Source organism: Carassius auratus, chromosome 28, assembly GCF_003368295.1.
Source record: "Carassius auratus strain Wakin chromosome 28, ASM336829v1, whole genome shotgun sequence".
Lineage (NCBI taxonomy): Eukaryota > Metazoa > Chordata > Actinopteri > Cypriniformes > Cyprinidae > Carassius > Carassius auratus.
Genome location: NC_039270.1, coordinates 21,339,170 through 21,483,348, shown reverse-complemented (window position 1 = coordinate 21,483,348; position 144,179 = coordinate 21,339,170). Strand labels below are relative to the sequence as shown.

At 39.5% G+C, this 144,179-nt stretch overlaps 2 protein-coding genes and 1 pseudogene across 4 annotated transcripts in view; all 3 read left to right on the top strand.

The window, feature by feature from the left end:
* Nucleotides 1-22,145, top strand: part of LOC113047127 (zinc finger protein 845-like) — a 66,697-nt gene extending 44,552 nt beyond the window's left edge. Inside the window, exon 5 of the mRNA XM_026208407.1 lies at nt 20,868-22,145. Coding sequence (XP_026064192.1) covers nt 20,868-21,999 — 1,132 coding nt within the window. The 3' untranslated portion in view covers nt 22,000-22,145. The remainder of the gene's footprint in view (nt 1-20,867) is intronic.
* Nucleotides 22,146-56,012: 33,867 nt separating this feature from the next.
* On the top strand, nt 56,013-78,700 carry LOC113047130 (zinc finger protein 836-like). Of its 3 annotated transcripts, none has more exons than XM_026208409.1 (3): nt 56,013-56,387; nt 70,294-71,004; nt 76,357-78,698. In XM_026208409.1, exons 1-3 carry the CDS (start codon nt 56,219-56,221, stop codon nt 77,580-77,582), a joined length of 2,106 nt encoding a protein of 701 aa, XP_026064194.1. In that variant the 5' UTR covers nt 56,013-56,218; the 3' UTR covers nt 77,583-78,698. The 3 variants fall into 3 exon arrangements, with proteins under 3 accessions (XP_026064194.1, XP_026064196.1, XP_026064195.1); XM_026208410.1 differs by lacking the exon at nt 56,013-56,387 and adding an exon at nt 62,657-63,125 and having other exon boundaries at nt 76,357-78,700; XM_026208411.1 differs by lacking the exons at nt 56,013-56,387; nt 76,357-78,698 and adding an exon at nt 62,204-63,125 and having other exon boundaries at nt 70,294-70,430.
* Nucleotides 78,701-101,740: 23,040 nt separating this feature from the next.
* On the top strand, nt 101,741-132,415 carry LOC113047128 (zinc finger protein 271-like; annotated as a pseudogene).
* The last annotated feature ends 11,764 nt before the right edge of the window (nt 132,416-144,179 follow it).

Here is a 144,179-nt window from a genome sequence, read left to right as displayed (position 1 = left end):
TCCTCTCCCGCCGATGGACGGCGACGGCTCCTCCGATTTTGGGCAGCGGCAGGAGTCCCCCGTTCCCTGCCCCTCCGGATTCCATTCCAGGCGGCAGGCTCCGGCCCCCTGGCGAACGGCGCCGACTCCTCCGCTCCCTCACGGACGGCAGCCGCCCCTCCATATCGTGGGCGCCCGTCCCCGGCAACTCACTCCAGCCCACCGCCTCGAGCGTCCATGGCGGCACATACTTCGCCTGCTCGAGGGCACCGCGGATTCACCACAGCGGCGAGGGATCTTCAGCAGCGCGTCCCTCCTTCTCCCGGGTTTCGGCACCACTGTAATAATATTAAAACTCCATATACATCGGTAAGAAGGAGGCGGGAACCGGCGGACAATCAAAACATTTTAATAATCAAAAATAAACAAAACAGCACGTCAGCCCCTCACGGCGACTGACGCGCACAAATAAAAGCCAAAACATAAAATATGTCCCAGGCCTGGTCCTCTCTCGTCCTTCACGGTCGTCGCTCTAGTTTTATATCCTTCCATCTCCTACGTGGGACTCGATACTGGCGGTGGGGCGCAGGTGTAGCTCATCTCCAATCACTACACCTGGCCTCACTCCTCGTTCCCACGCCTCTCGGCCCCGCCCCACTCGCCACAATGGCTTTGAGGAGAGAAGGATTCCATCCAAGTGATACATCAGTACTTTGCTCTAATCATTTTAAGCATGGTGATTTTGATAGGACAGGTCCAAGATGGTGTTATTCCATCAGTTTTCAGCTTCCCGGTTCACCTTCAAAGAGTAGGTGTATCCTCATAAGACTATTAGCATTCATAAACGTAAAAGGTTCATAAATGTAAATTATCAATCACAGGCCAGGGTAAAAAGCTTATCCCTTTATATATATATTGTATTTTGCTTCATTTTAGTTGGAAAATGGCAGGACTATGTCTACCTCCAGAAGAGCTGAAGAAATCCTATTCGTGGCCTCAGGATTCCCAGGAAACTGCAACCTCAAGCCCACAACCTTAACCTAATGATACTTTAAACATCATCACTTTTTGCTTCCACTCATATTAAACACGCTCACAAATAAACCCATACAAACACAATTTAAGACACGTTGAACATGCATTACTGGCACACACACACAAACACACACACACACACACAGTGCTGGCAGTGGCTTTGACATCTGATGACTATAGGAAAGAATGTGGGCCATAAACTAGTGTGGTCAAAATAATGTTTGTGAAGTGAAACATTACTCAAACCATGTTCATCCCTCTTTCTATTAGGATCATGGCTATGCCTTGCCTGCTTCTCCTACCGCTCTTAAGACCAGACTCAAAGAAGCCTTGGCAAGAGTGGAACGTCTAGAGCGAGAGAAGAAGAATTCCATGGCCAGAGAAAAGAGGGCAAAAACCACAGTGAAGAGTCTTTTGGTGGATTTGACCAGCATCATTTGACAAGAGCTACCACCTTCTAGCCCTGAAAAACAACGGAGGCACAGTGAAGGTGTGATTAAGATTAAGATATTAATCTTTGAAAAAATAACGCAGATTAATCCATTCCGTATTGACCTTTGAACCTGGAGCCACCATTCGACTGTAAAATGAAGGAGGGAGACGAGAGCGCGATGGCACTGCCTGGATCATTGATTGGAACATTTACTTATAAAAAACGGCCTGATGGAAGTGTTGCAATGTCTGCAGCAAGGAATTTGCATATCATCACAGTTCGTCCACTCTAAAGTACCACATCAATGCAAATAATCCAGGAGTTAACGTTAATCTGGAGGTACGACCTAGCACATCCCATGATACCAACTCTAGCAGTCAACGTCATCTTCAAGATGCCTTGTTTGTACATTGAAAAAAAATCTTCTCCGTGAAGCACTTTTAAATTTATTTTCTTAGCATATTGGGTCATATTGTTGATTGTTATGGCCATTATTTGAACAATGAAAATAATTATAAAAGTTTTTTTTTACTTTATTGTCACTATTATTCATTGATTCATTTGAATTGAAATATTTTATACTTTTACAGGAAAAATAATGTATGTGATTAATTTAGAATAATTAATCACAGAATATGTAATTAATTAGATAAAAAAAAAATTAATTGATTGACAGCCCTAATATTAAGGTTGCCTTATTCTTATTTTCTCTGTTCTTAAAGTGTATTTGAGTACAGTGTAAAGCGCAGTATTATGTATTGTATTATTTTTATTATTATTATTATAAGGTGCTGAGAGGGTGAATCTGCCAAGCTTCAGCAATAGAAGCTCCTAAGGTGTCAACTGTCACATGGGAGGAGATTGGGACAGAGGATGTTTTCCTTCTTGGGGAGCACATTAAGGAGACCCAGTTTGGCATTGACAACCATCAGTCTGATTTGTTGTCATTGGTTGTGTCTGTGTCTCTAAAGATAAGGCTCCACCATGTTGCCAAACTCGACTCTCTTGAACTACAGAAAGAAAGCACGAAAAAGAAGCTCTGCAAAACAGTCCTCTTTCAGGGATTTTAGTGTGTGTGTGTGTGTGTGTGTGTGTGTGTGTGAGTGTGAGTGAGAGTGAGAGTGAGAGAAGAGTTTGTGTGTGTGTGTGTGTGTGTGTGTGATACCAGATACATATCCCCTGTAAAGACATTGTCTCAGAAAACCACTGGGACAAGACAGATGATTCTTCTCTCAATCCGACTTTGCTGCTGCCTGGAATTGAACTGCTGGTTTCATCTGATCAGAGGACAACTGGTTTAAAGTGCTATATAAATAAAGGTGATCTTATTTATAGTGTGTGATTTATAAATATCCTACAGCACATATTTAGATTTTGGACGTCTGGTCACTTGATTTCTTATATCCCAATAACATATAACTGTTAAGACTACTAAAAATATTAAAATACGCTGAACCATGTGTCCTGTATCATAGCTTCGCTCCAGTCCAACGGGAGGCGCTAAACACATACGTTTGTTTGACAAACACCATTAAACCTCAGAGGAAGAAGTGTTTTACCACGCTCTGTTGTTATGTCAGCGTGTTGCCTTCATACAACCAGTTAGACGTTTCTAAAAAGAGATACAGTTTTTGAATCAGTTCAGTAAGTACCTGTAATATTATCATCCTCATATTCGTGACTGAGTTTTGAAGCGAGCAGGAATGTCTGGAGGAGTTTATCATCTGAACTGAGATCTGCTGCTGTGAAGATGGAGTTTGTGAAAGAGGAGAGAGAAGAGAACACGAGTGAACCAGAAACCTTCACAACAAAACAAGAGGAAACAGAAACCTGGAGAATAAAACAAGAAGAACCAGAAACCTGGAGAATAAAACACGAGGAACCAGAAACCAGCACAATAAAACAAGAGGAACCAGAAACTTTGAGAATAGAACATGAGGAAAGAGAAATAAAACACAAGGAACCAGAAACCTGCACAATAAAACAAGAGGAACCAGAAACTTTGAGAATAGAACACGAGGAAACAGAAATAAAACACGAGGAAACAGAAACTTTGAGAATAGAACACGAGGAAACAGAAATAAAACACGAGGAACCAGAAACTTTGAGAATAAAATATGAGGAACAAGGAGGTTGGTGTTTATTCTTCATTCATCTTTAATGACTGTTTGTGGTATATTAGGCTTACAAAGATTTTTTTGTGGGTGTTTTGTGACCTGTGTGGGTGTGTTGTTTTATTTTTGTCCATAAATTGCTGAAAACCACAATATGGAACACAGCCTTGTTTATCACAATGTAAATTTAAACATAAAAATGTGAAGTCCAAAACTGAATCAAATTTAACACACCAAAATGGCTGAAGACAACTATAACAGAAATAAATCACAACCTAGATAGACCCTATTGCAGAGTCAAAGTCAAAATCCAGAATCAAAATTTTGTTGCATAAAACATAAAAAAACGACGCTTATTCTTACATTCACTCAAAATTGCTCCCATATTGACTGGTACTGTGACTTGATTTGCCAGTTTCTTTTGTGGACAGGCTGTGTGATCAGCTGCTCTTCTTGTGAGCACCCATTTCTTGACATATTTCTGTGGATTCCACTGATTCACAGGAGGCCCAATATATGTTATTTTATTAGTAGTTCAGCAGAGAAAACAGAACACCTCCAGTGAAGACCAAAGAAAGAAATTTAATTTCATCAGTTTAATTTTTTGCACAGATTAGTTAATTGTTGTGCAGACATCTTAATAATAAAAAATAAAATAATGGTTTGAGATTGAACAACAACAAAAAAAGAAAATAAAAATAAACGCAACTTAAAAGCATACAAGTAAAAACTATGAAAAATTCAGACTACTATTAGTACTGTATGTTTGAGAGGTCATACATCCACAATGTTTCTACTACTAGCAGTAGGCTATGTAAACTTTTTTTTTTGCTTGATGGACTAAAAGAAACTAAAATAAATTAAAAATGCAGCGCTCAAGTTTAAAGTTCATCTTCTACCTCATAACCGGTGTTATTTTCAGTTTCACTGCCACAGACGCATCCTTTATGATCAGCCTCTTAGGACTAACAACATTAGCGATGTGTTTTAAGGTTACGGTCCTTGTTTGGTTCATCATTCGACCAATCAGGATGCTTAAAAGGGGGCCAGGCTTCGTGTGATGTTGTCAGCCGTCCTTTTTTTCAGCCAGTGGGCGACTGTCCCTTTTTGCCAGCAGCGTTAATTTTTCTCTTTGGTTGTTTGAGTTGTGTTTTGTCTAGTTATTTTCTGAATTTTTTAGTTGACTGACTTTTTGTTGGTTTGAGGTTTCCTGATTTGTGGATATGTTACTAAAACTAGGTAATTGATCGTTAGAACTTGGAAATAGAGGTCTTCATGGGTCCAAAAATTTGTGCCCGAACCCGACAGAGACCCGTAATGTACTACACCAAACCGACCCGGACCCGTCTAATATTTCTAAAGCTGTACCCGGACCCATGTAGATCCGAGAAATGCCTACCTGGACCCGACCCGTATATTATTTGAAATCTGGACTCGAACCCGCCGGGAAGACACAGACCCGACTGGACCCGACGTTCACATATTCCACCTTAAATTGCTATTACAAGTCAATAAACCTGTTACATATAATACAGCTTTTTGTCTTACCTAATTTAAAGAGCCGTAGTCTCTCTTCCTTGTACCTGACTGCCTGTGAAGCATTACAATCTTCAGAAAAGAAAGTTATTCATGTTATTCCTCTCGTTATTCCAAGTCCAAGCGGAATCCATTCATTATTTTTTCAGCTTCAAAAGTCCACTTGATGTCACGGTGACGGATGACAAATGCTACTGTGCACATGTACATTCTGACTCGAGTTAATTCGCATAATAACTTACACTGTTTGCCCTTTTGAACTATAATAACGATCGCTCGTGCAATGCCATGGCTGCTGACGTTATTTATTTACTACCATCATCTGATCTCTGTCTGTGCTCTCTGCTCTGCATCGAGTCTGAATCTGAACCACTAAAACTTTAAGATTAAACGGTTCATTTATAATATTATAAAAATGGAAGAAAATGTAAAACGCGGTTTGGCAGTCGAAGTGTCCCTCACTGGTGGCCATCGAAACATGAAATACGCTCGAGACTGCACATGCGTGCTAGCTGTATCAACCTAAAATGCTGTGGCGAGTGGGGTGGGGCCGAGAGGCGTGGGAATGAGGAGTGAGGCCAGGTGTAGGGATTGAAGATGAGCTGCACCTGCGCCCCACCGCTAGTATCGAGTCTCACGTAGGAGATGGAAGGATATAAAACTGGAGCGACGACCGTGAAGGACGAGAAAGGACCAGGCCTGGGACATTATTTTATGTTTGCTTTTTATTTTGTGCACACCAGTCGTCCGTGAGGGGCTGGTGCGCTGTTTTGTATTTATTTTGTGTCATTAAAGTTCATTTTGATTGTGCGCCGGTTCCCACCTCCTTCTTCCCGATGAATATGGAGATTTGTTTGTTACAGTGGTGCCGAAGCCCGGGAGAAGGAGGGACGTGCTGCTGAAGATCCTTCGCCGCTGTGGTGAATCCGCGGTGCCCTCGAGCAGGCGAAGTATGTGCCGCCATGGACGCTCGAGGCGGTGGGCTGGAGTGAGTTGCCGGGGACGGGCGAGCTCGCTGCCGGCCGCCCACGATATGGAGGGGCGGCTGCCGTCCGTGAGGGAGCGGAGGAGTCGGCGACATTCGCCAGGGGGCCAGAGCCTGCCGCCTCCATGATGGAATCCGGAGGGGCAGGGAACGGAGGACTCCTGCCGCTGCCCAAAACTGGAGGAGCCGTCGCCGTCCATCGGGCGGCGGAGGAGTGTCGTGCCGTCCGCCGAGGGCCGTCCAGTGCCACCGCCATGCACCGCGGAGGAGATCACCCAGCTGGTGGAGGGCCGAGCAGCAGTGCGTCTGGGAACCGGAATTTTTTATTATTTTTTTCCTCTCTCCCCTCTCTCGTCCCTGTCGCTCCTCCTTCTATCTCCTTTTCTCTCGCCTCGTCTGTCCTACCCCCAGGTTCCCGCAGGTCCCCGTGAGCGGTCCCCCCTGGAGGGAAGGGGGGGGGGGAGGGGAGTAGACCACCGTCTTGGGAGTACCCCCCTTCCTGCGAGGGGCGATGGGGGTATGTGGCGAGTGGGGCGGGGCCGAGAGGGTGGGAACGAGGAGTGAGGCCAGGTGTAGGGATTGAAGATGAGGGTTGTGAGTTCTAGTCTCGGGCCGGACGGAATTGTGGGTGGGGGGAGTGCATGTACAATGCTCTCTCCACCTTCAAAACCATGACTTAGGTGCCCTTGAGCAAGGCATCGAACCCCCAACTGCTCCCCGGGCGCCGCAGCATAAATGGCTGCCCACTGCTCCGGGTGTGTGCTCACAGTGTGTGTGTGTGTTCACTGCTCTGTGTGTGTGTTCACTGCTCTGTGTGTGTGCATTTCGGATGGGTTAAATGCAGAGCACAAATTCTGAGTATGGGTCACCATACTTGGCTGAATGTCACATCACTTTTTTGTTGGATCTTTTTTATGGTTTGACCCAGTGCCAGTTGTGACTGACTCACAGTTTTTTTTCAATTGTTTAAGCACAATTTTGAAAACAGGGCCCGGTTTTTCAAACCCCTTCACACAATTAGCACAACACCTCAGATCATTTGCAAAATGAAACACTTTTGTCTAAACTATACGTTGTCATAACATACACAACCATCATATGGTCTGACTCTTTTTGAATCAGTTAAACACACCCGTGCTCAACCTAAAACACTTTTAGCATTTACACAGAAAGTGTAAAAATAAATTCACCAACACCACATGACACCAATTGTGCAGACTGATAAAAATATTAATTTATTTTCATGTACTCAAGTGAGTCAATACTGAACATTTCAACAAAACATTCATAAAATATTTTCCAGTTTTCATATATTACAGTATTACTGAACGTACCATTGTACTCTAAGCTTACAGTAATACTGTAACATAAATTACATATCCAGTTCAGTACCAAAAAAACAAAAAAAAATCTCTCTGCCTAGCTGGATCTGGCCACAGGGCCTCGTCAACATCACAGACTATATTTTCATTTGCAAGGCAACGTGGGAATAATCTTTTCGAGTGACGAATCCACCCTTGTATGGATGCTGGTTCAATTTGATCACATATTTCCTCCATAGCTTGAATGAGGGGCATCTGGACATAGGGCCGGAGATCATAAATCTTCTATCGCCATGTTGAGAAGAACTCCTCGATGGGTTTTAGGAAGGGGGAGTATGGCGGTAGGTATTGAACTGTAAATTATGGGTGTTGTTGTAACCAGTTTTGGACCAGAGCAGAACGATGGAAAGCTACATTGTCCCAGACGACAATGTATTGCATCTGGTCCCTTTGGTTTGCTGCTGTGATTATATTGTGTTATCGGTCTAAAAATGTAAGAATGAGTTCAGTGTTGTAAGGACCCAAGCTGGCATGGTGGTGGAGGACCCCATTCTGTATAATGGCAGCACAAAGGGTAATGTTACCCCCATGTTGCCCTGGTACATTGACAATAGCCCTGAGGCCGATGATGTTTCTTCCCCTTCTTCGTACTGTTGTCAGGTTAAATCCAGCCTCATCAATGTAAATAAACTCATGCGGGACTTCCTCCGCATCCATTTGCAAAACTCTCTGAAATACAGCAAAAGATCACATTGTGTAGATCAGTATACTGTAGGTCTGCTATACAGTAAAATTACATGTACAGTAAAAAGGTTATGTGTACAGTACACGATACTACAGTCAGTGAACAAAGCGTACCACCACATATTCACGCCGCAGGACTTTCACCCTGTCTGAATTTCTTTCAAATGGCACTTTATACAGTTGTTTCATCAGAACTTGATGATTTTAAGGATACGGGCTATTTTTGACAGAGAGACCTGTTGGACATTATTGAAAATTAGGTGATCATTGACAATATGGGCTAGAATTTCTCGAAGTCTGATTGCATTATTGGCCAAAACAAGGTTTATGATCTCTCGCTCTTGCTCCTGTTTGAATGTGGGGCCCCATTCGGACATCATGCTAGCTATATGGGCGTTTGTAAGCGTTTATCTCTTCCTCCAGTGAAAATGTTGTTGCAAACGTAGCCTCGTGTCTGTTGCTGTGTTTGGCAGGTGCTTGTGTGGGCGGTGACTTTTGCAACTGCGTTGGAAGGTTTGTGCTGTAGGGAAGTGAGTGCGTTTTGGTCACTGTTGGTCTAACTATCTGTCTGTCTATCTATCTATAATCTGTGCTATCTGAATACTCTCGTCTACTACTCGTCTCTCTAGTCACTCTCAAGGCGAGCTTTGGTAAATTCTGTAAATTCTGTAAATTCATAATGCAATGCATTGTGGGGGAAAGGAGAATCGTTGCAAACCACTGAAAGGCCGTGTTGCAGGGTTCATTTTAATGTAAGTTTACACAGCACACAGCACATCCACCAAAAGCAACCTGCAGTAATGCTCGTTCCTCGGCTCGCCAAGCCTTACTTTTCTAGGTCGCATGGCAGTAAATAATACGATGATATGATCATGCAGTCAATACAGATATTTATTAACAACATTAAAAACAAGCAGGGCTGTAACATAAGTGGCGTGATCCGACCAAAGACAGCAGAACCCAGTGATGGATACACTGGACACAATCCCCATCAGTGAATTGATGCTCGTTCTGTTTATGATGAAATGTACTGATACTGTGTTCAGATGATCTGACACTGTAGTGTGATGTCATCAAGTTTAGACAGACTTTTCGCACAACAACTCTCACGTCCGGTGTAGACACACAGTGACACATAATTCATATAATATAAATAATACTGCACACCTTTTAAATGTATCAAATCTAAAATATGGTTTAATACAATGTAGCTTAGAGAAAATATAACCACAGGCTTGACATTTTATCCTGCTGGAATTTGTTCTAAGAAATGCACATAACTTTATAAGTACCAAACTTTCATCTGTGAATATTACATATTAAATATATAAAATATTTTAACTAGAGTCTTTTTCTTCAATTTTCCGTGACTGAAGCCGTCAAATGTAACACATCAGCGAGGCAAAACTGACGTCTATTTGCAAAAATATGCTGTGATGGGCTTGTTTGATAACTTGTGGTTAAAGCGCCACTCAGTGGTAAAAAGCTGCAAATGCGCTTTACAGACGCCACGGCGGCGGTACGTGCGATGGTAAAAAGGATTTTTTTGTAGATAGTATTCTTCATTAGTATTGATGTTTAGTGAGTTTGGTCTGTTAATATCACTGTATTAGTACATTAAAAACCACATTAAGTGTTTTTCACAGTAAGCATTTTAGAATGTATTTTGCATATAGTGCAGAGTTCATGAAGAATAATAACAAGGAGGCAGAGAATATACGTGAGAACCACTATGGATGGTAAATTCACTCTGCCGTCTTGTTGTTATTATTTTTAATAATAAAATACTTTATTTGTAACTGCAAGAAAGAGTTAATCTCTCATGTAGGAGAAGAGCGTGTTGGTCTGTACCAGCCATTACATTTGTGGGGCACCAACTCCTCGTTTTCTTACTCTTTCATTTCAGGAATTTAATGAGTTATCCGAGTCAAAGTGACTGCAGACTCTTATCCTTTATTGCAGGTGCGGTGTGTGTGTATGTGAAATGCGGTGCTGAAGTGAAATAGCTGGGGAGTTTCATAGCCTTATTATAATAGGCCACCTAATAAAAATAATAATAGTTATTTTTATTTTAATCTAATACATTAATATGTAAGATGAGCTGCACCTGCGCCCCACCGCTAGTATCGAGTCTCACGTAGGAGATGGAAGGATATAAAACTGGAGCGACGACCGTGAAGGACGAGAAAGGACCAGGCCTGGGACATTATTTTATGTTTGCTTTTTATTTTGTGCACACCAGTCGTCCGTGAGGGGCTGGTGCGCTGTTTTGTATTTATTTTGTGTCATTAAAGTTCATTTTGATTGTGCGCCGGTTCCCACCTCCTTCTTCCCGATGAATATGGAGATTTGTTTGTTACAGTGGTGCCGAAGCCCGGGAGAAGGAGGGACGTGCTGCTGAAGATCCTTCGCCGCTGTGGTGAATCCGCGGTGCCCTCGAGCAGGCGAAGTATGTGCCGCCATGGACGCTCGAGGCGGTGGGCTGGAGTGAGTTGCCGGGGACGGGCGAGCTCGCTGCCGGCCGCCCACGATATGGAGGGGCGGCTGCCGTCCGTGAGGGAGCGGAGGAGTCGGCGACATTCGCCAGGGGGCCAGAGCCTGCCGCCTCCATGATGGAATCCGGAGGGGCAGGGAACGGAGGACTCCTGCCGCTGCCCAAAACTGGAGGAGCCGTCGCCGTCCATCGGGCGGCGGAGGAGTGTCGTGCCGTCCGCCGAGGGCCGTCCAGTGCCACCGCCATGCACCGCGGAGGAGATCACCCAGCTGGTGGAGGGCCGAGCAGCAGTGCGTCTGGGAACCGGAATTTTTTATTATTTTTTTCCTCTCTCCCCTCTCTCGTCCCTGTCGCTCCTCCTTCTATCTCCTTTTCTCTCGCCTCGTCTGTCCTACCCCCAGGTTCCCGCAGGTCCCCGTGAGCGGTCCCCCCTGGAGGGAAGGGGGGGGGGGAGGGGAGTAGACCACCGTCTTGGGAGTACCCCCCTTCCTGCGAGGGGCGATGGGGGTATGTGGCGAGTGGGGCGGGGCCGAGAGGGTGGGAACGAGGAGTGAGGCCAGGTGTAGGGATTGAAGATGAGGGTTGTGAGTTCTAGTCTCGGGCCGGACGGAATTGTGGGTGGGGGGAGTGCATGTACAATGCTCTCTCCACCTTCAAAACCATGACTTAGGTGCCCTTGAGCAAGGCATCGAACCCCCAACTGCTCCCCGGGCGCCGCAGCATAAATGGCTGCCCACTGCTCCGGGTGTGTGCTCACAGTGTGTGTGTGTGTTCACTGCTCTGTGTGTGTGTTCACTGCTCTGTGTGTGTGCATTTCGGATGGGTTAAATGCAGAGCACAAATTCTGAGTATGGGTCACCATACTTGGCTGAATGTCACATCACTTTTTTGTTGGATCTTTTTTATGGTTTGACCCAGTGCCAGTTGTGACTGACTCACAGTTTTTTTTCAATTGTTTAAGCACAATTTTGAAAACAGGGCCCGGTTTTTCAAACCCCTTCACACAATTAGCACAACACCTCAGATCATTTGCAAAATGAAACACTTTTGTCTAAACTATACGTTGTCATAACATACACAACCATCATATGGTCTGACTCTTTTTGAATCAGTTAAACACACCCGTGCTCAACCTAAAACACTTTTAGCATTTACACAGAAAGTGTAAAAATAAATTCACCAACACCACATGACACCAATTGTGCAGACTGATAAAAATATTAATTTATTTTCATGTACTCAAGTGAGTCAATACTGAACATTTCAACAAAACATTCATAAAATATTTTCCAGTTTTCATATATTACAGTATTACTGAACGTACCATTGTACTCTAAGCTTACAGTAATACTGTAACATAAATTACATATCCAGTTCAGTACCAAAAAAACAAAAAAAAATCTCTCTGCCTAGCTGGATCTGGCCACAGGGCCTCGTCAACATCACAGACTATATTTTCATTTGCAAGGCAACGTGGGAATAATCTTTTCGAGTGACGAATCCACCCTTGTATGGATGCTGGTTCAATTTGATCACATATTTCCTCCATAGCTTGAATGAGGGGCATCTGGACATAGGGCCGGAGATCATAAATCTTCTATCGCCATGTTGAGAAGAACTCCTCGATGGGTTTTAGGAAGGGGGAGTATGGCGGTAGGTATTGAACTGTAAATTATGGGTGTTGTTGTAACCAGTTTTGGACCAGAGCAGAACGATGGAAAGCTACATTGTCCCAGACGACAATGTATTGCATCTGGTCCCTTTGGTTTGCTGCTGTGATTATATTGTGTTATCGGTCTAAAAATGTAAGAATGAGTTCAGTGTTGTAAGGACCCAAGCTGGCATGGTGGTGGAGGACCCCATTCTGTATAATGGCAGCACAAAGGGTAATGTTACCCCCATGTTGCCCTGGTACATTGACAATAGCCCTGAGGCCGATGATGTTTCTTCCCCTTCTTCGTACTGTTGTCAGGTTAAATCCAGCCTCATCAATGTAAATAAACTCATGCGGGACTTCCTCCGCATCCATTTGCAAAACTCTCTGAAATACAGCAAAAGATCACATTGTGTAGATCAGTATACTGTAGGTCTGCTATACAGTAAAATTACATGTACAGTAAAAAGGTTATGTGTACAGTACACGATACTACAGTCAGTGAACAAAGCGTACCACCACATATTCACGCCGCAGGACTTTCACCCTGTCTGAATTTCTTTCAAATGGCACTTTATACAGTTGTTTCATCAGAACTTGATGATTTTAAGGATACGGGCTATTTTTGACAGAGAGACCTGTTGGACATTATTGAAAATTAGGTGATCATTGACAATATGGGCTAGAATTTCTCGAAGTCTGATTGCATTATTGGCCAAAACAAGGTTTATGATCTCTCGCTCTTGCTCCTGTTTGAATGTGGGGCCCCATTCGGACATCATGCTAGCTATATGGGCGTTTGTAAGCGTTTATCTCTTCCTCCAGTGAAAATGTTGTTGCAAACGTAGCCTCGTGTCTGTTGCTGTGTTTGGCAGGTGCTTGTGTGGGCGGTGACTTTTGCAACTGCGTTGGAAGGTTTGTGCTGTAGGGAAGTGAGTGCGTTTTGGTCACTGTTGGTCTAACTATCTGTCTGTCTATCTATCTATAATCTGTGCTATCTGAATACTCTCGTCTACTACTCGTCTCTCTAGTCACTCTCAAGGCGAGCTTTGGTAAATTCTGTAAATTCTGTAAATTCATAATGCAATGCATTGTGGGGGAAAGGAGAATCGTTGCAAACCACTGAAAGGCCGTGTTGCAGGGTTCATTTTAATGTAAGTTTACACAGCACACAGCACATCCACCAAAAGCAACCTGCAGTAATGCTCGTTCCTCGGCTCGCCAAGCCTTACTTTTCTAGGTCGCATGGCAGTAAATAATACGATGATATGATCATGCAGTCAATACAGATATTTATTAACAACATTAAAAACAAGCAGGGCTGTAACATAAGTGGCGTGATCCGACCAAAGACAGCAGAACCCAGTGATGGATACACTGGACACAATCCCCATCAGTGAATTGATGCTCGTTCTGTTTATGATGAAATGTACTGATACTGTGTTCAGATGATCTGACACTGTAGTGTGATGTCATCAAGTTTAGACAGACTTTTCGCACAACAACTCTCACGTCCGGTGTAGACACACAGTGACACATAATTCATATAATATAAATAATACTGCACACCTTTTAAATGTATCAAATCTAAAATATGGTTTAATACAATGTAGCTTAGAGAAAATATAACCACAGGCTTGACATTTTATCCTGCTGGAATTTGTTCTAAGAAATGCACATAACTTTATAAGTACCAAACTTTCATCTGTGAATATTACATATTAAATATATAAAATATTTTAACTAGAGTCTTTTTCTTCAATTTTCCGTGACTGAAGCCGTCAAATGTAACACATCAGCGAGGCAAAACTGACGTCTATTTGCAAAAATATGCTGTGATGGGCTTGTTTGATAACTTGTGGTTAAAGCGCCACTCAGTGGTAAAAAGCTGCAAATGCGCTTTACAGACGCCACGGCGGCGGTACGTGCGATGGTAAAAAGGATTTTTTTGTAGATAGTATTCTTCATTAGTATTGATGTTTAGTGAGTTTGGTCTGTTAATATCACTGTATTAGTACATTAAAAACCACATTAAGTGTTTTTCACAGTAAGCATTTTAGAATGTATTTTGCATATAGTGCAGAGTTCATGAAGAATAATAACAAGGAGGCAGAGAATATACGTGAGAACCACTATGGATGGTAAATTCACTCTGCCGTCTTGTTGTTATTATTTTTAATAATAAAATACTTTATTTGTAACTGCAAGAAAGAGTTAATCTCTCATGTAGGAGAAGAGCGTGTTGGTCTGTACCAGCCATTACATTTGTGGGGCACCAACTCCTCGTTTTCTTACTCTTTCATTTCAGGAATTTAATGAGTTATCCGAGTCAAAGTGACTGCAGACTCTTATCCTTTATTGCAGGTGCGGTGTGTGTGTATGTGAAATGCGGTGCTGAAGTGAAATAGCTGGGGAGTTTCATAGCCTTATTATAATAGGCCACCTAATAAAAATAATAATAGTTATTTTTATTTTAATCTAATACATTAATAGGAGAATGAGCCTAATATTATATTGATTATCGACAGACAAATCTGCTTTTTTCAATATCTCTGACTATCGTCGATACACGATACTATCGTCTTTCGGCACAACACTACTTCCATGTTTTAGTTTTAATAGCAAATCCCCTTTATTTACCAAAAAAGAACAGTTTTAAATTTCATTAAAAGACAAATTTGCTTACTGTTTTTCATAATTATATTACTTGTAGAAAAACTTTAAACACAATTGTAAATAAGTATAAAGAATGCCATTAGTTTTATTTTTAGCGATTTAAAAAGTGTTTTTTTTTTAAATACACATATTTCTGTGTTTTGCTTTGGTACCGAAATAGGTACTGAGAACCCTGGATGACAACACTAGCTCATATACATTTTTTGGTCTCTTTGTTTCTCATCTTCCTCTTGACAATACATCACAGATTCTCTGTGGGGTTCAGGTCTAGTGAGTTTGCTGACCAGTCAAGCAGACTAACATCATGGTCATTTTACCAACTTTTGGTGCTACACAACCTTTTACACAGGTTGTGTAGCCTAGTGAACCAAACTGAGACCATTTTGAAGGCTCAGGAAACCTTTGCAGGTGTTTTGAGTTGATCAGCTGATTGACATGTCACCATATTCTAATTTGTTGAGATGCTGAACTGGTTGGTTTTTGTTAAATGTGAGCCAAAATCATCACAATTAAAAGAACCAGACTTAATATACTTCAGTCTGTTTGCATTGAATTTATTTAATACACGAGTTTCACAATTTGAGTTGAATTACTGAAATAAATGAACTTTTCCACTACATTCTAATGTATTGCGATGCACCTGTATGTGCTTCAGCAAATAGCTCTCCACCTGAGAGGGTTTTTTAGAGCCAGTGGGAACAGTTTTATGCCACCAATATTCTCTTAACAGTGATGCGCGGGTAAATGTATTAATAACCCGCACCCGACCGAGGTTTTCAACTAACCCGCCAGCAACTCGGACCGCAAAAAAATAAGTTTTTTTTAGCGTCATTGGGCCATAGGAACGTAGACAAAACTAACTAGGCAAAAAATAAAAACAACAACAACAAAACTTAATATATTATAATTTTGTCAAGAATAATAAAAAATCGTCAGTAAGCTCTTAATTTGTACTAAAATAGTCTAGTCTGGCTATGTCTATTTGTATGTTTCTGCAAGGTCAGCAGACATATTGGCTCGGGTTTTTTCCGATCAGAGCTCATGAGTGGAGAGCGCATTTCTGAATATCCCGATCCACTTGCTCATTCCGTGCGGTCACTCGCTCAACCCAGAATGGCCTGCTGGTTCGAAAATATGCAAGGAGTAATTTAATTGTTTAATAATAAACTGGTGTTTTCTGTGTCGCTGCAAAGATGAAGTTGACGATGCAGACTCGCCATGAACGCCAGAGAGAAATGCAAATTTTAGGTATGTGACAAACTTACCTTTATATGGATTACATCATCAGAGAGTAGCCCATTAAAAGAAGACATTTCAAGCTTTCTGTAATATATAGCCTATATTTCTCAAACCTGTGAGGCACACGCTGAGTTTCGACGCCCTCCAGTTCACATGCAATGCAAGTGATCCTGCCGGCGTCTTATTACATTGTCTGCTAAGCTATATATTTGCTTTTTATTTATTAAATACGGGCAACTGATTGATCAAAAATTTGTTCAAAATTAAGACACAATTTATACAAAACGAAAATCTTTTAAAAAGAGTTTTCTATAAAACAAAACTTAATGAAGTCATCAAAATCATGTTTGACTGAGCTCATGTGTCATCTTCATGCCAGTTATTCAGGCAATAAAGTGTAGGCCTATGTATTTCAAAAATGTGTTTAGTACTATATAAATGACAAAGGTTTAATCAGCATTTTTATTTCAAACGACCTGACCGACCGCGACCCGAATATCATTAAAAATATTTTTGGATGACTCGTAACCGCGGGGATTGCAGGCACCCGCTCATTTTGGATCAACCCGCGCATCACTGTCTCTTAAAGCATAGGCAGTTGATAGACAGACTTGTGTTCTCAGCTAAAAACTATATATATATATATATATATATATACTGTTATATATACACACTGTGTTTTTCTATAAGTCGCATCGCATGATGAGGAAAAAAACATATAAGTTGGACTGGACCATACGTCACATTTATTTAGAACCAAGACCCAAGAGACCGTCTACAGCTGCGAGACTGCAAACTTTCTTTCTGCTGCTCGATTAGCGTTTTTGGCTGCATATTTTATTACCTGCAGCTTGTAATCTGCAGAATAGGATTTTCTTTTGGGGGGCATTTTGTTTGCATTCAGTCTTTCTCAGTTGTCTTTAAGTTAATATTTCAGTTAACAGTTTTTAGTTAATGTTTTCAGGGGTATCATGGCTGTAGACGGTAATGTTTTCTCTTGGTTCATTTCTCTTGGTTCATGTCTACTTATTACAATGTTGTGTATGTAATGCAATGATATTTACACATTTCAAGAATGTAATTAACCTTTTTTTTGGTGAATCAGATGTCAGGTCTGAAAATGTCATTCCTGGGTAACGTAATGAATTTTTAAATTAATTACATTTCTACCATTGTTGGCATATAAATTTGTACTGATCTCCATATTTGGAGCTCAGCAAACAATTAGTGCTCGGAAAACTACATTTTTAATCACAATTATTTAATCAATTAATTTTTCAGGATTACCATAAAAACCATCATCAGTATAATGTTTATTTCTAACACTCAAACTTGAAACAAAGTAAAAGACACTGACAAGTTTTTAATGATTTAAAAAAAGTTTTAATCAACATTTTGTTATGTAAACTGATTAATTCAGCCAACAAATACATGCAAAAGCATTTCATACATTTTGTAATAAAACATTTAATACTTAACACATTTCATACATTTTTTTTTTCTTTGGGTTGGGGTTCTTCAAGATTAGACTCATTCTTTGAGACTGAAGTGTCGTTCATTAATTCATTGATCTGCTTTAATCTTTCCCTCCGATTCCTCTGGTTTACCCTCCACTGCTCCCTTCTATGCAGCAGAAGGGGTCATCTGCTGTACAAAAGGCTTTTTGGGAACTGGGCTTGATTTGTAGTAGCTACACAGAATTATAATAATGAGTATTAGATGCAGGTTGTAATCACAACAATTTCATTACAATCATATTTTTTAAATATTACAGTAAATCTGTAAAATTATAATGCTTCATAAACAATGGCCAGGTGTATAGTGTATAATGTGTAATAACACATTACACAGCTAAAACATTTAAGCTTATTGCAAATGAGTGTGAACCTATTTCGATTCATATATTTCAAGTTTGCTTGTTACTGAAACATAATTATTTCACTGAATCATCACCATAATACCTTACTCTCTTTTTTGCAAGATACTCACAATTTGGGGACAAAAGTCTTTCTGGCGTTAAAATGTAATTAAGCTTATTATTATAACCATATTTGCAGGTATCATTTAAAATCAATACAATTATGCCCAAGTAGATTTAAAATTGTTTGTATTTAGTTCTTTTTTTTTTTTACTTTTTATTGTATTTTTGTATTCAGATTTTAAGATTTTAATGACATTTTGGGAATTTTGAGCTCAATAGTTCCTTAAAGATTAATTATTTATAATGAATTCTCACATGAGTAATTAAAGAGGGGAAAGTTGAGTCATTTAATGAAATGCACTTAAAAATATATACACTTTTAATATTATGATTATGCTTTGGACACCAGAATTGACACGCCACGTCATGGACCCATTTATAGTGAACAAAATAATAAACACATCACTTGTTTTTTGCCCCCATTTTTCATGAGCTGATCTCAAAGATCTAATACATTTTTGTGTGTACACAAAAGGCCTATTTCTCTCAAATATTGTTCACAAATATTTTAGTGAGTACTTCTCCTTTGCTAAAATAATCCATTCACCTCACAGGTGTGGCATATCAAGATGCTGATGAGACGGCATGATTATTGCACAGACCTTAGGCTTGCCACAATAAAAGGCCACTCTAAAATGTGCAGTTTTATCACACAGCACAATGCCACAGATGTTGCACGTTTTAAGGGAGCATGCAATCGGCATGCTGACTACAGGAATGTCCACCAGAGCTGTTGCCCATGAATTGAATGTTCATTTCTCTACTATAAGCGTCTCCGAAAGTGTTTCAGAAAATTTGGTAGTACATCCAAAAGGCCTCACAACCGCAGACCACGTGTAACCACACCAGCCCAGGACCACCATATCCAGCATCTTCACCTCCAAGATCATCCAAGACCAGCCACCCGGACAGCTGTTGCAACAGTCGCGTTGCACAACCAAAGAACTTCTGCACAAACTGTCAGAAACCATCTCAGGGAAGCTCATCTGCATGCTCGTCGTTCTCGTCGGGGTCTCAACCTGACTGCAGTTCATCGTTGTAATCAACTTGAGTTTGCAAATGCTCACATTCGATGGCATCTGGCACTTTGGGGAGGTGTTCTCTTCACACATGAATCAAGGTTTTCATTGTACAGGGCAGATGGCAGACAGTGTGTATGACATTGTGTGGTTGAGCGGTTTGCTGATGTCAGTGTTGGTGGCGGTGGGGTTATGGCATGGGCAGGCCTATGTTATGGCCAACGAACACAGGAGCATTTTATTAATAGCATATTGAATGCAAAGAGATACCTTGACGAGATCCTGGGGTCCATTGTTTTGCCATTCATCCACGACCATCACCTCATGTTGCAGCATGATAATGCATGGCCCCATGTTGCAAGGATCTGAACTCAATTCCTGGAAGCTGAAAACATACTGGCCAGCATACTGACTGGAGATGTCCCCTATTGAGCATGTTTGGGATGCTCTGGATTGGATGGATCTTTTGAATGGAACTTGTTCAAGTTCCTGACAATATCCAGTAACTTCGCACAGCCATTGAAGAGGAGTGCACCAACATTACACAGGCCACAATTAACAACCTGATCAACTCTATGTGAAGGAGATGTGTTGCACTGTGTGAGGCAAGTGGTGGTGGAAACTGACTGTTTTTTCTCCCCAGACCCCGCCCCAATACAGTAAAACTGCACAGTTTAGAGTGGCCTTGTCTTGTGGCCAGCCTAAGGCACACCTGTGCAAAAATCATGCTTCTTGATAAGCCACACCTGTGAGGTGGATGGATTATCTCGGCAGAGGATAAGTGCTCACTAACACCGATTTAGACAATGTTTAAGAGAAATAAGTCTTTTGTGTACACAGGAAAAGTCTTTGATCTATGAGTTCAGCTCATGAAAAATGGGGGCAAAAACAAAAGTGTTGCGTTTATAATTTAGTTATATATGTATGTATATAAATGAGTGTGTATAAAATATATACATTTTCCTAGGGCTGTGATGTTGGTAAAGTGATAAAAATCTGCCACCATCACAGCCCTAGTTAAATTTATATATTTCTTGTTTATACAGCTTAAAGATCCTGGGGTCAAATTGACCCAAAAGAACAATGATGCTTAAAAATGTTTACCCAGTTTCCCTATTAAATTAGTAAAAGTCATTAAAACTGAAGCAAAAAAATTAAATTGTTTATTTACAGACGTTCTTAGCTTTTAACAGCATACCAAATAAATCGTTTTACTTTTATTTCAGGGTTCATTGAAGAAAAAGAGGAAAATGAAGAATCAAGTGAAGTTGAGAAAAATCGTGTCAAAACTGGTGAAAAACCTTGGAGTTGCTCTCAAACCAAACAGAAAGATTTAAAGAAAAAAATAGTTAAGAAATCTTTCACCTGCACTCAGTGTGAAAAGAGTTTCACACGTAAATCAAATCTCAAGTGTCACATGAACATCCACACTGGAGAGAAGCAGCACGCATGTGATCAATGTGGTAAAATGTTTTTATTGGCTTCACTTCTGAAGAAACACTTAAAAGTTCATGCAAAGGAGAAACCACATCCATGTAATTTGTGTGGTAAGAGTTTTTTGCATCTACAAAGTTTGAAAGTACATCAGAAAATACATACTGGTATGAGAGAGTACGTGTGCTTTGGGTGTGAAAAGACTTTTAGTTCAGAGAGCAGTTTAAAACTGCATGAGAGGATCCACACTGGAGAGAAACTTCATAAGTGTTCACACTGTGACAAGAGATTCAATCGTTCAGCAAATCTGAAAACACATGAGAGGATCCACACTGGAGAGAAACCTTTTAAGTGTTCAGGCTGTGACGAGAGATTCAGTCGTTTGGCATATCTGAAAAAACACGAGAGGATCCACACTGGAGAGAAACCTTATAAGTGTTCACACTGTCATGAGAGATTCAGTCAGTCAGTAGATCTGAAAAAACATAAGCGGATCCACACTGGAGAGAAACTTTATAAGTGTTCACACTGTGTCAAGAGATTCAGTGTTTCATCGAGTCTGAAAAAACATGAGAGGATCCACACTGGAGAGAAACCTTATAAGTGTTCACACTGTGTCAAGAAATTCAGTCGTTTAACAAATCTGAAAACACACGAGAGGATTCACACTGGAGAGAAACCTTATAAGTGTTCACACTGTGACAAGAGATTCAGTCTGTTAAGACACCTGAAAACACATGAGAGGATTCACACTGGAGAGAAACCTTTTAAGTGTTCACACTGTGTCAAGAGATTCAGTAGTTCATCAACTCTGAAAACACATGAGAGGATCCACACTGGAGAGAAACCTTATAAGTGTTCACACTGTGTCAAGAGATTCAGTAGTTCATCAACTCTGAAAACGCATAAGAGGATCCACACTGGAGAGAAGCCTTGTAAGTGTTCACAATGTGACAAGAGATTCAGTGTGTCATCGAGTCTGAAAACACATGAGAGGATCCACACTGGAGAGAAACCTTATAAGTGTTCACACTGTGACAAGAGATTCAGTAATTCATCAAGTCTGAAAAGACATGAGGTGATCCACAGTGGAGAGAAACCTTACAAGTGTTCACACTGTGACAAGAGATTCAGTGATTTATCAAGTCTGAAAAAACACGAGAGGCTTCACACTGGAGAGAAACCTTATAAGTGTTCACACTGTGAGAAGAGATTCAGTCAGTCAGTAGATATGAAAAAACATGAGAGGATTCACACTGGAGAGAAACCTTACAAGTGTTCACATTGTGACAAGAGATTCAGTGTGTCATCAAGTCTGAAAAAACATGAGAGGATTCACCTGTCAATCAACTGATGTAGGATGCTGACGTCTGGGATCGTGCCACCAATCACCTGTCGCCGGGTAGTTTATGAATGGCTCTAACTTCAATGGCGGGGGTGGAGACCGACTGGTTTGGGAAAAGAGTTTGCACACTCTGTGAAGACGGTTCTCTTGTTCGAGAGACCAGTTAGAGCGACTGATCATTGTTTGGGGCTCGCTGCTTTTGTGATCTTGCAGTTAGATGAGTTCTCTTTGTTTCTATTCTGACCTGGCAGCTGAAGCATCCCAGAACGGCTGGAAGACTACCATGTTTCCAGTAGAGGTGGGATGCAGGGGATTTGTTGCAACATCTACCACCAGTTTGCTAAAAAAAATAGGGGTGAAGGGTCGCTCTCTCCAACAGGCCATCAAGTCCATATCAAGTGCTGCTGAAAAAAGCAGTAACCGGCTCTGGATCAAGCGCAAGGATCCCATCTGGGCAGTAAGGTAGAGACAGATGTTATGCGGTCAGGCTTAGGCCCGACTCAGGGAGAAGGACGCCCCTGCCATGCAGAGACCATGGACATAGAGGGTATGGCATGGAGGGGGGTGTACCTGGGACGCTGGGTACACTGTTGAGCCTTCTGGAGATGTTGTGGGCTTAAATCAATGAAACGTAGACGAAGCAGGGTTCCCACCTGATGACCCCAATGACATACCTTACCCTCCCTTTGTTTTTGTTTTTTTGTTTTTTACCACTTAACACCGATTGCTACTATCAAGAGTTTCCTTCTAAAGGGATTGAAACATCTAGTTCTATTAGCTTTACTTGTGTTGGAATGTGTTTTGTGTTGCCCTTGGTAACTTACGTGTTTGCAGTGCCTGCCAAATGTTTGTTGCTGTCATGAAATCTTCATCTCAGTCCATCGTTCAACATTGTGTAGACTGACGGGAGAGGTTGTGAGTCAAGTAAGCAGGTCGTGACTTACATTTGGACACGTAGTTTACTGAGATGTATTAGATGCACTAGTGTTAGGAGCGGTGCTAATTATGTATGTTTTTGTTTTTAGTAAGTATAGTTTAGTCATAGAGTCTTGTACGCTGAAGATGTTTCTTTCTACCTTTTTTGTTGATAGTTAGTTTAGTTCTTTAACTTAAGTTAAAGGGGCTTTTTGTTATATTCAGTTTTTTTTATTTAAGCACCACTCTCTTGCTCCTTCCTCTTCCCCAGATCTGTCTGTTGTACTAATTGTAAATATTCATTACTTTATTATTCTCCATTATTTTTTTGCTTTGGTACTACACTTTATTGCAGTTGAAAAATTAAAATCTTTCAACTTAGTTATGGATGGTTGTCTGTTCCTTTCCAATAGCAAATTCTCGTTACTATATTGACACACATGCAAAACTTTTGTTACGTCTAATAATATTCCTACTAGACAAATGACATCTAAATAATGAGGGACGTAACATATTTGGGCGCTCGTAATTTTTGTGTGTGTGTGTGTGGTGCGGGAAAGACGATTTTTTGCAGATAGCTGAATACTATCGCATTCGCATTCCTGTGTAATAATGTGTCTCTAAAGCACATTATTAAGAATGAAATTTGGAAACACTTGGTCGAGTTAAAAGTGTTTTTATTTTCAGATGCGGATAGTGAGAGGGCTGGCATTTAGGCTGTGGAAAAACATTTGACTAGTGTGGGAAATGTGGAGGAAGCAAAAGGTGAGGATGCCGAGGTGGAGGTTGAGGCCGAGCCCAAGGCTGGCTTACCGCCCTTCTACCCACTTTCTCCGCCTTCTGTTGGCTCTGGGGGTGATGGGCTCTGAGGGTTCGCCTAGCCAAAATCCAGATGGAAGCGCTGGAACGGGCTGAGCCATGCCGAAATTAAGTTACGCCAAGAAATCAGTAAACTGGAAGCTGAGACACAGGTGAAACTGCGACAGCTCGAGTTAGATTCAGCGACGGTTGTCTTGGGCCGAACTGTGCAGTCTAATCCTGTTATTTCAGTAAATTCGGAAATTTCTGTGAGTGATGTTTCGACCACTACATTTGATGTTAGTAAACAGATTGCTTTAGTGCCTCACTTTAGAGAATCCGAAGAGGATGCGTAATTTTTTGCGTTTGAGTGTGTGGCTGCTGAGTGTGTGTTGGCCAAAAGTGGTTTGGTGTCTGTTACTACAATGTTGATTAGTTGGAAAAGCACAGGATGTCTGTTCTGCACTAACCTTAGAGGAAAGCATGCAATACGATACCGTAAAGAACGCTGTTCTTTGTGCATATGAATTGGTGCCTGAGGCATATCGGCAATGTTCCAGGAACCATAAGAAGTCAGCTCAGACATTTGTGGAATTTGCCCGTGAGAAGGGAATTCTTTTTGATAAATGGTTGTCTTCTAACAACGTGCAAGTTTTTCGTTGAGAGAGTTAATGCTTTTAGAAGATTTTAAGAATTGTCTATCGGAACGAGTAGTTACATACCTGAATGAGCAAAAGGTCACCATGTTATCACAAGCTGCGATTCTTGCAGATGAGTATGTGTTAACGCATAAGAGTGTGTTCGCTTTACCCCGACCAGAGAAAATAGTGAGTTCATTTTCAACTCAAAATACAATAACCCGTGCTAAAACCAGTTCACTACAGAATAAAGAAACACGAGAATGTTTTTATTGCCACAAGATGGGACACCTTATTTCTGATTGTTTAGTGCTGAGACGCAGAGGTGGAAAGAGTACAAAAATATTCTACTCAAGTAAAAGTACCATTACATGAATGAAATTTTACTTAAGTACAAGTAAAAGTACCAGTCTAAAAATCTACTCAAGTAAAAGTAAAAAGTAGCTTGTTTAAAATTGACTTCGTTACATTTTAACAGTGATGGGGAGGCAAAAATGGGACCAAGGGTGTCAGACTCAGTTCCTGGAGGGCCACAGTCCTGCACAGTTTAGATATAACCCTAATTAAACAAACCTGATCCAGCTAATTTAATAATTTAGGCTTATTTGAAAACTACATGATATGTGTGCTGGAGCAGGGTTAGAACTAAACTCTGCAGGGCTATGTGGCCCTCCAGGAACTGAGTTTGACACCCCTGGCACAGGCCTATTAATCTCTGATTAGAGTTTCTGAGCTTCATCGGAAGTGGCATTTAGATGTATTTACACACTGTTTAGTGCAGGACAAGAATGCATTTAACCTGCAGTTACAAATGCATGAATAATGTTTTGATATACAAGACATAAAATGTTGAATACTCATTTGAAATGATAAGAAATAAATTATTATTTTTTTAAAAATCATCTTTAATTGTGAACTTAAAATGGCCAGTATGTGTCAGCAAGTCACTCTTAATAAGTGAATCATTGCGATTGAACCGAATCATTTAAACGGTTGATTCATTCAGGAACTAAACAGTCATGTTGCTCAGAGATGCAAAACTGTGCTTTGGTGGCTATGTTTGGAATTAATTTTTGTTGTTAAAATAGAGCAAAAACAGGCAATATGGTGTCTAAAACGCAAGTCTCTTAATTAACTTGTTTACTGACCTGTTGTAAAATATGTATGTGTATATATATATATATATATATATATATATATATATATATATATATATATATATATATATATATATATATATATATAATCATGATGATTTTTGGAGGAAAAGACGGCATTCTTTGTGTGATTTTGATTTACTATATGAAAATTATATATGTAAATTTTCTGCCCCTATATCTTCAATTTTGTGATCAGTTTAAACGCATTTTAACAGACTGAATCACACAGTGAAAGAACGCACTGTAAATATGCGCGCACATTGTTAAAACAACAATGATATTATAGCAGACGATATATCCCAGATATATCGCACACTCCGCACCAGTCATTTTGGCTAATTTGTGCAAAACCTCTTGCTAAAATGTCAAAGCTTAATTTTAACCACCAATGCAACGTTGCAATTATTTAGCTTACCTCTACATGCTTGCAAAGGGTTGATGTCGAGATTTTATAAGCTGCTAGTTTGGTCTCTCTAGGTAAGCACAGCTTACACTGCATAGAGCATAAATATGGCCAGGGGTTCACTTAATTTCCTTCGAGTTCAACTTCAGAATATGACTGGGTTTCGTTTTCAGCGGGGTCTGCACCACTAACGCCTGTTTTGTCCGTCTGCATCTTTCTTGTGATTTTAGTGCCAGTTTGTTCTCCTGCCAATTATTTACTGACGTAGTTTCCAGGGAGCGAATTATATTATTATTATTATTTATTTTTTTTTACTCTTTTTTTTACTTTTTTTTTTTTTAGTAATTAATGTGTTTTAAAATGTAGCGAAGTACAATACTTCAAACAAAATATACTTAAGTAAAAGTAAAAATACAGATTTTAAAAATTACTTTAAAAAGTAGAAGTACACAAAAAAGCTACTCAATTACAGTAACGCGAGTAAATGTAATCCGTTACTTTCTACCTCTGCTGAGACGTAAGACTCAGGCTCAGCAAGGACAGTTAAAGCCTGTGACTTTTGTGAAGATTGTGCCTAAAGCTGTTTTAGAGAAGGATGCGATTGACTCAGGGTTTAACCCATTTTTGTTGAAGAGGTTAATCTCCGTAAATGTTAAACCTGTAGAGCAGAAAGAGGTACAAATCTTGAGGGATACGGGATCGATTCAATCATTTGTAGTCTCTGATGCACTTCCTTTGTCAGAGCAGACGTTTTGTGGGTCAAGTGTGTTAGTTCAAGGGATTGAGATGGGTGTTTTAAAGGTACCGCTGCACTGGATACACTTGCAATGTGACCTGGTCTCAGGTTTTGTTAAGGTGGGGATACGTTCTTCCTTTCCTGTGAAAGGTGTTGCATTCATTCTCAGGAACGATTTGGCAGGAGGTAAAGTGTGCTCGAAGTTGTTGATAAACCTGACAGTTTTATTCCTGTTGGTGATATATCTGATTATTTTCCAGAGGTATTTGCTGCTAATGTAGTTACGCGTTCTCAAAAACACAGACTTGGAGATGACATTGTTTTGGCCAACACTTTTATGTCCCCTGTGTTTACCGAGGAACATTTTGGGTCAGGTCCAAAAGAATCTGAAAATGTTAGACATGACATGATACGGCAATAGCTGAGTCTGAATTGTTAGCTGAACCTATTTCTCATGAAGGAATTAAGACCGCACAAAGAGAAGATGTGTCGTTAACTAAATGTTTTTCTGCTGCGGAAAGTCCTCAACCTGATAAAGTCAACGTGGCCGAATACGTGATCGAAAATGGGTTATCGTTAAGGAAATGGCGTCCTCACAGAGATGGGGAGATGAGTGGGATGTTGTGTCAAATTGTTTTACCTACTGTCTATCAAAAACAAGTGTTGAGCTTGGCAAATGATCATGATTTAGCAGGTCATTTGGGGGTGACAAAAACGTTCAACCGCATTCGCAAACATTTGTTTTTCGGCCTGGCTTGAAGAGCGATGTGTCAAAGTATTTCCGCACATGTCATGAGTGTCGTGATGGGCAAGCCCAACCAAAAGATTTCACCAGCTTCATCAATTCTGTTCCCTGTCATTTGCGAACCGTTTGAGCACATACTTTTGGATTGCATTGGTCCCTTGACGAAATCAAAAGCAGGTAATCAATTTTTGTTAACTATTATGTGTTCTGCGACACGATTTCTGGAGGCTGTTCCCTTGAGAAGAATAACTGCGCATGTCATCATTAAAGTTCGGATTGCCAAAAATCGTGCAGACAGACCAGGGTACGAATTTTCTTTATAATGTTTTTAGACAAGTGTTGAAAACTTTGGGTATCTCACATCGGATCTCGAGTCCGTATCATCCTGAAAGTCAGTGTGCTATCGAACGATTTCACCAGATACTGATGTCAATGTTGAAAAAGTACTGTCTAAGCTCTGGTAAAGAATGGGACGATGGAGTACCATTAGTGTTGATCTCAGTTCGTGAAGCAATTCTAGAATCTCTGGGGTTTAGTCCTGCAGATTTAGTCTTTGGTCACACCGTACGAGGGCCGCTGAAGGTGTTGAAAGACAGAATGTTGAATGACATTAAGTCATCTCAACAAAATGTGGCACATTACATCAGACGGTTCCGAGAACAACTACGTAATGCGTGCTCATTTGCATGAAAATCGTTGTCCACTGCTCAGGAGGGCATGAAGAAATGGTATGATAGGAAAGCTGTTGTGCATGAAATTCAACCTGGCGACAAAGTTTTGGTACTGTTACCAGTACCAGGTTCAGTTCTGACTGCTCTTTTCTCGGGTCTGTACAAGGTATCAAAGAGATTGAGTGAGACTAATTTTGTCCACACGCCTGACTTCAAACAGAAGTTTCGTGCATGCCATATTAACATGTTGAAATTATATTGTTCCCGAAAGGTGTCTGAGAAATCTGGGGATGAGGAAAAAAAAGCTTGTTGCTGTTCCTACTGATGTTCTAGCTCCTGCTGTTGTTGCCGTGTCTGATCCTACAATAGTGAAGGACGAGGTGTTGCGGTTTTCACCTGGTGAGTGTGATCCTGATGATGGTGTTACACTTCGTAATGATTTATCAATGTGTGGTAGGCTTTCGAATTCTGAGAGTTAAAAAAAAATTCTGAAAACCTTGATAATTTGCTTGAGTCACAGAAACGGGACGTTATGAGGCTAATTCAAGAATTCACCATGCTGTTTAGTGATTTGCCGACTCAAACGCATGTATTGCAGCATGATATTCATTCAGGTTTTGCACAGATTATCGATAGCTATCCTCTACCTAGGATGGAAGACTGCATCGATAACTTGGGTTCTGCTAAGTTTGTGATGAAATTAGATTTGCTGAAAGGGTATTGGCAAGTGCCATTGACCGCTCGAGCTGCGGATATTTCAGCTTTTGTTACTCCGGATAACTTCCTACAGTACCGGGTTATGGCATTTGGGCTGCGAAACGCCCCAGCAACTTTTCAGCACCTTATAAACATTGTGTTGTCAGGAGTGAAAAATTTTAATACCTACCTTGATTATTTAGTGATCTATTCTTTTGATTGGTCTGAGCATTTGACTGTTCTTCGGACAGTTTTTAAAAGATTGGCTGATGCTTCCCTGACAATCTGGCTAAGTGCGAATTCGGTAAAGCAACGATCACCTATTTGGGCAAAGAAGTAGATCAAGGTCAAGTTCGCCCTGTTAGTGCCAAAATATCTGCTTTTGCTGACTTTCCTATTCCAATGACAAGACGAGAGTTACGTCGTTTTTCAGATATGGCTGGTTACTACAGAAGTTTCTGCCGAAATTTCTCCACTGTAGTACATCCTCTAACCAGTTTGTTAAGCACAGCGAATGCTTTTATTTGGACTGATGCGTGTCAACAAGCTTTTGAAGGTGCAAAGTTGTTGTTGACTAGTGCACCAGTTTTTGCTGCTCCGGATTTTACACGTTGTTTTAAATTGGAAGTTGATGCTAGTGCTTTAGGCATGGAAGCTGTTCTTATTCAAGAAGATGATGTCTGTTTTGAGCATCCAATTTGTTACTTTTCTCGAAAATTCAACAGACATCAGCAAAATTATTCTACCATTGATAAGGAAGCTTTGGGTCTAATTCTGGTTTTGCGATTCTTTGAGGTTTATGTGAGTTCATCTGTTCTGCCTGTTACTATGTACACGGATCACAATCCGTTAGTGTTCTTGTCCTGAATGTACAATCAGAATCAACGTCTTATGCATTGGTCATTGATTGTGCAAAATTATAACTTGATCATAAAGCATAAAAAGGGTTCAGAAAATATCATTGCTTACACCTTATTTAGAGCTTAAATATTGCTTCAGGTTGAGTTTTAAGGGGGTGAGTGTTACGTCAGCGCTTCGTAATTTTTGTTTGTGCGTATTTTGCTGCATATGCTTGTCGTGTATGTCTGTGTAATTCATTTGTTTCAGGTGTGGAGCTCGATTGGAGAGTCCACCTGTTAATCAGCTGACGTAGGATGCTGACGTCTGGGATCATGACACCAATCACCTGTCGCCGGGTAGTTTATGAATGGCTCTAACTTCAATGGCGGGGGTGGAGACAGACTCTAGTTTGGGAAAAGAGTTTGCACACTCTGAAGACGGTTCTCTTGTTCAAAGACCAGTCTGAGCGACTGATCATTGTTTGGGGCTCGCTGCTTTTGTGATATTGCAGTTAGATCAGTTCTCTTTGTTTGTGCTTGAATGTGTTTTGTGTTGCCCTTGGTAACTTATGCGAATATGTTTTGTGTTGCCCTTGGTAACTTACGTGTTTGCAGTGCCTGCCAAATGTTTGTTGCTGTCATGAAATCTTCATCTCAGTTCATCGTTCAACATTGTGTAGACTGACGGGAGAGGTTGTGAGTCAGGTAAGCAGGTCGCGACTTACATTTGCACACGTAGTTTACTGAGATGTATTAGATGCACTAGTGTTAGGAGTGGTGCTAATTATGTATGTTTTTGTTTTTAGTAAGTATAGTTTAGTCATAGCGTCTTGTACGCTGAAGATGTTTCTTTCTACCTTTTTTGTTGATAGTTTAGTTCTTTAACTTAAGTTAAAGGGGCTTTTTGTTATATTCAGTTTTTTTGCTTTAAGCACCATTCTCTTGCTCCTTCCTCTTCCCCAGATCTGTCTGTTGATCTGTTTATTCTTGTTATGTTGTACTAATTGTAAATAATCATTACTTTATTATTCTCCATTATTATTATTTTTTTCTTTGGTACTACTTCACTTTATTGCAGTTGAAGAATTTAAATCTTTCAACTTAGCTATGGATGGTTGTCTGTTCCTTTCCAATAGCAAATTCTCATTACTATATTGACACACACATGCAAAACTTTTGTTACGTCTAATAATATTCCTACTAGACAAATAACATCTAAATAATGAAGGACGTTACATATGGTATATGAGTTTCGTCCAGACGGATCCAGCATTTTGGGAAAGTGAAATCACTGTTCCCAGAGTGGATAATTCTGAAAATGACACTTTTGGGTTTTTGTGTACTGCCAATCAATATATTTTGTGAAACGATGTCATCACCCCACGTCACTACCAGTCAGACACCGCTAGGTCATTTAACACCAACAACAATTGAGGACTACATGTTTGTGTTCATGCTGCAGAAGCTACTGAGCCTATTAGCTTGACTAAAGTTACTAGTAGAGCTGCATTGGGAAAAAACTCACATCTTGATCATTTTTCTCTGCAATGTATATCCTGATATGGAAAAAAAAAAATCACCAGATGACTTGAACAGCTCTGTAAAAAAATTAAAAACAATGATTGGGGTGATTTTGTAGGTGAATAAATCAGCTAAGAAAGTAGGCAAATTACAAACATAGATAAATATAATAGATAAATGATACAAATGAAATAAAAAGGTGCTTTATGTTCTTCAGTCCATACTGTTACTGTCTGACTGTTACAGTTAAGTCTAATAAGTCTAATGCGTTACATTGCTGACAGAATGCAGTGTTTATAATCTAGCATCAACGCTATGGAATTCGTATTCCAAAACAAAAAACAGTGCTCAATTTTTTCTGCTGAAGCACGTGCTTTACTTTTAGCTTTGGAGCATATTGAAAATGCACAACAAAAAAAATTCTATAATTTTACAGACTCGAAATCTTGTCTTCAAGCATTGGACACATTAAAAACTGATCATCCTTTAGTGGACTGCATCTTAACAAAAGTGGATTATCTACTAAATCAGTTCTTCAGTATTATCTTTTGCTGGGTTCCTTTCATGTTGGACTTTCAGGTAATGAACGAGCTGATGCAGCTGCTAAGGATGCTCTTAATCAGGAAGTTAATGAATGTCAAATTCCTCCTTCAGATATGAGACCAATTATTAATCGATATATTTTAAATAAGTTTTTTAATTTTAAAACTAGACTTGATCAAGTTGTCTGCACTAGATGTCGTAGGGGTCACACAAGTTTGACCCATGCGTTTTTGCTTAAGGGTGAAGATCCAAATACCCTTATCTGTTAAACATGTTAAACAAAATAGCTTTGAGTGCTGACATGGCATTAAATAAAATAATCAGAATTTTTATAATCTAAAGATTTTAAAGAGGATGTAGCACACACACTGTCAAGTCAAGTGCCAATGGATTACAGACTTGCTCCCGCGATACCTAACGCAACAGAGAGCGGCACGGGACAAGACTCATGCGTGTGTGTGTGTGTGTGTGTGTGTATGTGGTGGAAAATAAAATTATTCCTTGGACTCCCACGAAGTAGAAATATCTAAAACAAATAAATTGTTATTAATCTATTGCACAAAAGCTAAATGAACTCATAAAATATAAACGACTAACAGGTGCAAACGAATGCAGAGCTTCTATTTAGGCTATAACAGGGATTGGTTTGTTGCATGATGGACTTATTCGAGATACTGTAGGGGAATTACAGTTATAACCTAAAGGACCAGGTGTGTCGTAATAAAGACCAGGAGTCAGAGATGAGTTCAAATAATAATAATAATTTTACTGAAGAAAATAGTTTGCAGTTTCATCAGCAGAAGCCAGCTTCAGTCCTCACGATGGAGTTCGTAGGCTGCTCTGCGTACAATTCAAAATCAACAACAATTATACCCTGTCAGAGGATACTAATTGCATCAATGCATAAGTCAACAAAATTCTGATTGATTCCAGAACCTAGATTAACCTAGACAGTCTACACATATGGACATAAACATCTCCGGCATATCTTCCAATGATTGTAGCCGGCATCAGCACTAGTGAAGAAGACACCACATCTCAGGTCAGGATGTCAGCAGAAACTGGTCTTCTCACAGAGCATACATGCTGACACACACACACACACACACAGAGCCCTTATCTACAATTCAAGGTTTTCTAGCACTGACAAGTGTCTTATCATTATGGTTGGACACACACACATAATACGCAGACATTAATATTGAGGAATAGAAATACAGGCTAGAACAGGATTCTTAATGTCTAAGATACATTTATAAAAGTCACAGTTCTCTTGTCCCTCGCAGCGCACATAGAGGATAGGTCACCCTAACCCTTTTAGCTGGCCTTGTGACCCTAGTAGAAGGAATACACTCAACATGTGTTCACACCTGTTACTCTTAACTCTGAAAGGATAAACATATATATGCATTCCTCTATACGGCTGTAGATGGCTTTACTTATGTAGTTAATAACTTGATCAATAATCTCACAAAATATTAATTAAATAATTAATATAGAGAAGGAAGGATATGATCAGGCGGCATCCACTCATCCTCTCCTTCAGTACTGATTCAAAAGCACACCTTTTGTTAATGAAAGTTTAATTTCTTCTTTTAATATAAGCTAAGCAAGTTTGTCATTGTTGTTGCTGTTTTCATTTAAAATAAATAAAACATTGAACCACAAACTAAGCATTTGTTTCAAAAGGGGGAAAATACCTTATTTATTCTGGTTACAATATCCATCTTGAAAGTGAAAGTGACATTCAGCCAAGTATGGTGACACATTCTCAGAATTCAGGCTCTGCATTTAATCCATCCAACGTGCACACACACAGCAGTGAACACACACACACACACACACACACACACACACACTGTGAACACACACCCGGAGCAGTGGGCAACCATTTATGCTGCAGCTCCCAGGGAGCGTTTGGGGTTCAGTGCCTTGCTCAAGGGCACCTAAGTTGTGGTATTGCCGGCCCGAGACTCAAACCCAGGGTTAGGAGTCAAACTCTATAACCACTAGGCCACGACTTCTTATTTGTTTTTGTTAATAAAAGTTAGATGTTTAAATGCCAGTGGGAATTTGTATCATTGTACTATTTTATGGCTCATGTGTTTTAATTAATAGGCTAATAATAAACTACAAACTACTATAGTTTTAAAGATGTGGATATTATTATTCATATTGTTAATAAAAGTTTAAAGTTTAATATAAGTGAATTTGTCATTGTACTGCTTTAGCTTATTTTGTTATTAAAAATAATAGGCTAATGAGCCACAACCTAAGCCTTCGTTTGAAGTAAGGGGAAAATGTAGATTCATTATGCATATTTTTTTGTGTTATAACAGAGACTGCGATGAACTGAGATGTCTTTTAGAGATTTTAAATGCAGCACTCTTTTCTGGCATTCCATAAACCATATAAACCATGCATGCAGTGAATAAGTTTTTTATTAATAAGATTTTATTTATTCAAGTATAGTCAATGTTAATTTAGACATTTATTTTCCAAGTTATTATTCCATTATAATCCTATATAAGTATAGGAAGAAAAATGTGGCCTGATTATACAGACCCAGATGAGAAACATCAGGAAAGACATACAAAAGGGCCTTTCCCTTCACCATAACAAATGAGGGGGCCCCTTCTCTCTAGGAATCGATTGTAAGCATAAGGAAAATTGTTAAATATTTGGAATGCCCTGTATATTGTATATAAGGAGATACCACATAACATTCGGGAGATCCTCTCTCAGACAACATCTCGGCTTTGTCTCTCTCTGAAATAAAGTCTGTCTTCTGGAAACAAAACCCAGAGACTGTGATTGCTCAGATCCACGGCAGACGACAATATACTACAGTAGCAGCCGCTTGCTTTAGTTAAAACTAACTGTTCTGTGAATGCTGTAATAACAAATATTTATTAGGAGTGTGTATGCTGGAATTTCATGGAGAAAATATTTGTGTGGCGTTGTCCGGCAGAGTGGAGCATCAATAATTTCCACTCCGAGCTCTGAGAATTTAATAATCTCTCTGCACTGGGTTGACCATTTCCCGCTCCTGCTCCACTCCAGGCTCACTGATATCAGAAATACTGCTCCATGTCTGAAGTGTTTCAGTATGTTTGAAATAGCACCGTTCTGTTCATAACATATGTGAAAAAATAAGATGAGCGTTTCAAAGTGGTGTATCAGAACACTAGTTTGCAAACTTTTTTTCTACCACATGAGAAGCCAATAACATGGTTATCAGCATTGAAAGGTATAATTGCTGCTTTTTGGGGTGCAAATTTAGTTTGAGATGAAAATATCAGTACGTTTTCGTGAGTTGTTTTACCTGTGGATCAATGCATTTCTTACAGATTTCTGCTCATTCAAAATCAGATAGAGATGAAGTAGCAATGTATAACATTTGTTTGAATGCATTATTGAGATAGTGATTAAAAAAAACAAAAACAGGGGAACAAGATATTACGTCAACTATGATGTATATGGGAACTCCTCCCTTCTCCCCCATGGGGAGCCAACACTACCTCTCTCAGGTCACTGAACAAGCGCTGATTCAGCCAGTTCGGGGCCATGAGTATAACTGACGCTCTCTCCTCCCTAATTTAGGCAGAATCTTCACCGGAGGGAAAGTGTAAAACCTCATGTGAGGTGCGGGGGCCCTCAGAAGCACTGAATACTGATGAGCCATGCCTTCTAAAGCAAATCTCAGGAAGCGCCAGCAGGGTGTTGCTATTTGAATATGGAAGTACACGTCTGTTAGATCCACTGTGGCGAACCAGTCCCCGGGCCGTATCTGTGCCAAGATCTGTTTCAGCACTGTCATTCTGAACGCGGGCTTGTGAAGTGCTCAGTTGAAGGGTCTCAGATCTAGAATCTGATGAAGTCCACCATCCTTCTTTGGCACCATGAAGTAGCGGCTGTAAAACCCACTTTCCTGCTCGCTCGGAGGGACACGCTCTATCGCTCCTTTCTCAAGCAGACTGAAAACTTACTCTCTCAGAACAGAGGTTTTGGAGCAAATTTTGTGACGGGACCATGCCATTGAGGTCTGTGTTTGAACTGAAGAGAATATCCATGCTTAATTATTCCCAGTATCCATGGTGAAATGGCCAGTATATCCCTCCACGCGTCCAGGAAGTGACACAGTGGATGCGTTAGCTCTACAGCCACCGTAGCCACTGATGGCGTATTTTGACCGGAGCCCTGTCCCCACGAGGCTAGAAACACTGGCGGTAGGGTGGCTTACAGCGGGCATTGTGTGGTGTTGGCACTCTCACACCCTTGATAGGCCAATATAAGCATGGGTTGTGGCTCTGAGATGCTCTAAGACAGGGCGAGTGTTGGGTGCAAGAGGAAGAAAAAGCTCTTTTTGTTAATGGATACATGTTTTTGTGTAACTTGCACAAACAGCATTTAAACCCACATGGCAATCATCGCCCATAGGAACATGGGGGACATGATGCCTGTGAACATGGCTTTAAGGAGGCGGGGCCTCCAGCGCGCTCTCTCTTCCTCTTTAACAGTCCGTCAGGAAGATGGCTAGGTAGCCGAGGATGGACAACCATGAATCCCATGGAATAACTGATGGCTTGAGCAGAGCGCTTAGTAGCCATCAGCGCAAGATCAGTTGCCACGCGCAAATCCCTGATGACATCAGTGCCAACTGTGCCGCTATCGAGGGATTGAAGCAGTTTTGCCTGGAACACCTGGAGTGTAGCCATGGCTTGAAAAGCAGAAACTGCCTCCCCAGCAGCAGCATTGGCTTTGTCCGGCAGGTGGGCCGTGAACCTGCACGGCTTGGAATGCAGGCTGTAATGGGCTCGTATCTGCATTGCAGTTTTCATCCTGGCCTGCAGGAGTCACTATCAACGAGTACGGAGTCATGTTACCTCCAGAACTGCAGATGGCTCTTGTCCTATGAACTCTGGCCCTATGGTCTCTCCGCTCCTCCAGAGGGCGGCATCGCCCCGTACCATGTTCAGTGCTCTGCTCATCAGTGTTGATTCCTCACACCTGTGTTTGACCCTTTATAAGTCTGTTTGTTCCCTGCTATTATGTTCAGTCTTGAGCCTATGCTCCCTTTGTACCCAGTTGCTAAGTTAAGTTTGATTGTTCTCATATTTTTGGACCCTTGTGTCTTTTTCTGTTTAACGGTAGCTAAGTTTGCTACGTTTATCTTGTACTTTGTTTTCTCAAGTAAAGATTATTGTTACTTTTTGAAGATTCAAGCCCCTTGGCCTTTTTGCTCTTTCGCTCTTCCGCTCTTGGGTTTAACAGTCTGAGAGTAGCTCAGTGAGTAAATTCACCCTCTTAGAGCACCAGAGACCCGGGTTCAATCCCAGCTTGAGGCAGCCTCGTTACAGCAAGACTGAACCATGGAAGCAAACCCAGCGGAAGAGTCTTCACCACCCTCCAATGTGGAACGGATCCTAGCTGCACTCTCTGAGCAAGCCACTACCATCCAACGACATGATCAAACCCTGTCTCAAATTGTCCAGATTTTGAGCCTTCAGTCCCAGGCCTCTTCATCCCAAGAACTCCAACAGTCCCCTGATCCTCAACCTAGGCCCATGGTGACCCTTCCTTCTGAGCCCAGATTACCAGCCCCAGAAAGGTTTGATGGAAGCCCTGAGAGATGCAGAGGATTTATTACCCAGTGCACTCTGGCTTTTCAACTACAACCAAGTTGTTTTCCCACTGAAAGCAGTAAGGTGGCCTACATCATTACTCTCCTCACCGGCAAGGCGCTCGAATGGGCCTCAGCTTTGTGGGACCAGAAGTCTCCACTAACCACAAACAGTCAACAGTTCATCACGGAGATGAAGAGAGTTTTCCAACATCCAGCCAGTGGAGGTGATGTCGATCGTCGCCTGCTGAATCTCTCTCAAGGTACCCGGAGCGCAGCTGAGTTCGCCATAGAGTTTCGCACTCTGGCGGCTGAGAGTAGATGGGATCAAAGAGCCCTAAGAGCGACCTTTCACCATGCTTTGTCATCAGAGCTCAAAGACGAATTGGCATTCCGAGACCCTGCCCCTGACCTTGAGTCCCTCATTGATGTAGCTATCCGGGTTGACCATCGCCTCAGAGAACGCCAGATAGAGCGGCAGCGGGAGACCAGCTTATTTGAGGCCACCAGTCCTGTTAAATTATCTCCTCCTCTTGGGGACATGGATGAACCCATGCAGTTGGGGGGAACTCGGATATCCCAGTCCGAACGTAATAGGAGGATGAGAGATAGATGTTGCCTCTACTGTGGCAAGCCAGGACACTTTCGTACCAACTGTCCTGAGCTTTCGGGAAAAGCCAAGTCTCGTCCTGGAGTAGGGGGGCCCGGGCGAGAATAGGAACCATCCCCTGCTCAGCAAACTTGGGTTTGAGGGTCCAGGCCACAATTACCATGGGCCAGCAACACCATCAAGTATGTGCCTTTGTAGACTCTGGGGCCGCCGGGAATTTTATGGACTTTAAGATGGCCCAAAGTCTTGCAATTCACCCTGTGACTCTCCAAGAACCCCTTAACATTACTGCAGTTGATGGCAGCCCACTGGGATCGGGTCGGGTCAGTGAGTGCACTCCACCTCTTCAGTTAAAAGTAGGGAACCACCAGGAATTGATTCAGTTTTTATTAATTCATACCCCTAGACTCCCTATAATCCTCGGTTTCCCATGGTTGACTGCTCATAACCCCAATATTGACTGGTCCAGAGGAGTTGTCACAGAGTGGGGAACACACTGCCAACTGTCAAATACTGCTTTCTGCGGTCCACCTGAGCTGAAGTCTGTCCAAGAATCAATGTCTGGCAATCCCAAGAGCAATTCCATCTTTAGGCTCAAAGCCCCGTCCGTGGAAGTCATGGCTATTCCCAGGATCGAACCAGTCACTATCAAGCCCCCTCTTTACCCTCCCGAGCCATCCCGTGTTCCCCCGGAATACATGGACCTCCTCGAAGTATTTAGTAAGGTCCAAGCTGCCACACTGCCCCCCCACAGATCATACGACTGTGCTATTGAACTGATGCCAGGAACTTGCCCTCCCCGTGGAAGGCTATTTTCCCTCTCTGGTCCTGAGAGATTAGCTATGGACAAGTATCTGAAGGAAGCTCTAGATAATGGATTCGTCCGTCCTTCCACATCACCGGCAGGAGCCGGTTTCTTCTTTGTTGAAAAGAAGGATGGCAGTCTCAGACCTTGTATTGATTATCGAGGCTTAAATAACATCACAATCAAGAATCGTTACCCCCTCCCACTTATGACCACAGCCTTTGAGATCCTGCAGGGGGCCACCATCTTTACCAAACTGGACCTCCGAAATGCATACCATCTTGTCAGGATCCGGGAGGGGGACGAATGGAAGACTGCATTTAATACCCCGACAGGCCACTACGAGTACCAGGTAATGCCATTCGGGCTGGTTAATGCTCCTGCTGTCTTTCAGGCCTTTATTAATGATGTCCTTAGAGAGATGCTGAATATATTTGTGTTTGTTTACTTGGATGATATTTTGATATTCTCCCGCAACCTCCAAGAGCACATTCAGCATGTCAGACAGGTCCTGACCCAGCTGTTGAAGCACAAGCTCTTTGTTAAGCTGGAGAAGAGCGAGTTCCATGTCCCAGCTGTCTCATTTCTCGGCTTCCATGTGTCCAAGGGCAGCCTCCAGATGGATCCAGGCAAGATCCGAGCAGTCGTGGACTGGCCCCGACCCACTTCAGTCAAGCAGGTACAGCGCTTTCTGGGGTTCTCTAATTTCTACAGGAGATTCATAAGAAATTTTAGTTCTATTGCAGAACCTCTTTCCTCACTCACAAAGAAGTCCAACAGGCCATTCATGTGGACCAGCGATGCTGACCATGCCTTCATTACACTGAAACAACGCTTCACATCTGCCCCCATTCTAACTCTCCCAGACCCAGAGCTGCCCTTTGTCCTGGAGGTGGATGCCTCGGATGTGGGGGTAGGAGCGGTCCTGTCACAGAAGTGTAAGAGTGATTCTAAACTTCACCCATGTGCTTTTTTTTCCCGCCGTCTTACCCCAACACAGAGAAATTATGACATTGGGAACAGGGAGCTGTTGGCCATTAAGATGGCATTGGAGGAGTGGAGGCACTGGCTTGAGGGTGCCAAACACCCATTCCTAATCTGGACGGACCATCAAAATCTCACCTACATTCGAGATGCCAAGAGGTTAAACTCACGACAAGCCCGTTGGGCCCTTTTTTTTAACCGGTTCAACTTCATTCTCTCTTATCGCCCAGGTTCCAAGAATCTCAAGCCAGATGCACTCTCGAGGCAGTTTGAACCACCTGAGAGGGAGTTGTGCCCAGAAACCATCCTCCCCGCAGCCAGGGTGATAGCCCCCATCCAGTGGGATATTGAGACCGCCGTCAGGAGAGCCCAACAGCAACAGCCTGGTCCAGGTAATGGCCCTGTAGGGCGTCTCTTTGTCCCTAATTGTATGCGCTCTGAGGTCCTGCAGTGGGCACATGCATCCCTCCCCTCCGGACACCCGGGTACCACTAGAACCTGTAAGCTTGTTCAGAGGAAGTTTTGGTGGCCCAAGTTACAGAGAGATGTTAGGGCCTTTGTCTCTGCTTGTCCAGTGTGTGCCCAGTGCAAGGGGTCAAGAACTCGCCCTCATGGTTTACTGCACCCACTGCCTATCCCGAGACGTCCATGGTCTCACATTTCCCTGGATTTCGTCACAGGCTTGCCCCCGTCTCAGGGAAACACAGTAATTCTGGTGGTGGTAGATCGATTTTCTAAGACTTGTCACCTCTTACCCATGCCCAAACTCCCCACAGCTAACCAAACTGCAGAACTTCTGATGAAACATGTGTTCAGAATCCACGGCTTTCCCCAGGATATGGTTTCTGATCGGGGGCCACAGTTTACATCCCGGTTTTGGAAGGCGTTTGGCCGGCTCATTGGGTCCTCCATCAGCATGTCCTCTGGCTTCCACCCCCAGTCCAATGGACAAACTGAGAGGGTAAATCAGGACATTGAGAAGACCCTGAGGTGCCTGGTGGCCGACAACCAATCCACTTGGAGCTCTCGTTTAATTTGGGCTGAATTCGCTCATAACACTCTGTACCATTCTTCTTTAGGCATGTCCCCCTTTGAGTGTCTCTATGGGTTCCCCCCACCCGTGTTTCCTGGACAGGAGCCAGAGGTTGACACCCCAGCTGCCACACAGCTTGTCCGTCGTTGTCGACTTTCCTGGAAGAGGGCTCGTGCAGCCCTGGTGAGGGCGGCCCGACTCCAACGGAGGCAGGCTAACCTAAGGAGGAGAGCAGGACCCTCATTTCGTCCAGGACAAAGAGTGTGGCTCTCTACCCGAGACCTTCCCTTGCGAGTGGAATCTCGTAAGCTGGCTCCAAGATACATTGGCCCCTTCAAGATCCTCCGAAAGATTAATCCGGTTTCCTTTCGTCTTCTCCTACCCAGGTCCATGAAAATCCATCCTACTTTCCATGTTTCTCAATTAAAACCTGTTGTTTGTTCCACTTTGTCTCCAGCCAGTAAATCTGCCCCAGCTCCTCGCATGATTGATGGTCAGCCAGTCTACACTGTCCGCAGGCTGCTGGGTTACCGCCGGGTACGTGGAGGGGCTCAGTACTTGGTAGACTGGGAGGGTTATGGCCAAGAGGAGCGGACCTGGGTTCCAGCTCGGGATATCTTGGATAAGGCCCTCATCTCAGACTTTCACCAAGCCCAAGGAGCCAATCTAAGGAACGTCAGGAGCCGTTCCTAGGAGAGGGGATCCTGTAATGGGCTCGTATCTGCATTGCAGTTTTCATCCTGGCCTGCAGGAGTCACTATCAACGAGTACGGAGTCATGTTACCTCCAGAACTGCAGATGGCTCTTGTCCTATGAACTCTGGCCCTATGGTCTCTCCGCTCCTCCAGAGGGCGGCATCGCCCCGTACCATGTTCAGTGCTCTGCTCATCAGTGTTGATTCCTCACACCTGTGTTTGACCCTTTATAAGTCTGTTTGTTCCCTGCTATTATGTTCAGTCTTGAGCCTATGCTCCCTTTGTACCCAGTTGCTAAGTTAAGTTTGATTGTTCTCATATTTTTGGACCCTTGTGTCTTTTTCTGTTTAACGGTAGCTAAGTTTGCTACGTTTATCTTGTACTTTGTTTTCTCAAGTAAAGATTATTGTTACTTTTTGAAGATTCAAGCCCCTTGGCCTTTTTGCTCTTTCGCTCTTCCGCTCTTGGGTTTAACAGTCTGAGAGTAGCTCAGTGAGTAAATTCACCCTCTTAGAGCACCAGAGACCCGGGTTCAATCCCAGCTTGAGGCAGCCTCGTTACACAGGCTGCGGTCCGAACCCAATGCAGAGGAAGATGGTCACAGGTGCTCAGCAACAGTCAACTCGACGGGGGCATGCGCACATACCTGTGGGGTTCCACCCAGTCTACATGCACAAACATAGCCTGCATGGCAGAGTGGGTGCGCACCTATTTGGATGCTATTGGGAAGGTGACAGTGTTGAACTTGTCTTTGGGCATCCCCGCTGTTGCCTAAGCCATTTCTCTCCTGGCTGTGAGGGTGCGCACTGGCAGTGGTGCACGTGTTGACCGTGAGTGCCACCTCGGCATAGAACTGGTGAAGGTCGGTCGGGTCAATGGGACCCGTGCAAATCTGACATGTAGCAGCTATCGGATGCGGAGAGGAAAAACAGGGATGAGTAGTCCTCAAGCAATGCAACTTCCACAATGACTTCTATCGATAAAACTTCTAGCCTGAAGAAAGAGACTGTGATGTAATTTTCGCGCCCCTTGCATTTTATACTGCCGCTGACCTGTCAGTATTTGCATGTTTTGCATCAGTTGGCTAGCTGTCACCAGCTGGCGTTAGCCCATACGATTTTAGCGAAAGTGGAGAAGGGAGGAGTTCCCATATATGTCATAGCTAACATAATGTTGAGTTACCGCCTTGAAAGGGAACTGTATTTACCTTCGAATAGTTGAATAATAACAGTTCTGTACATGGAAATGAAATAATATGAGTCTCAAACACAATTGTTTCCACCTTATGTAAATTTTGTGTTTGCAAAAGACCACTGAAGAATGGGTGAATCAGAACATAACACCGACTGTGACATTACATTATATTTCAGGTGGTGCAGGGGATGTGATGTGCATGGATGGGTGGGTGTCTGTATTCAGAAAAGCATGGAAAAACAAATAACGCATTCTAATAAAATAATGTGAGCCACTAGAGGGGCATGGTTAGCCACTTGCTAGCAGTAGCCTGTTACATTACAGTGCAGTAAGAATTTACTTTACCACATAAGCAGGGTAAGGATGCTGACAAATAATTAATAGATACTGAGCAACACTGACAAGCATCTGATCTTGTAGTAATTACTGATGCTGTAATTTACAAAAATGTAATTTACACATACTATCGCAAATCTGTAAACTGAAAGTAAAAATCGATTGTTCATTCGAAAGCAGTTTCAGTGCCCTGCATATTAATATGCATAATGCCTTCATTTTTATATACAGTATAAATCCCCAACGTTATAAATGTGAGAATAAGTATTGTAATATAATTTTTTCCTGTGTTTCCTTCCTACTGTGTGAGCTTCTGAAATGAGCCTTACTGTGAAACACAGTAGAGCACAACAATTAAAAACACTGTTAAACAGCCAGTCAGTGCGGAGCTAAACATTATTATTCATGACCCTTCCAAATAAAGTAAGAACAATCCTAGGGTTCTAAATGGAGTGCACTGCGCGGCGTGAGCTATTTACCGCAGTGGTACGAGGCGTGGAAGTGTTGCAGCAGGCTTTGCAGATTGCAGATTGTAGAAGCATTGACAACGCTGTCGGGCCGTGGTACCTTCTGTAACCCTGGGTGTGTGGCGCTGAATTATTCCTGGCGGATCGAGTGATGTTTCACTCCCCAGTCGCTGTGTTCGCCACCCTTCCGTCTTTTGTTCGAACTATGCAGTTTCTGTGAACTTGTATGCGAATTCTAATTGACAGGTGACGGTCTCCATCCGATGGAGGATGACAACTGAGCTGACCAACATATGAGCTGAGCTTACAGCCTGTTAGGATACATCTAAATTGGGGCTGCGACAGTGTTCCTCGACGGGTGGACTGTCGACGGGGAGAGGGGTAACCTTACAGTGACGAAGGTCTATGTGTGTCACCCATATCTTTGTATATTATTAGGAGTGATTGGTTTTCCTTTTTTTGGCCTTTTTTTGTGGTGTTTGTGTTAAATAGATTTTCCGTTTATGTTGAATCGATTTTCGGTTTGCGTTGAAGTGATTTCTGTTTGTAATTTTGGATATGTATTTGTCAAGACGTATGGGGCATGACCCATTAACGCCCGGTATTGTGCTGATCACAGTCCACGAGTATCAGCTGGTTGGCTGTTATTGCCACTGAGAAAGACAGGCCTGTACGGCCGGGTCTGATTATATACTTCATTGACAGAGTTTTATGTGGAAAGTGTATGTGTTTTTTTTTTGTTTATTGTTATATTGATTGTTCTTGTCTTTTCCCTTCAGAATCTGGGGTACCCGTGGTTCTTGAAGTCTTCTGGGTGGTGGTTTGACTGACAGTCTGCAGTGTTCACAACGGGTGGAGTGTTGTGAGAGAGCACAGGAGTTGCTGTGTTGATCTAATAGTCAGGAAAATCCCCCAGGTTCTGATGTGGTGTGCGTGTGTGTGGGTGGGTGGGTGTGATTGTTGATTTGTTTGATTCTACGATTTATTATTGAAGATCGTGTTGTATTTAATCAAATGGTGTTTATTTTAATAAATTGTTTTGTAATATCATCGTGGTCTGTTATCTGACTCAGCCACTACGTATCTGCGTGCTTTGTATACCTGAACAATCTGTGGGTTCCCGGACCACTTCCGGGTGGCCTAGTCGGATCTAACCTAAAATCTCGAACTGCCACATTAGGAACAATCAAAGCTGACTTTGAAACTGAATTTTTTGCATCCAGTCATCTTATTTTCTACAAAAAAAACATTTATTGTTATTATTATTATTAATGTTAAAAAAGGACTAAGAATATTTTTTTTCAGGTTTTTTAGGGGGTGGGGGGTAAATTGAAAGAACAGCATTGTGTTAATTTTGTTACGGTTACATTTATTCTGTACATTTATATTATTTACATCAAGATTTTGAATGTTATAGTATTGAATATTGTCATTGAAACTTCATAATGTTTCGCTTGATTATACATTTAGTCAGGAATTATAGTTTGGAAAAAGTCTTACTAGTAAAATGTTTACACGTTATGTGAAAACTAGTACAGGTATATAAATAAATAAAAAGAGACTTACTCATGTTTATGATCTCAGCTGAATAAAGTGCTTCATTATTTTTTCTGAGGAAAGCCAAATCTTAAATCCTGAAGTCCAAATCACATTTTTGGGGTGAATTATGTCTTATTCTTCTCATTGTGAACAAACAGTAAAATAAAAAACTTGAAGAACAGTCTCGCTGCGTTGTTGTTTGGGCGTATTCAAGCCGTGCGCTTCAGTGAAACATTAGAATCTCAAAAGCGCAGGGGCGTAGTCAGATCAGGAGATAATGAAGGGATACATGAAAAACGGACATCAGGTTTTCATATGGATTACTTTATCACAAAATATTTGTTTTCGGGAGCACTTGTTTAATTTAAAAAAAGACTATGTCAGGCTTTCTAAAGATATCTCTCTCATGCCTCTTCGTTGAGTAGTCACTGAGTAACAGTTCATTTTAATGACGCATTTGTAAATTAAGATCACCGCAGATAAAGGCTGCAGACAGCACACCTTGTTTGCTATCTTTCTTTTATAAGTGCACAAAGTTCTGTTGTTATTATGTTTTTATACGGAAAAAGTAGACCCTTTACAGATTCTATTGATGTATTTATCTTATCTGTACGATCAAAACTGAAAGTGTAATTTAAGTTCTTTTCAGGGTTATCAGGACAAAGTGACTCATAACGCGTATATGCATTAATCAACTTCAGAGGGTTAAATCAAACTTGCATGACAGGATAGGCACTAAACAAAAGTATCAAATGTATTTTTTCTGGTATCACTGGGCCCCACAAACTCTTGGCATATCTTGTTTATGTTAAGGCTGTCCAGCCTGTCTTTTTGCAAAATGGATAGCAACAGACTGTTAAAGGGGGGTGAAATGCTCGTTTTCACTCAATATCCTGTTAATCTTGAGTACCTGCAGAGTAGAACTGCATCCTTCATAACTCCAAAAAGTCTTTAGTTTTATTATATTCATAAGAGAAAGATAGTCTGTACCGATTTTTCCCGGAAAAACACGAGCACCTAGAGGCGTGACGTGTGGGCGGAGCTAAAGAATCACGAGCGCCAGTAGGCTTTTGTGTTGAGAGAGTTTGGAAGCTGTGACTTTAGTGAGGACAAAACCAACCAAAACAAACCATGGCTAACAGTCAGATTCAGCGTATATTTATGATCCGGAATCAGATCCAGAGGCTGAAATTTAACAAGAGCAGCATCAGCAACACCGTCTCTATGTGGTATGTACTGAAACTGTATATATTTGCTTAGCGGTTTTGGAAAATGACTAAGTTACACTTTATGTGGTCTTTTTTTTTTTTTTAAGCTGTACATGTGGAAAGTGCAGTTTGATAACAACATCGCATGTTGTTTACTTGATGTGCTTACGCGCTGATAGCTAAGTTAACAACACAGAGATATTTGAAGCAGTTTTACTCACCGCATGCGGTTCCAACACACGATCATGACCCTTTTTCGTTGGGACTGCATTATCCTTAAGAAATAAACGATGTGCAAATCCGGCGTCACTGGGCCTTGTTTGTAAAACAAGCATCTTCAAAATGCAAGGGAACAAACACAAACACTTGCACAACTGATGCTCTGTAAAAATAAACTCCATCCACTGGTCCCTTAATGCTGTTTCTCTTTTGGTAATCTGTGCAGGGTTGTCTTGCCCTGGCAACCAAAAACAAACTCCTTTTGTGACATTTCGCGACGCTCTCACTCTGATCAGTGAACATCTGTTGTGCTCTCAGTGCTCTGCTATACGGGAGCGCGCGCTCTTCCGGCAGAAGTGCCCTAGGACCCATATAAGGAAATTCCGCTCCATCTAACGTCACACAGAGCCATACTCGGAAAAAACTTTACGAAACTTGTGACAAACCGGAAGGAGTATTTTTGGAACAGAAATACTCCTTCAAACGTACAACTTAATTTTTGAAACTTTGTCCATGTTTAGCATGGGAATCACACTCTTTAACAGTGTAAAAAACTCAGTATGCATGAAATAGCATTTTACCCCCCCTTTCTTTTTGGCCTATTTTAGACCTAAGCCATGTCTTCAGTCTCCGCAATGCACTGAAGCTCCTCTCAGCTTCACATGAGGACACTGGCACCACCAACAAAATTCTGACAAGGACCTCAACTTGGTCAACCCCCGTAACGCCACTGGCATTCCCCTGAGGACCTATGCAACCTCTCCACTGCTGCTAAAGAGGTATTTCTGGCAAAAGAGGGGCAACAGTACTGAGAGAGAACTTCTATGCAACTCAGGGTACTCAACTATTGATTCAGTAAACACCCCAGTCAGAAGGACACTCTTCAGACTGACAAACTATGCAATATCATGTTCAGTATAAAAGTCGATTAATCTGTGATAATGAGCACGATATTGCATAGCTTATCAGTGATCTACGGTTCTGTCTATTAAATGCCGCTTCATTTGAAAGCAGGTGATGGCGATTTAGCGGTAATCAGGGAACCAGATTTACTGACTAGATGCGCATGAACATATCGTTAGATATATCGCCCAGCCCTAGACTGTCTTGATTGAAATGGTCATCAAACTGAACCTACACACAATCCAGTACTTTAAAGAGCTCTGCCCTGTAATGATCCACTGCTTTGCCAGAAAAGCGCCTTGAATTTGCGGTCTCAGTGGAGTCAACTGATTCAGTGAAGACAACCAATGCTGTAGCTTTCTTATACAGCTCAAGATGGCTCCTGTCATTTCTCTTTCTCTGAAGGGAGGATTGGACACAATCTACTGCAGCCTGCATACCAGATACAGTCTGGGTCTTCTTCTGCAGTGAAATGTTTAGGCACTCAAGCTGTCCAACCACAGCAGAAGCAAGTGTGAGGCCCAACACAGTCTTACCTTTGCTGGAGTGCTCAAATAAGCCTCTGGCAGTTGAAGCTGTCCTAGATACACTTTTGGCCATCTCCTCTAGGCTGCCAAGCACCTGCTCATACTACCCTAGCACAGCTAATATAGCAGAATTGCGCACAGTCCACCTGGTTGGGGTTTCAGTAGTGATGGGTACATTTTCAGAGGTAACTATGTTTTCAAACATTCTCTTAAATCATCCTGACTGAATAAAAAGGATGCCTAACATGTGCCTGTGGCGCATACTGTGGAGGTACCAGATACAGTCCAGTGGACGGAGCAGTGCCAACAGACCTATCCGGGTTAAGGCTGCCCTGTGTGGCGGACCGCTCCTGCACTCTCCTAACTTTTCTCTCCCCTTTCTGTTGCAGACCAATGCGTCTGACAGGGGGCTGGGCGCGGTCCTGGAGGGGGAGGACCATCCGGTGTTGTACATTAGTCAGAAGCTCTTGAAGAGAGAGACTAGGAACAGCACCATAGAGAAGGAGTGTTTGGCCACCAGTTGGGTGGTCTTCAACCTTCGCTATTACCTCCTGGGCCGGGAGTTCACCCTCTGCTCAGACCACGCGCCTCTTCAGTGGCTCTACCGCTTGAAGGATACCAACACGGTATCTAGCTTTACAACCATTTAAGTTCAAGGTGGTTCACAGGCTGGGGGCGCAGATGGCTGTGGTCGACTTCCTCTCCAGGAATGGCTTCCCGGCCTGAGTCGGGTGGTGGGGGTATGTGGCTGGGGAGCAGGGACGGATTGGCAATCGGGAATACCGGGAACAATCCCGAACGGCCGGTCCATTTCAGGCCGAATCGGCCGGTGGTCAAATTTGTTATTATTATTTTTTATTATTATTATTTATTTTATATTATACACTACCGTACCGGCCTGTGGCCGGCTGCTCAGCTGCAGCGGAACGCAGCTGTGTGTCTGTCTGTGTGTATGTGTGTGTTTCAGACTGGGCCAAACCAATACTTCCAATCTTAAGGGGGGATACGAGCGGCCCCTCCCAACTTGGACTGATCCTCGTATTTCCTGACATCCGATTGGCTCAAAGGCGCCGATCAAAGGAGTTTACTTGGTTACGTTTGAGTTTGTGTGAATGCAACAGAGACAGACGGTAAAAATGGCGAAACGAAGGAAAGAAGAGAAAGAAATGGGTGGAGCCGAAAAAATAAGAATGAAAAAGAAAAAAATGTTGGTACAAGAGGCAGCTAAATGTGCCAAATTAACAGACCTTTTCCGCACTGAAAAGGGTGCTGTGGCAGGAAGTGCAGATGAGGAAGGACCCAGCAGCATGGATAGGACAGGTGCACGATTAGGCCGGCGAGCGGCAGCGACACGTTGGCTGGCTGACTGTGCGTGAGCGTGGCGTTTCTGTTGAGTGTAAGCTGCGTGGTGTTTGCGTAGCGTTTTCCATGTCTTTGCCTGGTCTTTGCACACCAGAAACGTGTCTGACGCGGCGCTGCTGCTAGGTGACATAATATGATAAGACTCTGGTAAAAAAATAAAAATAAAAATAAGCCTCTGGTGATACATTTGTTTAAATTACATTTATATCTTCATTTATGTCAAAACCTAGAGACTCTCAAATATCAAAATGTAATTTATTAATATTTATTCGTGTCAAAATGACATAAACATCTTTTCCTATTCTCTTTTGGCTGGAAATGCTTCCAATTTTATTTGACCACTTAAATATACAAATATGAATACAGTATTCTGTGTCATACATTACAAATACATAAATAGTCAGGGATGCATGACACAATAAAGCCCAAAGACTTAAATAAAGCCCAAAGACTTATACCCCGAGGAGGAGGAGGAGGAGGAGCAGCAGCAGCAGGAAGAGAGAGGAGGAGGAGAAGAGAGGAATAGGAGCAGCAGCAGGAGAGAGGAGGAGAAGGAGCAGCAGGAGGAGAAGAGCAGGAAACAGACAGGTAGAGGGGCAGTGTGCAGGGCTGGGTAGGCAATCATATTAGGCATATCATTCAATCAATCAAAGCTTTATTAAGAACACGCACACAAAAATAGAAAAATACAGCACAATGTTACATATTTACATAAAGGATAAAATGCCAATAGTTCCACATACTAGATAATAACCTGACTGAAGCACAGATTGAATTAGAAAATGTATTATTCTTTGTCATATTTATTACTCATGTTCTTCTCATGCATATGTTATGTAGCTGTACAATCAGTAAGCAGAGACAGGGTCTAGCAGAGGCAGGGTCCAGCACAGGGGAAGCTGAGGCAGGGAGAGTTGAAAGTGAGTACACACACACACACAAACACACAATCTCTATTGTATGGTACTGCATTGTAGTATTTGAGTATGAGTGGGTGTGAGTATTTGTAACTATTTTATCACTCCGACTGACTGTACACATGACATGCTGGTAGTTCGCAGTATACTGTGTGACTTATGTGTTTGAGATTAGGTTTTGCTGACCTGGTTGTGTTCAGTGCAGTGGACTTGCTTATACAACCTGAGGAGGCAGGTGTTATCCTAAAGTTTCTTGAAGGTCTTCAGCGTAATCTGATTGTCTTTATACCATAAAAACACTATTAGAATGAAAAGTGAGGAGACGAGCAGTGGTAAGTGAGGCAAGTGAAAAATGATTAACACCTAGATCTCGTTGCAGTGATTGGCGTGGGGAACTGGTATTTAAGCCAGCTGAGGACCGGCGAGAAGTGAGAAAACTGGGGACTCGTGGGAGTGAGAAGCTGCGTAACTTCAAACCTAAAGACACGAAGAGTACAGTAGTGTAAAGTAGAGAAATACTGTGAAGTGCCTGCGCATGTGGCGCGATTGTTTATTTTTTTTCTTATTGTTGAATAAAGTATCCCATGAGCTTCAGCACGCCGACCCCAGTCTCCTTCCTCTTTACATTAACGGAGATTGTTACAGCGCCACAATGCACATAGAGAGCTAATGGCTGCTGTATAAGGGTTCCCAGACACATTGCCGCTTTGCCCCCCACCAGCTGTGTGAACTTTTCCGCGGTGCCTGGTGGTGGCACTGTATGGCCCTCGGTGGATGGCACTCCTCCGCCGCCTGGTGGACGGCGACGGCTCCTCTGGTTTCAGGCAGCCAGCAGGAGTCCCCCGTTCCCTGCTCTTCCCCATTCTGGTGGATGGTGCCGACTCTTCCGCTCCCTCATGGACGGCAGCCACCCCTCCACATCGCAGGCGGCCAGCAGCGAGTTGGTCCGTCCCCCGGCAACTCCCTCCAGCCCACTGCCTCGAGCATCCACAGTGGCACACTCCCTCACCTCTGCTAGATGGCACTGCGGGTTCACCCCAGCGGCGAGGGATCTTCAGCAGCACGTCCCACCTTCCTCCCAAGTTTCGGCACCAGTGTAACAATATAAAAATTCCATAATCATGTGAAGAAGAAGGCGGGGACCAACAGACATTTAAAATGAAAGCTTTAATAATAAAATAAACACAAAACAAAATGCGGACTGTGTGTTTGTTGGTGGTGGTGAGGTATAAGGGGAGTCGGCAGTGGACCAAAGCACCGTGAGGCAAAGCAGGAGGAACTCGAAATGTTTAAAACTTTTTTTGTTGTTGCTCCGATTGTATTTGTATTGTTTTACTAACACGAATTCTTAAATATTAATAAAAATAAATACAACTATATCAGTGAAAAAAACTATATCGGTCGACCACTAATTATAGTGCTATCAGACCTAAGTCATTAATATGTCTTTAAGATATAAAGGAAAAAAAATTCAAGTCATGTCAAAACTTCTCCAGGGCCCCAAAATCCTTCAGAGCCCAGAGGGTTAAAACTCTGTAAGCCTAATGTAACATTACAAAAAACAGTCATTAAGGATGGATTAAAGATAAAAAAACAACCTCCTTGTTCCTCGCCTTTTTTTTTTTTTTTTTTTTTTTTTTTATGTTTTATGATGATTGTTAGTTTTCTGTAGGGCTGTGCGATATGGACAAAAAAACCTAACTAGATTTCTTTGATAAATTTTGCGATTTCTATTTTAATCACGATTTTAACATACACAGACATGATTTACTTAAATGCATTCAGTATGAATTTGAAACATATTTCCAACAGAAAATCAATTAGAGCTTTTAAAGTTGTAATATGTCTCGAACAGACATAAGTCAAAATAATCACCTAAGTAAAGGTGTGAAAAAAATGGCTCATTGTAGCGGTGACTTGAAATATATTTGTTGCGCCCTGTTCACACGAACTTGTTACATTCATGGATTTTCTGTTTCCTTATTTGGTCATGTTCCTTTTCCTGTTTGGTTGATTTGATTATTCCCCAATTGTCTCCATTCCCGATTACTTCCTTCATGTTTAAATACCCTGTCTTTTCAGTTCCTCCTTGTCCGTGATTAATGTATTGTATGTTATTGTATAGTTATGCTGGATTTGCCCTTTCTCCTGCGATCATTAAAAGAACCCTTTTATATTTCTCCTTCCTCATGTGCCTTCATTCACACACCAGCAGCTGTGACAGGACTCTGTAGTGCATATACATATAGTATGTGTATGCAGTTGAGAAGCAGCAGCAAGAGCGCATTATTGAAGTGTGAAAGGACAAAGATTTCCTTTGCTTTTGCATAAAACCAGACTCAAGTCCTCAGATACACGATGCCCACGCCCAGAGAGAGTGTGTGCACTTAAAACCCGTCTCTCCTCTAGCTCAAACTGTGTCCCGTGAAATCACAAATCTGTCTATGATCATGCAAATGCACCAAAGACGAGATGTGTGAACCTGGCTTTACGTAGCCCTATGCGCAGTCTCCTCTGTTCTTCCGCTCCATTTAGGCACGCTGCATTCTGATTGGATCAGATAGCATACTGCGGGAGGTCGGGGCAGCTGAAAAACGTGCTATGAAGCAATTTAGAAATCACACACACTCAAATTGTTACCTTATGAAAATTTTGATTAACCGCACAACCCTATTCCTAACTGATGACAAAGAATTGACAGAGCAGCCATCAAGTCTTAGACAGCTTACTAGGTTATTACATGCAGAGTTTTCAGGTCCTATTATCAACACCTCTGTTGATTTAAAAAAATAATTTTTCAGTATTTTACTGTAAGAAATTACTCGTCATCCAGTTTTTTTATATTGAATATGCATTCCGTTCATGTGCAGCAAAGAAACAAAGAGCACTGTATTTCCTGATGATATCTCCCAAGGGTAACATGTAAAGCGTGAAAATTAACAGCCCTAGTACTGAGCCTTAAGGTACTCCATACTGCACTTTTGATCGATATGATAGCTCTTCATTCACTGCTACGAATTAAGGGTCATACAGACTGTTTCTGGCTACACGGTACGGAGCATAAGCCCAAGCCCACCGATGACGGAGAGCTAATGAGCCTTACCCATCAGACCAAGTGCGAGAGCCGGCTACAGTGCCCACCACAATGGAGAGCCACGAACGGTGTGAGTGTGGAGTCGAGCTCCTCCCCCTTCATCGCGGCTGAGCTTAATATGGAGCACCAAAATGTGCAAAATGCAGAAGTGGATCTTATAGATGGGGAACCGGAACTGGAAATTGAAATGCCCCCTCTCTTCTCTGTCGTCTCCGTTGGTCCCCTCAATGCCTGTTGCAAGAAAGTGTTCTCCAGTGCCTGCTCCTAGAAAGTGTCCAGCAGTCCCAGCTCCTAGAATGTTCCCTCCTGTGGCCTCTCCTCCAAAATGCCTGTCCTCCCACAACACTCCTGCCTCATCATCTGGCAGCCCCTTTGCTCGCCCTCAGCCCACCATCATGCAGTGCGTGCCCCATGGGACTGCCATCCTCCAGGCTCACTGTGGTCGATGCCTCCAGCCTCCTCGGCCAGGACTCCACCTTGGCTACTAGCTCCCTCCACCATCAATCATCGATCCATCAGCTCCGCCTGGCTCTCTCATCCCTCCAGCTCCACCTTGGTCTGGTGTCAACCATTCTGCACCTTGGGACTCCACTCCTCTGGCTTCGCTTCATCCCTCTGTCTCTGTCAGGCTCCTCCATCCGCTCCTCTCCACCTTGATTCTCAGTCGCTCTGGCTCCGCCGCAGATCCCTGGCATCCCCCTGACTCATTGGCTCCACCACAAGCTCCTCCTCCACCCGCTCCACCGCCGTTGGTCTCCCCCTGGAGTCGGTGGCCATTCCTCCTCCATGGCTTCTCCCACTGTTGGCTTAACCTTGGGCCACTGTTATGGCTGTGGCCTGGGTCCAGCTAGACTCCTCCTGCTTCAAACGCTTCCTGTCTCCTCCCTCTGTCATCTCTTTCCTGGGGACAGGAGACTTGTTGTCAGGATTGGATTTATTTTGTCATGCGTTTCAATTCCTGTTTTACTTTATTTAGTCTGTTTCCTGTCCTTGTTTAGTTTGATTGTTAATTGATTCCCTGTACATGCATGTCCCTCATTATACTGTGTTTATTAGCCTTGTCCTTTCAGTTCAGTTTTGTGGGGTCTACCAATAACGTCTTCTTCTTGTTTTCCATGTTGGATTTATCCATGTTGGATTAACAAAGTCTTTTCCGTTTATCCTCGGCTTTCGATATTTTATATTTTTTTGTAAATTGAAAAGTAATGTGCTACTTTACTAGTTACTTGAAAAAAGTAATATGAATACGTAACTTGTGTTACTTGTAATGGGTTACCTCCAACAAGGTTTTAGCACATCTGGTCACTTCTGAAAGCTGATTACAACTGTGGATGGCATAATAGTTAAAAGCAGACTCCCCTTGTTTTGTGTGAACCTAAATCTAACTGGAAGCTAGTGTAAGGACCTGAGGACTGGTGTGTTGTGCTCAGATTTACTGTTTCTTACAAGAATTCTGACAGCAGCTCCCTGGATAAACTGCTGCTGTCTTCTTGGGAGTGAGGAGCCAGGGAGGAGACTATTACAATAATCCACCTCCCTGCTTGTGAACAAGGCATGAACAAGTCTTTACTGGAAACAAAACATCTAATTAAGGCTAGGTAAATCTGGGTATCCTCTGCATAGCTGTGATTGGCAATTTGGTTCTTTCTCATTATTTGACTTAGTGGGAGCATTTACAAGCTAAAAATGATGGGGCAAGAATTGAGCCTTGTGGGACTCCACATGTCATAAACCAGGGTTCCTCAATTGGGAGCCCACAAGAGAAAAATATTTGGCCCGTGCTAATTTAAAATAAAGTGGCATGAAAATTCAAATGCAGCATTAGAAAGTGACAATAACTAACATCGTGTCTACAGTGGATGCGAGCGGCGCGTTGCCACACAACAAAATTCAACAGAACTTATTATAATCAGTGATGCGGTCTACACTTGATGCTACACAGCATGTCACAACAAATACCCGACAGAAAATTGCTGAATCATTCTATTTATGACATGCTTTCACAAATTAAAATTATTTACAATGCTTTGTCTCATCCAGTGTAGATATATGATGTGACAGCAAAAAAATGGTGAGTGTGATGTAAAGAAAAGTGGACACTGAAAATAAAAAACTGGCATGACATACAGCCATACATTTGTTCTCTGCATTTAACCCGTCCAAAGTGCACATGCAAAGCAGTGAACAAACACACACCGTGAACACACACCCAGAGCAGTGGGCAGCCATTTAAGCTGTGGCACTCAGGGAACAGTTGGGGATTCGATGCCTTGGTCAAGGGCATCTCTGGTATTGCCAGCCCGAGACTCAAACCCACAACCTTACATTAGGAGTAAAACTCTCTGACCACAAGGCCATGACTTCCCCCTCACCATAGATGATTCAAATATGAATAGAAGGTACAGTTTTGAGTGAGTGAGTGAGTGATACCATCTGTGAGTTTGCATAAGCATCATTTATTTTCAAGATTTGAGGTAAAATTTCTATTGTTGCTTTCACTATGGCTATAAAGCTCATGCAAAATTATATTCAAATTTCTGTTTAATTTAGTGTTTTTGTGAAAATATACTTTAACAAATAACTGTAACACTTTACAATATAGATTTGTTAATGTTTATGTATGAAAGTTTATTAGCATGTTAGTTAATTATTGTAAAGTGCTACATAATGTATTTCGAGTGTTCACTTGAAAAAAATAAGTCGCCCCCCTTAAGAAATATAAAATAAATTCCCCCTACACGCACGCAGAATGTATTATATCCCTCCTCTCGACGCTCCACTCCAGTTCAGCGGGAGGCGCTAAACACATACGTTTGTTTGACAAACACCATTAAACCTCAGAGGAAGAAGATTAGTTTCACCGCACTCTCTGTGGTTGTGTCGTGATGCTTGTTAAATAAAATCTGTTAGAAATATTTCTGAAAGTTTTTGAATCAGGTCAGTAAATACCTGTAATATTTTCATCATTATATTCGTGACTGATTTTTTAAGCGAGCAAGAATATCTGGAGGAGTTTATCATCTGAACTGAGATCTGCTGCTGTGAAGATGGAGTTTGTTAAAGAAGAGAGTGAGGAGGACACGAGTGGACTAGAAACCAGCTCAATAAAACTCGAGGAATCAGAAACATTGAGAATAAAAAACGAAATCCCAGAAACCTGGAAAATAAAATCAGAGGAGCCAGAAACATTGAGAATAAAACAGGAGGAGCAAGGAGGTTGGTTTTTATTCTTCATTCATCTTTGATGATTGTTTGTGACATATTTACGTGTGCAAAGCTTTAACCCTCTGCAGTCATCCTCATTCTTATATGGTTAGCAAAATTCATTTTAAAGTTCATTTTAAAATGTAATATGCAAAATGATAATGCAATATGTAAAATAGCAGTGTATTCCTGTATTTAGATGTACAGTTTACCACGCATGTGTGCAAAATTTTAGCAAAATTAAAAATCATTCAATTCTATAAATTTATGTTTGCCATTTTCTACGCTAGTTTTAATATGTAAATCAAAAACATTTTAACAATTTAAAAGTTGTACAATTAAAATTATATCGTATTACCCAAATTGATAAGATATGTTCAGTATGTCCAAGCAAAACTGTAGCAATTGAATTGCAAACTGAAATGCATTTTTTCCTGAATGCATTTAGACTTATTCATCGTGATACTGCGTAATAATTGCAGCAACAACTTAAAAATGATCCGAAATCAATATTTGAGTAATTACATAACCAGCCAGTGTTCAAAACTATCGCCTTATTTTAGCCCAATTCACTATGGTTAGCTTATAATCATGTTTTATAATTTCAGTGCTATAGGTATGTTTTTAGTGGGAAATTAGAGCATGCCCCTGCGTTATTACGTCACGTCTATAAACATGAAGTTGTTCGGCTACTAGGCTACCGCATGTGAGGATCCTGCAGGTGGATGATCGTTTATATATAAAGGCTATAGCCTTTCCCACAGCAGCTAGAATAATTAAACAAATTTTGATGGACGATTGTAATTCAGAAAGAATTGTGTGTGAATGAAACAAGTAACTGAAATTATATTCAGTAGAGAAGAACAGTAAATAAGCTCATCTGTAGGGCTGTAGTTATCGAATATTTTAGTAATCGAGTATTCTACCAAAAATTCCATTGATTAATTGAGTAATCAGATAAAATATGTTTTTGCTTAATTAAAATGCAATATTAATTATGCAAGAGAAAATAATACTCTATTCTATTTATCTTTTAATTATTGAAAATTAAGCAAACTTAACTTTTTGGTAAACAAGGGGATTTGCTATTAAAAATAAAACATGGAAGAAATGTTGTGTGATTAAACCTTAAAACTAAATGTTAGAATTTTTTTTTTTTTTTTTTTTTTTTAAGAAGTAGGCTATGTACATTCTGCTGAACAATAGTAATACATCTCTGGCAAATACTTGTCTTTAAACTAAACCAGACTTTTATTTTGACGGGTTGATGTTTAGAGTTCTGTGTATGTGATATGACGCTAGTTTTACTCAAATCAAATGGTCAAATGCTCACAAAGTGACTGTCAGAGCAGTTCTGGAGATGTTCATGTGTTCACGTCCTTTTTTTAGTGAGACACTGAAATCACCGCAAGTGTCATACGCACTTCACTGTGTCAGACCTGCCAACATGTACGCATTTTTCGTACTCTGCATGCATTTTGACCCATGTTCAAGTTCAAGTTTTACTACTAGTTTTACATGGGGTCGTTAGAGAAATCTGCGTTTCACAGACGTACTTGGTGATTTTAATCCCGTCCGAATTTGCCACGTGTGTGTTTTTCACACACAACCTCTGTGATAATTCCAGAGCAAATTACCTACCGTTTTTCAGCAAACTCAGTGATCCTCTGAGAAAACTAATCCCGTCCGAATGCGAATGTCTGTGATTGCCGGTGATATTTTATTTCACAACGCGTTTCCTTGTGTGTTTTGGCCAACGTGAATTACCGTAGATGCTCTTACAGCGCGGATGTTTGATATATTTGCTTAGCGGCAAATAAATAATAATAAAAAAATAATACAAATAATAAAATCAAGAGCAAGATCGCGTAAACTGTTAATACCGGCTATTGTAATATCAGCATCAGGTAAGATTACTCACGATCATTTATTTACTTTGTTACATAATGTTTTAATTACATTTAATAAAAAAAAAAGGAAAACAAGTTAAACTAAAGGAATCACACATTAACATGGTTTTGCTATACTAGCCATTTAGTATTTATTGTGTAATAATGAAAATCACAGACGTCAGGTGGTAAGAATCGAAACTCAAACGTAGTTTAGAAAACTAGTCCCGTCCAAATAGTGCTTAAGGAAAATAAAAAAGTTTTTAGCAAGGATTTAAAAATAGACAAGGAAGGGGCCAGTCTGATCTCTAAAGGCAGGGTATTCCAGAGTCGTGGCCCAGCCACTGCAAATGCACGCTCCCCTCTACGCTTTAGCCTAACGCGAGGGACCACCAACAGAGCCTGGTCATAGGAACGTAGGTTTCTTGATGGAGTATAAGGATTAAGAAGTTCAGATAAATAGACAGGAGCTTTGTTATGAAGGGATTTATAAATGAAGAGGAGAATTTTAAAGTCTATTCTCTGAGAAATTGGCAACCAGTGAAGGGATCTGAGAATTGGGGTTATGTGTTAATGTTTACGACAGTTTAAAAGAAGTCTGGCTGCAGCATTTTGGACAAGCTGAAGACGTGCAATTTGAGATTTAGATATACCGCAATATAAAGAATTGCAGTAATCTAGACGCGATGTAACAAATGCATGAACAGCCATTTCTAGAGTTTTTGGAGTGAGAACGTTTTTCATTTTAGAGCGTAAACGAAGCTGATAGAAACTGGATCCAATAACAGAAGAGATATGTATATCAAATTTTAAGTGTTGGTCAATAGTAATACCTAGGTTCTTTACCCGTGAGGATCTAAAAACGGATAAACTATCTAGCTCAGGGCTTATACTCTGAGAGTTCTCATTAGGACCGAAAACAATTACCTCGGTCTTGTCCTAGTTTAAGAAGAGGAAATTTTGGGCTAGCCATAATTTAACCTCCTCTAAACATTGGAGAAGAGAAGTGATCGCAGTGGAGTTGTTTTTCTTAACTGGAAGCATGTACAGAGAGAATAGAGAGGGAGCTAAAATAGAGCCTTGTGGAATGCCACAGGTCAGAGGAGCAGGGGAAGAGAAAAAATTTCCCAGTTTCACTAAAAACCTTCTGTCAGATAGGTACGACTGAAACCATTTCAGAGCGTTTGCTTTTAGACCTACCCAAGACTCTAATCTAGATAATAGTATGGAGTGGTCTATGGTATCAAAGGGGCTGATAAATCTAAAAGAATAAGAACCACAGAGTCCCCGGACTCAGTGGAGAGGTAAATATCATTTAACACCCTCAAAAGGGCGGACTCAGTGCTGTGAGCCGACTTAAAACCAGATTGAAAAACCTCATAAATAGAATTACTGGTCAAAAAGTGTTGAAGTTGATTCAGCACAATTTTCTCTAAAACTTTTGAAATAAAAGGCATAACAGAAATTGGACAAAAAGTTTTTAGAACAGTGTGGTCCAGTGAAGGCTTCTTGAGAAGAGGAGTGACTGTAGCAACTTTAAAGTCGGCAGGAACGGAGCCAGTTTGGAGACACTTATTAATAAGAGACAACAGACCTGACCCAATCGAATCAATAATTAATTTGGGGTGAATGATATCGCTAGAACAGTATGAGGGCTTAAGATTGATGGGTTCAAAAGCATCCAAAAATGCAGATGAAGATGACATGATAGGAGAGATGGTTAAAGTTAAAGTGGGGCAGACACCAAGTCTTAAGTTAGTAATTTTGTCACTAAAATATCTCAAGAAGCTTTCACAGAGAGCATCAGAGGCAACAGGCAAGGTGTTAACAGAAGGATTGGTAACAGATTGAATAATTGAAAACAAAACCTTAGGTTTAGAGTGATTAGTTTCAATTATGTTGGAAAAGTATGCAGCTTTTGCAGACTTAGCTGCAGACTGGTATGAAGTAAGAGAGTCTCTGAACATTTGAAGAGAGATATGCAGCCTGTCTTTTTTTCCATTTTTCTCCATTTTTCCGTCTTTTTTCCATTTACGTTACGACCCATAAGTACGCTTGTACGATTCGCTGCTCTCTAGGTACGCATTTTGTTGCATCTCGCATTTCGCCGATTTCAGTTTCTATGCAATCTATGACGCTGATTCTGCTGCTGATCCACAGCGTGTAAGTGGAGTGAAAAGCTTTCGGCCAATCAGAGCGGTGCATGTTAACCCACCGCCCACCTGCCCCTCCTATCCACAAGCTTAGTTGGCAGTTAAGTGGTGGAATGGCTTGAAATCTAGAAGGTTTTAGACAGGTCAGGTGCTGATTAACGTAAGATAAAGGTAACAGTTAGGCTATGTTTAGCCTAATTGAATTTATGGACATCAGAAATTACCTTGACCTGACATCATAACAAGCAGTCCAGCTGTGACGAGCTCAGTTCATATCACGCGTTCATGTAGGCTAACATGTAAGGGTGGCCCTGCCAATAACGCACCTAAAAGCTGTCACAAAGAACCGGCAAAAGTAATGTTTATGAATATTTTATGAATATAATTATTAATAAACAAGTGTTTTCTGTATCAATGTCGTGTCATCTGCAAAGATAAAGTTGACGATGCTGTCTAGCGATCTTCGCAGTAGTGAACGCGCCAGAGAAATGCACATTTCATATGGATTAACGTTACATAAGCAGAGAGCAGTCGGTTTTATTTCGTTTTGAAGTGTTCTGTTCAACCCTCTTGAGTCGGTTAACGCGTATACGCGCTATGATTCATTTTCTCCTGATAACCCCGAAAAGAACTTAAATTACGCTTTCAGTTTTGATCGTACCGATAAGAGCAATATCGAATCTGTAAAGGGTCTACTTTTATTTGTATACAGACATAATAACAACAAAACTTTGTGCACATAAAATAAAGATAACAAACAAGGTGTGCTGTCTTCAGCCTTTGTCTCCGCTGATCTTCATTTACAAACACATCATAAAAATGAACTGTAACTTAGTGAATACTCAACTAAGAGACATGAGAGAGATATCTATAGAAAGCCTGGCATGTCTACTTTTAAACTAAACAAGTGCTGCCGAAAACAAATATTCTGTGTTAAAGTAATCCATATGAAAACAATGCGATGTCCGTTTTTCACGTCTCCCTTCATTATCTTCTAATTCGACCACGCCCCCGCGCTGAACGCTCTATTCAGATTCTAATGTTAAATAACGTTTTTATTTTACTGTTTGCTTCGCGATGAGAGGAATAAGATATAAGTCACCCCAAAATGTGATGTGGTTGAGTATTTGAGATTTGGATTTCCTCAGAAAAAAAGAATGAAGCACTTTATTCAGCAGAGATAATAAACATGAGTAAGTCTCTTATTATTTACTTATATACTTGTACTAGTTTTCATATAACGTATAAACATTTTACTAGTTAGACTTTTTCCAAACTATAATTCCTGACTAAATGTATAATTAAGTGAAACATTATGAAGTTTCAATAACAATATGCAATACTATACCATTCAAAAACTTTGAAATAAATAATATAAATGTAACAAATAAATGTAACTGTAACAAATGTAACAAACAATGCTGTTTCAATTAATTCCCCCGAAAAAAAAAATATATATATATTCTCAGCTCTTTTCAACATTAATAATAATCTATTAATATGAGCACAGAGATGTTTAGTTCTCTGGTGACAAGAAAAGTCATGATTGCCTCCAAAGGCAGCATTTGTTACAAAGAGACTTTCACTGATGCACTACTTAAAAAAGCCAAATCTGCAACCTTTAACAAGTTAAACAATGCAAAAGTTTAAACACTTTGCATGGAAAATTATAAAAAAAAAAATTGTTTGTAAATAAATTTATTTATTTAGAAATAATGAAAGAAAGAATTTAGACTATCTTTATTTATCATGCACCTTTTTGATTAACAACTTTGCAGACTGTTTTCAACGTATGCTACAAAGCCAGTGGCTCAAATGTGAGAAGTATAGGTCGACTGATATATCGGTTTTGCTGATTAATCGGCATGGTAGTTGATTGCTGGTTTTCCTGCTTCATCCATTGCTGGAGCGGTTGAGAATGCTCTGTTTACAGTGTGAGAGTGGCCTCTAGTGGTTGAAATCACTGACAGCATGTGCTGTAACGTAAAACAGTGACACAAGTCGGCAGCACAACTTTCGAGCAAAATGAGAAAGCGTGTTTTTTTTGTTTTTTGTTTTTAAATAGCTGATTTTCGTTTTTTTGCAGAATCTGTTCATTGAGATCACGAAGAAGCCTCTCCGTGTTTAAGAAGTATTGGTATATTTAAAAATGTACATTTTGACGTTGAAATCTACCAGTTTTTCAGAGAGACTAGAGCGCGCAGTAGAGGCGTATCATTGTCTGTGTATTTCCATACTAGTTAAGCTGGCTGTTGTTTCTTTTGTTTTTGCCCCACCCTCCAAGGGAAGCGTGACTACTAATTATGCAGCTCTCTGGCCGGCTCTAGCTGATATAAAAATTCAATGAAGATGGATGCCGCAAAGATTATTGCAGATGAGCTGAACCGTGGCATTTACACCGGAAATGTTTTGAAGTACTTGTTCGACAAGACGGATGCTTATGAACAAGCGCTCACTGATTCACAAGGCAATCTGAGCAACGATGAAAGCGGCATAATAAGACTGTATAATATCCCTAATCTACAACTGAGCGAAGATGAAGACGAGGAAGAATGTATTGGACTGGCGTCAGACGAGTTGGACCGTAGGATATCAGAGGCTATATCGATAGTAACATTTGATGGGGATAAAGACAGAGAAAGTGTGCCCGAATTACGTATTTCATTGGAGGCAATGAGATCTGCAAGAATGCTTTTGTTTCTTATGGGGTGAGTTTCCATAAACGTCAAAGTTTGTCATTTTGTGTTCATTCTAAGAACACGTACACGTTATCTCATGTTTTGTCCATGTTTAGACATTACATTAGTTACTTGCATTTACGCATTACTTTAAGTGTTTCCTGCGTGAGGTAATTTTTTGGTGTACGTTACCATGATGTTCACCTGCTGCTCAAAACTACTAAGATACCTCAGCGTTTCACACACAGACTGTGAAATAACAGGTTACATGTTCTTTTCAATAAAATCCATGCAAAAGTTAGTATCAGATAATTTTAGGTTACAGTATAAGATGTACTGAATATTCTTCAGTTTTATCCAAAACAGAAATATGACGAATAGAATATCAGACCTCTGTCATATGGCCAAAAATAAATGCAAAAAAAAAAAAAAGCTTTTTGCATAGTTGTTTGCATTTGTAAGATATGATATGGTAGCACTTTGAAATAAGAGTCCAAATGTAGCATTAAGATTAATGAAAGCTGTGTAAGTATTGCTCCTTTTCAGAGTAGAGCCCCCTATGATTTCTGGGATGTGGAAAATGTGGAATCACGGAATCCAGTCATAAAACGGAATTCACAGTTTAAGGTGGAATGTCACGGAATTTGTCAAATTTTTTAATTAATCAAAAGTAGGTCATTACACTTAAATGAAATCATGATATGGAATAGTATCTGTAACTATTAAGCTGCAAATGTCAATTTAAATATGAATCCTGCATGTTCTGTGTGTTAATGAATGGTGCAGACGCAAGGTTTAATTTGTTAATTTACACACACACTGAAGTGCGCGTGATGCGCGCAGTGGTTTCAACTTCTGCTGTTTCACTAAATGAGGATGTAAACACATGAACAGAACTGCTCTGACAGTCACTTCATGAGCATCTGACCATTAAATTTGAGTAAAATTAGCATCATATCACACATACAGAACTGTAAAGGTATTCATGGCAACCCATCAAAATAAAACTCTGGTTTGATTTTAAGTCTATTTTTAGTAGAATGTTCTATTATTATTATTACTACTACCAGTATGGTTCAGTATAACTCATCCGTTTAAATTATATTAAGACTTAAAGTTCTGCATAATTAAGGGCGTGGCCACTTGAGTGACAGGTGGATTGCAGATGGGTCAGTGACGTTTTAGAATTTCAAAACAGTAAAAAATAAAAATGAAAAGACAAATTAAATCTAGCATTTTTTTGTGTAATTCTGTGTGTATATTTTTTGTTTTTATAAGTGCCCTTTATAAAAAAAATAACAATATATGACATTTTAATGTGTTTCTTTGTATACAGTCCTTGAAAATGTCATACGGTAAAACGAAGTGATTTTTAGAAATAAATTAATATTGTTTTTCATGACACGGTTAAATACAACCAAGAATGTAATAGTTGATCTGTAAGTATTCTATAACAAATTGCAAAATATAAACACCTACACCACAAATACTACATATTTTGTATTGTAACGACTAAAGCATGTCATCTATGGACATTTGTTCAATTTTTTTGCTAGAAATTAGTCAAAAATGCCTTGAAGTTATGTATATATATATCATACTAGCTCTCCTCCATTATTTTCATGAACCATGTAAACAAAGTATTTATTTTTATTTCTTTTAAAATCCAATGTTTTGCCATATGACATATTTTGTTTTACTGTATGACATAGTACAATTTCAATGTTTCATTGCATTTTTTATGTAATAAATTGATGTAGGCCAATTCAGAATGATTTCAAAGAAACACAAGGCATCTCAAGTGAACCTTTTATTAACAGTAGAATATATATTCCCAACACTTGGAACATTTCTTTTCTCAACTCTCTTTCAGGTCAAGGAACACATAGGACGTGCTATATGTAATACATGACAATATTAGTCAGATTTACAACAATGAGATAACGTAGAAAATTCAGTTTTTAACATTCAGTGGGCGGAGGTCAGTCAAAAAACTGTTTTAGTGACATCATTACTGCAGGAACTAACGGGTCGTTCGTTGTAGATGAATTCTGTTAAACAAAATATCTCGCTTGGCATTGAACTTTGAGCTTTAGAATTTTACAGATAATATTTATACTCCTAACAACAACATTACACACTAACTGAAGTTTAAAACATGGGATCACGAAGAACGGGACCTTTAAAGCCTTTTTGGATGAAATTTTTTATAGATAAAAACCATGACCTTGATGTGACCTTTGGCCACAAATTCAGATACTGCACTCTGCCATTGGATGACCTTACACAACTAAAACACTATTGCAAAAGCAAAGTGCAGTATCTGAAAACTAAATCAGATAAAAAAATTAAAGGGGGGGTGAAATGCTATTTCATGCATACTGAGTTTTTTACACTGTTAAAGAGTTGGATTCCCATGCTAAACATGGACAAAGTTTCAAAAATTAAGTTGTACGTTTGAAGGAGTATTTCTGTCCCAAAAATACACCTTCCGGTTTGTCACAAGTTTCGGAAAGTTTTTTTCGAGTATGGCTCTGTGTGACGTTAGATGGAGCGGAATTTCCTTATATGGGTGCTAAGGGCGCATCTGCCGGAAGAGCGCGCGCTCCTGTATAGCAGAGCAATGAGAGCACAACAGACTTCACTGATCAGAGCAAGAGCGTCGCAAAATGTCACAAAAGGAGTGTGTTTTTGGTTGCCAGGGCAAGACAACCCTGCACAGATTACCAAAAGAGAAACAGCATTAAGGGACCAGTGGATGGAGTTTATTTTTACAGAGCATCAACGGAGTTGTGCAAGTGTTTGTGTTTGTTCCCCTGCATTTCGAAGATGCTTGTTTTACAAACAAGGCCCAGGTTTACGCTGGATTTGCACATCGTTTATTAAGGATAATGCAGTCCCAACGAAAAAGGGTCACGATCGTGTGTTGGAACCGCAGGCGGTGAGTAAAACTGCTTCAAATATCTCTGTGTTGTTAACTTAGCTATCAGTGCGTAAGCACATCAAGTAAACAAGATGCGATGTTGTTATCAAACTGCACTTTCCACATGTACAGCTTAAAAAAAAAAAAAAAAAAAAAAAGACGACAAAGTGGAACTTAGTCGTTTTCCAAAACCGCTAAGCAAATATATACAGTTTCAGTACATACCACATAGAGACGCCTTTGCTGATGCTGCTCTTGTTAAATTTCAGCCTCTGGATCTGTGTCACAGCTTCCAGACTCGCTCAACACAAAATCCTACTGGCGCTCGTGATTCTTTAGCTCCGCCCACACGTCACGCCTCTAGGCGCTCGTGTTTTTCCGGGAAAAATCCGTACAGACTATCTTTCTCTTATGAATATAATAAAACTAAAGACTTTTTGGAGTTATGAAGGATGCAGTACTACTCTATATGTACTCAAGATTAACAGGATATTGAGTGAAAATGAGCATTTCACCCCCCCTTTAAAAAAAAGAACTAGTTCATCCAGCTTTCTTTTTGTGTCTCTTACTACATGTTGATTGTTTTAATAACTTTAATAGTTTTATTGGTGTTTGCATGTGGTGTATGTTAAAATTACTCTGTAGAAAGCCTCAAGATCATCTTACCAAAATGTTCCTTTTACCACAAATAGTTTTGCTCATTTTATTTCAAAAGTAATTAATTACAGACCAAGTAGTTAAAATACACACAATTTAAACTTCCTAACAATATAACTAGGAATGTCATCAAGGAAAATAAGGGATAATTGTGATTCTTTATAGGAAAATAAGAGGCAGAGTAAGGGTTGCTTATTTTTTTGCTTAACATATTTATGTGCAATTATTCTAAAGGGAATTTTTATGTCATACAAAAAATGTCACACACAAACCACTGGCCTGTGAAATAGTGAAACAAGTCATCCATCAGGTAAATTGCATGTTATTTTGCCTAGCTGGATGTTTTGCTTATGATAATCATGTACTTTGCATTCACCCAAACTGATTGACCCAAATCATAATGCGGCTGGTGAAGGGAATTGCAGGCAGCGCGAGTTCCGCTTTCTGTGAACCAGGAACGACCAGGCGGCAGAGGATTACACTTGGTCATAAAGCCTTCCCCTAAAGTGGTAACAAATGAAACCGTGATTTGTGCAAAATGAATGATTACATATCAGTAGAGCTGAAACAACGAATCGATTTAATCGATTAAAATCGATTATTAAAATAGTTGTCAACTAATTTAGTAATCGATTCGTCGCTAAATAAATTTTATTTGCCATAAGCGGTGCATATTTCAAATCTGCGGTGACCAAAGTGTGGCAGTAATGAGCCACCGGAGGTTTTACTCAGCCAGTACAGCAGGTGAAGTAGCGAATAGCCAATAGCTGGCCTCGTTTTATGACACGTGCTTCCCGAACAGCGTCTCTGCAGCATTCAGCGGGAAGTGGGAGTACTTTACTTTGAGCCTTCAAAATGAAGGGTAACCTGTAAACTCTGCACTACTGAACTGTTTAAGGGGTCGTTCACATATCGTGTCTTTTGCGTGCTCAAGTTCGTTATTTCCTATGTAGGCGCGCAGTATGCACTCTCATAATGGAAGCGACGCGGTCGCGACACGCACGCGGTGCGATGCGCCCGTTTTTCCAGGCGCGTCCACACCGCATCCATTTATCCTTTGCTGAAATTTCCGGGTCTTCATGGAGAGGGCACGTCACGGAGAGAGCACGTCATGGTTGCTTAGCAAAGGCAGACGCCTCAGGGGCGCTTGTGCCCGAGTGCTTTGGAAAGAAGGAGAAAGCGGCGCGACTAGCGTTTTCCACGCGTTTTTAGGTGCGATATGTGAACGGCCCCTAAGAATTTTATTTGTGCAGATTCTCCAGTACAAGGTTGTTTGCAAAGGTTTAGTCGTAAAAGCTGATAACATTGCTTTTTAACAGTTAACATTTAAAGCTTTACAAACATGTTATGTGATCAGTTTGTCGTTTACCAGTTCATAATTCAGACTTGCAGCCTAATTATGACTGAATGAGAGAGGTAAATGTTTGAGTATATTTAAAATGCACTTCTTTTCTAAGTATTCACTGCTCTTTTTCACACAGCAGGTTTTTTGTGTGTGTCCCAATTTTTTTATGGACAACCTTCTGATGGATTTTACTTTAAATTGGGAGTTCCATTCAGGTTTCATGCCATTGGCACTTTTTTTTCGAAGGATTGTTTACAATTTCACAGCATAAGCTATAAAGCTTTTTCCCAGTAAATAATAAAATACAATGCACTGCAATTTTATTCTGTTTTATCCTTATACTTCTTGAAAATATGTTCTCAAAGATTCCTTAAGCTTTGTTTGGGATGTTAAACTACTTTAGGAGCTCTAAGGACTGCCATGGTGAAAACAATATTTGAAATCTCCTTGTGAATTTTGCTAGAGTATGGGTCAGTGTTTTGATTGCAGAAGAGTTCGACAAAGGATTACTAACATAATAAAACAACTCCAGGTATATTTTTGATGAGGATATGACGATGCAAAATGGTTAAAATCTCTTCAAGATCTATGCTGAATGATAAAGACCCTTTATTAATAATTTACTTGGGGAAAAAATGGGAAAAACTAAAATATAAGTACATAAACCGATTAATCGATTAATCGTAAAAATAATCGACAGATTAATCGATTATCAAAATAATCGTTAGTTGCAGCCCTACATATCAGTTTAGAATTTGTTATTTGCATTTGAATTTGTTATTTGCATTTGCATGCCTGGTAGGCATTAGGAGTGTGCACGGATAGTCTAACATTCGAATAATCTTTCTGCTCTAATTAGTCGATAAAAAAAAATTATATTCGAATTTCGCTATATTTTTGCTTTCCAAACAAAAAAAGGAAAAATAAACACAATAAAACCTAGTTCGGTCACTTTCTGAGATTCTCCACGGCATATTTGAAGATGTATGCAAGCAAAAAATAATTAATTAATGAATAAGAACTGCGGTCTTCTACAGTACTTCAAATATACAGTGGAGAATTACAGAAAGTGACCAAATTCAAGAATATTGTTGTGGCATCTCTCAAGCAACAAATAAACACACACCGCTAACTTGGAGAATGCAGTGAAAACTCCTCTTCTCATGTCCGCCCTAGACCCTCGGCACAAACATCTCAGGTTTCTCGATGAGAACATGAGAGGAGTAAGAAAAAATTATCAGAGGATTTTCCTTGATGCGAGTGGTGCGGATGCAGCCGCCGCCACCAACGATGAAGAGGATGCAATGGCCACTCATCGGAAAAAGCTGAGCCAGTTCTTCAGCGACGATTACAGAGAGTCCAGCCGAGACGAGTGGGAACAGTTCTTGCTGGAGCAATGTATTCCACCAGATGAGGAGCCCATTCAGTGGTGAAACGAAAATACGAAGCGCTTCACAAAATTTATTCGCTTAGCACACGATTATTGTGAGTCCCGCTAACGTCTGTGCTGTCAGAGCGCGTTTTCTCTCGTTGCTCTGAAATGGGACAAAATTGAAACAGGAGATTTTGTCACAAGACAGAACAGAAGACAGTCACAAAGCCATTTTAGGACTTAACTCAGTTTTGACCAGATGTGTAGTTACTGCGCTTTGCCTTTGAACAGCAGTATAGCTCTCTCGATTGATCTGTGTTCCTGTGGCTCAGTGGTAGAGCATTGCATTAGCAACCCAAAGGTAGTGGGTTCAATTCCCAAGGAACACACATACTGATAAACTAAATGTATAGCTGAAGTCGCTTTGGATGAAATTTACTGCTAAGTGCATAAATTAAATTGCACAGTGCAAACAGCCAAACATATATTTTAGTAAATATAGAAATCCTGGCAAGGACACGTCCCTTAAAAATGGACTTTATGGTCACCCTACTTTTGATGCATCCATGATAGAAGGGACCGAGCAAAAGGGCACATCTGCTGCAGTTTTAGATTTAATTTGTAAGGGATTACTTTTTTTTTCCCAACAGAACGTATATTCAAATTTTATAGTTCATCAAACACATTTAATAATTCTCCTTATAGAAACATTGTTTATAATGTTATATAAATTATAGTTTGACAATCATTACCTCTTTCATGACGTTTCAGGGAAGTATAATTTATAAAATTGCATCAAAAGTAACAAAATTTTGTATATAAATTGTCTTTAAACTGTTACACCAGGATTCATTTTTATGTTTTTCAAGCTACTGACAAACTATTTTTGCTTTTATTTTAGAGTTTGCAGAAACTGAGGAGAACGAAGTAATGAATGAAGATGAAGAGAAAAATCATGTCAAAACTGGAGAAAAAACTATGAGTTGGTCTCCAACCAAAATGAAAGATTTACAGAAAAGAGGAGCCAAGAAATCTTTCACCTGCACTCAGTGTGGAAGGAGCTTGACAAGCAAATATAGTCTTGAACGTCACATGAGAATTCATACTGGAGAAAAACCTTTCACTTGTGATCAGTGTGAAATGAGTTTCACACAATCAGCACACCTTAAGAAGCACATGAACATCCACACTGGAGAGAAACAATACCCATGTGATCAATGTGATAAAACATTTTTGAGCACTTCCGTCCTCAAGGATCACATGAAAGGTCATACAAAGGAGAAGCCTTATTCATGTTATTTGTGTGGAAAAAGTTTTTTACGTTTTTCAGTTTTGAAAGAACATCAGAAAATACATACTAGTATGAAAGAGTACATGTGCTTTCAGTGTGAAAAGACTTTTACTTCAGCAAAGTGTTTAAAACTGCATGAGAGGATCCACTCTGGAGAAAAACCTAATAAGTGTTCACACTGTGACGAGAGATTCAGTGACTCAGCAAATCTGAAAAAACATGAGAGGAGCCACACTGGAGAGAAACCATATCACTGCACTTCATGTGGGAAGCGTTTCAATAATTCATCTGCTCTTCACAGTCATACAAAAAGAAATCACAGTAAGTATTTAAGATTCAATTAAGAAATCAAAGGAGTTGTTCCTTTCCAAAAAACAATGTCAAAACATTTTACAAACCTGATTCCAAAAAAGTTAGGACACTGTAGTCAAGTCAAGTCACCTTTATTTATATAGCACTTTAAACAAAATACATTGCATCAAAACAACTGAACAACATTCATTAGGAAAACACTGTGCCAATAATGCAAAATGATAGTTAAAGCTGCAGTAGATAACTTTTGTAAAAATATATTTTTTACATATTTGTTAAACCTGTCATTACGTCCTGACAGTAGAATATGAGACAGATAATCTGTGAAAAAATCAAGCTCCTCTGGCTCCTCCCAGTGGTCCTATTGCCATTTGCAGTAAGCCATCTGCTCCCGGTAAGAAACAACCAATCAGAGCTGCAGTCCGTAACTTTGTTTGTGTTCAAAATGTAGAAAAATGTATATAATAAGCGAGTACACCATGAATCCATTTTTCACTAGGGTGCACCTATAATAAGTGTTCATATTCTGACTATTTTAGATTGCTTCGGGGGTACCGCGGCGGAGTTAACCTTTGTGATTCTTCATAGACATAAACAGAGAGAAGTAGTTCCGGCTATGATGTTCTTCCACAAGAGCGTCAGAAGTTACCTACCGCAGCTTTAAAGGCAGTTCGTCATTGAATTCAGTGATGTCATCTCTGTTCAGTTTAAATAGTGTCTGTGCATTTATGTGCAATCAAGTCAACGATATCGCTGTAGATGAAGTGACCCCAACTAAGCAAGCCAGAGGCGACAGCGGCAAGGAACCGAAACTCCCATCGGTGACAGAATGGAGAGAGAAAACAGGCTCAGTTGGGGGGCCAGTTCTCCTCTGACCAGACGAAACCAGTAGTTCAATTCCAGGCTGCAGCAAAGTCAGATTGCGCAGAAGAATAATCTGTTTCCTGTGGTCTTGTCCTGGTGCTCCTCTGAGACAAGGTATTTACAGGGGATCTGTATCTGGGGCTCTAGTTGTCCTGGTCACCTCTGTCTTTCAGGGCTTTAGAGGTCGTTTCTAGGTGCTGATCCACCATCTGGTCTGGATACGTACTGGATCGGGTGACTGTAGTCACCCTCTGATCTGGATACAGACTGGATCTGGTGGCTACGGTGACCTCGGAATAAGAGAGAAACAGACAAATATTAGCGTAGATGCCATTCTTCTAATGATGTAGCAAGTACATGTTATGGGAAGTGTTCCCAGTTCCGGTTTACCTAATAATACAGCCTAAAAACCCTTCAACGGATTTGGATATTAAAAGCATTTTAGTATGTTATGTGTAAACCAGGTTAAAGAGATGGGTCTTTAATCTAGATTTAAACTGCAAGAGTGTGTCTGCCTCCCGAACAATGTTAGGTAGGTTATTCCAGAGTTTAGGCGCCAAATAGGAAAAGGATCTGCCGCCTGCAGTTGATTTTGATATTCTAGGTATTATCAAATTGCCTTTTGAGAACTAGAGAACGTAGCGGACGTAGAGAATTATAATGTAAAAGGAGCTCATTCAAATACTGAGGTGTTAAACCATTCAGGGCTTTATAAGTAATAAGTAGAGGTGGGCATAGATTAATTTTTTTAATCTATAAAAATCTCACTGATTTTAAAATTAATCTAGATTCATGAGTTCACATCTACGTATATTAATACAGTAAGTTTATGCGTATTTGGCGTGCTGTCCGGGTGGAGGGCTCCGAACTCGGGATATGGCCCGAACCCAGAGTACTCCCACCGGTTGTGGTAAGAGTAGATGGATCTATAAGTGAGGAGAAATGGGGTGTAGGAGGGATGCTGAAAACTGTCAATGAACAGAGGTAGGTTCTGCTGTTATTTATACCTTGTCATGAGTTGATTACTGATTGGTCTCCACTTGTGTTAATCAGTTTAATGAACTGCGACTGTTCCTCCCAAACTTTGTTATAAAACAGCATTTAAAATAGCTCATTCGAATTTTGCCGAAGGCATTCAGAATATGTGTTATCCAAATAAAATTGACAAACAGTAAGTCTTTGAGAAGGGATTTATCAAGCTATGTGGTGCATTAGAAAAGGGGCTCATCTCATGTTTCCAAAATGTATCATAAAGTGCTTGAAAAAGCTGTAAACTAGTTCCACATCGCAAAAGGTGCAAACAACATTAATCCTGTTTCACACCAATGTTTACTTTTTTTTTTTTTTTTTTAAGTTTGTGGGTGTCAAGGTACAGAAACCAAATAATAGCACTGGATAGTCTTCAATGTAAAAATGAAATATACAATCAAACCTACATTTATTCAGATATCTTCAACATTTCTCACATTATTACAGTTTTGCTATATATATCAAAAATTATATCTGGTTTCTGAATAATTTTTGGTTTGACTGTTAAAACTACAAAGAATTTAGTCAAGAGCAGGGAGTGATTTTAATTTTAATTTTCTTGGATTAACATTACAGCAGCCAGTAGCTAAATTAGGCGAAGTCACTTTAAGAGACCATGAACGCATCCAATATAATACACATCCCATTTTTTTCCTCAACTGTTTACTTTCACTTAAGACATAACTGACAGTTTTTTCGAGAATAATTTCCAATGTGGATATTTTGACATATTTTGTATGTATTTGTCGGCACAAGAGCAAAAATAAGCAAATTCTATGTTCTAGTGTTTTGAGACGCATTTCTCTGCGCGAGCCCTGAACACCAGAACACTGTGGTGTTGAATTGGGCTCTTTCACATCATTTTTTTTTTGTCAAACTGCGATTTGCATTTGTTCATTCGGGTGCAGGAGGAACTTCGATGTGAACTTCGCAGAAGACTAGTTTTACAAATGCTAGAAACGTGACTTTCTAAGGAAAGATTGCGATCAAATAGCACACCTACGTTCCTAACTGATGAGGAAGAATTGACAAAGACCATCAAGTCTTAGACAGTGTTCTAGGTTATTACAAGCAGAGTTTTTAGAGTAGCGGTCCTATTACTGAGCCTTGAGGTACTCCATACCGCACTTGTGATTGATATGATACATCTTCATTCACTGCTATGAACTGATGGCGGTCATATAAGTATGATTTAAACCATGCTAATGCACTTCCTTTAATGCCAACAAAGTGTTCAAGTCTATGCAAAAGAATGTTGTGGTCAGTTGTGTAAAACGCAACACTAAGATCCAATAAAACTAAAAGAGAGATACACCCACGATCAGTTTATAAGAGCAGATCATTTGTAACTCTAAGGAGAGCAGTCTCAGTACTATGATACGGTCTAAATCCTGAATTGTAATCCTCATATATACCATTTTTCTCTAGGAAGGAATATAATTGTGAGGATACCACCTTTTATAGTATCTTGGACATAAAAGGGAGATTCGAGATTGGTCTATAATTAACTAGTTCTTTGGGGTCAAGTTGTGGTTTTTTTGATGAGAGGCTTAATAACAGCCAGTATGAAGGTTTTGGGGACATATCCTAATGACAATGAGGAATTAATAATAGTCAGAAGAGGACCGATGACTTCTGGAAGCACCTTTTTTAGGAGCTTTGATGGTATAGGGTCTAACATACATGTTGTTGGTTTAGATGATTTAACAAGTATATATAATTCTTCCTCTCCTATAGTAGAGAATGAGTGGAACTGTTCCTCAGGGGGTATATAGTGCACTGTCTGATGTGATACTGTAACTGACGGCTGAATGGTTACAATTTTATCTCTAATATTATCGATTTTAAAAGTAAAGTAGTTCATAAAGTCATTACTGCTGTGGTGTTGGGAAATGTCAACACTTGTTTAGGCTTTATTTTTTGTTAATTTAGCCACTGTATTAAATAAATACCTGGGATTATGTTTGTTTTCTTCTAAAAGAGAAGAAAAGTAATCGGATCTAGCAGTTTTTGATGCTTTTCTGTAGGATATGTTACTTTCCAGCCAAGCAATATGGAATAGCTCTAGTTTTGTTTTCCTGCAGCTGCGCTCCATTTTTCGGGCTGCTCTCTTTAGGGTGCGAGTATGCTCATTATACATACCATGTATGTGCAACTGTATTTAAAATGCTAGAAAAAAGTCCATAGTTTCTGTTACATCAAGTTGTTCTGAGGTTTTGGATATGCTAAGGAATTCGAATACATCAGGAAGATACATTGTATTTGTAACGAAGTAGAATTTTAAGATTTTGGCTATATGAAGTTTGCACAGAACTAAATAATGATCTGAGATCTCATCACTTGGCTACATAATTTTAACACTGTCAACATCAATTCCATGTGACAGTATTAAATCTAGAGTATGATTTCGACAATTAGTAGGTCCTGAAACGTGTTGTCTTACCCCAATAGAGTTCAGAATGTCTATAAATGCTGATCCCAATGCATCTTTTTCATTATCGACATGGATATTAAAATCACTAATTATTAAAACTTTATCTGCAGTCAGAACTAACTCGGATGTAAATTTACCAAACTCTTTAATAAAGTCTGTATAGTGCCCTGGTGGCCTGTATACAGTAGCCAGTACAAACATAACAGGGGATTTATCATTAACATTTGTTTCTGTGGATAATGTTATATGAAGCACCATTACTTCAAACGAGTTATACTTGAAGCCTGCCCTCTGAAAAGTCCTAAAAACATTGTTATAAATTGAAGCAACACCTCCCCCTCTGCCTTTTAGATGTGGCTCATGTTTATAACAGTAATCTTGGGGGGTGGACTCATTTAAAATAATGTAACCATCAGGTTTTAGCCAAGTTTCTGTCAAACAGAGCACATCTAGATTATGATCAGTTATCATTATTTACAAAAAGTGTTTTCATAGAAAACCTGGTGATGTACAGACAGGTGTCAATGGCACAGTTTGATGCAGACTCATTGGGTCTAAGATGTGATTTACATGAGGTCAGTCAGTAGATTAGAAATCTTTCTGAATATTATAATGAATGTGTTATCATGATCCGGTCCACAAGCTACACTAGAAGAATATTGGAATACAATACATTTTTCCATATGAAAATTATATTTTGCACGTCACCGATGTTAATAAAAAAAAATTTGTATGCTTCCCAACACAAGCAAAGTGCTTTACAGTCAAATGTGTATTACCAAGAAATAAACATAATATTATTTGGAACTGGACTGATGAAAAACAGCAGTAATATCATGAATAAATTATTTTTATATCTGATACCTCACACCAGCCTCTTAGTGATACCAAATCTGCTTTTGTTGCCACCATCTGAAGAACTTGGTGGTTCTTCTCTCAAATTTTATTCTTGAGTAACATCAGGGTTCACTATGTTAACATTTCTCAGCTTTTTCAAGATACTGAAAATTAACAATTTTTTACTTTTATTTCAGAGTTGATTGAAGAAATTGGGAAGAATGAAGAATCGGGTGAAGCTGAGGAAAAAAATCATGTGAAAACTGGAGAAAAACTTTTGAGCTCACAAACCAAACTGAAAGATTTAAAGAAAAGAATGGCTAAGAAATCTTTCACCTGCAGTCAGTGTGGAAAGAGTTTCACACGTAAATCAAATCTTAAGCATCACGTGAGAGTTCATACTGGAGAGAAACCATTCACTTGTGACCAATCTGCACACCTTTATGAACACATGGACATCCACACTGCAGAGAACCAGCACGCATGCGATCAGTGCAATAAAATGTTTTTATGGGCTTCAGATCTTCAGAAACATTTGAAAGTTCATTCAAAGGAGAAGACATATTCATGTAATTTGTGTGGTAAGAGTTTTTTGAGTCTACAAAATTTGAAAGAACATCAGAAAATACATACTGCTGTGGGAGAGTACATGTGCTTTGAGTGTGAAAAGACTTTTACTTCAGCAAATTCTTTAAAACTGCATGAGAGGATTCACACTGGAGAAAAACCTTATAAGTGTCCACACTGTAACAAGCGATTCAGTGATTCAAGAGACCTAAAAAGACATGAGAGGATCCACACTGGAGAGAAACCTTACAAGTGTTTACAATGTGACAAGAGATTCAGTCAGTCAGAAAATCTGAAAAGACACAATAGGACCCATACTGGAGTAAAACCTTACGAGTGTTCACAATGTAACAAGAGATTCAGTGAATCAGTGCATCTGAAAAGACACTGTAGGATCCACACTAGCGAAAAACCTCATAAGTGTTCACACTGTGACGAGAGATTCAATGAAATGGGAGACCTAAAAAGACATGAGAGGATCCACACTGGGGTGAAACCTTATAAGTGTTTACAATGTGACAAGAGGTTCAGTCAGTCAGCAGCTCTGAAATCACACGAGAGGATTCACACTGGAGAGAGACCTTATAAGTGTTCACACTGTGACAAGAGATTCAGTGTGTCATCAACTCTGAAATCACACGAGAGGATCCACACTGGAGAGAAACCTTACAAGTGTTCACACTGTGACGAGAGATTCAGACAGTATACATCTCTTAAAACACACGAGAGGATTCACACTGGAGAGAAACCATATCAGTGCACTGCATGTGGGAAGTTTTTCATTCAATCATCTTCTCTAAACAGTCATATGAAAAACAATCACAGCAAGTCTCCGTACAAACAGAGACATGTTTAGCTATATGCGTAAAAAAAAAAGTGTATCATATAGGCCTTTCATCCAGACAGATCGGCCATTTTGGGAGCCTACTTATTGCTAATTGTGAAACCTTTTTTTTACACTGGTTCCCAGAGTGGATACATCTGAAAATGACACATCCATATATTTTGTGAAATAAAATGGTCATCACCCCACATCTCTACCTCAACAACAATAACAGGTGGACTACATGCTTGTTTTCGTGCTGCAGAAGCCTATTAGCTTTACTGACTTTTATTGTTTTTGTGTTGGAGCATGTGCATAAACTTTGCTGCACGCTGTATACAAAACCAAGTCATCATCATCTTTTTTAGAGTATCTCTGGCAGAATTACAGCACCGCACATTGTTTGGCATGAGAACTACATTTTGAGTCAGTTTTGTGTGTACACAGATATTTCTTGAGACAACGCTGTTTTATGGAAGAATGAGAAATAAAAAGATTGGATATGGAAAGATCTGTCTTCGTGTGGTTGAGCCTTAAGTAGATCCTCTTCAGATGCAGCACTTTTAGATTATATGCTGTGTCCTCAACAAATATGACAGAATTATTCATCGAGCAGTAAAATATATTCTGTATGAATCTTCCTACAAGCAACATGACAAAGAAACATTATACGAAGTTTTCATATTGAATAAAGTTCATTTTCATCTTCAAAACCAGCAGATTCAACTGAGGGATTCAGATCAACTTAAAGTCCCTCCCCCAAGAACAATGTCAAAACATTTAATAATTATATATTGTTCTTCTCAAGTGATGAATATTCGATTAGTTGATTTGATTATAGAATAGCCTGGTTCAACCCCAAAGCCTGGTGCGGTTGACTAATGTGATCGCTCAATTCTGATTTGTTGACTATATCTGTAGATATTAACTGTCCATTTCAACGGAGCGTTGTAACTTTCAGAACGGTTATGCAAATACTCACCTCTGACAGTCTTTGCACAGTTCATTTTACTGATCTTCTCAGCAAGATATTTGCGAACCCTGAAGAGATGCTTGCTTACGTCCTCTAAGGTGGGACCTTCTTCTTTAAGTCTCTGAGACAGACACTCTGTTTAGCATACTAAACACACAATCTAACACAGAAACTGAATCTCAAGTAATGCTGCCCAGTGATTATCACATACAGGTACAACTCAAACGTCATGGAAAAGTTTGTTTATTTCAGTAATTCACCTCAAATTGTGAAACTTGTGTATTAAATAAACTATTTAAATTCAGTGCAAGCAGACTTAAGTCTTTGGTTCTCAACAAATCTCAACAAATAAGTTAATAATTAAAAAATTAAGAAGACCAATAAAAATAATACATATTTAGTGACTTTTTGGTCTTCTGGAAAGTATGTTCATTTAATGTACATGTACTCAATACTTGTTAAGGGCTCCTTTTGCTTTAATTACTGTCTCAATTCAGCGTGGCATGGAGGTTATCAGTTTGTGGCACTGCTGAGGTGGTATAGAAGCCCAGGTTTCTTTGACAGTGGTCTTTAGCTCATCTGCATTTTTTGGTCTCTTGTTTCTCATTTTCCTCTTGACAATAGCCCATAGATTCTCTGGTAAGTATTATGGCCAGAAAAGAACACCAACACCATGGTTATTTAACCAACTTTTGGTGTTCTGGGCAGTGTGGGCAGGTGCCAAATGAAATCTGCATCTTCAAAAAGCTGGCCAGCAGAAGGAAGCATGAAGTGATCCAAAATTTCTTGGTAAATGGATGCAGTAACTTTGGTTTTCAAAAAACACAATGGACCAACACCAGCAGATGACAATGCACCCCAGATCATCACAGACTGTGGAAACTTAACACTGGACTTCATGCAACTTGGGCTATGAGCTTCCATTTATGTTGATTACATTGTCACAGCTGGTAATGAGTGGTGTTGACTGGGACATGATATCCCCAAATATGCGACCATTATCATTGGAATTTACAAAATCAATTTCTCTCCTAGTCCCTGCATTTAGGTAATCACATATGAGAATATGTCCTTTGGATTGAAAGTGTATGATGTCTTTTTGCATCTGGAGAAAGCACTCTTCTTGGTAGTAGGGAGAATCATGAGGCGGAATAAAAACAGCACAGAGTTAAGGATTAATCTGTGGCAGGATAGATTTGATTTCAAGCCAAATCAGTGTTTTGACCATTTTAATCAGGTGCTTAGATGATCATTGTGCAAAATAAGTATACCACCTGATGCATTACCAAAATTTTGTTTATTTTATTTTTTTAGTGAGGGCAGTGATTTTTCTGCATTCTTTTGGACAGTGCAAGGGCTTATTATTCCAACACCATGTCTCATTAAATGTAGCAATGTCTATGTCTTTTATATTACTAATTAAGTCTTTTTCCCAAAAGATGAAGAATGCAGACCCTGTAAAGTGTGTTTCCGGGAGCTGCTCTTCCTGTGTAGATTTCTGTAGATACTTGGCCCACAGTAGCTGGCATAATTAAAAATCCCACCGAGAATTTTGTTGTCGAATATGCCCCCCCTCCCATTTAAATTGATTCGAGCTCAATATGGAGATTCCTCCAAGAGCGATCACTCATCCACATTGAGGCTACAGTCCAGCGGCTTGTTCTCCCAGTACACCGACAACATAAGTTCTCGCTAACACCTCGAGGGATCAGAGAGAGCGATAGAAAACGATACTTAAATGGCCGCGGGAGCAACTTGCCAGTACATTCCTGTTCACTGCAACAATGTAATCAATTTTTCACGGACACACGTCAATCACAAAAGAAATCGGTAAACATCACTTGACTGGCATGGGGAGTAACTTTTCCCTCCCCATAGACAACACTGGCATCCTCTATTTCCTTGAGCTCGAATCCAGCCTGTGTTTGTCAGGCGAAGCACTCGTCTCTCTATCAAATGCAGAACCTCTTTTCTTTTCGTCCGACTTTCCCACCAATATCTAGGTTCCACCTCCTTCACCACTCATGCTGTACCATTGATTATTTGTCTGTCCTACTCAAGGCTGTGTCCGCATTTCACCCACACTGCACGTCGTTTTTATTTTGATACTACGCACCTCAACCTAAAAATCAGAAAACAGTAGGTAACTTTTGTAAAAATATATTTTTTACATATTTGTTAAACCTGTCATTATGTCCTGACAGTAGAATATGAGACAGATAATCAGTGAAAAAATCGAGCTCCTCTGGCTCCTCCCAGTGGTCTTATTGCCATTTGCAGACAGTCATCCGCTCCCGGTAAGAAACAACCAATCAGAGCTGCGGTTCGTAACATAAACAGAGAGAAGTAGTTCCGGCTACGATGTTCTTCCACAAGACGCAAGCAGTTCTGTTTATTAACCACTAGAGTGTCAAAAGTTACCTACCGCAGCTTTAACAATGACTAATGGTAAACAAATAAAACAGTGTGGATTGTGGAATCAAATTAAGATCTGCACATTTTTAGAGTGAGTTATCGCTGAAACCCATCAGTTTTCAGTGCGCTTCCGTGAATTCTTTCATCATAAACAAAGCGCAGATGCACAAACAGAGTAAGAAATAGATTAATTTCACAGAGTATACAGCCTCAGTGATTTATAATGATATTTGTGTGTGTGTGTGTGTGTGTGTGTGTGCTTAAACTCACCATAGATCAGAGTTATTGATAATGCTATAATTTATTTGCAGTCCCATTAAACATTAGCCATGACACCCATGACTGTTTTTTGTCTAAAAAGACGGGTTTATGATGTGTAATGCATTTGGCTGCTTTTAGCCGTACCCTGAAGTTGGTTAGATCATATTAAAACGTCTAAAATCCTTAAATTTATAGGTTATAACTACATCTCTCATATCTGTCCGATGTAGACCGGTGAATATTTGTTTAAAAAAACCTATAGGCCTATAAATCTCTATTATTGGCCCATATTCAAATGTTTGTGCAGAGTGTGGAATGCACTCTTTTACCTGAAGCGCCAGCACGATTACTTAAATTTTTGTCATTGAAGATTGTTAAAAGTGGTTCTTGCTGCCAATATTGTTCAATCTTACAGTAAAATTTGATAAAATACTTTTGCCTCAGTTCTATTGACAGTTGTTACACATCTCAAAAAAGATTTGAATAAAGTGTAATTACCATTTTAAGTTCCTGTGGGGGGCAAATTTTATGGCCAGTAAAATCAGATCATCCACCTCAACTTACTTCAGTGATTCAAAAGTCTTCTGTGTTGCTAGAATGAAATAATGAAAAACAACCATGCATACTGTGCATTGTATATACATTTCTGGGGTGCGTTTCCCTATAATGCTGTCTCTTAGCACGCTACAAAGACGGGGTCGATTACGTTAGCTAACAGCACAATTGACTTACCCGTCCAGTGATGACATTTTTACAGTCTACGGTTTTAGCCGGCAGTCTACAAAATTACATATTCATCAGATTGCGTCCATTTGTACCCCTCCAAATACCCCCCCCCCCCAAAAAAAAACAAAAAAAACAACCTCTGCTTATTTTGCTGCCCTGCATTTAATTTGTTAGTTAATTCACTTGTTTGTTTGTTTGCTAAATATTTAGTGCACATAAATGGCTCCGCGGACGTCACATTGTTTGATTTTGCACAACTATTATATTAGTATATAATGAGATGTAAAGAACTGTTAATTGTCAAATGTGATAAGGTATAGTGGTCCAGACCAATCTTATGAAAGTATGACTTACAGAAGGTATTACTATTATTAATTGGGGGCAGCCTTGTGGTTAGGGAGTTGGACTTGTAACCTGATGGTTGTAGGTGGCAAGAGTTGTAGGTGAGGGGTGTGAATGAAAAACACTCTTTTCCACCCTCAATATTCATGACTGAAGTGCCCTTAAACAAGGCACTGAACCCCCAGTTGCTCCCCGGGCGCTGGATCTATAGCTGCCCATTGCTCCGGGTGTGTGTTCACTTCTCACTGCTGTGTGTGTGCACTTGGATGGGTTAAAAGCAGAGCACCAATTCCGAGTATGGGCTACTTGGCAAAAGTTATGACTTTCACTTACACTTTAATGACAAGGTGGCCTACAGCTTAACTTAAGATGTATAGCGTTAAGAAGGTTTAGGGAAACGCTCCCCTGAAAGCATAACACGTGTTTTATTCTACAATTAAATATTTAAGACTATTACTTTATTATAATCCTCTAAGGTAATTTGTCAGTTTGATTAAAACTTATCTATAATAATGGAACAAATCCTGAGGTCTTGTTAGTTTTGATTTCTTCCCCCGAAGGCTGAATGCAACCAGGACCTCATTGGTTGCCACATTATGCAGTATTCACCTAATATATAAACAAAAATGGGAGATAAATACCATAAACTTAAATTTAATGTAACAATACTACAGTTCAAAATTATGATGACATAGTTGGGTGAGCATTTTATTGTAGAGCAGGGTGTCTCCAGGTTTTCTGAAGGTTAAAATGAATACTTCAAAAATAACTTTGAACTATTTAGGACCAAGTAAGGACCTTTTTTAAGGCCAGGTAAATTTAATTATTTTAAGGGACACAGTGTATCAATGTGTGGTCTAGATTATATTAGGCACACTTAAAAGTTTGAAAAAACAGAAACAAAACAACCTTTGTCCCCGTAACGTTTTAATCAATTTAACAAATAATACAACATTGGGGTGGAGATTGTGGTTCGCATCGACGTCCGGGGGAGCATTGACCGGACCGAAAGTACACTTTACCGTTGGCAATAAAAAGGGGAGGAGCAATCCTCCACTTTAAGACCTTTTTAAGGCCTGCAGAAACCCTGTAGATCAGAAGTGTTCAAACTTGGTTCTGGAGGCCACTTTCCTGCAGAGTTTAGCTCCAACTTGACAAAACACGCGCCTTTCTAGTATGCATAGTATGACCTTGATTAGCTGGTTCAGGTGTGCTTAATTAGGGTAGGAGGTAAAATAAAGTGGCCCTCCAGAAGCAGGATTGGACACCCCTGCCGTAGAGCACTGATTCTCAAACCTGTCCTGGAGTACCCCTACCCCTATTCCTGCACATTTTGTCTCCTTTCTCTAACACTTGATTCAACTTATCAGGGCTGCGTTTCCCAAAAGCTTCGTAATAAGGTTAGAAGTTCGTAAAAACGAACGTACGACTGATCTTAATATAACGGTCTGCTTCTCAAAAGCATCGTAACTTAAGTAGAACTTGAAAATTGTACATCTACGAGTGCTCTGGAGTAATCTTAAAGCCCTAAATGCATCGTAAGCAGACAGACTTATGCAGTCACCTGCTCAAGTGCAATGTAATCTGATTTGATTGTACCTTATTGTACACTTTATTATTCGTTTTTTGTTGTTGATGCTTTTAATATATATATATATATATATATATATATATATATATATATGTATGTATGTAAATATATATATATATGTATGTATGTATATATATATATATATATATATATATATATATATATATATATATATATATATGTCTGTAGCAGCATTAGGTTAAAATTTCAATAAATGAGAGTGTACTACTATCATGAGCTATTCTATAAGGTGACATTTCAGCACTTGGCAAACAGATAGAGACTCTTAAGTAGCACTTAAAGCAAGGCTAGGTGCATTTGTGTTAAGTGCATTTTTGGGAAATGCACATGAAACAATAAAATGAGTCGTAGAAAACAATGTTAAGTGCTAAGATCAACCGTTATTGGGAAACCCGTTCCAGCTCATTAGTAGAGACTGCAAGACATATATTTGGTGTCTGATAAGGGTGACATGCTAATTCTGCAGGGGCTAGGATCCTCCAGGACAGGTTTGAGAACTATACAGCTTATTATCTATATGTATTTATTTATTTCTTACCATCTTTGTCCTTTCTTATGAAGTGTCTAATGTGTTGTCAAGCTGTTTAATTTGTTTAGTGGTTTGACAGGGTCCTTTTTCTAGGAACCCTTCCTCTTCTTCAACCCCTGGAACAGCCACAGCAGCCAGAATTTTCCGTTGCACAGCAAGGATATCTTGCTGGTTCTCGTAAGACTTCTTGCAACTTCAGTAAGACTTTTGTGCGGTACTCTAAGGAGAAATTAAATATTATATAGTTACTCTTTGTGGCTTCATCAGATGAGGACTCTGGCTCTCTTAACAGATGTGACACTATTGAAACATAAAAATGAAATATCTGTGTTTCAAAATGTACATATTACATACAAGTTTATGAATATATCACAATTAAATATTGCTACACACCTTGTTGGGTGACACATTCTGCAGTGAGAACTGTGGCAATGATGCCTCTGCTGTAAATATATTTATTTATTTTAAAATGAGCTGCAATTATAAATAGACATTAAACATTTATTAAAATAAGAAACTTCCTCCTACAAAATAAATCCGGAAAAAAAGTCTATACGGTATTGTACCTTAAACACACACACATACTACATACATGTATGCCCTTGTATTCAGGATAAGTTTTGGGAAGTGGCTGATCTAAAAATACAACAGAAATATGAAAAGACATTTAGTAGGTTGATTTTTGCATTTTAGAGCCTTAAAAATTTTAAATAACAAATAAAAACAAAAAGTAATAAAATTTAATATCACTGTCGGTATTAATCATGTAACAACTTACATTTAGGTGGAACAGGTTTTGACACTTTCTTTATAACTCTGCTTTCATCTGAAAATAAAATATTTCGGAATGTTTATATAAAAAACAACAAAATTCACAAATGCTTTTAACCCTTAGTTTACATAATTATGAAAGATGAAATAAAGTTGCAGAATGTAAGTTGAAGGTATACGATTATGTATAAATGAGTTGTATGTATAACTTGATTAATAAAAAAAAAAAATCTCTGAGTGTTTAAGTTTCCTCAATAAATACTTTAATAGTCCCAAACATTTACCTTCTGAGGAGATTTCAGTCTCTGACTGATATCTCCAAGGCTTTTTGTGTGCCCTCTTTTCATGTGTTGTGTCCTCTGTTTCAATATTAGATGTTTCTGCGACAAGCTGGCACTTTTGCAGGGCTTTGGTATACGAGTCTGGAAAATATTTAAACAGCTTTATCAACAACAAGTCAAAAGACATACACGTAGACCTGAAATACTATCACTTTTACCTGTTTGTAGCCAAATTTTCTTTAATGATAACCGCCTCCACTTTTGCTTGTCAGGCAATTATTTATTTCTCACCAACTGCCTTGTGTTTAAAAACCTCCAAAAGCAAATGGTTCCCTGTAAACAAAAAAACAAAAAAAGAAAAGGTTTTGCATTACCAGTTGGGTTTTTATGTTGTTAGTTACTGTATAAAGTTTTGAATATAAATACTTTGTTGGTTTCCTCCAGCCATGTGGTTGGGACAATTTCCACAGAATTGTCATCTGTAAATTCAACCACTGAGAATGTTTTCTTTGTTTCCATCTGTTAAAAGAAAATAAATAAACAAATAAATATTGTGTGTGTGTGTGTGTGCACGTGCATGTGTGTGCTCAGTGCTGACCCTTGACTTCTGGGGGTCCTTCACAAAACTTTGTGGGTGGGTGAGGGGGTGTTGGGGTTATGAATGAATTAAATGCCTTTGTCCGTGTTCACTCCATCTCAAATCGTGCTCATGAACAGTGCTTGAGGTGGCACTTTATTTTACAGTACGTGTACTAACATGTACTTATCGTGTACTTACAGTGTATTTATCTAAGAAAGTTCTGGTAACACAAGGTAACTACATGGGGTAGGGTTAGGTTTAGGGGTAGGTTCAGGGTTAGTACCTAGTTATTACATAGTTATTGTAATTACTATAATAAGTACATAGTATGTACTAGAGGAACAGGACTGTAAAATAAAGTGCTACCGTGCTTGAGAAACAGTGTCTCTGTGCTTGCACACTGTAACATACACGTTACTTGGTTTCACTGATTTTTACATAGAAAGGGTGTAAACTTTCATATTTTTCATAATCACTGGCCACATAAAATAATAAAAAAATTACATCATCTTTGTGAGCAAGGGGTCCCCCTGGTGTATCTGGGGCCCTACACAGCTTGCGTACTTTTGCCTATAGGGATGGAGGGGTGAAGCTGAGGGGCTGCGTGGTTGTGGTAGACATGATAGATAGCCCTAGTCAGATTATATATGAGATTCATATGGGCTCATTCAGGAGGGGTCCACATGGAACTTATGGGACCCTTATTTAAAGCCCATATGGGACCCACATTGTATGCAGGACAGCCCAAAAAAAAATCTCCTGGTTTTCTTCCACCATTTTGGCAGTTCTTGTCAGCTGCTGTTCTGGGATGAGTTTCATTACTGATTGCCTTGACTGCACTTTGAAACAGCCAATCAGACGTGAGTCACATGGATCTCTGATAAGTGGTTCAGATTTCTCAAAATCCTTGCATAATATCTTTGCAGATACGGACTTATCCATCTCTTCTTTTTCTTCCATGGCCACACAACACTTCCCCTCCCGGAGAATGAAAGCATTGTTAGATCTTGTGACTTTCAACTTTTGTGTTGCCACAGATTGTATGTGTGGAAAATTTGCCTGCTCCACTTTCTGTTTGCCCACTTGGACAAGTGTTTGACTTCCTGATCGCTTAAGCTTTCCTAGAAAGTTCTCAAATGGGAAAGCACTGCAAGCATGGAGAGTGCCAAAATTCATTGCTTCTGCTGGTAGATGTAGCATGGAATGTATGTTGTACACCATGAAGTGATCTCCATAGAGCTCTTTTGTTTTTGCGAGAAAGAAAGTCATCAGCTCACTGCTGTAGCTGTTGTGTTCCACTGCCAGGTTTGGTAAAAGAAGAAGGCTCAAGGCAACACTGAATGCCATGAAGTGGTCATACAACTCATCTGCCAGAATTCCTTTTAGCACAATCTTGCCAGTGTATATTGCAAACTGCCACAATTCAGTTGCCTTCCGTCTGATGTTTTCTAGACCCCTTGGTTTTCGTACTAAACAGCTTGGAATGGCTTTCAGAAGTGAGAGCAGCCTTTGGGACACTTGATTGATTTGTCCAGCAGACATCCGGGCATTCCTCTCTCCTCTCATCCACTTTGTGATAATTTTTTTGTGACCCCCCAGGCAGGCTTGATGCATATAATCTATTGGAAATTGATAAACCATGTCCAAAGGGAGCATCACAAATGGGGACATTGAAATGGCCTCATCTTTGTGCCATCTTGCCATTTCGGTACATCTCATCCATATGTAGAGTGAGATTCTCTACCTCTGGGTAGGTCACTCGTCCAGACACCCACATGCCCCTCTGAGTGCATTTATCGCACCCATAATATCCTGAGAACTGTTTTATCTTTTTAACCATGGCTCTTGCAGATGCATCACAGACAACACATTTAATTTTAATCTGTTTCCCTCCAAACCATTGTCAAGGAGTTCCTGGATGTCTTTGATGGCATCCTCAACAAAATCCAAATTTGATGGTTTGGAAGGACCAAGTGTCAGTGTCACAGGAAAAACTCTGACAGGATTCAGGTGAATAGCACAGAGGATGGGCCATAGATGTGTTTTGCTGCTTTTGAAAATGGGCAGTACATCTATATTGAATGAAATCTCCAGTGTTGTTATTCCTTCAGTTATATCCCTCAGGTAGTGTTGCAACTACCGACTAAGGCTCTTCCTCAAGTTAAAATGGACACACTCCATCACTGACTTTGTCACTGTTTTGACACTTCTTGGAGTTAGCAACAAGGATCTTGCTGTTGAAGGCAGTTCTGGATGACCAAGTTCCTTCAGGTCATCAATGGCATTATGTGCAATGTTTTGTTTTGTAGCCCATTCCTGAAGAAACATTGCAAGAGAGGCTGGATGCATTTCATCCTCATCTTCAAGGCCTGAAGTGAAGTTCTCTTCATTGACTTCAGGTACACTCCTATGTCCTGAGCTGCAGTTCTCTTCGTTAACATTGTTTTCCAAACTCTCCTGTCCTGTACTGCAGTTCTCATCACTGATCCCTTCACTCTTCTGTCTCTTCACTCTCAAAAACGTTGTGGAGGTCTGGATTATCATTTTCTCCATCCATGTTAAAATGGCCTTGATTATGTTGAGATATCTTGGGATAAGATATTGTTTGCTCTCCAATCATCCTTTCAGCCAATGACCTCTGGGCAAATTTCCACTGCCTTGTGTAGCACTGCCTCCTAGATTTTGCATCCATTCTAAATCCAGAGTATTGTATTTCTTGTAAAATGTTGTTTGCCAGTACATTGCATTGTTGAATGTAAGGAAAATAAACTAAATGGTTAAAAATATGGGGGAGTATTATTATTGAATTGTTTTATTTTAATTTATTAATTAAAAGTGTTACATGAGGCCCGGTGACAATTGTCTGACTATAAAATTGCTTTAATTGGCCAAATAAAGTGTAATTATTGGCCAGTTTTAGTACTTTTATTTTTTAAACAAATGTCTGTCAATTAGAAACTGACTATAGATTTAAATTTAGGTAGCTTTATTGGCAGTTGGTTAAAGCTTTACATTGACTACAGATTAGTAACATGCAAAATAATATTTAACAGCCATATACAAGTGATTTACATATATACATGTGGGGTTCCCTATAAAGCAGGAGTATTTTTTTAACTATTAATTATTAATATTATAATCTTACATAAGGTATTTGATAAGTCATAAAGAAACATTTTGACATTTGGCACCTCGGATCACCTGTGGATCTTCCTGGACTTCCTATTCCCGTCAAGATTCCCAGGATCACCCGTCTTCATGTTTATAGTTTGTATTATTTCATTCAATATTCAAAACTCGCACTTGCTTCCTCCAACTCATTACGCATTCGTTACAGAACACTCTGACCACCATGGAAGCAGCGAGCACCACTTCTCTCACCGACTTCATCCACCACAGTGTCACCCATATGGATCAGCAGCAGGAGAGTATTGTCAGCACTGGACACGTGGCCCAAGCGCTAGTGATCGACCGATGTATCTGTTTACCGATATTTTTCCCGATATTTAAGCATTTTTCCATAATCGGGTATCGGTTTTGTAATATCGGATTCGCCGATTTACGGCGCCATCTTGTGGCCGTTTTGAGATTTCCGCCATTGCAGCCCGGGCGTCAGTCAACAACAACTCAGTGCACAGGTAAAGAATATGTTCTACTTGGTTTGCTTTAATTAATGAACTTTATTTAACATAACAGACATGCACAAATGAGATCTGAGACATAAATTCCTGATATAGTTAATTTATGCAGCTTGTTTCTAAACAATTGACACAAACTCATTGAGTCACGTAGTGTAATTCGTCATGTCCTGCCCCAATAAAGACGTATCTTTACATGTATTAAATAAAACAGACATGAATGAGTGCATGTTGAAAATAAAAGCGCTGAATTTAATTCTCTATCTGTTGTATTTGCTCACCATTAGTCTAGAAGAGAAAGTTCGTTAATATTGCTTAGCAACTGACGGATGATCTGGAGGCTTAAGCACGGCCACTGAATGAAACTTTTGACAAGATTATCTTGTTTAAACACCCTAGATTATATTATCATTTACTACATAACAATTATTTCGCTAATACACATATAAATATACCTTTGTGGAAATTAATTATTTATTATCTCCATGCGCGATCGCGGTTGATTAAATTATAGTCAAACAGCACTTTGTCAGTTGGCATTTCATGATCAAAAAAGTTCGTTCATATTGCTCAGCACCTGACTGGGTTGATGATCAGGAAGCCTCAAGCACGGCCACTGCATGAAATTTTTGACAAGATTATCTCGTTTAAACCCCCTAAATTATAGAATCATTTGATTTACTACATAACCATTATTTAGTTAATACAAATCTAAATAAATGCAGCTCTGTGGAAATTATTTATTATCTCCACACGCGATCGTGGTTGAGTAGCCCAATTTATAGTTTTGTGTAAATGCATAGATAAGTTACAGCACTTTGTCAGAAAGCATTTCATGATCTAGACCGATAAAACATAATAACACTAGTTGGAATCAGGGATTGATATGAGGATGGGCAAGCCACTTGAATGGTGGAAACAAAATGAGAAAAGGTTCCCCATTCTTGCTCGTCTGTCAAGAAAGTTCCTTTGCCCCCCACCGTCTTCGGTGCCCAGTGAACGAGCCTTCAGTGAAGTGGGAGCCATTTATGAAAACAAAGGAAGCAGGCTTACAGGGCAGAATGCTGAAAGACTCTGTTTTCTACACTAAAACCTAGTTCTGCTTAACTGGGAGTATTAAGTTACACTACTAAATAGCTATGCACTCCTAAATAGCCCCCCCCCCCCCCCCACCAATATGTTATAATCATTTTTGTGCTTTATTTTTTTTACCTGTTTTTATTTTTTTACCTCATCAAAGCTTTTATTTTAAAACAAAGACACTTAGTAACAGTGCACTTTAATTTTTTGGACTCAGACCCCTCTATTTATTTGTGTATAAATATAAAGGTTTTTTTTTTTGTAGTGATTGTTATAAATAAAATGGTTTGTTCAGCTCATTTGTGTTGTAATAATTGTCAGAAACAGAAGTATAACAGTAAATGAATATCGGTTCTGCATATCGGTTATCGGGTACATAAACATGCAAATAATCGGTATCAGTATCGGTTATAAAAAAATCAATAGCGGTCGATCACTACCAATTGCTGGTGACACAGGTGTCTGAGCTTACCCAGCAGATCCACCAGCTGACCTCTCCCGCTGTGCCCGGATTAATCGTCTTGGTAAACAGACCAGTCATTCACGCCTTCACAACTCTCCTGAATTGGGTAACTCGAGTCGAGAGAACATGGTCGGTCCCGTCTACGATCACGAACCCATGCAGGTGGGTAGAGCTCAACTATCCAGGGAGGACAGAGAGAGGCAGAGGTCCAGATGACTGTGTTTATATTGCGGTGGCTCAGGTCATACTTTTCGTTCATGTCCAGTAAAAGAGCCAGCCCGATAGTAAGTCTGAGGCTACTATCGGGTGGGATCTCCGCTGGGAAGTCCTCAACCACATCATCAACTCTACTTCTGGTGAAACTGCGGTGGGAGAACCACACTCACGAATGTCACACCCTTCTGGACTCTGGAGCCGAAGGTAATTTCATTGACACTGTCCTTGCACGTCACCTGAACCTTTCCGTCCTTCCCTTGTCTCATCATATCCACGTCACCGCACTCATTGGCCAGGAACTGCCTCATGTTACTCACACCTCTGAACCCATAACTCTGCTCACCTTAGGAAACCACACCAAAACCATATCCTTTTTTCTCATGGACTCCCCTGTCGCACCCATTGTTTTAGGTCATCGCTGGTTGGTCAAACACAATCAACGAGTGGATTTTTTAAGAACTATGCCTTTAATGTCTTTAAGACATTATAGTCAGTTAAAGTATGTACTCACAAAGCCAAATACGCTCTCGTGATGTGGCTCTTAAAATAGCCTTTGGGGTGTATATAGTTTCTGTAGACACAAACAAAAGAGAGAAAAGAAAAAAGAGGAACGAATATGAGTGAGATGTGTCTGTACAAATGAAAATGTTTTAGTTTCATCAGTGATTATTAATAAATTTGTATTTTATGATGAAAACAGACGTTTTGTTGCAGACGTATGTGTTCTATTTGGGTCAGGGTGAGCACAGTGGGCACAGACCATGGTTTATATATGCCAGCTGCCCGGTTTGGTGGGCTTGGCATGCAAGTAAGAATTTAAGCATTGAAGATTTAAGATTTGCCAGATTCATCATAACATGCTAATAAATAAATAAAAAGACACTCTCAATTGTAGCTCTTAAAAGATATACATTGCTTTGATTTTTAGGGATTAAACCAATAAACTACTTTGACTAGTGAGTTTACCATTTGTTTTATTAATGTTTATTTATAGTGCAATTTATTCTGCTTACCTGACTCGTGCAGACTTCTGTCCTGGTGTTTGGCTGTGGTCCCCCCATCATCCACTCTTCGGCAACCAGTCTAGTTATGGAGACCACCATGATCTAATCTATACAGATATAGATGTCTCTTCTCCCACAAACTCCACTTTCAGGTATGTTTTTTCTTTGTTGTTGTTGTTTTTTCAACAACGTTGACTGTATTTTTGTATGCCAAAACCTAGGGCTGCATAATATTGAAGAAAAATGCATTATGCGATTGTGATAACTTGTAATGGCTGATAATATTCAATGATGCTTACAGTGTGTAAATTAAATTGAAATTATATGTAGGTATATTTAAAATCTGAAAACTCTATAATTCACGTTAATGTTTCACATTATTTTTGTGAGAAGAAAGCATAACCACAACTTCTAAACAGCTGTGCTTACTGTAGCATTACATAAAAAGTGTCTTTTTAACATAAGTGTAAACCAGGGGGATTAGGGTTTCAGGTAGGAATTAGGTTTAACAGCAAAAACTAATCAAATGTAAAAAATTAAACACTGCTTAGTCTTCACTATATGAATTAAATACACACTGATTCTTATTAAAAGTCCCCCTGTAGTCAATTATTTTATCCCTTAAAACTTATCTTTGATCATCAAAGTGACATATTTAAATGTGTTTTTCTTGTGAAAATAATTTTCTCATGCCTTTAAATAGCTTGAATGTAACTCTACACCCTTGCCTCATTTGAATATATGAATATGTTAATATGGGTGCACCAGCTGTGGAAAGGCAAAAAGGCAAGTTATTCCACACTGTTTCCAGTCATCTTCAAAGAATGCAAATTGAAGAATAAATTTTTTGGAATGTAGGATATGTAATACACCATGAAAAAATTTATTCTTATAAAATAAAGTTTGTCCAGAGTTGAAAAGCAGAAGACAGTTTAACCCAATTATATACAGGTGCTTCCTAATAAATTAATAAATGTCATGGAAAAGTTCATTTATTTCTGTAATTCAACTCAAATTGTGAAACTTGTGTATTAAATGTAGTGCTAACAGACTGAAGTAGTTTAAGTCTTTGGTTATTTCAATTGTGATGATTTTTGCTCCCATTTAACAAAAACCAATTCACTCTCACATCTCGACAAATTACAATACTTCATAAGACCAATAAAACATTTTTTTTTTTTAGTGAATTTTTGGCTTTCTGGAAAGTATGCTAATTTACTGTACATTTACTCAATACTTGGTAGGAGCTCCTTTTGCTTTAATAATTACTGCATCAGTTCAGCGTTCCATGGAGGTGATCAGTTTGTGGCACTGCTGAGGTGGTATAGAAGCCCAGGTTTCTTTGACACTTGTGTATTAAATGTAGTGCTAACAGACTGAAGTAGTTTAAGTCTTTGGTTATTTCAATTGTGATGATTTTTGCTCCCATTTAACAAAAACCAATTCACTCTCACATCTCGACAAATTACAATACTTCATAAGACCAATAAAACATTTTTTTTTTTAGTGAATTTTTGGCTTTCTGGAAAGTATGCTAATTTACTGTACATTTACTCAATACTTGGTAGGAGCTCCTTTTGCTTTAATAATTACTGCATCAGTTCAGCGTTCCATGGAGGTGATCAGTTTGTGGCACTGCTGAGGTGGTATAGAAGCCCAGGTTTCTTTGACAGTGGTCTTCAGCTCATCTGCATCTTTTGGTCTCTTGATTCTCATTTTATTCTTGAGAATAGCCCATAGATTCTCTCTGGGGTTCAGGTCTGGTGAGTTTGCTGGCCAGTCAAGCACACCAATACCATGGTCATTTAACCAAATTTTGGTGCTTTTGGCAGTGTGGGCAGGTGCCAATCCTGCTGGAAATTAAATCAGCATCTTCATGAAGCTGGTCAGCAGAAGGAAGCATGGAGTGCTCCAAAATTTCCTGGTAAACGGGTGCAGTGCCTTTGGTTTTCAGAAAAAAAAAACACAATGGACCAACACCAGCAGATGACATTGCACCCAATTTATATATATATATATATATATATATATATATATATATATATATATATATATATATATATATATATATATTAGGGGTGTAACGGTTCACAAAATTCACGGTTCGGTTCGATACGATACACTGATGTCACGGTTCGGTTCGGTTCGATACGTTTTAGATACAGCAAAATGTAAAAACATCTCAACTTTTCAGAATGCCGCAAGCGCACCGCGGGTCATGTGACAAGAACCAACCAATCAGCTTCATCCTTTCCCGTAACAACGTTGAGAGCTCAGCCAAGATGAAGGAACAGCTGATCATAGTTGTATATGGATTGCAATTTTGAAATAAATTCAGTAGCAGAGCTACTGCAAGCGATTTTTAGAGCTGCAAATCCATTTATCCTTCGCTGAAATTTCCGCGTCTCATGGAGAGAGCACGTCATTGTTGCTTAGCAAAGACAGACGCCTCATGAGCGCTTCTGCCCGAGCGCTTTGGAAAGGAGGAGAAAGACGCGCTTAGCGTTTTCCACGCGTTTTTAGGCACGATATGTGAACGGCCCCTAAGGCGCTCGCTCACTCAGCACGCGCTGAAGGCTCGTTGCAAAATGTCTAATGCATTTAACAGACCAGAAATATAAGATCCTAAAATAACCAACAGGTCTGGTGTTTGGGTTGGATTCCCTGTAAGCTATAGTGTCTAAATGCTGCAGGGATAGTTTGCTGCGTGCATGTTTCTCCTTTTTTTCGTCTTTTCCCAGATAGTACTGACGCATATATCCCAGATATTCCCGCTGGTTTTTTTTTTTTTTTTAATCCCGCTGGTGTACCCTGTCATGTTGCAGATGCGACATACCATTGTTTTTTTATCCACCACTCTCTTGCCATCACCATTATAGCTTAAAGGGAATCCAAAGTGCACCCAAACACCAGAACTGTTGGTTATTGGAGGATCTTCTCATTTCTAGTCTGTTAAACGCATTGGCTAATTTGCAACGAGCCTTCAGCGTGTACTGAGTGAGCGAGCGCCTGCTGAGTAGCCTAACATAAACATATAAGATGGTGTTTTTTTCTTCTTCGGGAGTGTCAGGGGCGTTGCCTGTTACGTTGTTTGGGTTATTGGGCTACCTTGTTGAACGCATATCATTATATTTCTTTCTCTCTCTTTTTTTTTTTTTTCAAATATAATTAATTACTCCAACGAACCGTTCGGTATACATAATGCGTACCGCGTACCGAACCGAAAGCGTCGTACCGAACGGTTCAATACGAATACGCGTATCGTTACACCCCTAATATATATATATATATATATATATATATACAGTACAGACCAAAAGTTTGGATACACCTTCTCATTCAAAGAGTTTTCTTTATTTTCATGACTATGAAAATTGTAGATTCACACTGAAGGCATCAAAACTATGAATTAACACATGTGGAATTATATGGAATTATATACATAACAAAAAAGTGTGAAACAACTGAAAATATGTCATATTCTAGGTTCTTCAAAGTAGCCACCTTTTGCTTTGATTACTGCTTTGCACACTATTGGCATTCTCTTGATGAGCTTCAAGAGGTAGTCACCTGAAATGGTGTTCCAACAGTCTTGAAGGAGTTCCCCGAGAGATGCTTAGCACTTGTTGGCCCTTTTGCCTATGCTCTGCGGTCCTGCTCACCCCTAAACCATCTCGATTGGGTTCAGGTCCGGTGACTGTGGAGGCCAGGTCATCTGGCGCAGCAACCCATCACTCTCCTTCTTGGTCAAATACCCCTTGTTGCCTTCAGTGTGACTCTACAATTTTCATAGTCATGAAAATAAAGAAAACTCTTTGAATGAGTAGGTGTGTCCAAACTTTTGGTCTGTACTGTATAAATATATATATATATATATATATATATATATATATATATATATAGAGAGAGAGAGAGAGAGAGAGAGAGAGAGAAATAAAAATAAAGAAAAACAAAAGGACAAACTTATGACTAATAGATAGACTGTTCACACACTCACTGTTTGGGAGTAACAACTGCATCTACTTGTAGATGTGAGTCTCAGTGTTCTCTACACAACAGTTTTCAGTAGTGTTTCGAATGCTGTTTGTATCAATAGGTAACTGAAGTCAAGTAGTATTCTATTTGTGATTATTACCTCTTACTATAGAAACAGTGAGTAAAATATTATCAAAGATGGTGACAGCCATACTACTAAAAGTCTTATCACAATAGACATGACAAGAGTCCAATCAAGGCATGACTTCATCTGTTAAATCTAAACCAGCAGCAGCTTTTATGGAGTAACTGGAGTTTAACTGGAGTAGATTTGTCATGATTCTGCCTTCATGTCCTGACTTTCCTGGGAGTCTGCTTTGGAGTCCTCAGTGACGGAGTCAGCCCTGCCAGAGACCGAACTGCCTCAACCTGTCTCAGACCCAGCTGGGACCTCTGTACCGCGGCCAAGGAGGAAGAGGAGGAAGAAGGGGTCTTCCGGTCCTGCGTCTCTGTCTCCTCCTGAGTCGGCCATGCCTCTCGAGCCAGCAGCAGTGAGTGCTGGCGTCCCCGAGCCAGCAGCGGTGAGTGCTGGCGTCCCCGAGCCAGCAGCGGTGAGCGCTGGCGTCCCCGAGCCAGCAGCGGTGAACGTTGATCCTGTACCAGCAATTGAGAGAACTGTGTCCAAGTCAGCAGTCGTGAAGGCTGAGGAGAGAGCCGCGGCCGACTCTGCAGCAGAAGCGTTGTTGCAGTCCGTCTCTGCTCGTAAAGAGATGCCTGTTGTTATTGCTGCCAAGACTCTGTCTGATTATTTGTCACGTCTTGTTCAGATTTTACAAGTCCCTGCCAGTCCTGTCTTGTCCCCAGACCCTGTCCCCAGAGATCCCGAGCCAGCCGCAGTGAGCGCTGATCCTGAGCCAGCCGCAGTGAGTGTTGATCCCGAGCCAGCCGCAGTAAGCGCGGTTCCTGAGCCAGTTTCTGTCTCCACTGATGTTGTCCCGTGTCCAGTAGATGTTGTCCCGTGTCCTGTGATTTCTCCTGTCAGGTCCTCTGATGTTGTCAGTTGTCCAGATACCACTCCCCACCCTACACCACCTAGACCTGCCCGGACCCCTCGTCGTCAGCCTTTGTCTCCTCCGCTTCCTTGTTTGTTTGTTTTTATTTGTCACCCTAACCCTGCCGTAGTGTATTCATGTTTGCCTTTGTTGTTATTTGTCATGTCTTTTTGGCTTTTGTCTCTGTCTCAGTCAGTCATGTCCCGTGTTTGATGTTCCCTTGAGGAGCGTCTGGAAGCCGCTCCTTAAGGGAGGGGTTCTGTCATGATTCTGCCTTCATGTCCTGACTTTTCTCTAGTCTTGAGGCAGGATCATGACAGACCCGTGTTTTGTATACAAGCACATGGCCTTGTATTTGGGCCATGTGCTTGTGTTGTCTCGTTCCCTTGCCCCGCCCCCTTGTTATCCTGGTTGTCGTGATTGCCTTACCTGTGCCACCTGTTGTGTCTTGATTAGTTTTCCTATTTATATCCCCTAGTGTGCTCTGTCTTTTGTCGGTTCATTGTTTCTATATATGTTTTTACATATGTGTTCCTTCATGTCAACTTGTGAGATATTGTATCATTGTCACCCCTTGAAGAAGTCGTTGTATAACCGTGAGTGTTTGTTTGTAGTGTTCTAGTGTTTAGAGTTTGTTTATCATATTATTTTATAGAAAATATGAAGAAAATACTTAAATTTTGTTTGTGGTATGCCCTGTCACATGCTTTGACAGATGCGTGTGAACTTGAATAATTGAAGAGAATAGGAGCGCAATCATTTTCACTAATATTTATATTTTGGTAAAATATTTTTTAAATGTAGGATTAATATTCTACATAATTATTTTTTTTCCCCAGGAATATATAAGTGTCACCACGAGCTCCTGACCTCTCTGTGGCTCAGCTGTTTTAGGACTTTTTCAGAACTACATCTTTTTTGGTCACCACAATCAGGATGTTCAGTGGGGATTCATTGGTGGATTCCACCTATGGAAAAATTTAGGCTAGGAGTGTGTTGTCATACCAGTAGAAACAACCTGCATCACCATCATGATGCCCCATCACCACCACATCTACCACTTATTGGGTACAGCCTTGATACATCTGTCTGCTTGTTTGTCCATAGCGAACATATTTGTTTTTGTATGTATATTTTTTGTATGTGTACATTATGTACATTTGTACAAATATGTGTTTATTGTTTAATGTGCATCTCAGAAAATGCTTTATTAAAAACCCAACTGAATGGCACTTAAATGCACTTAATTCATCTGTCAACTTTCTTGTCATTGTTCACAGTACAAGTACAGACAGAGAAACAATGGGTAACTAAATAAAAAAGTTTGTCAAGACAAACTTTAAGTTGGCTTGAGAAACCCTGACCAGAAAGTTTGAAAAGTTTGAAAATGTGAAAAGTTTAAAAAGATTTAAGTTTAAGAAGTTTAAAAAAGACAGTGATTAACATATTTCTAGCATAACAAGCAAGTGACGACCATGTCATTAGCATGATTAGCAAAGTTGCTAGCATGTTGCTAGCATGATTAGCAAGTGACTAGCATGTACTTAGCATGATTAGCAAAGGTATCTAGCATGTCGCTAGCATAATTAGCAAGTGACTAGCCATGTCGCTAGCATGATTAGGAAGTTACTAGCAAGTCTCTAGCACGTTTCTAGCATGATTAGTATGTGACTAACAAGTTGCTAGCATGATTAACATGTTTCTAGCATGATTAGCATGTGACTAACATGTTTCTAGCATGATTAGCATGTTGCTAGCATGTCGCTAACATAATTAGCAAGTGACTAGCCATGTCGTCAGCATGATTAGTAAGTTAGTAGCATATCGCTAGCATGTTGTTAGCATGATTAGCATGTTTCTAGCATGATTAGCATGTTTCTAGCATGACTAGCACGCGACTAGCATTTTTTGCTAACATGATTTTAGCATGATTAGCATGTTGTTAGCATGATTAGCATGTGACTAGCATGTTGCTAACATGCTTCTAGCATTATTAGAATGTTGCTAGCATGTTTCCAGCATGAATAGCATGTTGTTAGCATGTTTCTAGCATGACAATCATGCGAATAACATGTTTCTAACATGATTTTAACATGATTAGCATGTTGCTAGAATGTTTATAGCATGATTAGCATACGACTAGCATTAGTTTAGCATGGTTAGCATGTTGCTAGCATGTTTCTAGCATGATTAGCATGCGACTAGCATGTTGCTAGCATGATTTTAGCATACTAATTTCTAACATGACTAGCATGCGACTAGCACGTTTCTAGCATGATTAGCATGTTGCTAGCATGTTTCTAGCATTACTAGCATGTGACTAGCATGTTGCTAGTATGATTCTAGCATTATTAGCATGCGACTAACATGTTGCTAGCATGATTTTAGCATTATTTACATGTTGCTAGCATGTTTCTAGCATGGTTATCATGCGACTAGCATGGTTATCATGCGACTAGCATGTTTCTATCATGATTTGCATGTTGCTAGCATGTTTCTAGCATGACTAGCATGCGACTTGCATGTTGTTGGCATGTTTCTAGCATGATTATCATGCGACTATCATGTTGCTAGCATGTTTCTAGCATCACTAGCATGCGACTAGCATGTTGCTAGCATGATTTTACCATAAGTAGCATGTTGCTAGCATGTTGCTAACTTGTTTCTAGCATGACTAGCATTCGACTACCAAGCTGCTGGTTTGATTAGCATGATTTTAACATGATTAACATGTTGTTAGCATGTTTCTAGCATGATTAACATGTTGCTAGCATGACTAGCATGCGACTAGCATGTTGCTAACATGATTAGCATGTTGCTAGGATGTTTCTACCATGACTAGCATTCAACTAGCATGTTGCTAGCATGATTAGCATGTTGCTAACATTTTTCTAGCATGACTAACATGCAACTAGCATGTTTTTAGCATTATTAACATGTTGCTAGCATGTCGCTAAGATGTCTCTAGCATGATTAGCATGTTGCTAGCATTTCGCTAGCATATTTCTTGCATGATTAACATTTTTCTAGCATGACTAGCATGCAACTAAAATGTTGCTAACATGATTAGCATTTTGCTAGGATGTTTCTACCATGACTAGCATATGACTAGCATGTTGTTAGCATTATTTTAGCATGATAAGCATGTTGCTAGCATGTTTCTAGCATGACTAGCATACGACTAGCATGTTGTTAGCATGATTAGCATGATTAACGTTGTTAACATTTTCTAGCATGATTATCATGTGACTATCATGTTGCTAGCATGTTTCTAGCATGACTAGCATGCGACTAGCATGTTGCTAGCATGATTTTAACATAAGTAGCATGTTGCTAGCATGATTTTACCATAAGTAGCATGTTGCTAGCATGTTGTTAACTTGTTTCTAGCATGACTAGCATTCGACTAGCAAGTTGCTAGTTTGACTAGCATGTTTGCCATCATGATTTTAGCATGATTAACATGTTGTTAGCATGTTTCTAGTATGATTACCATGTTGCTAACAGGACTAGCATGTGACTAGCATGTTGCTAACATGATTAGCATGTTTTAGGATGTTTCTACCATGACTAGCATGCAACTAGCATGTTGCTAGCATGATTTTAGCATGATTAACATGTTGCTAGCATGTTTCTAGCATGACTAGCATGCGACTAGCATGTTGTTAGCATGCTTTTAGCATGATTAACATGTTGCTAGCATGTTGCTAGCATGTCGCTAGGATGTCTCTAGCATGATTAACATGTTGTTAGCATGTCGCTAGCATTTTTCTAGCATATATCAAAATCATATAAGGAACCTTGAACTGCAGCACTTTCATAACCAAAAGAGGACATCCCATGAACGTCCCTAATGTTCTATAAAGGTTCGGAACTTTCGTTACCTTTAGAGAACTTTTAGGGGACATTGCACAAGGTAAAGCAAATGTGGGTATAAAGCTCATGCAAAATTATTCACATTTTTTTAAAATATTTTTTTTGTGAAAATATAGCCTAACATATAGTGTAACACTTTACTAGATGGATTTGTTAATGTTAGTTAATGTATTGAAGTTTACAAACATGTTAGTTATTTATTGTAAAGTGCTTCATGTATTTCGAGTGTTCACTAGAAAAAAATAAGTCGCCCCCCTTAAGAAATCTAAAATAAATTCCCCCTACACGCACGCAGAATGTATTATATCCCTCCTCTCGACGCTCCACTCCAGTTCAGCGGGAGGCGCTAAACACATACGTTTGTTTGACAAACACCATTAAAACCTCAGAGGAAGAAGATTAGTTTCACCGCACTCTCTGTTGTTGTGTTGTGATGCTGGTTTAATAAAATCTGTTAGAAATATTTCTGAAAATAGAAAATACCGTTTTTGAATCCGGTCAGTAAATACCTGTAATATTTTCGTCCTCACAGTGGTGTCTGAGTTTTGAAGCGAGCAGGAATATCTGGATGAGTTTATCATGTGAACTGAGATCTGCTGCTGTGAAAATGATGTTTGTTAAAGAAGAGAGAGAAGAGAACACGAGTGAACTAGAAATCGGCTCAACAAAACTAGAGGAACCAGAAACTTTGAGAATAAAAAACGAGAACCCAGAAACCTGGAAAATAAAATCAGAAGAGCCAGAAACCTGGAGAATAAAACATGAGGAGCAAGGTTTTTATTCTTCATTCATCTTTAATGACTGTTTGTGACATATTTACGTGTACAAAGCTTTAACCCTCTGCAGTCATCCTCATTCTTATATGGTTAGCAAAATTCATTTTAAAATGTAATATGCAAAATGATAATTCAATATGTAAAATAGCAGTGTATTACTGTATTTAGATGTACAGTTTACCACGCACGTGCAATTTTTTTGCTAAATTAAAAATCATTAAATTCTATAAATTTACATTTGCCATTTTCTACACTAGTTGTAATATGTAAATCAAAAATATTTTAACAATTTATAAGTTGTACAATTAAAATTATATCGTATTATCCAAATTGATAAGATATGTTCAGTATGTCCAAGCAAAACTTTAGCAAATTAACATTGAAATGCAATTTTTCCTGAATGCATTTAGACTTATTCATCGTGATAATGATCCTTAAAAATGATCCGAAATCAGTATTTGAGTAGATAACCAGCCAGTGTTCAAAACTATCGCCTTATTTTAGCCCAATTCACTACGGTTAGCTTATAATAATGTTTTATAATTTGAGTGGTATGGGTAGCTTTTTTGTGGGAAATTAGAGCATGCCCCTGCGTTATTACGTCACGTCTGTAAACATGAAGTTGTTCGGCTACTAGGCTAACGTTACCGCATGTGAGGATCCTGCAGGTGGACGATCGTTTATAGCCTTGTGGTATGGGTAGCTTTTTTGTGGTAAAATTACCCATTATTACCCTTTCCCACAGCAGCTAGAATAATTAAAAGGTTAGTTCACCCAAATAGTAAAATTATGTCATTAATAACCCTCATGTCGTTCCAAATCCATAAGACCTCCGTTTATCTCCGGAACACAGTTTAAGATATTTTAGATTTAGTCCGAGAGCTCTCAGTCCCTCCATTGAAGCTGTGTGTGCGGTATACTATCCATGTCCAGAAAGGTAAGAAAAACATCATCAAAGTAATCCATGTGACATCAGAGGGTCAGTTAGAATTTTTTGAAGCATCGAAAATACATTTTGGTCCAAAAATAGCAAAAACTATGACTTTATTCACCATTGTCTTCTCTTCCGTGTCTCAGTGATATCCGGTTCACGAATGGATCATTTGCTGTAACCGGATCTTTTTGAACCAGTTCACCAAATTGAACTGAATCGTTTTAAACCGTTCATGTCTCCAATACGCATTAATCCACAAATTACTTAAACTGTTAACTTTTTTAATGTGGCCGAGACTCCCTGTGAGTTCAAACAAACCAATATCCCGGAGTAATTCATTTACTCAAACAGTTCACTGACTGAACTGCTGTGAAGAGAGAACTGTAGATGAAAACAGAGCCGAGCCAGATAACGAACAAAAGACTGACTCGTATGGCTTATCTATGGCCCCATTCACACTGCATGGTTCAAGTGACCCTAATCTAGGGCTGGGTATTGTGCAAAATCTTTCGATCCGGTGCCAATTTCGATACCTCAGTTTCGATACCGGTTCCTAACGATACTTTTTTCGATACCATATGTTTTGAAATACATTAAACACAAAACTTGTATTTTTCACCTTAATTAAAACCAATTCTGGTAACACTTCACACTCAGGATAACATTATTAATACAACTGGTTGTGCTATTCAGCGGCGGACTGGGACCAAAAAGTTAGCCAGGCTTTTCTGGCCCACAGCAGCCCACCACATCATAACGCAAACGCCCCTGTTTTTATGTCATTTATTAATTTTATATTTAAGTAAACAGTTTGGGGATTTTAACCAATAGGGCAACTGATCCTCCGTTGAAAAAAAAAGAACAACAGCTGTTCATTTAGCAACTCCAAGTGAGTGATACATGCTCATCAAGACACAAAAATTCTTCTAGAACTCACTCTTTGCATTCAATAAGCAGATCCATGCGAATCATGCATGAAATAGACTCAAACAATAGCTTTATGTGCTTTACAGATGAACTTGAAGTCTTTATTCATTCGAGATGTTCAATAATAGCTCATCTTTGACTCGGTAATACAAGTTCATGATTAGTGAACCCATGATTCTTTTGAGTCAATGTTTTAAAATAATCATTTATTTTGTTTAACGAAACCAGTGTGGAAACCAGTGTTTCACAAATAGATCTGAGGTGCAGGGCTCGCAAAATCGTTAGCCCCACCTCCTGGGGCTATTGTGATTTTCCAGTCCGATGGTCTATCGTGAATAGTGATGTAAAATTCCTAACTTCACTTGCTTCGCGTTGTTCACTCGCTTGAAGGTGTGAAACGGATCATTGCCGATCGTTTGCATTTGTTTCTAAATATTGCTGATTCAAGCATTTTAAACAATTCACGCTCGTTCGGAGCTTGCACTCACTCATTCAAAGCACTCGCTGTGAGCAGCATTTCAGACAATGCACGTACAGAGAATGAATTCATCTTTCGAGTATCAAAATTCGCTGTACCGGATAAATCTGTCTCTCTGTTTTTTAGACGACGTGAAAGGGGGCGTTTCAAGATACGCAATAGAGTAGACCAAACTAAACAGGGAGGGAGGGCAAAACACTCATCCAAACAAATGCATCCTTAACACCGGCTTTGGTTGCAATACTATTATTGCATATGTTGCACATTGCTGACTCGGCATGACTTTAATAAAGTGTAGCCGGAAACGTTTTGAGAAAATACGTGTGTTGTGTGACTGCGAGTTTTTTCAGAAATCCTCCCCGTCCCGTCACGTCATGTGGTGGTGGACAGCCAATCACGGCGAATTTGGGTCCTTACATGCACGTATGCTACAAGCTCACACAGACACAGCCGCTTGGCAAAAAAAAAGAAAAACGACCGCTTGGCTTTTGGCACCGAAAGATAAACATTTTTCAAAACTCATAGTATCGAAGTTTTTCGTTCGATACCATAAAGGCATCGAAGTTCGGTACCCAGCCCTACCCTAATCCGATTTTTTGCTCTCATGTGGCACAGATCGGATATGACCGGTGACCGTGTAAGCAGGAAAAAACCGCATGGATTCCGATGTTCTCAGATCGGATTCAGGCCTCATTCATATGTGGTAATAAATCGGATATGAATCGGATACGTGCATTTGCGTGTGCCATGTAAGCAGACAAATCGGATATTCCCCAGTAAATGCGAGCCGTACGTCATTAAAAAAGTGACGTCAACTCAGGTGGACACCACCAACTGAGATTACATGACTTATTATAGGTGTGATGGAGGACGAAGGATACACACAGTGGAGCAATGGCGAGGTTTCATGTCTTTTCAGTCTTTGGGGCGAAGAGATGGGGCAAAAATGCAGGGTTATTACAGAAATAAAGGGCTCTCCTTTTTTTCTCCGCCATACGAGACCAATGTTTTGCTGATTTTTTTTTTTTAATTGCACATCTTAACCACAGAGTGAAAGTTTTGACAGGTCAGCGAGAGAGAGAGTGCGAGCGAGAGAGCGCGTGAGAGACAGCGAGAGAGAGAGCGAGCCCCGGTCGTCAAAAAAATAAAACGGATATAGTCAGTAAATCGAATTTGGGCATCAAGACCTGCAGTGTAAATGCAGCCTATGAGATGTAAATGAGGCACATTGTCACTCCCAGCATTGAGAACTGCACAATCTGTAGAGGCCATTTTCTCCCTTTTGAGCTTTTTTCAGTGCCTACCTTCAAATGGCCACAACTTCTCCAAATATTATCAGATTTCCATGTGTTACACATTAGAGATCGACCGATATGGGTTTTTCTATAGCCGATGCCGATGTTTATAGGTCAGGGTCTCAGGCCATGATCGATATGTGCTGCCGATTTTTAGGGCCGATATCTCGAAGTTTTCCCTTCATTTGTATGCTAAAATGTCACACTAAGTCAATCATTTACATAAAAGTTTTAGAGCATTTATCAAGTAGAAATTTTCAAGTTTGTTGGAACACAAATGTAAACTTTAAATATATATTTAAATACAATTTTCGAAATAAAAATCAAATAAACAAAAATTATAAAAACTAAATATATAAAAAATTATTAACAGTAGTGCTGCAAACACACTAGCAACCAGCAACATTTGTGTTTGGAATAAATGACACAGAACATCTAAAGTGCATTCTAATTTCAAACTTGCATCGCAGTCTGTTCATTATTAAAATAAAGCACAGTCAACCAAACATATAAAAGGTTACACTGGTCAGTTTAAATAGACCATAGTATACCGGTCCACTTTGTTGTTATGCACGTTTTTGCTCATGTGAAGAGGATGATCTTTTCCGTCTTGTTTACATTAACAAATGTTAAAAAATATTATAGTTTAACATTCAGATACATTGCGAATATGGAACCATTTGTATATGTGCAGAACGAGACGTGAGCAATAACCTCCAAATACATCTCGTCAAACCCGCACTTGCTTGTCCTCATATGGATCAGATCATTTTTCTGATCAGCAAAAAAATAAGGCCAATACAAATAAACATACGTTTTGTCTTTTTAAATTAACATTAAATGATTACATTAAAATATATGAAATCAACTTATAGTGCACATGGCATAATATCTTCTTTTTAACATAATAGCCGGACTTCTCATCTCCCAGTCTCATAGCTCTCCGTCCCCCTGGACATCCACCCATCTGTCGTGAGCGCAACAGAAGATGCTCGGGATAGTTTATCCACAACTTTTTTTCTTCTCCTGTTCATAAAGATCTGGCACAATCTTTTCGCTGATGTGGGTGCACTATGGGATGTCTTAACTTGGCTCTACGCACCGTCGCGGTTTTTACACTAACCTCTTTTCATCATTATATCTGACAGGGAAGCCAAAATGAACGCCCCGTTCAAGCTTCTCCGTTCCTCCGCTCGCCATGACCAGTGTGGACTGAACATGAGCAACTCTTTTTTTTTTTTTTTTGTAAAGCAATCCACGATTCACGTGTGTGCCGAACCGAAGAAAATGCAACAACGAGCACCAAGAAACCATTTAAAGAGGCACATTCAACAGTCTCCTTGACGGAAAACAGTCAACAAAGTAAAATGATCTCCAATGTATGGCGTGCTCTCTTTATTTGATTAAATAATCATATTCACATCTATTCATTTTACAGTCCTGCTACTAGCATTTTATTCAGACTAAAACCTCTTTAATTCGGGTGAGAACGCTTTTTTTCCAAGTGGCTTTTGCACATAATAATAATACCGCTGCAGACGCATTTTGCAGCATTAAGGTTATTAATTGATCGTTAGTTTAAACAACGATCGATCATGGAAATTATTGAATATTGACATCCCTAAATACAAATGAGTTGAACTGGTTATTGTCTGCATCAAACCATGCTTCAGAACAAATGTCATTCACCGTTCTGGGTAGTTCCAGGACAGCTGTCTCTCCGAGCACGGTGCTGTCTGTGAGCAAGGCGGGGTAACGTAGCCCTCAATCACGCTGCACTGTTTGTGAGAGCTGCCAACTTCTCCACCCCATTTATGGAGTGAAATTCTGGACTGTTGTGGAATCTTCCAAAAGTTTTGGCTTGGGGTACTTCACATGCGGCAGGAGCACTTTCCACCGCACCAATAACAAGGGGCTGCCCGCAGACGTGCCTGACTTTAAATCGGCGCTACTAAACATGGATATCGGCCGATGCCGATTTATGAAAAAAAAAAGACAAATATCGGCCCGATATATCGGCCAACCGATATTACACATCGTTGGAAAGCTTGGAGACTACACTTTCAGAATCTGTGAATAACTTAAAATGCCCCAGAACCGACTTGTGTCCCTACTTTCCGTGATTGGTCACATTTGATTAGATACGTGATACTGCATGCTGAATAGAGTGAGAAACTTCAGACCCAGATTTAAATGCAGCTGACAGTTCAAGTCTGAGATTGTGATGCTATGGCCTTTGTTTATATATTTAAATATGTGCATTTTTAAGCATGACTGTTGAAATGATATGGTAGCACTTTAAAATAAGAGTCCATTTGTTGCATAAAGAAAAATGAAAGCTGTGTAAGTATTGTTCCTTTTCAGAGTAGAGCCCTACGCAGGGAACTATGCTAACCTTTTCCACTGGTGGCACTTGCGCGACTAACTTTGCAGTTACTGGCACAAAACATGATTTGGTCGCACAAGTTTTTAATAGTCAGCCACTCTGATGATAATGAAACTGTATTGTATTCAGATGTGCTTTTTATTTTACTTTCCATCTTTTAAAACACATGCCTTCTTGTTTTATTTCTGTCTTGGTACCTTAACCCAGGGCTGGGGTTAGAGGGGCCCTGGTGCAGGTTGTACAGTGGGCCCTGTTTGAAATGGTTTAATATTTACTGTATGTTCGTTCTATTTATTTATATGTGCTATTTACACAATGTCTTTATTTATTTTTTATTTTTTTAAGTTTGTAGGTGTCCAGAAACTAATTTAAAACAGCACTGCATAGTCTTCACTGTAAAATAAAATACACAGTCAAACCAAAATGTATTCAGACACCTTCAACATTTCTCACATTATCACAGTTATTTGTTATTGTTTAGAAATTGGTATATAAAATATGACAAGAAGTCAGAGTTAAACTGTGTCTGGACAAATTCATCTTGATAATGTCAGATAGCTTTGATAGAAAGATATGTAATGGATTACAATCAACCAAAACTTCAGACAACTGTTAGTATGACAATATATACACAGCTAAGCATACTTTGTTGAACAGTTACCAAGCAAGCAGTGCTTAATTTTGTTTAGTCTGTTGTGTGAAAAGGTTGCAATTAGCAATTAAAGAAGTAAACACTTAAGCAAAACATGGTCAGGTCCCTAATGTTTTTTTTTTTAAATCAATTTTACTGGTAGTCTACAGTATAAAGAATTTTTGGGTGCAATATTTCACAGTTCGCTGTATTTTGCTATACTCCCTTACATAAAAGAACTAGTGTCCTGCACCCACTAGTAAAACAATATAATCAATTATATCAGATTTTTAGTTAATTCAATCAAGAGCAGTGAGTGATTTACTTTCATTTTCTTGGATTAATATTAAAGACACTGACAGCAGAGCTAGTAAATTAGGCGCGTCATTTTAAGAAACAATGCATCCATTATGATACAAATCCAATTTCCCAACAGGTATTTTGACAATTATTATGTAGGCCTATTTGCCGGTACAAAAGCAAGAAGACATTGAGACGCGTCTCTGAGTGCGCCCTGAACACCAGAACACCGCGGTGCTGAATTAAGCTCTTTCGCATCCTTTTCTGTTTGTTTAAACTGCGATTTGTATTCGTTCAGGTGCAGGAGGACGGGAACGTCCTGAAGGAGAGCTCGGTTCAGTGTTGCTGTCCGTGAGACGCGGCTCTCTCATGCACACCGAACACAGCGCGCAAGTAACCACATGCTCAGTTCAGCTTTCCCGCATCGCGGGGCTGAAGCCAACTTGATATGTTGAATGCTGAGAGAGCGTTATAAAATCTATTTTTAAAATACACATTTCTGTTTTAATAAATGCTCATAGTAAATCATAGCATATTGACTAAATCATAAGGTAGGTACAAAAATAATCAGTGATACATTTGCGATTTCATAAAAATTTGCATTGCAATGTAATTTTTGGTTGCAGTGTAGTTCCCTGGCCCTATGATTTCTGGGATGTGGAAGCATGGAATCCAGTAATGAAACGGAATTCACAGTTTAAGGTGGAATGTCATGGAATTTGTCAAATTTTTTAATGAATTAATCAAAAATAGGTAATTACACTTAAATCAAATCATGATATGGAATAGTATCTGTAACTATTAAGCCGCAAATGTCCATTTAAATATTAATCCAGCATGTTCTGCATGACTGTTAATGAATGGCGCAGACGCAAGGTTTCATTTATTAATTTACACACATATTGAAGTGCGAGTGATGCTCACAGTGGTTTCAGCTTCTGTTGTCTCACTAAATGAGGATGTAAACACATGATCAGAACTGCACTGACAGTCACTTCATGAGCATCTGACCATTAGATTTGAGTAAAATTAGCATCAAATCACTAGGGGTGTAACGATTCACTCGTTTTCTCGATGCATCGATTACAAACCCTGTCGATTCAAATGCATCGATCTTGAAACATGATTTTTGAATCATGAATCGCCGATCTTGGACAGTAATCGATTCAAAATGCTAAGAATCGAATGAATCGCGATTTCTATAGCGATTCAATGCTTTCAAAATGTATACACATTAAATTACTACATGCACAAATTAATGGAGACCTTCAAGAGTGTTCGTGAATCGTGCCTCTTATCTGTCCTTCACGCCACTGTTTACTATGAGACTGTCACAGGATTGCGCTCACGCTCTGTTCGTCTCTGACGCAGCTGACGTGTGGTCTATAGGACTCATGGCCAGTAATGCTAATGTGAAGTAGTTTTACTTTTCTGTAGTTTGTCAATGGCTCTCTGCATCTTACCGTGGGAGTTACCGGAGCCGTCAACAGCTGTATTTATTGCATGGACGGAGCAGAAATGTAAATGTCTAAATCATACGCACAGATCCATTGAATGATAAATGTTTTTAAACAATGCGGATGAACCGAACATACGAAGGAAACTTTTAAAATTAACCACAGCATTAACAACGCGAGATTTATCTGATAATCAGATGCATGAAAGTAGCATTTGTTTCATTCGCAAACAGATATCTGGAGCGTTTTCTCTCAGAATCATTCGCTGATGGAGAGGAAAAGTTCAATAGAGATGAAGACGTTTTCACACTGAAAGAGAAGCGATCTCGCTCTCATAGACGTGTCCGGCTATATCTGCAGCTGAACTGAATAAAAGCAGAATGAACTGATGAAACTAAAAAAAAAAAACACAAACAATTTATGAATGATGCAGTGCTAATTGACATTTATTACAGTACAGATGCTATAAAGTATATTTTCTACCTTATTCTGTGCAGAAAATTTAAATAATTGCTAATTAAATATAGCCTAGTATATAAAACAATCACAAAATTGCCATTAGGAAAAACATATCAATTACAAATGATTGATTATTGTCCAGCAGTGTATTTGATTTATTACAGCTAATTAAAAGTAAATAAAAAAGAAGATAATTCCTTGTAAAATAATAATAATAATTATTATTATTATTATTATATAGGCTACATATATAAAATGATTGTATTTGACATTTCTGTCACTTCTGAAATTATGGCTACGCCCCTGGTGTGACAAAATGTTAGCTTATACATAATACTCTTTAAGCTCTTTTTTAAAAACTTGGCTTACATACATTTTTACGTATGCCATGTCGCATCATTAAACTAGCATTTAACAATGGACAAAAGGTTTTTTTTGTTTGTTTTTTTTTCTAACCTATGGTTCTCTAACCATAAATGCTACTATAATTTGCCCCTTGAGTAAGCATTTAAAGAATTTAGTAGAAGCATTTAAATAATCTCGTGAATGCGCTTAAAGAATACAGAATCGAATCGTTATAATCGAATCGAATCGAATTTAATTGTGAATCGAAATGAATTGAATCGTTCTAAATTTGCAAAAATCGTTCTTGAATCGAATCGAAAACCTATGAATTGTAATCGAATCGAATCGCTGCCTTCCCAAAGATTCACAGCCCTACAAATCACACATACAGAACTGTAAATGTATTCATGGCAACCCATCAAAATAAAACCTTTTGTAGATTTGTAGTCTATTTTTCAGTAGAATATACATAGCCTTCTACTACTACTAAAATGAAACAAACCTAATTTAGTGAATTATCACACAACATTTCTTCCATGTTTTTAATTTTAATAGCAAATCAATCAATCAATCACCTTTATTTATATAGTGCTTTAAGCAAAATAAATTGCGTCAAAGCACTGAACAACATTCATTTGGAAAACAGTGTCTCAATAATGCAAAATGATAGTTAAGGCAGTTCGTCATTGAATTCAGTGATGTCATCTCTGTTCAGTTAAATAGTGTCTGTGCATTTATTTGCAATCAAGTCAATGATATCGCTGTAGATGAAGTGACCCCAACTAAGCAAGCCAGAGGCGACAGCGGCAAGGAACCGAAACTCCATCGGTGACAGAATGGAGAAAAAAACCTTGGGAGAAACCAGGCTCCGTTGGGGGGCCAGTTCTCCTCTGACCAGACGAAACCAGTAGTTCAATTCCAGGCTGCAGCAAAGTCAGATTGTGCAGAAGAATCATCTGTTTCCTGTGGTCTTGTCCTGGTGGTCCTCTGAGACAAGGTCTTTACAGGGGATCTGTATCTGGGGCTCTAGTTGTCCTGGTCTCCGCTGTCTTTCTGGGCAGTAGAGGTCCTTTCTAGGTGCTGATCCACCATCTGGTCTGGATACGTACTGGATCCAGGCGACTGCAGTGACCCTCTGATCTGGATACAGACAGGATCTGGTGGCTACGGTGACCTCGGAACAAGAGAGAAACAGACCAATATTAGCGTAGATGCAATTCTTCTAATGATGTAGCAAGTACAAAGGGTGTTATGTGAAGTGTTTCTGGTTCCGGTTTACCTAATTAATGCAGCCTAAAAATCCTTTAACGGATTTGGATATTAAAAGCAAATTAATATGTTACGTGTATGCCATGTTAAAGAGATGGGTCTTTAATCTAGATTTAAACTGCAAGAGTGTCTGCCTCCCGAACAATGTTAGGTAGGTTATTCCAGAGTTTAGGCACCAAATAGGAAAAGGATCTGCCACCCGCAGTTGATTTTGATATTCTAGGTCAGTGGTTTTCAACCTGTGGTCGGCGGCCCCCTAGTGGGTCGCGGTGGTATTGCAGGTGGGCCGCCAATAATTTTCTGTTCATTTCCAGTTCATTCTAGGGCTGTGCAATTAAAAGAAATCATCATAAAATCACGATTTGAGCGTGCATGATTTCTAAATCGCTTCATAGCACGTTTTTCCGCGGCCCTGACCTCCCGCAGTATGCTATCCGATCCAATCATAATGCATTGCGCCTAGCGTGAGAACCAAACAGACTGGGCATATGCCTAACTCCAGGTTCACACAATGTCTGTAATGCACCTTTTTTCTGAGCCCATGTTAATGGATCAGAGCATTCACAGTGCACGCGGTAAAAGTTTAGAAATAAAAACGCGCGAAAATAATTAATATCTAACAAATGAGCATAGAGAGAATTGTGAGTGCACAGGACAAAGTTTAAGTGAGAGGAGACACGTTTTAAGTGCGCACACTCCCTCCGTGCAGAGCAGTGTGTATCTGAGCAAGCGCGTCTGGTTTTGTGACAGAGCAAAGGAAATTTCCATGCGAACAGAGAGATTCGCCCTCGTGCATTATTTTAATGTGCTTTCGCGTTATATTTATGCGCTCTCGTTGCTGACTGCATACACATACTGTATACACAATGCAAACACCTGAGGCACCGCAACAATTAATGAGCTCTATGAACAATGAATGGCAAAAAAAAAAAAAAAAAGTTTTTGGCCTGGACACGGGATTTATTTATTTTTTTGCCATAAGTCTATACATTTTGTTACATCTTTACTATAGTGATAATTTTGACTTATGTCTGTTCTAGAGACGTTACAACTTTTTGATAAAGCTCTAGTTGGTTTTCTTTTGGAAATATGTTTCAAATTAATCCTGAATGCATTTATGACTGTGAAAGCATGTAAAAGTTTGTCACAATCGCAAAATTGATCAAAGAAATCGCAATTTTTGTTCATATCGCACAGCCCTAGTTTATTCAATAAATACAGTTAACAATCTTGCTTCTGAGTACTTAGTTATTAACCCAATAATAGCGGGGTCAGTTAATTTTTTTGAAGTGGGCCCTGCAAACATATGTGTGTGGTTGTGTGGGCCGCGAGTTGAAAAAGGTTGGGAACCACTGTTCTAGGTATTATCAAATTGCCTGAGTTTTGAGAACATAGCGGACGCAGAGGAGTATAATGTAAAAGGAGCTCATTCAAATACTGAGGTGCTAAACCATTCAGGGCTTTATAAGTAATAAGCAATATTTTAAAATCTATACAATGTTTGATAGGGAGCCAGTGCAGTGTGGACAGGACCGGGCTAATATGGTCATACTTCCTGGTTCTAGTAAGAACTCTTGCTGCTGCATTTTGGACTAGCTGTAGTTTGTTTACTAAGCGTGCAGAACAACCACCCAATAAAGCATTACAATATTCTAACCTTGAAGTCATAAATGCATGGATTAACATTTCTGCATTTGACATTGAGAGCATAGGCCGTAATTTAGATATATTTTTGAGATGGAAAAATGCAGTTTTACAAATGCTAGAAACGTGTCTTTCTAAGGAAAGATTGCGATCAAGTAGCACACCTAGGTTCCTAACTGATGACGAAGAATTGACAGAGCAACCATCAAGTCTTAGACAGTGTTCTAGGTTATTACAAGCATAGTTTTTAGGCCCTATAATTAACAACGAATTTTCTGAATTTAAAAGTAAGAAATTACTCGTCATCCAATTTTTTATATCGACTATGCATTCCATTAGTTTTTCAAATTGGTGTGTTTCACCGGGCTGCGAGGAAATATAGAGCTGAGTATCATCAGCATAACAGTGAAAGCTAACACCATGTTTCCTGATGATATCTCCCAAGGGTAACATATAAAGCGTGAAGAGTAACGGCCCTAGTACTGAGCCTTGAGGTACTCCATACTGCACTTGTGATCGATATGATACATCTTCATTCACTGCTACGAACTGATGGCGGTCATATAAGTACGATTTAAACCATGCTAATGCACTTCCACTGATGCCAATAAAGTGTTCAAGTCTTTGCAAAAGAATGCTGTGGTCAATTGTGTCAAATCCCCTTTGTTTGCCAAAAAAGTTTGCTCAATTTCCAGTAATTAAAAGATACATGAAATTAATGTTTTATGCCTTGATTTGATAACCAGAATTTTTTTAGACACAAGTTAAAAAAATACATTTAAATTAAAATTAAGTTTATGCATTTAGTTGATGCTTTTATCCAAAGTAACCTACAGTACATTCAGGCTTGCATTTTTTACATAACATCTGCTCCCTGTAAATCGAATCCACAACCTTGCCCTGCTAAATAGGGATGCAAACGATTACGGTATTTTTCGGACTTTTAAGTTGCATCAGTCCAAAAATATGTCATGAGGAGGAAAAAAACATATACAGTTGCAATCAAAATTATTCAACCCCCTTGACCTGTAAGACATTTTGCTGCGGTGAACAACATTTTATGAAATCATTTCAACAAATGCATCAGTAAAGTATTAGAGAAAGTTTGTTAATACACTTTTGAGTGATTCTGAGAATGGAACATTGATGAATCATGATAAAATTCAAACTGGCTCTAAACATTCATGTTCAAAATTATTCAACCCCCTTTTGTGCAGAATCTTTTATTCTTTAAAATCACCAATAAACGATGTCTGTAAGTGATTAGATGCTTCTGTCACCTTTCTACTACAGTCTTGACCCATTCCTCGCAAGAAAAAGATTCCAGATCACTGATAATCTTTGGTTTTCACTTTGCCACTGCTTTTTTCAAATTCATCCAGATATTTGCAATGAGAATTAAGCCTGCAGACTGAACAGGTCACTCAAGTACATTCTATGACTGATCTCTGAACCAAGCAGTAGTAGATTTGGATGTGTGCTTTGGGATGACTGGCCTGCAGGAAAGTCCATTGATCATCAGCTTCAGTTTTTGCAACAAAGGCATCACAATTCTTGTCAAAATGGCCTGACACTTTAAAGAATCCATGATGTCCTTCATACAGTCATGATTTCCACTTCCTGCTACAGTAAAGAAACCCCATAAAAGGACTGATCCACCTCCAAGTTTGACGATGGAGATGGTGTTCTTCTGCTTATGAGCTTTGCCTGTTTTGCAGCAGACATACCACTGATCCATGGGTCCAAAAAGTTCCAGTGGTATTCATTGAGATGTCTCAACATGAAGGCCATACTTGTCTAGTGTTCTTCTTACATGCTGCATTGAAATGGTTTCCCTCCTTTCATCGGGTCATCTTGCAAGTCTTTGGCTGTACATTGCAGGTTTTTCTCAGTTGCTCTGATTATATATTTTATGATATTGTGCTTTCTCTTCAACACCCTCAAAGATTTTCTGGTAAAACACACTTTAAGCTAAGGAATAAGGCTAAGAGCTGTGTTTTTAGGAACTTTCAATGTCTTGGAAATCTTCATATAGCCTTAGCCTTTGTAAAGTAATACAATATTTATTCTCTTTATCTTTTGTGAGATCTCTGTTGACATTTTTGCTACTTAACTTCAACACATGCATGGGTTAACTGTATGTGTAACAACTCATGCTAATTCTGTTTTTAATAGAGTTTTTTAAGGCTTAATTGTGTTTTGAGACTGTTTCATTCCCCACCATGCAAATAAGTTATTTAAAAACAGCAATGTTGAATAGGGGTTGAATAATTATGACATAGCAGTATTATTAAAAAATCTTATAACTCAAAAATATTACATTATATATTGACAAAATCACTTTTAATATGCCAGTGAACTGTTATAGATGCAATTTTTATTTTACCCTGGATCTTCAGAAAAGCTTGTATTTGTAAAGTACTGCAGTCTCTGAGGGGTTGAGTAATTTTGATTGCAACTGTATAAGTCGCACTGGACTAAGGTCGCATTTATTTAGAACCAAGCACCAAGAGAAAACATTACCGTCTACATCCGCGAGAGGGCGCTCTATGTCTTCAGTGTAGACTACAGGAGCACTGAGCAGCATAGAGCGCCCTCTCGCGGCTGTAGACGGCAATGTTTTCTCTTAGTTCATTTCTCTCGGTTCATGTAAAATTAATTTTGATAAGTTGCACCTGACTAAAAGTCGCAGGACCAGCCAAACTATTTAAAAAAGTGCAAATTATAGTCCGGAAAATACGGTAATCAATTATCGGTTGACCGATTAAGGCTGTCGATGGTCAGTTAACTGATTTAATGTTGGTCTGTGCGTGGCTTGTGCGCAGAACATATGCGAGTGGCTGTGAGTGACAGTGACCATATTTAAATGGTTCATCATTAATTAATTTAATTTGATTTAATCTTTCAAAGTAGATTAAAATAGAAACGACACAAAAGTTCTTCAACATGAAAAGCAATAGAAATGTGGTAACTAAGTCATTTCATCAGATAACTGCGATTTGCAGGGCTGCAGGACACAGGACAGATAGTCTATTCATTCCTACAACTTGTTAATTTGTTTGTTAATTTGTGACAATTGTCCATGATTCCTTAATTTTGTTCCCTAAATAACCCATGATTTAACTGAAATAAGGGAACAAATTAATAAATGGAACAAATTCTTAATTCATGAAATCTTTCATTTCCCTTCCCATGTTTACCACAGTGAAAGATAATAAAATAAACCTGCGAAATTAGAAGATTTAAGAAAAGAAACCGGCAAACCAGAACAAAACCACATTAATGAAGACAATATCTCGAATGGCATCCAGAAGCATGGTGACAATATAACATTTTCCTAACCCTGCAAATATTTTTTTTTTTTTCTCTGTCTCAGATTTTTCGATCGTGCCGGAGCCTGGTGCACAAGTATATATTCTAGCGATTCAAACTTGCATTGCAGTCTGTTCATTATAAAAATAAACTAGTCAACTAAACACTGGTTACACTGGTCAGTTTAAATAGACCAGTATACCGGTCCTCTCTGCTGTTCCAAAGACGTTTTTGCACATATGAAGAGGATCTTCTTTAAGAAAAAAACAGAATAAATCTTTTTTTTTTTATGCATTCAGATAATAAGACATAATGAAACAGAGAAATTTGGTAATAATACAAAATATTTATTAAAATTAAACATTTGATAGGTGTAACAAATGGACTGGCGACAGAGAATTAGTGGAAAGTGGTATTTTATTGAGACCGGCAGAATATCACAGTGGATGATTAGTAAATGGAAAGGGAATGAGAATCCTGGCAACCGGAAAGTGCACTTGCCGGATGGGGTGACCAGAGTGGATAGTGGTGAGCACTAGGCCTGTCACGATAACAAATTTTGCTGGACGATTAATTGTCCAAGAAATTATTGTGACAAACAATAATATTGTAATTCTAAGACTAATATAATGTCGTTTCAACTAATATATAATGATAACGGCATAAAAATGAAGGTACACCTTTACAAAGATCAATAAACTTTTATTTCTAAAGAATAATTAACACTAAAAACATTTTAAATATCCATAATAAATGAACAAAACAATAAAAGCAATGGGCTCTCAGTCTGTTAAAAAAAATCACAACAAAATTGCACTTAAAAAAATATGAAACATTAGGCTCAGACATTAGGCTTCTCCCTGAGCTGGTGCTTGTTGCACAAATGCATGTGTATTTTTGGGCCAACTTGATTGTCATGCCACCACATCAAGGGATTACAAGATGCATCAACTGCTTCTTCCTGGAGGAGCTTGGTCAGCTCTGCATCAGCCTGCACTCTTTTTGGAAATGCAGCCTGGGCCTGACTGAGATTACGAGCTCTTCTGTTTTGAAGAAGGTCACTCAGCCTCTTCTTCTTAATGAGTGCGGCATCCTTGTTTCCTCCAGCGGCTTTGCTGCAGCTCTCACCGCTGTTACCTTCTCCACTTTCTTCTGGTCCTAAGTCCAGTAGCTCTTGCATAAGCTGATGTTTGACATCGTCCAATGCACCTGCCTCCTCCATGCTGCCACGATACCTTGGATCCAAGATGGTTGCCTTTCTCAGGAGGACTTGGATTGCAGGTGACCTGTATTTTTTAGTCAGTACCCTGCACATGTTTTGTTTAATACTGACTGTCAGTGAAGTGTCATCAGGGCCTGGAGAGAGAAGGTTGTCTTTAATCAGTTCCAACACAGGTTTAACTGAGGACCCTGTGACGTATTTTTCTCCTGAGAGGATGGATGTCTGTGTAGTCAGCCAGTGGTTTCATTGCTGCATTGATGGACTCCAACACAGAAACATCCTGCCAGGTTGGGTTGAGGTGGCTGTGTTTTTTGTCTTCAACTAGGGCATGTCTTATGATTGGGAGTTGCTCCAGCACCCTCTGTACAATCTTCTGCTTAGTGCCCATCGTGTGACAACATCCTGTGTGAAAGATAATATATAAAATAGCTACTTTTTACATGTACATTATTTATCATTATTAATTTGTAGGTTTATTTACCAAACCTATGGCAAGCCAAGTCCTATGGCATGCGCTGTCTGTTCTTTGTTGCGGTCCAGACCATGGGACACGGCAAGATGGAGGTTGTGACCAAAGCAATTGAGCCATGGCCAGCCAAGATCCCTTATTGCTGCAACAATGTTAGCACCATTGTCTGTAGTGATGCAAACTCATCCAGTCCCAAGTCTGCTATATCAGACTTCAGGTTTTCGCCAAGGGTGTCAGCAGTATGGTTATCTGGGACATATCTGGTCTCTAAACACTTGGAGTGCAGGCTCCAATCAGCAATCATATAGTGTATAGTCAAGCTCATATAGGGGGTCATGTTTGTACTTGACCACATATCCGTAGTGGCAGAGAATAATTGTATGTCTTTGATTTCCTTAAGTATGTCATCTTTTATGCTGTTGTATAGTTGTGGAATTGCCGTTTGTGACACGTATGCTAGGGGTGTGACGGTTAGTATATAACCGTGAGACCGTGTGATTAAAATATTTTTTACAAACATTTTTTATCAAAAATTATTTACATTTTTTAGATAGGATCATAAGATGCGCAATATATAGGGAGACATGGTTTTTACCACTTAATGAAGTTTTGTAAATCGTCAGACATGATATTTACCACTTCATAAAATTTTGCTTTGTAGAAAACCTTTCTTAAAAACGAATTTCGTTTTGTACAAATTTTATCTTAATTTTAATAAATGTTTCATCAACCAATTGCATGTATTTTAATAAATAAAAAGCAAATAAAGCAGACAATGATAACCGTGACATGGAAGCACCAGCGCGCCGCGTTCACTTGCACTGCACTGTGACCTAGAGCACATCTCATCGTAAATGAAACTCAGCGTAGGCCTATGCCTCATACTTTAGCATTAAATATCTTTGCTGCATCATTTCTAGAACAGACAATGGCTTTTTTTTTGCGGCTCGCATCAGCAAAGCATTGCATCGCCATAGACCGCAAAACAAGCAGTGGATGTCGGGCAGGTGCGGCTTTGAAATTTGCTCTATGATTTCCATGAAGCAAAAAACGAGGATGGAATCTCGAAATCCAGTCATGAAAATGAAACTTGCATTTTAATATGGACAGTCATGGAATTTGCCAAAGTTAGCATAAAATAATCAAATCAAATCTCCATATGGACCAGTATCTGTAAATGTTAAGCCGCAAAAGTTGTTTAAAATATAAATCCGTGTTCTGCGCGTCTCTGTGTGAATTAATGAATGGCAGAGACGTGCAGGTTTGTTTACTACATGGACTGAAGCGCATGACGCTTGCATTAATTTCAGCATCTGAGCTTCAGAGGTCTCTCTCCTTCAAGCGATCTGAACTTTTCAGCTCATCTCAATGGACACACAGCGCACCTGTATTTGACGCTCTGTAAACTCTTTGTGAATGCGCACGACTCACCGTCACTTTACTGTTTCATGTTTTGCTCACACATGCAAAGAGAGAGAGAGCGAGAGTCTTACCACGCTTAAACAACACGCTATATGTAAACTATTCTTTGTTGTCTTCTCCTGTCAAAATAATGGATTTAATTTAGAATTATTCATATTCATTTTCGAACAAGCAGAAGACATACCAGTTTCTCCGGTAGTGGGCGGAGCTAATGGGCAAATGGCAATGGCTTTTTTTTTGCGGCTCGCATCAGCAAAGCATTGCATCGCCATAGACCCCAAAACAATCAGCGGATGGTGGGCGGGTGCGGCTTTGAAATTTGCTCAAAAAACGTTGGCGCGGATGATTTTTGTGACAGATCTCCTTAATAAACGGGGGTCTGAAATCTCTGCCCCTTTACCGATCAGAGTGCGCGCTGACACGGAGTTAACCCGCTATCTCCAAGAACAACCAATTGACTTGGACCCCCCCCCCCGAAACGGTTATGTTATGAACCGTCACATTTGACTCACGTCATAACCGTCATCACCAATTCTGAAACCGGCACACCCCTAACGTATGCTCTCCCAGGCAATTCATACTGGCTGTCAAATGTTTGCAGCATTCGTCAAAATGCCGGCTTTTCGGCGATACTAAAGGGCAGCATCTCTTTAGCAATTAAGTGAACTACACTGTCAGTTAGTGCACACCATTTTGGCTGTTCTTTTTGTATTTTGTTTGTCAACTAAATGCCCCAGTGATTGTTTTTTTTTTTCCAGCTGGGAAAACTGCAGTGAATGATTGTGTTTTAGGTGCATATGCATGTTTGTTGTGTTACTGCTTTTAGTTGCTACGGTTTTACAACAAATGCAACATAACGGCTCGCTCAGGTTAAGTGGTTCACCACAGTCATTCGGTTTGAATCCGAAGTGCTACCACACTGCAGCTTTCGCGTTTGGCTTTGAAACCAATTCCATCTTTTTTTTATTCCTCCAGCTCACAACTATTGTCTTCTCTCTCTCTCTCTCTCTCCCCAGCAGTCCCCTCAAGCACTCCCACCTTCCCACACAAAAGACCATGTACCTGCCAAGAGGGTTCAAAACAAATAAGCATGTTAAAAGGACATGTTTTCATTAAACAGACATATTTTTTTAATCATGCGATTAATTGATTTATCAACTATCGCGACGGGTCTAGTAAGCAAACACCTCCTGTTGCTGAGTAGTTGAGGTACTTGATAGAAGCAATATGGGAGAGTAACTGGAGCCACGGGATGAGAAAGCAGATTGCTGGGAGAGAAGGTAAACACAAACAGTAAGTATTAACAGGAGTCAACTCTAATAACTTAGTAGGGTTAGAATGTTCCGCTGATCAGTCACGAGATCGGACAACTGGTGATCAGAGGTGTGTGCTTATATAGTGCTGGGGAAGATTGGTGATTGAATGGTGAACAGGTGCTGGTGATTAATATTCAGGTGAGGCAATGCGTGGTGATGAGCCTGACCGACTTGTGATTGTACCCCCTCCTCCAGGGCCCGCTCTTGAGGGCTGAATACGTGGTGGTCTTCCTCGGCCTCGGGAAGCAGGGTGATCTCGGAAAGCAGGGTGATCTGGGTGGGAGGTATGGAATTCTTCTAGGAGTATAGGGTCTAGGATGTAATCTCTAGGGACCCAGCAACATTCTTCTGGGCCGTAACCTTCCCAGTCGACGAGGTACTCTAATCTCCCACCACGTCGCCGGGATTCCAGGATCTCCTTCACTTTGTAGAAGGATCCTTCCTTTAATAGTAATGGGAGAGGGGTTCCTCTGTCCGTCCACGCTTTGTGGAGACAGAAGGGTGAAAAGGTTTTTAGAAGTGAGACACGGAAGGTTGGATGAATTTTGTATTGAGGAGGGAGTTGGAGTCTGTAAGGGACTAGGTTGACTTGTTCCAGGATAGTGAAAGGGCCGATGAATCTGGGACTCAGTTTTTTACAGGGCAGGTACAGTCAGATTTTGCGAGTAGACAGCCAGACCTTCTGTCTCGGCTGGTAGGTGGGAGTAGCTGTGTGACGCAGGTAGACTGCCATCTTCTTTCTGCGCACTGCCCGCTGGAGGAGATGGTGTGCCTCGTCCCAGACTCTCTCGCTCTCCCAGAACCAGTAGTCAATGGCAGGAACATCGGAGGGGTCTCCCAACCAAGGGAAGAGCAGGGGCTGGTAACAGAGTACACACTGAAATGACGTAAGACCTGTGGATGGTTGGCGGAGGAAATTCTGGGCGTACTCGGCAGGAATCCTGGAACCTGGAAAACTGGTATTTTATTGAGATCAGCAGAATATAACGGTGGATGAGTAGTAAATCGAAAGGGAATGAGAATCCTTGCAATCCAGAAGTGCACTTGCCGGATGGGGAGACCAGAGTGGACGGTGGTGAGCACACACCTCGGTGATAGTAGTTGAGTAGTTGAGGTACTTGATCGAAGCAACACAGGAGAGTAACTGGAGCCACGGGGAAGAGAATGCAGATCGCTGGGAGAGAAGGTATAAGAGATAAGTATTAACAGGACTCAACTCTAGTAACTTAGCAGGGGAATGTTCCACTGATCAGTCACAAGATCAGACAACTGGTGATCCAAGGTGTGCTTATATAGTGCTGGGGAAGATTGGTGATTGAATGGTTAACAGGTGCTGGTGATTAATATTCAGGTGAGGGAGTGCGTTGTGATGAGCCTGACCGACTTGTGACAGTAGAGCTCTAAACATAATTTTTGTTCATCTTAAGCTTCATGGTTTTAATTAGACTTGCTTTTAAATGAATAAACCTTAATTTAACTATTAAAAAGGAGTGTAATTTTGAAAAAATAAAAGGGATTTCATAGGGCCCTATTCGAGTGTGGTAATTTTAACATTTACTATTATTATTATTATTATTATTACTATTACTATTAGTATGGTTCAGTATAGTTTTTTTAAATAAATAAAGCACTATTTTTTTTCAGTATCCATTTGAAAAAATTATCAGTTAATTAATCCGTATCGCCCAGTGTGGGCCAACCTAGCTATCATTAGCGGCAAAATCCACTATCGATTGACCTCTAGTCAGAAGGACTTGCCGGGGTTTATCTGCTCTCCATAGGATACATGAGCACTGCTCACCCACTGATCTCCTGGAGCACACATCTCCGAAATCACCAAAGCAAATCTTTAAATATGTTCTATCTTTATAAATAAACTGCATATTTACTATTGCAAAAGCAAAGTGCAGTATCTACAAACTAAATCAGATTAAAAAAAAATAGTTTATCCAGCTTTCCTTTTGTGTTTACTACATGTTGATTGTTTTAATAACTTTAATAGTTTTATTGGTGTTTGCATGTGGTGTGTTAAAATTACTCTGTAGTGAGCCTCAAGATCATCTTATCGAAATGCTCCTTTTACCACAAAGAGTTCTGCTTATTTAATTTCAAAAGTAATTAATTACAGACCAAGTAGTTAAAATACACACAATTTAAACTTCCTAACAATATAACTAGGAATGTCATAAAGGAAAATAAGGGATAATTGTGATTTTTTTTTTATATAGGAAAATAAGGGGCAGAGTAAGGGTTGCTTATTTGTTTACTTTACATATATATGTGCAATTATACTAAAGGGAATTTTTATTCATACAAAATAAGTCACGCACATTACACACAAACCGCTGGCCTGTGAAATAGTGAAACAAGTCATCCCTCAGGTAGATTGCTTGTTATTTTGCCTATCTGGATGTTTTGCTTATGATAATCACGTTGCATTCACTCAAACTGATTGGCCAAAATCTAAATGTGGATGGTGAAGGGAATTGAAGGCAGTGCGAGTTCCGCTTTCTGTGAACCAGGAACGACCAGGCGGCAGAGGATTACACTTGGTCATAAAGCCTTCCCCAAAAGTGTTAACAAATGAAGCATGGTTGTTTGTGCAAAAGGAAAGATTACTTATCAGTTTAGAATTTGTTATTTGCATGGTCTGGTATGCATATGACTGTGAATAGGGGACAGACTGTGTTCTGTATGAATTTCATACAGATTGCTTTGATGAATTAAATAACTTTTGAATTAAATAACTTTTGCTAATAAGATTAGCTGGCAGAAACGGGGAGAGATGTCCAAATCAACAAACATCAATGCAATTATAAATCAGATTATTATTATTACAGTGTCAGTGGAAATGAAGCAATGCAGGTAATGTTAGGCTGTTTAATTTGCTAGCAGCTGGCTAGTTAATGTTAACTGATTATAAAGCTGTCATTTGATATATTTGCATGTAAACGCGAGTTCAACCATCATTTGGCTGCGGGATACCAAGGCAGATTGCATAGTATCTGTGGTGTCTTATGGGAAAACAAAGCCAGAATGCAGTAACTTCATTTTCTGAGGTTTGCCTTGGTATTAGTTTGGATTTTGTAGTTACTGCAATTTTGACACTCTCGTTGCTCTGAAATGGCACAAAATTGAACCAGGAGACTTTGTCACAAGACAGAACAGAAGACAGTCACAAAGCCCATTTAGACCAGATGTGTAGTTACTGCGCTTTGCCATTGGACAGCAGTATAGCTCTCATGATTGTCATACAATGATTGATCTGTGTTCCTGTGGCTCAGTGGTAGAGCATTGCATTAGCAACCAAAAGTTAGTGGGTTCGTTTCTCAAGGAACACACATACTGATAAACTAAATGTAAGTCGCTTAAGTCGCTTTGAATGAAATTTACTGCTAAATGCATAAATTAAATTGCACAGTGCAAACAGCCAAACAGATATTTTAGGGAAAATAGAAATCCTGGCAAGGACACGTCCCTTAAAAATGGCCTTTATGGTCACCCTACTTTTGATGCATCCATGATAGAAGGGACAGAGCAAAAGGGCACATCTGCTGTAGTTTTAGATTTAATTTGTAAGGGATTACTTTTTTTTTTTTTTTAACAAAATGTATATTAAAATTTCTATAGTTGATCAAATACATTTAATAGTTATCCTTATAGAAGCATTGTTTATAATGTTATATAAATTATAGTTTGACGGTCACTACCTCATTCATGACGTTTCAGGGAAGTATAATTTATAAAATTGCATTAAAAGTAACAACATTTTGTATAGAAATTGTCATTAAACTGTTACACCAGGTTTCACTTTTATGTACTTTCAAAAATTTTTGCTTTTGTTTTTCAAGCTACTGACAAATAAACAATTTTTGCTTTTATTTTAGAGTTTATTGAAGAAAGTGAGGAGAACGAAGTGTTGAATGAAGATGAAGAGAAAAATCATGTCAAAACTGGAGAAAAAACTATGAGTTGGTCTCCAACCAAAATGAAAGATTTACAGAAAAGAGGAGCCAAGAAATCTTTCACCTGCACTCAGTGTGGAAGGAGCTTGAAAAGCAAATATAGTCTGGAACGTCACATGAGAATTCATACTGGAGAAAAACCTTTCACTTGTGATCAGTGTGAAAAGAGTTTCACACAATCAGCACACCTTAAGAAGCACATGAACATCCACACTGGAGAGAAACAATACCCATGTGATCAATGTGATAAAACATTTTTGAGCACTTCCGTCCTCAAGGATCACATGAAAGGTCATACAAAAGAGAAGCCTTATTCATGTTATTTGTGTGGAAAAAGTTTTTTACGTTTTTCAGTTTTGAAAGAACATCAGAAAATACATACTAGTATGAAAGAGTACATGTGCTTTCAGTGTGAAAAGACTTTTACTTCAGCAAAGTGTTTAAAACTGCATGAGAGGATCCACTCTGGAGAAAAACCTAATAAGTGTTCACACTGTGACGAGAGATTCAGTGACTCAGCAAATCTGAAAAAACACGAGAGGAGCCACACTGGAGAGAAACCATATCACTGCACTTCATGTGGGAAGCGTTTCAATAATTCATCTGCTCTTCACAGTCATACAAAAAGAAATCACAGTAAGTATTTAAGATTCAATTAAGAAATCAAAGGAGTTGTTCCTTTCCAAAAAACAATGTCAAAACATTTTACAAACCTGATTCCAAAAAAGTTAGGACACTGTACAAAGTGTGTGGAAGTTTCACATTTCAATATTTTGTTCAGAATGCAACATAGATGACATAATAAACGTTTAAACTGAGAATATGTATAATTTTAAGGGAAAATACGTTGATTTTAAATTTCATGGCATCAACACAATGCATCCCCTCTTCTTTTAATAACACTCTGCAAACGTCTGGGTACTGAGGAGACAAGTTGCTCAAGTTTAGGAATAGGAATGTTGTCCCATTCTTGTCTAATGCAGGCTTCTAGTTGCTCAACTGTCTTAGATCTTCTTTCTCGCATCTTCCTCTTTATGATGCACCAAATGCTTCCTATGGGTGAAATATCTGGACTGCAGGCTGGCCATTTCAGTACCCGGATCCTCCTCCTACGCAGCCATGATGGTGTAGTTGATGCAGTATTTGGTCTGGCATTATCATGTTAGAAAATTCAAGGTCTTCCCTGAAAGATATGATGTCTGGATGGGAGCATATGTTGTTCTAGAACTTTCCAGATGTGTAAGCTGCCCATGCCACATGCACTCATGCAACCCCATACCATCAGAGATGCAGACTTTTGAACTGAGTGCTAATAACAACTTGGGTTGTCCTTGTCCTCTTTAGTTCGGATGACATGGCGTCCCAGTTTTACAAAAAAGTCAACTTTCAAATTTTGATTTGTCTGACCACAGAACAGTTCTCCACTTTGCCGCAGTCCATTTTAAATGAGCCTTAGCCCAGAGAAAACGCCAGCGCTTCTGGATCATGTTTAGATATGGCTTCTTTTTTGACCTATTGAGTTTTAGCAGACAACAGCGAATGGCATGGTGGATTGTGTTCACCGACAATGTTTTTTGGAAGTATTCCTGAGCCCATGTGATTTCCATTACAGTAGCATTCCTGTATGTGATGCAGTGCCGTCCAGTGTTGGGCAGTATTGATTACTTTTTTTAGTAACGGAGTTATCTAACACGTTATCATTTTCAAAATAGTAATTAGAGTATATTAACAAGCCTATGTTACTGCTGCGTTTCATTGCTGACAGAATGCAGTGTTTTATAATCTAGAGATTGTAAAGAGGATGTAGCACACGCACTGTCAAGTGCCAGTGGATTAGAGGCTTCTCCCGCGAGACCCGATCCAACAGAGTGTAGTGCGTGGGACAAGACTTGATAGGAGAGTGCAGAGACTCGTGGGTGTGCGGGATTCGAGAGAATAAAATGATTTACGAGACTCCAGTAAAATAGAAATATCTAAACATAAAGTATCTAAAACAAATAAATTGTTTTTCATCTAAAATTTACAAACGCGAATCTCCAATGTCCGACTGTTTGGAAAACTTTCTGATCGTGCGTGCGATGCAGATACAGGAGGAAAGAGGTAAAATGGATTATCTATCAAAAAATCAAGCTACAATGAAAGCACAGACTTTGAGATAATAAATAACTAACATTACAGTGCTGTAGTCTACTATGTGATATGTTACCCACTTTTAAAAAAGCCTGGGGATACGTAACAACTTCGATTTGTGTCAGAACGTTCACACTTCATAAATTCACCCCGTCTGTGTTTGCAAAGCGACAGATGAATTGCGGAATCCAGTCACAAATGGAACTTGCTGTATAAAGCAGAACGTCACAAAATTCTGTCATTTTTTATTAATAAATCAAAAGTAGGGCTGTATATTTAATCAAATCTCGATATGGGCGAGTGTCTGTGAATATTAAAGGTGTTGTTCTACATGTCTCTGGGAATAAGTGCTCAGTGTCTACTACACACACACTGAAGCATGCGTGGTATTTTTCAGCTCTTCACTATATTGACACATGATGTGGGCTACACATGTGCACGCCAGTGCGCTATGAGAGGATTTAACCATTTCATTTGATAAAACTATTGTCATTCATTCATATCGTATACACAGTCAGAAAATGTATTTACGACGACCTGTCAAAATAAAATTTAGGTATAACTTGAAGAAATTTAAAAAGAAATATTGCACTATTGCACAGTAGAGTATGTTATACTTCAAGTAGGCCTAATAGCTAATAATAATAATAGTTTGTTAATTAGACTGAAACTTTGTCTACAGTACAACCCACCACTACAATATAAAAAAAGTTTGTTCTAAAACTTGTTCTAACTAAATTATGTAGGAAACTGCACAGTAAAACATACTTTAAAAAAATCTACTAAAATGTTATTTTAGAGGAATATCACACAAGTTTTCATGGATGTTTTAATTTAAACTTGCCATAACACCATATTTTTCAAAAACAATTTCTAAAAGTACATTTGTATTTTTGCCTATCATGTTAATTTGTGTATTATTATTGTCAGATAATAGAACCTTTGCTTCAGGGACCATATTCATATAACATTTAAGGCTAAATGTAGCTTTTGACTGGTTGAGTTAGATGGTGATTAACACTAAAAGAAAATCAGTTGAGTCTCCCCAGCTGGAAATGTCATTGGCATGTTTTGTTTCTTGACATGTTGATAACACTTAATCTCTGTTAAATGGTAAAATTTCAACAGGTGCGTGATTTCACATAGAGCAGCTGTTACTATACAGCCGTTGTTAACTGAGAAGCTGCGCAAATCCACGTTCATTTTCAGTGTTTATTTGCGCAGCTTCTCAGTTAACAATGGCTCTGTGTAGTAACAGCTGCTCTATGTGAAATCACGCACCTGATGGAATTTACTACTGACGAGATGCGCATTAACAATCTGCCGATCATGATCGGTACACCCCTCATTCTTATGCTTGAAAATAGGCACTTAGAGGTCCACTAACATGACTAGAGAATCAAAACTATGCTAATATGAGCTGGGAAACATACAAACACACAGGAATATATCATATATATATTTGGAATGGCTTATATCCTGAGTTAAATGCAAGAAGGTTTGAGTTCTTGGTCAAGTCAAGTCTCCTTTATTTATATAGTGCTTTAAACAAAATACATTGCGTTAAAGCAACTGGACAAGCAGCTGACAGCGGCAAGGAACCAAACTCCATCGGTGACAGAATGGAGACAAAAACCTTTGAAGAAACTAGGCTCAATTGGGGGGTCAGTTCTCCTTTGCTGCCACCTGGAATTGAACTACTGGTTTTGTCTGGTCAAAGTCAGATTGTGCAGAAGAATCATCTGTTTCCTATGGTCTTGTCCTGGTGGTCGTCTGAGATAAGGTTTTTACCGGGGATTTGTATCTGGGGCTCTAGTTGTCCTGGTCTCCGCTGTCTTTCAGGGATGTAGAGGCCCTCTCTAGGTGCCGATCCACCATCTGGTCTGTATACGTACTGGATCCGGGCGACTGCAGTGACCCTCTGATCTGGATACAGACTGGATCTGGTGGCCACGGTGACCTCGGAACAAGAGAGAAACGGACTAATATTAGCTTAAATGCTATTCTTTATGTGTTATGGGAAGTGTTCCCGGTTCCGGTTTACCTAATTAATGCAGCCTAAAAATCTTTTAACGGATTTGGATATTAAAAGCATATTAGTATGTTATGTGTAAGCCAGGTTAAAGAGATGGTTCTTTAATCTAGATGTAAACTGCAAGAGTGTGTCTGCCTCCCGAACAATGTTAGGTAGGTTATTCCAGAGTTTAGGCGCCAAATAGGAAAAGGATCTGCCGCCCGCAGTTGATTTTGATATTCTAGGTATTATTAAATTGCCTGAGTTTTGAGAATGCAGTGGACGTGGAGAATTATAATGTAACAGGAGCTCATTCAAATACTAAGGTGCTAAACCATTCAGGGTTTTATAAGTAATAAACAATATTTGTTGTAAAGAGTGAAGAGTAGCGGCCCTATTACTGAGCCTTGAGGTACTCGATAGTGCAATTGTGATCAATATGATACCTCTTCATTCACTGCTACGAACTGATGGCGGTCATATAAGTAGGATTTAAACCATGCTAATGCACTTCCATTAATGCCAACAAAGTGTTCAAGTCTAAGTTCAAGCTTTTTCAAGATACTGAAAATTATTATTTTTTTTACTTTTATTTCAGAGTTGATTGAAGAAATTGAGGAGAATGAAGAATCTATTGAAGTTGAGGAAAAAAATCACGTAAAAACTGGAGAAAAACCTTTGAGTTGCTCACAAACCTGCTCACAAACTAAACTGAAAGATTTAAAGAAAAAAAGAGTTAAGAAATCTTTCACCTGCAGTCAGTGTGGAAAGAGTTTCACACGTAAATCAAATCTTAATCGTCACATGAGAGTTCATACTGGAGAGAAACCATTCACTTGTGACCAATCTGCACACCTTTATGAACACATGGACATCTACACTGCAGAGAACCAGCACGCATGCGATCAGTGCAATAAAATGTTTTTATGGGCTTCAGATCTTCAGAAACATTTGAAAGTTCATTCAAAGGAGAAGGCATATTCATGTAATTTGTGTGGTAAGAGTTTTTTGAGTCTACAAAATTTGAAAGAGCATCAGAAAATACATACTGCTGTGGGAGAGTACATGTGCTTTGAGTGTGAAAAGACTTTTACTTCCGCAAATTCTTTAAAACTGCATGAGAGGATTCACACTGGAGAAAAACCTTATAAGTGTCCACACTGTAACAAGCGATTCAGTGATTCAAGAGACCTAAAAAGACATGAGAGGATCCACACTGGAGAGAAACCTTACAAGTGTTCACATTGTGACAAGAGATTCCGTGTGTCATCAAGTCTGAAAACCCATGAGAGGATCCACAGTGGTGAGAAACCTTATAAGTGTCTACACTGCAACAAGGGATTCAGCGATTCAAGAGACCTAAAAAGACATGAGAGGATCCACACTGGAGTGAAACCTTACAAGTGTTCACATTGTGGCAAGAGATTCAGTCAGTCAACAGCTCTGAAAAGCCATGAGAGAATCCACACTGGAGAGAAACCTTATAAGTGTCCACACTGCAGCAAGAGATTCATTGATATGGGAGACCTAAAAAGACATGAGAGGATCCACACTGGGGTGAAACCTTACAAGTGTTTACAATGTGACAAGAGATTCAGTCAATCAGAACATCTGAAAAAACACAATAGGACCCATACTGGAGTAAAACCTTATGAGTGTTCACAATGTGACGAGATTCAGTCAATCAGTACATCTGAAAAGACACAGTAGGATCCACACTAGAGAAAAACCTCATAAGTGTTCACACTGTGACGAGAGATTCATCCAGTCTCCATCTTTTAAAACACATGAGAGAATTCTCACTGGAGAGAAACCTTACAAGTGTTCACACTGTGACAAGAGATTCAGTCAGTCTCCATCTCTTAAAACACACGAGAGGATTCACACTGGAGAGAAACCATATCACTGCACTGCATGCGGGAAATGTTTCATTCAATCATCTTCTCTACACAGTCTTATGAAAAACAATCACAGCAAGGCTCCGTACACACAGAGACATGTTTAGCTATATGCGTAAATCTTTTTGAAACAGCTTCTTTTTTTTTTTTTACACTGGTTCCCAGAGTGGATACATCTGTAAATGACACATCCAATATATTTTGTGAAATAATACGGTCATCAGCCCACACAGATATTTCTTGAGACGGTGCTGTTTTTATGTTTTTTATGAAAAAAAAAAAAGATTGGATATGGAAAGATCTGTCTTCGTGTGGATGAGCCTTAAGTAGATCCTCTTCAAATGCAGCACTTTTAGTTATATGCTGTGTCCTCAACAAATACGGCAGAATTAAAATATATTAAATAAAATATACAGTAAAATATATTCTGTGTAAATCTGTCCTAACCAGTCATAACAAGCAACTTGACAAAGAAACATTATATAAAGTTTTCATAGTGAATAAAGTTTATCTTCATCTTCAAAACCAGCAGATTCAACTGAGGGATTCAGATCAACTTAAAGTCCCTCCCCCAAGAACAATGTCAAAATGTTTTATTGTTGTATTAAATCTTGTTTCATGATATAATTGATATTATTGTGTTTTCTTATGACTTTCATATTGTGTTCAGTTGTCTTATAATGCATATGTATCACTTGTAGTTTGATTACTTGTAGATTCTTTTTACAAACTGTTCTTGTTCAGGACACTTTTGGTTTACTTTTTTATATATACAGTAGAGACCAAAAGTTTGGACACACCTTCTCATTCAAAGAAGAGTTTTCATAGTCATGAAAATAAAGAAAACTCTTTGAATGAGAAGGTGTTTCCAAACTTTTTGTCTGTACTGTGTATATATATGTATATATATTGTTCTTCACTGGTGATGGATCACAATTTTTGAATGTTCGATTAGTCGATTTAAAGGTACAATTTGTAAGATATTTGCAGTACAATATCCAAAAAACACTAGGTTAGTGTTATATATTTGTCCAGCTGATTACTAACAATATCTTTGTATTCAACTACTTGTAAATCATGAGAAAATTCCCATTCTAAACAGTGACACGGGGCAGTGCAGTCGACTGTCAATGACGTTAGTTACCCTTTGTGAGCTCCTTTACTGACGTAGAAACCACATGACAACAGTGTCGTGGACAAATGCGTAAGTAGTGTCTAGCATCCAGCAAACCACTTGCTTGCTTCAAGCAGTTCCTTATTTACTTCTTTTTGCACGTTTTATGGTGGATTGTGTTACTTATTTATGGAACAAAATTACTGTTTACTGTCTTCCGCTGGTTCTGTAATTTCAATTCAATAGAGCATCACAGTCCCGCCCACAGCCCTGGTGCCGGAAGTAAATTTTCCATTCATTTCTCCCTTTGACTTTCTGAAAAATCCGTATCTAAAGAGTTTTAGAGCATGTGTGAGGATAACCAGCTACGGCTGAACTCATAAGCATATAACATATAATTTCGAGTGAAAAAATTAAGAGAAAATTTTAAAAAAGTCAAAGGTACAAGACTGTGTACATATTTTCATTTCGAGCGCCGGAACTACTCATCCCATAAACCACCGCGCCCCATTGAATTTGACTGAATGAGGCAACGAGCCTTTTTGAGCGCCTTCCAAATCTGATGACGGCCGCTCGCGCAAACTTTTTCCTCCAGTGAATTTTATTTTATATAGTGAATGTAGTGAATTTACAATCGTGTAAATAAATAGTGTTTTATATAAGTATTGTTTATTGATTTTTATATTTATCATCGTGTATTTTATATATTGTATGCGTGTGTGAAAGTGGTTAACAATAACGTCAGCAACATAGCGCAGTGCTTTGTACCTGACTGCAATCACCGCTCAGTCGTCAACACATGTCGTGGCCATTACACAAATGTCCAGTAAATGCAAAAAAAGGTATGCCTAGGCTAAATATTGTTTTGACAGTGGCATTATAAAATGCTTGATATGACCATAGACATGACTCATATCATATGAAGACTACAGTAAGTTACCAACCTCCCTGCAAAACTCGCATGGCAGCCAAGGAGATCATGATTGCACTGATAAGTCTACCTTGCAAAAACGCAACACAGGTTTTTATTTTATTATTTTATTAATGATCTTCAGTCTTCATGGACCTTCGCGGGGTTTAACCAGACGGTTACACGAGCTCCACCTACTGTCTATGCCTCCACCAATCAGATGCAACACTGTGGGATTGTTCAGGATTGTGGGTAATGAAGTACTTAGCCAAGACATTGCGAATAAAAGGCATTTATATCAAAACAAGGTTAGTGCCCCATGATCCTTTTACGTTTATATAAGCATATACTATCGCTTAGTACAGCCGTAGCTGGTTTTAAATCTACCATGTATGGTTAAGTTTTTATGGCTTATACCCCAAATGTCAATGCAGAAATTGCATTAAATTTTTACTTCCGGCACCAGCTTTGGGCCGGACTGTGATGCTCTCTTCAAGTACTATGGGGCATCACGTCTCTAGACCCATGCGAGGACGCGTCTGATCCATAGTCTGATCGTGTCTTTGTATTGACTTTGTATGTAATCTATTCGCGCAAATCGTTGAAATCATGTTTGGAAATTATGACATCGAGCACAACATTTATAAAACTTTATCTCATCCGTTAAATGCATGATTTATCTTTCCTTCTGATTGATGGTCGTCAGCGGTTGGGTAGAAGACAACAAATCCCATCATTCCACACTTCTTCTTAGCATCATCAAACCACGCAATTGTTATTGTTTTGGTAGTGTGCCCTTTTGTGGCATGCCCTACAACCTGTACCTTTAATTATAGAATATTGATTAGGCTGTGCGATTTTTTTTTTTGTAATTTTCAAGTATGTGAACTGTGCCCGAGCGCGTCTGACCCCCAAAGCCTGGTGCGGTTGACTAATGTGATCGCTCCGTGCCATGGTTAGTTGAAAGAGATGGTCCAGAGCCCAGTTCTGTTTAATTAGGATGCAGTTCGCATGCAACATGTGCCCATCCTTGAGGTGGAATTAATGCTCAATTCTGATTTGTTGACTATATCTGTAGATATTAACTGTCCATTTCAACGGAGCGTTGTAACTTTCAGAATGGTTATGCAAATACTCACCACTGACAGTCTTTGCACAGTTCATGTCACTGATCTTCTCAGCCAGATATTTGCGAACCCTGAAGAGGTGCTTGCTTACGTCCTCTAAGGTGGGACCTTCTTCTTTAAGTCTCTGAGACAGACACTCTGTTTAGCATACTGAACACACAATCTAACACAGAAACTGAATCTCAAGTATTGCTGCCCAGTGATTATCACATACAGGTACAACTCAAATCAGAATGTCATGGAAAAGTTAGTTTCATTTCATTTCAGTAATTCAGCTCAAATTGTGAAACTTGTGTATTAAATAAACTAAAATTCAGTGCAAACAGACTTAAGTCTTTGGTTCTTTTAGTTGTGATGATTTTGGCTCAACAAAAACCCACCAATCCTCTATCTCAACAAATAAGTTAATACTTAAAAACTTAAGACCAATAAAAAAATAAAAAAAAATTTAGTGAATTTTTGGTCTTCTGGAAAGTATGTTTCTAGGGAAGTTGTGGCCTAATGGTTAGAGAGTCGGACTCCCAATCGAAAGGTTGTGAGTTCGAGTCCAGTGGGTGGGGGGAGTGCATGTACAGTTCTCTCTCCACCTTCAACACCACGACTTAGGTGCCCTTGAGCAAGGCATCGAACCCCCAACTGCTCCCTGGGTGCTGCAGCATAAATGCGCGTGCGTGCGTATGCACTTTGGATGGGTTAAATGCAGAGCATGAATTCTGAGTATGGGTCACCATACTTGGCTGAATGTCACGTCTCTGTCACTTTCATTAAATGTACATGTACTCAATACTTGTTAAGGGCTCCTTTTGCTTTAATTACTGTCTCAATTCAGCGTGGCATGGAGGTGATCAGTTTGTGGCACTGCTGAGGTGGTATAGAAGCCCAGGTTTCTTTGACAGTGGTCTTTAGCTCATCTGCATTTTTTGGTCTCTTGTTTCTCATTTTCCTTTTGACAATAGCCCATAGATTCTCTGGTAAGTATTATGGCCGGAAAAGAACACCAAAACCATGGTTATTTAACCAACTTTTGGTGTTTTGGGCAGTGTGGGCAGGTGCCAAATGAAATCTGCATCTTCAAAAAGCTGGCCAGCAGAAGGAAGCATGAAGTGCTCCAAAATTTCTTGGTAAATGGATGCAGTAACTTTGGTTTTCAAAAAACACAATGGACCAACACCAGCAGATGACAATGCACCCCAGATCATCACAGACTGTGGAAACTTAACACTGGACTTCATGCAACTATGAGCTTCCATTTATGTTGATTACATTGTCACAGCTGGTAATGAGTGGTGTTGACTGGGACATGATATCCCCAAATATGTGACCATTATCATTGGAATTTACAAAATCAATTTCTCTCCTAGTCCCTGCATTTAGGTAATCACATATGAGAATATGTCCTTTGGATTGAAAGTGTATGATGTCTTTTTGCATCTGGAGAAAGCACTCTTCTTGGTAGTAGGCAGAATCATGAGGCGGAATATAAACAGCACAGAGTTAAGGATTAATCTGTGGCAGGATAGATTTGATTTCAAGCCAAATCAGTGTTTTGACCATTTTAATCAGGTGTTTAGATGATCTTTGTACAAAATAAGTATACCACCTGATGCATGACCAACATTTTTTTTTTTTTTTTTAGTGAGGGCAGTGATTTTTCTGCATTCTTTTGGACAGTGCAAGGGATTATTATTCCAACACCATGTCTCATTAAATGTAGCAATGTCTAGGGGTGTGACGGTTAGTATATAACCGTGAGACCGGCGGTTATAGTTGAACACCATCATTAGAACTCTATAACCGGCAAAACCGTCATTAAAATATTTTTTACAAATTTTTTTATCAAAAATTATTTTCATTTTTTAGATAGGATCATAAGATCCGCAATATATCGGGAAACATGGTTTTTACCACTTAATGAAGTTTTGTAAATCGTCAGACATATTTACCACTTCATTAAATTTTGCTTTGTAGAAAACCTTTCTTAAAAACGAATTTCGTTTTGTACAAATTTTATCTTAATTTTAATAAATGTTTCATCAACCAATTGCATGTATTTTAATAAATAAAAAGCAAATATAGCAGACAATGATAACCGTGACATGGAAGCACCAGCGCGCCGCGTTCACTTGCACTGCACTGTGAACTAGAGCGCATCTCATCGCAAATGAAACTCAGCGTAGGCCTATGCCTCATACATTAGCATTAAATATCTTTGCTGCATCCTTTCTAGAACAGACGGGTGCGGCTTTGAAATTTGCTCAAAAAACTGTGGCGCGGATGATGAGTTTTGTGACACATCTCCTTAATAAATGGAGGTCTGAAATCTCTGCCCCTTTACCGATCAGAGCGCGACAGATCTACGACAGATCCACTAGCAACCCCCCCCCCCTCCCCCCGACGGTTATGTTATGAACCGTCACATTTGACTCACGTCATAACCGTCATCACCAATTCTGAAACCGGCACACCCCTAGCAATGTCTATGTCTTTTATATTATTACTTAAGTCTTGTTCCCAAAAGATTAAGAATGCAGACCCTGTAAATTTCCAAAAACTAATTCAACATGATTTCATAGATAATTTACAGTATAGTGTATGTATTGTCACGGGCTGAAGAATCACACGACAGGGTTTAGTGAAAAGTGAAGCCCCGGAGGGTGTATTTATTAAATGGTGCTCGGTGTAGTGCTGAATCCTGTAGTGCCTGGTGCTCGTCCTCGGTGCCACGTGATCCTGTTTGCCGGCCGGCTGAGTGCAAGGGAACTTGGTGTCCGGTGCTCGGGTGGCGGGCTGGTCGATCCGCAGCTGTCTAGAGGGACAAGAGACACAACGTTAGTTTCAGTCATCTGAAGATCCTCTCTTCCCTGTGTCACCCTCAGCCACAGCGTTTATAGTCCTCTCCTCATCCGCTTCAGCTGGGACCGATCAGCCCGCTGTGATCACGTGCAGGTGAATCTCCCTCGTTGCCAGGGTGACGCTGATAGGTGCCCAGGACACGGCTCACAGTATGTATTACCCTTGTACATTATTTGACAAGTTTGGAGCAGATGATGTTGAGCAGGTGTCTTATCTGGTTGAGTTCTGCGGCTGCAAGGTTTTGTGGTTGTTGGGCTGCTGCGGCGTAGTTCTATGATGGTGCTCCATGGGTCGAGTCCTGTCTGCTTGTTGTAGGAGCGTGGACTTTTCTATGTGGCTAGGAGCTGCTCTTCCTGTGTAGATTTCTGCTGTTTCCTATTTTATCTAATGCTCTGCTTTTCAGCACTCTTGCAAAAAGTTGTACTGGATCACGTAAAAGGGCACATCACTCCATGGCAGTAATGTGGACTGGACAGAGATATTTTAGCTTCTGGGAAGTTTTGAGGTTCGGATGGCCACCTCTCTGACAGAGAAGCCACTTCGCCCTTCTCTGCTTTAAGTCGTTTGTAAGTTTCTTTTAGATTTTTATCAGATAAGATCTGATAAGCCTTGCTTGTATTTGGGCACCACATTTTCTGTTATTTTATTTTTGGAAATATCAGTTCCTCAATTTTATATTTTTCTATTGGAGTCGATGAGAATAAAAGCTTCTGTTTCGGTGGGGGATCTGGAGCAGTGCTGTGGACATTGGTCTGTGGATATGATGAAGAATAAGGATTGTCCACTGCGGGTGATTGCTCATCGTCAGTGGGAGCCTCTAGACAGGTCAAGTGTTCAGTATGAGATCCTTTGGAAGTTGTTAAATGAAGAAATTGTTTTATCTATAAGTAAATTTTTCTTTCAAAGTTCTGATTTCAACACAGACAGTTCTTCCTGCATTTCTATTGTATCAAATTTCTGTTATTTGTCCTGTCTCTCTACGGGGTATACTAGGGCCTTTTGTTCCTTTCACAGAAGGTCCGGCTACTTGGCCCACAGTAGCTGGCATAATTAAAAATCCCACCGAGAATTTTGTTGTCGAATGTGCCCCCCTCCCATTTAAACTGATTCGAGCTCAATATGGAGATTCCTCCAGGAGCGATCACTCATCCACATTGAGGCTACAGTCTAGCGGCTTGTTCTCCCAGTACACCGACAACATAAGTTCTCGCTAACACCTCGAGGGATCAGAGAGAGCGATAGAAAACGATACTTAAATGGCCGCGGGAGCAACTTGCCCCTCCCTGTAGACAACACTGGCGTCCTCAATTTCGTCGTGCTTGGATCCAACAGCTGCATTCACCAGTACATTCCTGTTCACTGCAACAACGTAATCAATTTTTCACGGACACACCTCAATCACAAAAGGAATCGGTAAACATCACTTGACAGGCCTGGGGAGTGAGTAACTTGCCCCTCCCCAAAGACAACACTGGCATCCTCCATTTCTTTGAGCTCTGATCCAACAGCCACATTCATCAGTTCATCCCTGTTTACTATAACAACAATTAATCAATTCTTCACAGACACACTCTTAAATCCAGAGATATAGGAAAACAGCACTTAACTGCCTGGGGGGCACCTCGACCTAAAAATCAGAAAACACAACCCCAAACTTCCAAGGGCCTATAGATTTCTCGTTCTTATCATTTCATGTTTCCACGTTCCATCTGTTACTTGTTCCTGCAATTTAGTCACCTTGGACATTAGGACTCGTGGCCAGTAATAGAGCATCACAGTCCCGCCTTTAGCTGGTGCCGGAAATAAGAATTCAAAACAATTTCTACATTGACAGTTGGGCTATAAGCCATAAAAACGTAACCATACATGGTAGATTTAAAACCAGCTATACCAAGCGATAGAATATGCTCATATAAATGCCAAAAGTTCATGGGGCACCAACCTTGTTTTGAGATAAATCCCTTTTATTTGAATAAGTACTTCATTACCAACAATCCTGAACAATCCCACAGTGATGCATCTGATTGGTGGAACTCGTGGAACTGTCTGGTTAAACCCTGCAAAGGTCCGTGAAGACTGAAGATCATTAATAAAAAAATAAACATTAATAAAAAAATACAAATAAAAACCTGTGTTGCATTTTTGCACAGTAGACTTATCATGATCTCCTTGGCTGCCATGATGGCTTTTTCAAGGAGGAAAACAAAAGTGTTCAGAGGGGTGAAAACCACTTCAAATCGGGTCATGTAGTTGATTGTAGCATGTCCGAGGGTCAGCTTTTGGGTTTTGTAAGGGCCAGCATGAGGGACAAGACCTACAAAGTTATGGTGGGTTTTGCAGGGAGGTTGGTAACGTTAGTTAGCATTATCGTCCAATTTAGCTAAGATACTGTAGCCTTCATATGGTATGAGTCATATCAATCATTTTATGATGCCACAGTCAAAACAACGTGTTGATGACTGAGCGGTGATTGCAGTCAGGTACAAAGCACTGCACCATGTTGCTGACGTTATTGTTAACCACTTTCACGAACACACACACACACACAATATATAAAATGCACAATAATGAATATAAAATTTAATACACGATACCTATATTAAACACTATTTATTTACACGATAAAAACTAAACGAACTACTATTAACTGCACATTCACTTTATAAAATAATAAAATTCACTGAAGGAAAAAGTTTGCGGGACAGAGCAAAATTGTTAGTGTTTAAAGCATAAGCACAGTTCAATTGATTGATAAGTGTGTTTTAACCCTTTAAGAGGTACGGTCCTAGATATGGGATTCTTATTTCTGTGCCCGAGAGTATGCTCCCACATATGGGATTTAGAACATTCAGTGATGTTGCATAACTGCCAAACACAGGTCAACACAGAGAGAGGTCAGCATGATAAATACTGAACATTCATATTTGCAAAACTAGCTAATAAAAGCTATTTATAGGCACTTGATGTGTTTATTTTATAACATTCACTTAAACTGTCACTGAAGCACCAGACAAAAGTTTATAGGGCATATAAGCACAATAATGTAAGACTGAAACGTGATAAGCCTGTTTGATTTAGGCTGATGATTTATATTCACTAAAACAGTTTTTACATTCGCATGATATGCTAATTTTACTTTATCATTTACATAACTTAGTACTTATAGTATACAAATAATCATGGCTCCCTACTTTACAGCTCATGACTTCTATTCATAGTTCGCAGGGATGTATTTTTTTGCGGGAATGTTTGGAGGGGTTGCAATGCGTCTCCTTCTGAGCTGACCACATTACTTCAGAGTAAACATGGAAAGAAAACTTACTTGTGATATTTTGGATATTATTTTTGACTTGGACACTGAATCCAGCAGTGGCAGTGACAGACAGCTGTCAGACAAGGAAGCCCACCTCCCGGAAAAACCTTTGGGCTGTGATCGTTCCGAAGTGCCAATGATTCCTGACAATGCCGGACCTGGGCGCTGTTGTGAAAAACTTCCTTTCAACCTGGATTTCCAATCCATTCTCTCCACCAGTCTTGGATTTTGACAACACTACCAAAGCTGTTCAAGGTTACAACTTTAATTGAAATTTACACACTTCTGGCAGCTGTTCTTATGGACCTGGTAAGAAAAAACTCCTTGAAAGATTACTGGACCACCGATCCAGTAATACAGACTACATATGTCTCTACTTCCTTCTTTCTAGATCATTTCCAACTCCTTAGGGCCCTCCAGTTTGATTACAATGCTACAGCACATCTCAGAGATACTTTGAATAAAATTAGAAGCGTTTTCACCTCTCTGTTGGCTTGTTTTTAAGTAGTGCCGACTCTATTGTGTAACATCACAAACGAGATGTCCACATGCTGACAACAGTTCACCCCTTACGAAAAAGAACCATGGTTTTATTATAGTAAAACTGTAGTAACCCATGGTTTTTTGGCGTATTGACTGCCATTTGTAAAACCACAGATTTACTACAAATACCATGGTTAAACTATGGTTAATATAGCAAAACCATGGTTAATTTGTGGTAACCATGGTTAAACTACAGTAACCATGGTTTTTTGGTTTTATTTGTAGTAAAACCATGGTTAATTTTCGTAAGGGACACAACTGTTCACAGAAACTGTTCTTCCATGTTGTAGACTTGCATTCATTGTTTACAAGATGAAGAATGATTCTAGCCTGACATACCAAAAATTCTGTAAAAATCTTGTGCGCCAACTTGTGGAAGAACACCACACTCCGCAGAAGCCATCTTCTGGTGGTTACCCTCCTGCTTCGTCTCACTGTTCTCTGTTCATTAAATGCAAATAGCAACACGTCTTCTTATTGTGCTTAATTTCTGGAACAAGTTTATGATTATATTTGGCATAAAAAAAAACAACATGAAAAGTTTATTATAATTATAACATTTACAAAACACTTAGAGAGTGCATTGAAGCGCATATTTCAGGTTTCTATCTTGTTGTGTTAACATGGAAACTGAAACGTAATACAACCCAACGTTCTATGCCCTGTTAAGACAATGAACAACAAAAAAAATTAATTTATGAATGATGCAGTGCTAATTGAGATATACTTTATAGTTTCTGTACTGTAATAAAATATTACATGCAGAAAATTGTAATAATTTAATAATAAAATAGTCATAATATATATCTTTACAATGTGGCAGCTACAATAGAAACAATAAAAATGGTTAAAACATTGCATTGGTAAAACATTGGTGTAGATGTCTACTGAACCCTAATAAAGTAAAACAAATTATGACATTTGATGAATGATTCTGGTCAGCAAAGTCTCTAGGATAAGGTTCCTGTTCTCTTCATTGTAACTCAAATGAGCCAGATTTCAGAATCTGCATTTATCAACACTCTTAACATTGTAATAGGATTTTCAAAGCATAAAACTTTATTTCAATTTCAGAATGTGCACTTTGTCATATGAAGCAAGAGAAGCAAAGAATCAGTTGCTTAAGAAAGCACAATGATAGACAAAAATAAAACATTTTGAGATTGGAGGAACTTTGAGTTGATCTTGAAAGATAAACATTATCCACTGTGAAAACTTTCGATTACATTTCTTTGTCATGTCACTTGTAATGGTTGGTTGGGACAGATACATTTTTTTATTGCTAGATGCATTATTGTGTTTCATTTGGTGAAGACACTGCATGTGATAAGGTTTTTTTTTTCTCCAGTGTGAATCCTCTCGTGCTGTTTTAAACGCTTCGCTGTAGTTAGTCTTTTCACACTCAAAGCACATGTACTTTCTTAGACTATTATGTATTTTCAGATGAACTGTTAAAATATTGTAGATATGAAAAACTCTTTCCACACAAATTTAATGAATGCAGCTTCTCCTTTGAATGAACTCTCAGGTGATTCTTCAGGAATGAAGGACACAAAAATGTTTTGCTGCATTGATCACATATGTACAGCTTCGCTCCAGTGTGGATGTTGATGTGTCCTTTAAGATGTGACGAGTGTGTGAAACTCTTCACGAACTGATCACAATATGTTTCTCTCCATTATGAACGTGAACATCAAAGTTCATTTTTTAAATTTACATTTAAAAAAACTCATACTGAGTGCTGGTGAAAGATTTATTGGCTCTTCATTTCTTTAAATCTTTCTGTTTTGTTTGAGAGCAACTGTTTTTTTTTTCAGTTTTTAAGTGATCTTTCACTTTTTGTAGAAAAAAGTACCCAGTTTACATAGTGTCCTTGTTATTATTAAATATATATTATTTATATATTATTGCAAAGCTCTAAATAAATGTCTAATTGTCTTCCTGTAGCTCAAGTGGTAGAGCATTGCATTGCATGGTTGGGGGTTTGAATCCCAGGTAACAGGATTCGATGTCAGGAATAATTGTTAGATTAAATGCAATATTAGTCACTTTGGATAAAAATGTCTGCTAAATGCATAAAATAACTTTTTTTTTAACTTTCAATTACAACAAAAAATATAAAACTACCGTATTTTTCGGACTATAACTTACACCTAAATATGAGTCGCATCAGTCCAAAAATACGTCATGAGGAGGGAAAAAAACATATAAGTCGCACTGGATTATAAGTCACATTTATTTAGAACCAAAAGAAAAACATTACCATCTACAGTCGCGAGAGGGCGCTCTATGCTTCTCAGTGTAGACTACAGGAGCACTGAGCAGCA

Excerpts from the sequence above, each read along its gene's own strand:
- LOC113047130 (XM_026208409.1), top strand. The coding sequence starts at position 56,219 with ATGGAGTTTGTTAAAGAAGAGAGTGAGGAGGACACGAGTGGACTAGAA. Across the intron at positions 56,388-70,293 it reads AAAACAGGAGGAGCAAGGAG|AGTTTGCAGAAACTGAGGAG; the intron begins GTTGGTTTTTAT and ends CTTTTATTTTAG. Across the intron at positions 71,005-76,356 it reads TCATACAAAAAGAAATCACA|AGTTGATTGAAGAAATTGGG; the intron begins GTAAGTATTTAA and ends CTTTTATTTCAG.